Source organism: Neoarius graeffei, chromosome 5, assembly GCF_027579695.1.
Source record: "Neoarius graeffei isolate fNeoGra1 chromosome 5, fNeoGra1.pri, whole genome shotgun sequence".
NCBI lineage: Eukaryota > Metazoa > Chordata > Actinopteri > Siluriformes > Ariidae > Neoarius > Neoarius graeffei.
In genome coordinates this window covers 24,202,134-24,346,312 of record NC_083573.1, presented here as the reverse complement: position 1 = coordinate 24,346,312, position 144,179 = coordinate 24,202,134, and the positions used below count along the sequence as shown (strand labels likewise).

Genomic DNA, 144,179 nt, shown 5'->3' with positions numbered 1-144,179 from the left:
TTCCCCCATATGGGGTAATGTACTTTAGGGCAGGAAGGGCAGATGGGGGTTTCAAAATTTGGGCTGATAAAGGTCTGCAGAAAATTGAGGACCTTTATGTGAATGGTAGCTTTCTTACATTTGATCAGTTATGTCAGACATACCATATACCAAAAAAACCCACCACTTTAAGTATGTGCAATTAAAATATTTTATATTATCAAAATGTAGGCATATAATATTTGAACCTCCACTATCACATATTGAATATCTTACACTTCTAAATTTAAAGGGGAGAGTTCAGATCTCTTTATTTTACACAGCTTTGAGAACATATGATAAATAATCTACTCTAGATAGACTAGAGGCATGGAGACTGGATGTTCAGGAGGACATACAGGAAGTCAATTGGGGAAAAGCTTGTCTTAAAGCTCAAAAACAATCAATGAATTGAACAAGAATGAAGTTGCTACAATACAAATGGCTGATGAGAACTTGTATTACCCCAGTCAAGCTGAATCGCTGGTCCCCTGATGTCCCAGACACTTGTATCAAATGTTTAGAAGGAAAAGGTACCCTGTTTCACTGTGTATGGGATTGTCCTAAATTGAAAGAATACTGGAAGTCAATTGTCCAGACTGTACTCCAGCACTCTGAGTGATTTGGTGCCATACCAACCAAAATTGTGTACTAGGCATCTATCCAAAAGAATATTGTTAATTCAAAATAGTCAATGTTAATTGACTTCGGACTCCTACAGGCCAGGAGGGTGATTGTGCTATTCTGGAGGAAGATGGAAGTATCTTCAATAAATCTATGGGTGAGGCAGATGGCATCTTGTGTTGTACTGGAAAGACTGACTTGTATAACGAGAGGACGGGCAAGAGAATTTGAAGAAATGTGGAAACCTATACTGGATTTTCTTGGGCTTCAAGAAACACCATCACTGTGATGCTGCTGTGTTGTGTTGTGTTTTTTTTAATTAATTAATTCATTAATTAATGGATGGATGGATGGATTGATTCTGTGTGTGTGAGAACAGACTGATTAATGTTATTTGACACTTATTCTTTATTTCTGTTTTTTATATATGTAAAATTCAATAAAAACATTGGTTGGGGAAAAAAAAAAAAAAACTTTTATCAGATTAAACCTCAGAGAGTCGGTGTTTTGGAGCCAGGGTCATGGAGCTCCAAAGTTAGACTGCTACCGTCATGGCCGCTTGACTGGAAGCCTCAGCTACTTTCTGTTTTAGAATTGTTGTCTCCGTTTTTGTGGATTTTTGTTGCTTCTGATGACGGAGTGTCATAGACACAACAGTAAGGGCATTGTGTACATGTGCAATCAGCTGATTGCCCTGTGGTGCTGCCTGGAGCGAGGCCTAGAGGAGCTATGGAGGAGATGCCAGGGTTGCAGACCTGGAGCTCAGCTGAAAGCGAAGAGGAGATATAGACCTGCTGTTCCAGCAATTATCACGGAGAAAGTGAGGTCTCTGGGGAATAAGATGGATGAGCTTGCCACATCGATTAAGATCCAGTGGGACGAGTGTGAGTGCAGTGTTTTGTGTTTCAGTGAAACATGGCTGCACTTGTATATTCCGGACCAGAGCGTGGTCGGACCAGAGCGTGGTGGTACCCGGCTTCAGTAATGTTTGGGCAGACATGGCCGCCAGATCCTCGCAGGGCTGACACAGAGACAACCAACCATTCACACCTATGGTCAATTTAGAGACACAATTAGCTGAACCTGCATGCCTTTGGACTGTGTGGGGAGAAACCCAAGCAGACACAGGACTAGCAGCGGTAAGAAGAAGGGAGGAGGGATTGCACTGTATGAGTGATAGGTGGTGTAATCCCAGACATGTGCATGTGAAGGAACGTCTCTGTAACCCAGACATTGAACTGCTTGCTGTGGGAATGTGTCCCTCTTGTCTGCCTCGAGAATTCACTTTTGCCATTGTCATCACTGTTTACATTCTTCTATCAGCTGATACAGTGGTAGCCTGTGAGGTCATCAGCTCCACTGTTGCTAAGGTACAGACTCAATATCCCAATGCCTTTACGGTTATCACCAGGGATGTTAATCATGCTACAGTGGACAAGCTACTACCAACTTTTCACCAATATGTTGACTGCCCCACTAGAAACCATCAAATCTTGGATCTTTTGTATGCAAGTGCTAATGATGCATACAATGCCATAGCCCTTCCCCCCCCTTGGCAGATCTGATCACAACCCAGGAGGTTGCTAGGGCACTGCAGGACTGCTTTGAGTCAACAGCCTGGGATGTACTCTGTGAGCCACACGGGGAGACCATCAACAACATGACAGACTGCATCACAAAATACATCAGATTCTGTGAGCATACCATGCCAACCCGGGACTGTACACTACTTGTACAGTCCTTCTAACATGGGTTAGTGATGCTGATTTGAGCGCAATCAGCACATGTATGTAATGACACAGAGGCTTTGAAGTATTATCACTGTCATGCTTGTTTGTAGCCATGTTTATGACTGCTTTTGGTTTCATTTTTGTAAATATCATGCCTGCTAATAAACACTTCCTGCACTTAGATCTGTCAACCGCTGCATACCTGACAAAATACTTCGCAAAGTCTCTGTGAAAAGTGCCCTTACATGTGCATGCTGATTGCATTCAAATCAGCTGCAGGTGTTTCGCATAACAACTGGGTCCCAAGCATGTACAACGCTCTCCGAAGGATCCCCGAATGTAAATGCACTTTTTAAGTCTCTCTGAAGGTTAGGCTGTGCTGAGCTGCTTTGTTGCTCATGTTCACATCACTGTATAAGAATGAGCACCTTGCTGTTATGAAATTATTATTATTATTATTATTATTATTAATTCTTACCTATGTGGAAATGAAGTGAGCATACCATAGGGTTTTTGATCTCTCTGACACAGAGTCTAGCTGAATGTCCCCCCCACACACACACACACACCCTTTTTCCCTTCTACATTTTGAAATTTCTCTAGTTTTTTCCACGATGAGGAATTACTTTTGGTAAATTAAAAATGGATGTCTTTGTTTCGTTCAAAAAGATTTGTACATCCAAAAACATAGCAAATCCTTCCCATACCAATTAATAGTAACGAACTCAGCTGAATGAAGCGCTACAAGTGTGCCCCGTCACGGTGGCGTAGTGTTATTGCTGGGTTTCACGTGACATCACATCCACCTTATTAGTTATTCAAAACTTTAGCTGGTGGTCTGCCAAAGCTCAGTTGACAAAGCATTTGTATCAGTGTTCTCTTTGGCAGCCATTTTTGATTTAGTTTTAGTCTTAGTCTTTTGGACGAAATGCTTATTAGTTTTAGTCACATTTTAGTCAATTCCATCCTTGATAGTTTTGGTCTAGTTTTAGTCGACGAAAACTAAAAGGGTTTTAGTCCAGTTTTAGTCATTCATTTTAGTCGAAAAAATAATTACTTTAAAACATTATATTAAGCCAATACAGAGATAGGAAATTGTAATCGAGGTTGAAAGGTTGTGCATAACATGCTCTCTACATAAACGCTGTCTAGTGTGCATGCTCTCTACATAAATGCTGTCTAGTGTAGACATCTCAAGTCTCCCGGAAGTTCCGGGAGTCTCCCGCATATTGATAGTGGCTCCCTGATGCCTGCAAATTGGATAATATCTCCCAGAATCTAGAGCAAGCGAGCAAGAGCGTGCACGCAAAACATTAATGTCTGCATCGCGCATATGACGGAGTGCGTGAGGGAGAGCATGAGAGACCGCATGTGTGCCTGTTCATGTAGTGCATGCTAGACAAAGAGGATCCTGATTGGTTTACAGACATCCAAACTCATTTCAGGGAGGTGTCGTGACCCCCCCACCCGCTGATGGGAAAAAAAGTAATGCGTCACGACACCTCCCTGAAATGAGTTTCTGCAGGTTGGGATGTCTGCTAGTGTGTATACTCCATTGTTCACAGACTCGTGTTTCTGCCTCCGTTTAACATGTTGCAATGCGCTGATAGAGCACAAACATGTCATGATGACTACACAACTAGATGATGACCACACTGTCCGTTAATGTAAATATGATGGCTAAACATGCTGCTAACGTTAGAGTAGCCAGGTGTGCTGCTGCTCATTTAGACATATTAAGGCACAGCAACAGGTCTGAAAAGCTACATTTCCCCCCGTATGTTTCACAGTAACTCAAATATGGGTCAATATATGACAAAGCATTCAGTTGCTGTCCTACCAAAAATCCCTGCAGGACAAGTTTTACTCATGACATGTTAATTGAATTTAAGTTAGCTTAACCAAGCCAACTTTAGCATGAAGCTAGCGGTCCCATTCATTTTCACCAGGTCACGGTGTTTTGGAAAACTTCATAGGAAATTCATCACAGCCCGATTGTTGAGTGACATTAACCAAAGCTAGCAAATGTATACATGATCTGTTAAGGACTTCTTGTAATGTTAACGTACCATCGCAGAAATAGCAGCATGGTGAGCCTTTAGATGCCTCTTGAGGTTGGTCGTATTCTTGCCACGTAGTTTATAGCCACAGCGTGTACCTCTGTCTCCCACTACAAGGCATTCCGTTTTATTTTCTGCTGGATTATGTGTAAAGTATGTCCATAAATCATCACGTCTTTTCTGCCCACCAAGCCCTTGTGCTGGCGTTGCCGCCGCCATGGTCCATGAACTGTGTGGCTGCCCCGGTGTGCACTGTGCCTGGTGGGTGTGGACCGGATGCAGGTGCATTGCTGATATTTTCAGCATTTGGCAGACAGGTTGCACGCACCGTTGGAGAAAACGCCATGCGTTTTGATAGTCCTATAGCCAACCCACTAACATTTTCGTCTTGTCTCGTCAACGAAAACAACAGATACGTCTCGTCATATTTTCGTGATCAAAGAGTTATTTTTAGCTCGTCACTGTCTCATTTTAGTCATGAAAAAGGTGCGTTAACGAAATCATTTCATCATTGTCATTGTTCACGAAAACAACACTGGTTTGTATGAAGAAGGTGCATTGCTCACATGAAAAATGCTTTATGCTTGTGTTGTTTAAGGTTGTTCGAATCAATCAAACCGTGAAACTGATAAGTTTCTTCAGGGTTCCTCATGAACTAATAAAAAAAAAAAAAGGTCAATGAACACAGGATTTCACAAAAAGACATTGAGAAAGGTGGCTTTTGAATCTCTCACTGAAATCGAATGGAGCCGAGTCGAAGCATGCTCGAGTTTGCAGTGATCACTTTGTGAAAGGTTTATATCTCCCTCTCAACTAATGTCATTAGTGTTTTCCAAGTACTTTTCTTGCTATGTGTCATTATTTTATGGTACTTTTTTTTTTAGTCACAAAGTGCTAAAGTCCCCAGCTGTTTCTTTTTTTTACTCCTCACAAAGTCCACATGCATGAAGGTTGTGACAAAATTCTTACCCATCCATACAGTTACAATGCACCGTGATCACTTCTCCGTCTTGTTTAACTAAGATCCAAGTCTTTAAAGGGGTTTCTGATAATCTTTGTGAATGATTTACCTGAGAGATAAGAGCAAACAAGTGAGAATCAAGCAAACTGTTGTTTGTTTACACTTCAACTTGCAGTGCTTTGCTGTAAAAATGCGAACGAAAACCTTAAAAAACAAAAACAAAAAAAAGCATACTTTCATGGGCAAAAACAATACAGGATTTATTCAGCAGCAACTTGATACTGAGGTCCTTTACCCAGTTACATACAAAAAAGTTGTAACCCTCCTTACTCTTGCGGTAAAACTGCTAAGAAAAGTCACGTGACTGAAACCCAGCAATGGGTCATGTGATGGTGCAAAGCCTCTATTGAGGTATTTCACCTGACATCACAGGGTCACGTGACGCCCCGGTGTCCGCCATTTTGAACGTCAAGCTACATACTAACGCTGCAGACAGAGAGGGAGAACCAGCTTGAAAAAAACGTGTTACAGACACCTAGAATAGATTAATTTGTCAGTAAGCACTCTATAAATAACCATGGTGTTTGCTTGTTGTGCTGTGGGCTGCCACAACAGACAGGGACAGCATGCAGGACGCTCCTTTTACCGGTTTCTAGTGATGGGAATTTCGGCTCTTTTTCGGGAGCCGGCTCTTTTGGCTCTTCTTACTATAAGGAGCCGTCTCTTTCGGCTCCCAAGATTTTATTTTTGATTTAATTGCTGCAATTAACTAGTTAATTAATTACATTATTATTTATATTTTATCAATAGGATGTTTTCCATTTTATTTTTTAGTTTTTGTAGCCATTGTAAAGCTTTGTAAACTATAGCAGTGTAACAATGTTCTAGCTATAGAAATAAAACTTACTTACCAATTAATAAATTATTTTCTCACAAACATAAGGCAAAACTGTGTTATATTACCAATATAAAATACACAGCTGATTTTCCCCCCCTCAGGTGCCTCACAGACTCCTCTCCCCTGCGCTCCACAGCTTTAAGCATTACACCAATTTTTGTATTTTCGCAGCTGTGAATGACATCAACCCCCCCAACCAAAAAAAGTAGGCGTACACCATGCTACTTTTTTCCTTTGAATGGTAATAGACAACACAAAGACGCAATCGGACAGCAACTTTTTTTGTGAAAGTCTCTCTCTCTGAGGCACCTAAGGACAAAAAACTAATTCGGCTCCCCAACTCGGCTCCCACCGAAGAGCCGGCTCCCGTCGTTCACTTCAAAGAGCTGGCTCTTTGAACCGGATCATTCGCGACCGACACATCACTACCAGTTTCCTACTGACCCAGACGGGCCAAATGGATTGCAGCTGTGAAGAGACAGGATTGGGAGCCAACAAAGTACTCCAGACTTTGCAGTGATCATTTCATTTCAGGTTAGTTTATCAGTTAATGCAATTTTGATAAAATATATAGCAAAAAGTAAATGGGTCAGTGTTTGTTAACCCATCTGAGCAGTGAAACAAGGCAGTGTTAATTTGTCTAGGGTTGCATGTAGCAGACATCAGACATAAAATGCAATAACAGAGGCTAGAAAGAAACGGGACACAGAAATAAATAAACAGGGCTCCATACCAAGGCTGGGTACAGTGTTTGTGATAAAAGACAGATCCAATTTAACACGAATCACAGCTTACTTTCTTGTTAAAATGTGCAAAGGTCTCCACCATCTCATACCACCTTGCACTGAAGGACTTAAGCGTGCCATCCAAAATGGCTGCATCATGTGACTTGGTCACGTGGGTGAAATACCTCAATAGGAGGAAGCTGGAGGCCAAATTCCAACAGAACAATGTGAGGGATGTGTGTGAATTGGAATGAAGTAGATCACTGGGTGTAAGGTGAGACAAACAGCCAGGCAGCCAGAAGAGAGCAAATGAGCTGAACTGTTTATTCAACAGGTTTAGTTCACAGCCCTCTGTTGTCTCCTCCACACATCCAGACCCCCAAATACCCCCACTGCTTCCAAATGCTTCCACCCCCCCCCCCCCACTCCCCTGTGGTGACCTCTCATGTGCAGCACCTCTCCTCCTCCACTACTGAAGACACCAGCATCCTCCCCCACATGCCTGTGACTACAGGCCTGGTTAGGAGACAGCTGGAGAGACTCCACCAATGAAAGGCTGCAGGACCTGACAGTATCAGCCCCAGTATCCTGAGGACCTGTGCCAGCCAGCTGTCCTGTCCTGCAACACCTTTACAACCTGAGCCTGAGTCAGGAGAGAATACCAGTGCTTTGGAAGGCATCCTGGCTGGTTCCGGTCCCAAAGAAGTCAAGTTTATTTGTATAGCGCTTTTAACAATAGATATTGTTGCAAAGCAGCTTTACAGAAAATTAAAGGCTTTGAACATGAGCTAATTTTATCCCTAATTTATCCCCAATGAGCAAGCTCGTGGCAATGGTGGCGAGGAAAAGTTCCTTCTGACGATATGAGGAAGAAACCTTGAGAGGAACCAGACTAAAAAGGGAACCCATCCTCATTTGGGCAATAACAGATAGCGTGATTATAAATAACTTGCTTCTATAACTGTTCCCTATATAGTCACAAAATCAAAATCAAAGCAGGAAAATCATTATAGTTTTAACATGAAATCTGTTTTGTTGAAGTTATAAACTGTTCATGACAACTGCAGTCCTAAAGTTAGCAAGTCAGCTGAAGTCCTCAGACATAAAATGTATTACTTTAAGTGTCCAGAGCCATCTTCCAAGTGCAACTTTTGACTGTCCATATGGGGCCATCCTCCACAGGAGCAATGTGATGTGTCTGGCTAGAGTTTCATCAGGATGGATCAGGCAGATCCGAGGAGCAAAAGGTCAGCATCTTACTGGTGTCTCAGAACCAACATGTAACTCAGAGAGACAGAGAAAACACTGGTTGTTAGGTATGCTCAATGTCACCCAAAGAGAGAGAAAACATTGGTTGTTAGGTATGCTCAATGTCGCCCAAAGAGGAAGAACAGGATAGATTTTGCATTGAGTACAAGCAGGGACTCCAGCAAAACTAACTGACAGCATATATACTTCCGGCGCCGTCCTGAGTGGCACCCTGCCAGAGTCGTTCTTCATTGTCTAGTGTGTTTCTTTTTACTTTTGTCATGCTCCCGGGCTCACCTAACACTCTGGACTCCACTTCCCACAATCCCACTCACACACCTGACACTACCACATGCACTCCATCAGCCAACCCCGAGCCACTTCCTAGGAGTGGCTCCCCTGAGTTCTAATTGTTGTCATCTGTACCTTTTTGTTCATGTCTGTATTTATACCCCTCTGTTTGTTTTGTTCATTGCACAGTATTGCCTCCACATTTCCGTAAGCCTGATACTGAGCATTTATATTTCTCATTACGTTTCCGTGTATGACCCTTTTTGCCTTCCGGTTTCTTCCCGTTTCGCCCAGCCCTTGTGTTTATCTGCTCATTTCTCTCACTTCCCGGTTTCTCAATCTTTGCCTGTTTCTCGACTCCAATTTGCCTAGCCCTTGTGTTTATCTTGCCTATTTTCCTGATTTCCGGTTCTTGGACTATTGCCCGTTTCATGACCTTGATTTGTCTAGCCCTCGTTACTTAGTTGGATTTCCCGGTATTGACTTGGCCTGGTTATTGTACGTTGTCTTCTCTCACTGTCTATTAAAACCTTGAGTTTATTTTTAATCCACGAACATCTGGTTTGTCACAGTCGCATTACACAATACTGTGCCGACATGCAGATGGCGGATTATACGGAGCTACAGGTGGCGCTTAGCAGTCAAGGACAGATGCTTGGACAACATTACCAGCGTTTCGACTCCGTGACCAAGTCCATCCAGAAACTTACCCAGCAGCAGGGTGAACAGCAAAAACAGTTAGTACAGATTGCCGAAAGCATGAAAGAAATCACAGCCCAACTCCTATGACTCAGCCCCCCCAGCGGGCTTATGGTCACTAACCAGGCTGCTCCTCCCACGGCAGGTGCCTGTTCATTTGTTGTCAGCAAGCCGGATAAATTTGATGGCTCACCTAATCAGTGTAAGGGGTTTCTGTTGCAATGTTCTATTTTATTTTTCAAATTCCCCCCAGAGGTCAGACAAGGCTCGCATTTCTTTTGTGATTTCTTGCCTTACGGACAAGGCCTCCATTCTAGATGTGCTGCGGGAAAATTGGGAGGAGGGACCTTCACCAAGTAAAAATGAAATCCAATATGTTATTGACCTGCGCGCAAAACGCCACACACACACCTAACTCAGGAAAATTTGCGGCAGGCCCAAGAACGACAAACCCGCCTGTATGACAAGGGTACGCGCCTTAGGGAGTTCACACCAGGAGATAAAGTACTCGTACTGTTGCCCACATCGAGCTCCAAATTGGTCGCCAAGTGGCAAGGACCCTTTGAGGTCACATGGCGAGTCGGGGACGTTGACTATGAGGTGAGGTGAACAGATAGGGGTGGGGCGCTACAGATTTACCACCTCAACCTGCTCAAACTCTGGAATGAAGAGGTCCCTGTGGCGTTGGTGTCGGTGGTTCCGGAGAAGGTGGAGCTGGGGCCGGAGGTTCAAAAGGGAACATTGGCATCACATACCTCTCCGGTCCCCTGTGGAGACCACCTCTCCCCAACCCAACTCGCGGAGGTTGCCCAGTTGCAGACCAAGTTTTCGGACGTGTTCTCTCCCCTGCCTGGCCGCACCAACCTCATAGAGCACCACATTGAGATGCCCCCGGGAGTGGTAGTGTGTAGCCGCCCTTACAGGTTACCCGAGCACAAGAAAAAAGTGGTTCGGGAAGAACTCGAGGCCATGCTCGAAATGGGCATCGTCGAGGAGTCCCACAGTGACTGGAGCAGCCCGGTGGTCTTGGTACCCAAGGCCAATGGGTCGGTCCGGTTCTGTGTGGACTATAGAAAAGTCAACGCAGTGTCTAAATTCGACGCGTACCCAATGCCTCGTATTGATGAGTTGCTCGATCGGCTAGGCACGGCTCATTTTTACTTGACACTGGATTTAACAAAGGGATATTGGCAGATCCCCTTGACTCCATTATCCCGAGAAAAAAATGGCCTTTTCCACACCGTTCGGCTTACACCAATTTGTCACACTTCCTTTTGGGCTGTTTGGGGCCCCCGCTATGTTTCAGCGGCTGATGGATAGGGTCCTCCGCCCCCACGCCACCTATGCAGCCGCCTACCTCGACGACATTATTATCTATAGTAATGACTGGCCGAGGCACCTCGAACATCTGAGGGCCGTCCTTAGGTCGCTGAGGCGAGCGGGTCTCACAGCCAACCCGAAGAAGTGTGCGATTGGGTGGGTGGAAGTACGGTATCTGGGCTTCTACTTGGGCAACGGGCAGGTGCGTCCCCAAATTAACAAGACAGCAGCAATTGCGGCCTGCCCGAGGCCCAAGACCATAAAGGGGGTGAGACAGTTCCTGGGGCTGGCTGGCTATTATCGTAGGTTTATACCTAATTATTCGGACGTCACCAGCCCGCTGACTGATCTGACTAAAAAGGGGGCACCAGATCCGGTCCAGTGGACGGAGCAATGCCAGCGGGTTTTTTCTGAGGTAAAGGCTGCACTGTGTGGGGGGCCACTTTTACACTCCCCTGACTTTTCTCTCCCCTTTGTGTTACAGACGGATGTGTCGGACAGAGGGCTGGGGGCTGTTTTGTCCTAGGAGGTGGAGGGGGAGGATCGCCCAGTGCTGTATATCAGTCGGAAGCTGTCGGTGCATGAGGGGCACTACAGCACCATTGAGAAAGAGTGCATGGCGATCAAGTGGGCGGTCCTCGCCCTCCATTACTACCTGCTGGGACGCCCTTTCACCCTCTGTTCGGACCATGCGCCCCTCCAGTGGCTCCACCGTATGAAGGATGCCAAAGCACGGATCACCCATTGGTATCTGGCACTCCAACCCTTTAACTTCAAGGTGATCCACAGGCCGGGGGCGCAGATGGTCGTGGCGGACTTCCTCTCCCGTCGGGGGGGGGGGGGGGGGGGGGGGGGGGGAGTCGGCTGCAGGCCGGACGGCCGCCCAGTCTGAGTCGGGCGGTGGGGGTATGTGGCAGCGGGGGCGTGGTCAAGCATCAGTCTGTGACCGGAGGGTGGAGTCAGGGAAGGTAAGTGGCAGAATCACTGCACCTGACGTTAATTAATGTGTTTGTGTGTCTTCCCCAGTGACCGCGCCCTATTTAAGGAGAGAGAGCAAGAGCAGAGGGAGCTCTCTCCCCAACCAGGTGACTGATGTGTGTGCGTGTGTCTGAGTGTGTGAGAGAGTGAAATGGAGGCTGAAAAGCAAAATAGAGTTTTTGTGAACCCAGTTCTGGCCTGCCGTCCTTCTGTGCTCCACCCACCTACACGAACTGTCACACTCACCTTAACAGCTGTTAGTTTGTTTATACTGCTTATTTCATGTTTACCTGCTATACCTTGAGTGCCCTTGACTGTTTGTTTATTTGCACCAATTTATGTGTGTATGAGTGTTTAGTCTACGTCTAGTTCTTATCTAGAGTGTTTTATACTGTTTATATTGTCTGTTTGAGTGTTTAGTCTTTGTCTAGTTCTTATCTAGTGTTTACACTGTTTATATTGTCTGAGTGTTTAGTCTATGTCTAGTTCTTATCTAGTGTTTATACTGTTTATATTGTTTGTCTGAGTGTTTAGTCTATGTCTAGTTCTTATCTAGAGTGTTTATACTGTTTGTTTTTTCAATTATTCTATTTTTATTTATTGCATTGCCTGTTTGCACCGTGGGTCAGAGAGGACTGAAATTTCATCTGTGCTGTATGTCGAGCATGTATAGCATATTTGACAATAAAGTTGACTTGACTTGAGATAGGTGTGAACGCTGTAATTCTACACCAGCAGATATGGCCCATATGTTTTGGACCTGCTCTAAATTAAGAGATTTTTGGTCATCTGTTTGCAAAACTTTGAATGATGCATTCAAAACCAAAGTGAAACCCTCTGCAGAAATGGCCATTTTTGGAGTATTGATTAATGAGATCTTGCTGGCCACTGATAAACAGAATGCTTTTGCCTTTGCCTCTTTGATAGCCCGTAGAAGAATAGTCTTGCAGTGGAACTCTCCAGACCCACCCAAAGTGTCAGCCTGGCTTAGCGACCTAATGTTATTCCTGAAGTTAGAGAAGATTAAGTATTTTACCAGAGGTTCAATAAAAAAATTCTACAAAATATGGGAGCCATTGATTTTGTATTTTGACAGGCTCAAGACCCTCCGATAATTTAATAGGGCTCTGTGTTGTTTTGATCTTGCATAACTATAGGCATAGAGTGCAGATTGCCCCCCCCCCCCCCCTTGTCTGTTATTTTTATTTAGTTTATTTTAATTTGATGATAGTTTATTTCAAACATGTAAACAAGCAATGAATAAATAAGCAGATAACAAGAAAAACAAAACAGCATTTGCAACAAAAACACATAAAAAGCCACTAAATTAGAAAATAAACCTTAAATAATATAGGTAATAATATCAAAATCAAAACAAAAGAAAACAAGACAAAAATACGAACAACGACGCGCTAAGCAGTTTTGAGTTTACATGCCCAAAAAGGAGTGTGATGAAGGAAAAACTTATTTAATCCCACCCCTCTACTTTAGTCAATATAAATTGATTATCGAGCTTCCTTATACACACACACACGCACTGTATATTACTTATTACTTCAACTGTTCAGATATCAATTCTCTATGACTATATCATATAATTAATTATGTGTATATCCATCGGTCTACACACAAGTTTACTACAAATACCACACTCACAATGGAGAACAAAATAAAAACAAAACATAGATGAAGACTCAAAAGAAAAAAAGAAAATTTACACAATAAACAGCCAGTTATGATTTATCCCCTTCATCCTTATACCTTGTGAAAATCAAATTTTTGTACATCTTTTTAAACCGCTTCATGTCTGAACATCCCTTGAGGTCCTCATTTAAACTGTTCCACCGCTTTACCCCACAAACAGAAATACAAAAACTTTTCTTGGTTGTGCGCACCCTATAATTTTTAAATTTAAATAAACCCCTTAAATTATAACTCCCATCTCTTTCAGTGAACAGTTTTTGAATATTATGTGGTAGTTGATTATTGTTTGCTTTGAATAAGATTTGTGCTGTTTGATAGTCCACCAGATCTGCAAATTTCAGTATTTCTGACTAAGAATAATGTATTTGTATGATCCCGATAACCAGCCTTGTGTATAATCCTTATTGCTCTTTTTTGGAGAATGAATAATGAATGTATTGTATTTTTGTAATTATTGCCCCATACCTCTGCACAGTAACGTAAATAAGGTGAAACCAGGGAACAGTAAAGAATCTGGAGTGAATTGTGATCGAGAAACTGTTTAACTTTAATATTGCAAGATTAAATACTTTGGATTGTATGTTTTTTATATGTGGTTTCCAGCTGAGTTTTTCAGCAATAGTTGTTCCAAGAAATTTGATTTCCTTAACTCTTTCTATAATAACCCCATCTATTTGAATATTTATTTTTGTGTTTGTTTTGTTGTTACCAAATATTACTACTTTGGATTTGTTCAAGTTTAATGATAATTTGTTACTGTTGAACCATGTTATTAATTTACTTATTTCTGTTGTGATCTCCTGCAATAGTTCCATTAAATTATCACCAGAAAAGGATATTTGTATAGTCAGCAAACAAGACAAGCTTCATTACTTTAGATACACTATATATGTCGTTGATATGTAGTATAAAAAAACTTTGGTCCTAACACTGACCCCTGGGGAACACCACAAGTTATGTCCAAACATGAGGAAGAGCAATCTCCCAGCTTCACAAACCGTCTCCTGTTACATATGGCCCTTTTCCACTACCCTTTTTCAGCTCGCTTCAGCTCGCTTCAGCTCACTTCAGCCCGACACGGCTCGCGTTTCGACTACCAAAAACCAGCACGACTCAGCTCGTTTCAGCCCTGCTTAGCCCCTAAAACTCGCACCGTTTTGGAGTGGGGCTGAAGCGAGCCAAACCGTGCCGAGTGAGGTTGGGGGCGTGAGCAGACACTCCCCTGTGCACTGATTGGTGAGGAGGAGTGTCCTCACATGCCCACACACGCCCCGCGAGCACGCTGGGATCTGTAAACACCGCAAACCCGGAAGAAGAAGAATTACGAATTACGAGAATTTCTGAAGCCTTATGCGCCTCGCCTCATCTATACTCTCTTGCCAGTATCTGTTGGCATTGTCTGTGACAACAAGCCACAGCACCAAGACCAGCAACACTAACGACTCCATGTCCTCCATGTTTATTGTTTACTATTCGGGTCGTGAGACTACCGCTTAAAAGGTCACTGAATCAGTGACATACAGAGCATCGTGGACGAGTTCGCGGAGCGCAAGGCTCGTCGTATGCCCTTCAAATAATGCGCGCAGTAGACTATTGATGTTTTATTATGAGCCATGTACAGTATGTCACCTAATGTTTTTTTGTTTCTGAGTTACATGTTCGTTTGAAGGACTTAATGTACAAAATAACATAGTTGCACCCCGTAGTGTTGAAATTGGTAAACACAGTGCATTCAGTGAGGTTTGCACCGCCCTCCTTTTATTTCTGACTCTTCCTGTCACCGTTGCAACCTCTGAGCGCTCATTCGTATGCCCTTCAAATAATGTGCGCAGTATAGGCTATTGATGTTTTATTATGAGCCATGTACAGTATCCTAATGTTTTTTTGTTTCTGAGTTACATGTTCGTTTGAAGGACTTGATGTACTAAATAACATAGTTGCACCCGGTAGTGTTGAAATTGGTAAACACCGCAGTTGCGGACATTTTGTAGCCTAAAATGATGTTATGATAAGCTTTAATAAAGGGCCCGGTCATTTGCCCCGCCCCCGGCCCGGCTCTGACTTGTTCCGCCACTGTCACTGATGTCACTGTTTGCGCTGCTTAACGACATCACGTGACATCCACCCACTTTCGCTAACTCCACCCAATGTATCCACCCACTTCCAGCCAGCACGGTTCAGCGCGGTTGTAGTCGAAATGCAAATCCAACAGCCCCGCTCAGCTCGACTCAGCACGGCACGGCTCAGCCGCGTTTGTAGTGGAAAAGCGGCATTAAATAGCTTTTGACCCAGTTTAAAACTATACCCCTGATGCCATACCATTCCAGTTTTTTATTAATATGTCATGATTTATTGTATCAAGTGCTTTCTTTAAAATCAATGAATATTCCAACTGCATGTTTTTTCTGCTCTATGGAATTGTTGATTTCTTCAACTAATTCTATTAAAGCCAGTGATGTTGATCTATGTGCTCTAAATCCATATTGACTGTCACTAAGTAGATTGTTTGTCAATAAATTTATCCAATCAGTTATTGAAAAGTTCTTTCGAGAATTTTGGAGAATTGCGGAAGTAGTGAGACAGGTCTGTAGTTTGTGAAGTGGTGTTGGCTCCCAGTTTTGTACAGAGGAATGACTTTTGCTGTTTTCATTCTGTTTGGAAATGTACCAGTTAGAAATGACGAATTACATATGTGAATGGTTTGGATATTCCATCAATAACATTTTTCAATATCATCATGTCAATGTCATCACAGTCGGTAGATTTTTTGTTCATACATTTCCCAACAATATCAACAATTTCTTTTTCTTCCACTGCTGTAAGGAACATTGAAAAAGAATTATTATCTATCAAATTGCCCAGATTTTCAGCAGATGTTCCTGGATCCGGGATTTGTTCTGCTAAGATTGGTCCTATGTTTACAAAGTAATGGTTGAAACTATTAACTACCACATCCATATTATATTCATCTTTGTCATTATTAAGAAAGTACCTTGGATAATTTGTATATCTTGACCCATTTTTTATCAAAGTGCTCCAAATTACTTTGATATTATTTGTTATCGTTTAATAATTTCTTATATTCTCTTAGTATCCCTTATAATATTAGTTAATTTATTTTTATATCTATCCTCTGCCTCTTTAGTTTTCTGCTTTATGAACTCTTTATACAAAGTATTTTTCTTTTTACAGGCATTTTGTAAACCCCTTGTAATCCTACATGTTTGACTTTTTTACTGTATTGAACAATTGGGCAATTTTTATTATATAATGATATAAATATCCTCAAGAATTCCTCATACGCTTTATTTATGTCTTTTAGTCGGTATATTTCATCCCAATTTTGTGCCAGCAAGTCATTTCTAAAAGTGTTAATTGATTCCTCTGATCCAATCGTCTGAAAAGTTGTTTTTTCTGGTTCATTATTCCCAAATTTTGTTTCATAACCTGAGAAAACTGGTAAATGATCACTTATATCATTTATCAATAGTCCACTTATTTTAATTTATATTGCATTTTTCTGTTATAAATGTTATTACGGTTATGATTATGTACTTTCCCCCCCTTTTCTTTTATTTACAGCAGTATGTGGGTGTTGTGGGAGGGTGGGTTTTGATTGGAAAAAACACAAAGAAAAACAATTCAAGACATTGTATTTAAATTCATCCTGTATTGTGCTACCTTTCTTGAATAAAAAAAAAAAATTCAAACCGTTCCCGCATAGTTTCAGCTGAGAAATCTTGTGTGAAGAAGAGCTTGTTCCTGATGTCACATTGTTTCGTGGAGCGGAAGACAAACTCCTGATCTTGAAACTTCAAAAACCGAATGAGAACTGCTCTATTCTCCTTCGGCTTTGGTGGTGCTAGAGTTTGGTGGACTCTCTCCAGGACAAAAGATACGTTAGTGTCCAGCTCCAGCCAGCATGTCCTGTATGAACTCCAGCAATGGTTGGCTGCTTTCGGCGCCCTCCTGGAGGCCGAACAGCCTCAAGTTCTTTCTATGACTTCGGTTTTCCAGATCTTCAGTCTTGGATTCCAGATAAGCAATTAATTTCACAGCATTGGTAAGTTCAGTCTTGTTCTCCAATTGCTCTTCTGCTCACATTATCCAGTTTTTAGCCTCTTCCATCCGTGTGGTATTGGCAGCAACATTTTGCTTCACCTCCGTTATCTTGCTTTCTAGGCCAGTGACCAAGCTAACCACCAGGCAGTCATCTATGCTGTCCAAATTGGACCCAAATCCTGCAAACTCACAACGAAATGTCTTCAGTTCAGTTACCACCGCTGTTAGCTCTGTCATGTTGCTAGTAGCTTCCACGTCCTCTTTAGTCAAAGAGGTGTTGATTTTCGATTTTTGAAGACCAGGTTTGAGTGAAAATATCACTACCTTTAATTGCAGATGTTTTTGACAATTTCAGTTTGATTGGCATGTTCAGTTTAGGGTTTTTACGTTGTTTCGTGTGAGGTTGTACAGAGCTTCCACTCTATGCGGCCATCCTGGTTCATGGCTCCATGGCGCCCCCAGGTTTAATCTGGTCAAAGTTATGAGATTAAGGCGTTGAAGATATGGAAAAGGGGAGACAGAAGAATGCAGCGCATGTTAAAAAACTTAAGACTCCAGCTAAAGAAAAGTCTGGAGATGAGGCAAGCAACAGCAGCCATTTTGAGTCTGATAAACTAATGCTGCAGGAAAGTGAAGCTATGGCTAAACTACAGATGATACTCAAGGAATTAAGGGACTTTTGGCAGGAAAATGGAGACACTGTCCAGGACATTAAAGAAGATATTAAGGCTACAAACAGAAGAGTTGACGAGGAGGAAAATCATATCGCAGAAGTGGAAGAAAGGATGCAGGTGGTGGAAGAAACTGTGTTGGAGATGCTAAAAGTAAACTCGGGAGCAAAACGGAGCAACTGGGGAGGGCTCTCCACAATCTGAACAGTGTGGAGAATATCCCTCTGAGCCATTGTATCATCTCAGCTCCTCCAAGGTCAAGTCAAGTCATTTGTATAGCGTTTTTAACGATAGACATTGTCACAAAGCAGCTTTACAGAATTTGAGCGACTTAAAACATGAGCTAATTTTATCCCTAATCTATCCCCAATGAACAAGCCTGTGGCGACGGTGGCAAGGAAAAACTCCTTCAGATGGCATGAGGAAGAAACCTCGAGAGGAGCCAGACTCAAAAGGGAACCCATCCTCATTTGGGCAACAACAGACAACATAAGTATAACATTAACAGTTTTAACATGAAATCAGTTTCATTGATGTTATAAACTCTTCATTGATGGAAACCTGAATGCAAAACTGTTCATGACAACTGCAGTCCTCAGCCATAAAAGCATTACTGTAAGTGTCCAGAGCATCTTCCAAGTGTGACTTTCAACTGTCCACATGGGGCCGTCCTCCACAGGAGCGATGCAATGAGACTCCAACCAGACATAGGGCACCAGGATGGATCAGGCAGGTCTGAGGAGCAGAAGAGGTCAGCATCTTGATCCCAGGACCAACATGTAACTCAGAGGGACAGATTTTTTTTGGGGGGGAATACACAGGTTGTTAGGTATGCCCAATGTCACCTGAATAAGTAGAAACAGTATACATATTGCACTGAGTACAAGCAGGGACTCCGGCAAAACTAACTATGACAGCATAACTAAAAGGGGAGAGCCAGAAGGTAACACAGCCATGAGGGAGCCCCGGGACATAAAGCAGTCAGCCACTCCACTGTCAACAAACTCGATTGAGCAAGTGAGTGGGGGACTGACAGCATCCATACATCCCAGTTTACCAAAACACCAAGTCTGAGGACCCTCCAGACCTTTGACCTTTACCTCAAACACCATTAACAAAAGGCTTGACTAAACAGATATATTTTCAGCCTAGACTTAAATGCTGAGACTGTGTCTGATTCCAGAACATTACTTGGAGGGCTGTTCCATAACTGGGGCTTTGTAAGAAAAGGCTCTGCCCCCTGATGTAGCCTTCACTATATGAGGTACCAGCAGATAGCCTGCACCTTTTGATCCAAGTAGGCGTGGCGGGTCATAGAGGACCAGAAGTTCACTCAGGTACTGCGGAGCGAGACCATTCAGTGCTTTAAAGGTCAATAGTAGTATTTTATAATCAATACAAAATTTGATTGGGAGCCAATGCAGTATGGCTAAGACAGGGGTGATGTGGTCATATTTTCTCATTCTAGTAAGGACTCTTGCTGCTGCATTTTGAACTAACTGGAACTTGTTTATGCACTTATTGGAACATCCAGACAGTAAGGCATTACAATAATCCAACCTGGAGGTAACAAAAGCATGAACTAGTTTCTCTGCATCATGTAGTGACATTAAATTTCTTATCTTAGCAATATTTCTGAGATGAAAGAAAGCTAGCCAGGTAATATCAATGTGAGTTTCGAATGAAAGACTGGGGTCAATAATCACTCCAAGGTCTTTTACTGCTGCATGTGAAGAAACAGAAAGGCCATCCAGAGTTACTATGTAATCAGAAAACTTACTTCTAGCTGCATGTGGTCCTAGTACAAGTACTTCAGTCTTGTCAGAGTTAAACAGAAGGAAGTTATTAAGCATCCAGCGTCTAATGTCCTTCACACATTCCTCAATTCTATTAAGCTGGTGTCTCTCATCTGGTTTTGCAGAAACATACAACTGTGAGTCATCAGCATAACAGTGGAAACTAATACAATGTTTACAAATATCACCACCCAGAGGTAACCTATATAAAGAAAAAAGCAGTGGACCCAAGACAGAACCTCATGGAACACCAAACTTTACCTCAGTATGTCTAGAAAAATCACCATTTACATCAACATACTGATAGCGATCGGTTAAATAAGACCTGAGCCAGGAGAGGGCCATTCCCTTAACTCCCACAACATTTTCTAGTACATCCAGGAGAATGGAATGATCAATGGTATCAAATGCTGCACTAAGGTCAAGCAACACAACCAGTGAGACACAGCCCTGATCAGACGCCAACAGTAGGTCGTTTACTACTTTAACCAGAGCTGTCTGTGCTATGATGAGGTCTAAATCCTGACTGATACATTTCATGGATGTTATTCCTATGTAAATATGAGCATAACTGCTGTGCCACAGCTTTTTCAAGGATCTTGGAGATAAAGGGGAGGTTTGATCTTGGCCCATAATTGGACAGCTGACAGGGATCAAGGTCAGGTTTTTAATCAGGGGTTTGATAACAGCAAATTGTTGTTTTTTTAAAGATTTTTTTGGGCTTTTTTCACCTTTATTGGATAGGACAGTGTAGAGACAGGAAATGAGCGGGAAAGAGATGGGGAGGGATCGGGAAATGACCTCAGGCCGGAATCGAACCCGGGTCCCCGGATTTATGGTATGGCGCCTTATCCACCTGAGCCACGATGCCCCCGATAACAGCTAGTTTGAAGGATTTGGGTACATAGCCAATCGTAAGAGAAGAATTTATTATTTTTAGAAGCGGTTCAATTACTTCAGGTATTATCTGTTTGAATAGACGTGTAGGTAAGGGATCTAGTACACAAGTTGAGGCTTTTGATGCGGAGATTAATGAAAGTAATTCAATTTCCCTAAGGGGAGTAAAACATTCTAATCTGATAGTTATATTGTTAACTACAGGGTCACTTACATTGTCTGACCTTAAATTAGTAGTTTGAATTTTTTTGTCGGATATTCTCAATTTTGTCATTAAAAAAAAAAAAATTCATGAACTCATTGCTACTACATACTACAGGTGTGCATGTGTCTATAGTGGACTTATTCCTGGTTAATGTTGCTACAGTATTAAATAGGATTCTAGGTTTATTTTTGTCATCTTCTCTTAGGGAGGAGAGATATGTTGATCTAGCAGCACCAAGAGCTTTTCTATACTTCAGGAAGCTCTCTTTCCACGCTAATTTGAATGCTACCAATTTTGTTTGACGCCATTTACGTTCCAATTTTCGAGTGGTCTGTTTTAAAAGTGCAAGTGTCATCATTATACTAGGGTGCTAATTTTTGTCTCTGACCATTTTCTTTTTAAGAGGAGGTACATTATCTAAAGTATGGCGGAATGTTGACTCTAAGCATTCAGTTGCCTGATCAAGTTCTGCAGGGGCTGACAGTGACCCAAAATTGATAACTCTGGGAGATCATTCATATAGCTCTGTGCAGTAGTTGACGTGAATGTACGTTTAATACAGTAGCATGGTGAGGCGCATATATTATTACTCAGACATATTTTGAATGAGATGAGATAATGATCTGAGATAACTTCAGACTGTGGAAGTATGACTATATTTTCTACGTTTAACCCGAATGTTAGTATTAGATCGAGGGTGTGACCACCATTATGGGTCGGTCCTATGACATTCTGATTAATCCCTACTGAATCTAAAATAAACACAAATGCTATTTTCAAAGGGTCTTCTCGGTTATCGAAGTGAATATTAAAATCTCCGACAACTAAAGCTTTGTCTAAGGAAATAACCAGATCTGAGATAAATTCTGCAAATTCAGAAAGAAACTCAGAATATGGCCCCAGGGGCCTGTAAATACTAAGTAACGGAATTAACTGGGTAGATCTTTTTTCAAGGCTACATACATTATACGAGTATGAAGAACTTCAAATATATTAAATTTATAACCAGTTTTTTGCATTACACCTTGATAATCATTATAAATAACCTCCACCTCCACCTCTGCCAGTGAGATGAGGCTGGTGTATATAACTGTATCCAGGAGGACTAGCTTCATTTAAATGCAATATAATTAATTTGGTTTAATCCATGTTTCAGTTAAAGCATATTAAACTCCTGATCAGTAATGAGCTCATTAACCATTAGCGCTTTAGATGTAAGAGATCTAATATTTAATAGCCCCACCGTTCAATCAAAGGTGCTGGCAGCAGCTTCAGTATGACCTAATTTTATATTGATTAGGTTACTGGAACAAAAACTCTGAATATTTCTACTTTTTTGTTGAGCTCAGGGAACAGACAGACAGTCTCGATGTAGTGGACCCTGAGTGATGACTCTGTGCAGCTAGCAGACAGTCGGTTTAGCCTGTTCGTCTGCTCCCTGGCCTTGGCTCTGGATTGTCATAAATTAACTAGGCCTGTTTTGAGACTATGACCTATGCTGCAGGAAATGAGAGCAGCACCTTCCCGAGTGGGATGGATACCATCCCGCCCTAACAGGCCACCAGTGCCCTCAAAATTAGCCCAATTATCTATAAAGCCCACACTGTTTTCAGAGCACCACCTGGACAACCAGCAGTTCAGCAACCATAACCTGCCGTAAGCTACATTGCCACGCCGCATTGGGATGGGGCCAGAGCATACTTCAGCATCGGACATCGCCTTCGCTAATTTAAACACCTCTACAAAGTTACTCTTAGTAACCTCAGACTGACGAAGGCATATATCATTAGCTCCTGCATGGATAACTATCTTTGAGAACCTGTGCTTGCCTAAGAACCTAAGATTACCTGCTATGTCCGGTGCCCTGGCTCTCGGTATACACCTGACTAAAGCTGCTGGTGCCTCTAAAGGCTGAGCTAATTTCACTTGCCATATGATAGAGTCCCCTATAACCAGAGCTCTTTCAGGTTTCTCAGCAGGTGCATCACTAAGGAGAGCAAACCTGTTCAACACGTGACGCGGAGAGGAGTGGTGCTCCTGTGGGCGAGCCTCAGCAGTAGCTTTGGCTCTACGATTATGCCACCGAGCCATCACCCATTTGCCCCATTGTAAGGGCTCTAATGCCAGAGTTGGGGGATTACTAACTCCACCTAAGGCATCCAGACTTTCCCCTACAGAAACTACACTGTTCTCATTCTCACTGGCCTTCTCTAAAACCTGGATACGTGCTTCTAACACGTACAACATTACAATCTTCTCTGTCAGAAAGCTAACTAATCTGCACTTACCACAAATAAAGCTGTCACTCGCTACAGAGGAAGAATGATTAAACATCCTGCACTCAGCACACTGAACAGGCTGAAGGTGTGCCATGATGAAAAGATTCACATACCTTAATCGAAGATCTGTTGATATTAAAGCAGATCCGATGTGGATGACCTCCACTTGTGGTCTTTATGCAGGAGGAGAAAAAAAAAGAAAGCTTCCAGTCTTGGTGTTCTTCCGAAAAAAGAGAAAAAACGGAAAAAAGTGAAAGTGGAAAGTACAATAAAAAAAATGAAGAGGATACTGGAAAATTGTTGAAAGAAAAAATTAAAAAGATTAGTGATTAATGCCAACACTCGTGGAAAAAAGACTCATCGCAAACAACTCGGGAACCAGGAAGTGTGTAGCACAGAATGCGCATGCGCAACCCAAGGTCACGAAGAAGACCTCACTAATGTTACTAATAGTTTTATATTTGTTATTTGTAACATTCAAAGGTTTCACTGTTCATTGTTTTGTTCTGTTTGTGTTCTTTTTAAGCTTGAGGAGTGATGGGGGAGTGTTTTGGATAAGAGTGATACAGTTGGTCAAACCTATATGGAAATGCAGACAACCTCAGTCAGAGTAGTTACTTACAATATAAAAGGTGTCCTCAACCCTGTAAAAAGGAGTAAAATCCTGCATAAAATGAGAAGACAAGGCAGAAATGGTATAGCTACAGGAAATCCATTTAACAGCACAAGAGCATGCCACACTTAGAAGGCTGGGCTTCAGTCAAGTTTTTTCATCATCATATGTTGCATCTCATTGAAGGAGGGTTGTTTTTGAGAGACTCAGAATTTAAAAATAAAGAAGGAAGATATAATATAATATGGTTGCTGGAAGGTTGGAGGGAATTCAGGTCACCCTGCTAAATGTATATGCTCCTCCAGGGGCTAAGTGGGCATCTTATAAGCATAAGTTTGATTTAATGATAGCCAAAGCTCAGGGACTATTAATTGGGGGGGGGGGGGGGGACACACACTTCAATTTAAGGTTAAATCCAAGTTGGGATGCCTCAGGAACCAGCCTTAATCAGAATAACCCAGTGGGCAGGAAAGTGAGAGGGATGTTAAAGGAAATGGGAATTTGTGAAGTATGGAGGGAGTTCAACCCAACCACTAGAGATTATACCTTTTTTCATCTCCACACTCATCCTACTCTAGGATTGACTATTTTTTCATGTACAACAAGGACATTAGTAGAATAATATACTGTAAAATTGGAATAATGGACATGTCTGACCATAGCCCTGTCTACATGGACCTTAATATTAAGACAAACACTTCTTTATGGAGATTGAACTCAAATATTCTTAAAGGACCAACAAAACAGGAACTGCAGGGAGAAATTCGGACATACTTGGAAGACAACGACAATGGGGAAGTTTCCCCCATTATACTGTGGGATGCCTGTAAAGAATGAATGAATGAACCCTTTATCATCACTGTACCAGTGAAATTGACCATCAACCTTTCCTTACACACACACACACACACACACAATTGACATAGGGGGAGTAGACAGGACAGGAACACAGGGATAAAAGAAAAACAGAGTAACATGAGGAGAGAGGAGGAGAAAAAAAAATCAATCCACACACTACGCTCCTGTGAGGAGTACAGTGTGGGAACATTAAAAAAAACCCTCAGCACATAAGCACAAAATAACAAGTATACTTTACAACATGAAAACTCAGGACTTGGGGGGGAAAGGGGGGGGCGATTGGGGTGGGGGGGTAAAAAAAAGGGGGGAGGGGAGGAGGTAGAGGTAACCCAGCGCAAGCAAGCAGCTGTCCACTCCTGCAGCCAAGATGGCGCTGGTCACGCACCCGCTTGTCACACTGGGGGTGAAGCAGCGACCGCGGGAAGAGGAGGGAGGAATACAAGAGAGTCTAACAGCAGTGATCTCCGGGGGGAACTGTGTCCCCAGCAACAGCCTTGGCCAAGGCCAGTGCTGTCTGGGAGAGCCGAAAGCAGATAAGATTAGGCTTGTTTGGTCTTTGGGTCGAGCAGACGCATTCCTTTACACAACTACTCTGATAGTCCAGACTGGTTTCTTGAATCAATTTTCCTCTGCAAAGCCGAAAGCTTCTCCAAGATGTTGTCCATATTGCGGTTCAAGTTCTGAACAGCCACAGTCTGAGTGCCGACAGCTCTACCCACCGCTTCAATCATGTCCGGCAGCTTTATGGGGCTTTGAACAGCTGTCACTGTTTTCTGATTTCCTCAATAAAGCAGTGCTGAGAGGGAAAATTATAGCAAAGTTGGTACTTATATAAAAAAAAAAAAATCTTAGACATGAGAAACTAAAAAAATTAGAATGGACTAATCTAGAAAGGAATTTTTTTTTTTTTTAAATTAAGCACTATCCAAAAAATTCAAGTGATTCAAAACCAAATTAAATACATTTACTAGAAATTCAAAAGAAATTATTTTTGAAACAAAGATACAACGAAATTGGCAACAAATTAACCAGACTCCTGGCTTACAAACTAAAGAAACATCAATCAGATATTAATACACAAAATTAAGGATCCAATAACCAAACAAGTAAAACATAAAATTCAGGAAATCCAAAAGTGTCTTTGAAAATTATTATAAAAACCTCTATTCTAAGAAGACCCAGAAAGGAGACAGCGCACCAGACTCTCTCCTGAACACACTTAATCTCCTGAAATTTTAGATGACCAAAACACAACTCATGAACTGGAAAAGGCGATAACAAGACTCAAAGCAAATAAATCTCTAGGGTCTGACGGATTTACTGCCGAATGGTAGACACCACTATTACTAAAAGCGTTTAACTGGGTGCTTGAACATGGAGAAATCCCCCCATCATGGCAAAAGCCAGTTATCATAATACTACCAAAGGAAGGGAAAGACAGGTTTGACTGCTCTAACTATAGGCCAATTAGCTTGTTAAATCAGGACTATAAACTATTTGCCTCAATCCTAGTGAAAAGACTAGAAAATATTCTCCCAGATATTAATTTAGACCAGACAAGTTTTATTAGACAGAGGCAAACCCGGGACATATAAGACATACCCTACATGTAATTAACCACATTAAACAAAACAGTATGGAAGCTGTCTTATTAGGATTAGATATCGAAAAAGCTTTTGATTCTGTAGACTGGTCTCTCTTATACAGAGTATTATTCAAGTTTAATTTTAATGAACAATTTATTAAGACAGTAAAAGCCCTGTATAGCAAACCATCAGCAAAGATAAACAGAGTATTATCGGACTCTTTTGAGCTGTAGCGAGGCTGCCGACAAGGTTGTCCCATGTCCCCTCTTCTGTTCGCGGTTTTCATAGAGCCACTAAGTCAGTGGATAAGACAAAATACATGGACTTATGATGGCTCAAGGAAAACAAATAATTGTATTATTTGCGGATGACATTTTAATATACCTAGGGTGCCCTGATACTTCCTTCCTGGCCTTAATTGCGACCTTAACAGATTATGAACTATTATCTGGCTATAAACTAAATACTCACAAATCTCAAGTACTAACATTTAATTACTCTCTCAGTCAGTCTATTAGAGACACGTTCAAAATAAAATGGGATTCTGATGCAATGAGATATCTGGGAGTGAATATCCCCAAAAACCTAGACGAAATTATATCATTAAATCATATTCCCTTAGTTTTGGAGATTAAATCCGACCTATCAAGATGGAATCTATTACCCTTCCTAAGTTTAGCCCAGAGAGTGGAAGCAATAAAAATTAACATATTACCAAGACTCCTGTATTTGTTCCAGACCATCCCAGCTGAATCCCCACACGGTCAATTTTTACAACTAGATAGAATGACCTTAAGATTTGTTTGGCAGGGAAAGAAACCTTGGATAAGGTTTAAGATTCTCCAGCTATCTAAGAAGAAAGGCTGTTTTTCCCTTCCAAATATTAGAAATTACTACAGAGCTGCACAGGTTAAAGTCCTTGTCGATATCTGCAATCCGTCCTATATAGCTCAGTGGAAAGAGACAGAATGTAGGATATCAAGTGACATTCCAGTACAAGCCATAATAGCTGACAGTGCTTTGATCAAACATGTAAAAGAGGCAAATCCTTGGTTTATGACATCACTCAAAATATGGTTTTAGGTGGTAAAAGAACACCAAACCAAGGAACCATATCATTTGATGAGGTGGATAGCTTATGATTCAGATTTTGTACGTAACAGGTCAGATACAAGATTTAAGAAATGGGCAGAGAATGGGCTGATGAGATACAGTAACCTTTATAAAGATGGAACGCTCAAAAACTTCCAGGAGTTAAAAAAATAATTTTGGCTTAACAAATTCGGACTTCTATAGGTTTCTACAACTTAGACATTATACTGAAAAAATAAGTAAAGATGACTTCAACAAGATAAATTCAGGCACTGTAAATATCTTTTTAATGGGATATAACTCAGATCCGGGTCTTAGAAATATTTCAGAGTTCTATAGTCGGCTAAACGAGCTAAGTGGGGAAGACAATTTATATTAAGGAAAAATGGGAAAAAGGTAATATCACACTGCAAATGGAAACATGGGAAAAATTAAATAAACAACAATGGAAAAGTACATCTGCCCTGTCCTGGAGAGAATTTTGGTGGAAGAACCTGATAAGATTCTTTATATAAACATGTACAACAGACTTTCTTAAATAAGAACACTTTGTGTTGGAGGTCCTGTGGAGAGGTAAAGCCAAAATCATTTCCATGTGTTCTGGCACTGCCCACTGCTCCTGAATTATTATTGGAAACAATAATACATTTTATTTGCCAGGTATGTGAACACACGAGGAATTTGACTCTGGTTTCACTTAGCTCTCTTAGTGCAAACAGATAAAAAGCATAGAAAAAAACAAAAAGCTATGTACATGTAGAAGGGTAAATATATGTATAGACAGCATAGTGCAATTAGTATTAGAATTAGTAAATATAAATATACAGTGTGCACAGAATGACGGTATGAGTGTGCAGATATTTCACAGTTGATGTTACTGATATTTGAGTCTGGTTTTAGCTGTTCATCACAGACAGCCTGAGGGGGGAAAAAAAAAAAAAAAAAACTGTTCTTGTTTTTGCGTAGAGTGTTCTGTAGCGTCTCCCAGAGGGGAGACATTTAAACAGTTTGTGACCAGGGTGTGATGGGTCTGCAGAGATGTTACCTGCCAGTTTCCTGACTCTGGACAGGTACAGGTCTTGGATGGAGGGCAGGCTGACACCAATAATTTTCTCTGCAGACCTTATTGTCCGTTGCAGTCTGTTCTTGTCCTGTTTGGTGACTGATCCAAACCAAACAGTGATGGAAGAGCAGAGAACAGACTGAATGATGGCAGAGTAGAATTGTGTCAGCAGCTCCTTAAACAGGTTGAGCTTCCTGAGCTGGTGCATAAAGTACAACCTCTGCTGGGCCTTTTTGATGATGGTGACTGTGTTGGTCTCCCACTTCAGGTCCCGGGAGATTGTGGAACCCAGAAACCTGAAGGTTTCAACAGCAGTCACAACGTTGTTGGTGATGGGCGGCAGGGTGGGGGGGCTCCTCCTTAAGTCCACTGTCATCTCCACAGTTTTGAGCGTGTTCAGCTCCAGATTGTTCTGACCGCACCAACAGACCAGCCATTCAACCTCCCGTCTGTATGCAGACTCGTCACCATCTCGGATGAGACCGATGACCGTTGTATCGTTTGCAAATTTCAGGAGTTTAACAGACGGGTCTCTTGAGGTGCAGTCGTCGGTGTAAAGGGAGAAGAGCAGTGGGGAGAGCACACACCCCTGGGGGGCACCAGTGCTGATAGTCCGGGTGCTGGATGTGATGCTCCCCAACCTCACCTGCTGCTTCCGGTCAGGAAGTTTATAATCCACTGACAGGTGGAGGAGGGCACAGTGAGCTGGGTGAGCTTGGCGTGAAGGATATCTGGAACGATGGTGTTGAACGCCGAACTGAAGTCCATGAACAGGATCCTGGCGTACGTCCCTGCTAATTTATACCATTATGGAAAAGGTATTTAAAGTGGCAATTCCATTCAGTTTTGAAACACTTTATCTTGGGGTGAGACCTGACCTAAAGGTTTTGTAAATAAATGTTTAGCATTTTGTTGATGGCAAGTAAGAAAGCCCTCATAGAAAATGGATGACAACAGTGACACCCACAGTAGAGGACTGGATTGAGGCAATTCATGACATTTGTGTTATGGAAAAACTCACATTTACTTTGAGACTTGAACAAGAGAAGTCGAAAAGTGGTTGGACACCTTGGACCGAGTATCTATCTTCATGTAGATCTGACTTTTCTTGACCCAAATAAAGTAATATAGCACCCACAGGTTTCAGTTGAACTGCTCAAGTGTTAACTGTATATAGTTTTTTTTCTTCTCTGTAGTACAACAGATATACAGCTGGATCCTCTTTTATACTTTTCCTTTTTGTTTAGTACAAATATGTGAAGGGATGTACCTGGATAGGTGTACCTGTATGTATAAAGATTTATGTATGCATGTGCGTGTATACACATGTATGTGGGTGCAAGAGCTTGCATGTTTATGCATATAAGCATCCATATCAGTATATACTTTTTAAAAGGCATTTTATGTTATTGATAATTTATTTTTTTAAATTTAACATTAAGGTTACTACTACCTTGTTAAAGTGCATATCCTGGACCAATTTCGTTTTTTTTTTTATATGAAAAGTGTCCCCCTTCACACACTCATCCAGAAGGGTAATTTTCCACAAGGCAGAAAAAAATAAAACGTGTCTGGAAAAATCCCAAGGGAGTCTGGAGCCAGATTCGTGACGTCACCTGCGGAACCGCCAGCAGGCTGCGAGAGCTTACACGGTTTCAGTGCACAGCCTGTGTAGACCAAGTTTAGCAGCTAGCGATTTTGCATTGAAATATGGAATTGTCACCTGAGCGCAATGTTACTTCACCTTTGGATGAAGAATATAATGAGATGTCAGAATTATTTCTTACCCTGGCAACAGTCATTTGTGAATCGCCGATTTTCTTGGGTTTTTTTCTCGGCTCTGCTTGGTCCTCAGCTTCTGGGTGCCTCGCACGAAGTGCTCCCGTTTCTCTCTCATTGTCCCGTCTTTTGGAAAATGATGAGTACCAATCCCATCAAGATTGGTGTTGCTACACCCTCCTACGATACATCGGTTAACCATTTTAATAATTACATGAGAACACTGAAATTTGCAGAAAACCACCAGGTCGTTTTCTCATAAACAAACCAGCGCTGACGTAAGATTCAGAAGGAGGTGTCCCGCACGCGACGTCACGAAAATCAATGTTTGCCGGGATATCCAAATACCAAGTTTTTTTTCAGAGGCGGACAAATTTGCTTCAAATGGTTTGATCTCAACTGAATTTTTCTGGTATTACACAAGGTAAAAAAATTGCACAAAATGTGACAGATATTTGACCAAAGTTTAATATAAAATAGGATACATTGAATAAAATAGAATTACATTGATCTTGCTCCTGAATTTACCTGTGATATGCACTTTAATACCAAATAGAGGATGTAAACATGTTCTGCTGTATGTTATGTACGGTTTCTGCAACTAATAATTTTAATTAAATAAAAAAAAGCCATTGTCTCAGAGTGTGTGTGATAAGTGGCTGTAAGGATCACACACGAATACGGACAGAAGTAACAAAAAAAAAAAACCCACTAAAACAGGGGAGCTGCTGCAACAGGCTGCCACCTAGCATGGAGCCATCTTGAATTCTTGTATTCAGACGCAGTCAGAGTCTGTCAAAAGTAAATATGGGGAGCGGTTCAACACTCTGAAAGACTACCTGGGCAGACTGTTCAACAATTTAAGAATAACGTTCCTCAAGGTAAAATTGAAAAGATTTTGGGCATCACATACATAATATTCAAAAGATTCAGAGTATCTGGAGAAATTGCTGTACACAACGGACAAGGCCAAAGACCAATCGTGGATGCCTGTGATCTTCAGGCCCTCAGGCAGCATTGCATTAAAAATAGACATGATTCTGTCGTGGAAACCACTGCATGGGCTCAGGAACAATGAAAACCATTGTCTGTGGACTCAGCTCGTCACAGCATCCACAAATGGAGTTAAAATTCCACCATGCAAAAAAGAAACCATATATAAATAATATCCAGAAACACCACTGCCTTCTCTGGGCCCAAACTCATTTACAGTGGACTGAGGTGAAGTAGAAAACTGTCCTGTGGTCTGATGAATTGAAATTTGACATTCTTTTTGGAAATCATGAATGCTGCATCCTCCAGGCTAAAGAGGAGAGGGACCATCTAGCTTGTCAGCACACAGTTCAAAAGCTAGCATCTATGATGGCATGGGGGACATTATTGTACATAGCATGGGTAGCTTGCACATCTGGGAAGACATCATTAACACTGAATGTTATATACAGGTTTTGGAGCAACATGCTGCCATCCAGAAGGCATCTTTTTTAGGGAAGGTCTTATTTGTTTCAGCAAATTAATGCAAAACAGCACTCTACGTATTACAACTGCATGAGTCCAGGTGCTAAACTGGCCTGCCTGTAGTTCAGGCCAGTCATTCATTGAAAACATCTGGTATATATGACAACATGAAAAATATGACAAAGGAGGCCCTGAACTGCCATCTTATGTACGGCAAGAAAGGGACCATATCATTTTCAAACCTACAGCAATTGGTTACATCAGTTCCCAAACGTTTTGTATTGTTAAAAGAAGAGGTGAACATGCAACTGCATGTAAACATGGTAAACATGCCCCTGTCCCAACTTTTTTTGAAGCATGTTGCTGGCATCAAATTCAAACAATAAAATTTCTCGGTTCAACATTTGATATGTTGTCTTCGTACTATTTTCAATTAAATATATGGTTTCCATGATTTGCAAAATCACCCTAACCCTACACAGCATCCCAATCTATTTGGAAAGTGGGGTTGCAAATCTGGCACAATTTTTTAGTTCGGTTTAGCTTACACAAACATGTACACACAACTTTATTAAAAGATTGCTAAATGAAGCCCAACGTCTGTTCAGTGTTTTGTGGACTCTTTTTGCCTGCCACAAACTTTTATAAGAAGCAAAAAACCCCAAACACATACAAAGTAAACAAAACAATTCTGTACAAATGTACTTGCACTGCCATTGGGTATACAGTATAGATCAGTTTTTGCATCTTCGTTACTGATGTGAATGATGATTCAAATAAATTCCTAAATCTTTTGGTTCTATTAGGTTGTGGTACAGCCAATCAGAGTGTATTATGTTCGACAGGAAACATTAATGCTGGTTGATTCTTTGATTATACAGTCAAATTGCAACTGACACAAAGGAAAAAGCCATATCACTTGCTTAAGGGGCTGTTCCAACCAGTGTAATGAATTAAAAAGAGGAGCCTTAAACTGGACATGCATATTCAGAAATTTTTTTGAAACCACAGTGTGCATTAATACCTAGATTGGTATTTAATTACTGATCTGAATACTCTTTTGTTTTTCCACAAGCTGCAGAAATGGACTTCACGTCTGCAGTAGTAATGGGAGATTCACCAGTGACTGATTTTTTTTTTTTCTCTTTTCCCAGATGTGCAGCCTTTCTCAACCGGGGTGCAGCATGGGGTGCCGTCTGGCTTCATTAGGGGTGCCGTCAAAAAATTATATATTCTAACATTGAAATAAATAAAATGAATTCAAATTCCAAAAAATGATAGTTACAGGCAGCACGGTGGTGTAGTGGTTAGCGCTGTCGCCTCACAGCAAGAAGGTCCGGGTTCGAGTCCCATGGCTGGCGAGGGCCTTTCTGTGTGGAGTTTGCATGTTCTCCCCGTGTCTGCGTGGGTTTCCTCCGGTTTCCCCCACAGTCCAAAGACATGCAGGTTAGGTTAACTGGTGACTCTAAATTGACTGTAGGTGTGAATGAGAGTGTGAATGGTTGTCTGTGTCTATGTGTCAGCCCTGTGATGACCTGGCGACTTGTCCAGGGTGTACCCCGCCTTTCGCTCGTAGTCAGCTGGGATAGGCTCCAGCTTACCTGCGACCCTGTAGAATAGGATAAAGCGGCTACAGATAATGAGATGAGATGATAGTTACACTAATGCAGATCATCGCCGCCTCATGCATCATCAAAATTTGTCTCATGGCCCCCTTTCCCATGTCACAACGTCACTGCCGGGGTCAGCGTATGGTCAGCATGACTGCGTATATTTTATATGGGGATGCCTTGAGAATTTCCATACTTCTGAAGGGTGCTGTGACTGAAAAAAGGTTGAGAAACGATGCTTTAGTGACTTTGATTAAATCAATCTGATTAGTACATTCTTTTACAGCCACACTGTATACCCCATGTTATAGTATAAAACCCATGAACACAAGTTCATGCTAAATCAAAGGAAACGGGCTGATTTAATCCTCTTTTGGTTTGTCTTGAGGAAATCAAATAGATCTAACACTAGTCAAAAGAAAAAGGAATAATTTTTTAATAAATCAAGGAAGCACAACTCTTTTCCCTCCAAAGCTTTAATGTGTGTGTGCAGTTGGTAATAGTTTGGGTACACATCTAGAGACCAGCATAGGAATAGTCTCTCATCCACTTTGTAAAAAAAGGAAAGGAACTAAAAACAAAGTTACACTTCGGCTATAAAGGATCCTATGCCCACAGAACAATGAAATCAAAGCAGCAGTCTTCAACATTCTGCATAAGTCAAAGGAGAAATGTATCCTCGCACTAGATACTCTTTGCAAACGTCCTGCTATGATCACGAATCCAATATCCAAAAGTAGCAGCAGTGCAGATTATCAAACAGACGCACACGTACACGCCTGCTAGGTTAATTCCAGTCCTTCTCTCTTCCGAGAACAAACCAAACATTGTGGTCTGTCTCATTCAACCTACATTACACACATCCTCTCACTCAGTCGTCAGCTGTCTCCAGCACGCTCTCACTTAGAGCCAAATCCCAGTAGTGCTCTGAGCCATGCTTCCTGAAGTGTTCGCGTGCCATGTTCTCTGTGGGGCACTGCTTGAACTTCATCTCACCAAAGCTGCGCTCCATTGCTGTGCCCTGTGATGAGGATAGAGGAGAAATAACCACGAGTGTCTAATTTTCTGAGTTTCTAATGAGACACAGTAAGATCAGGCTTTTCAATTACATGAAACCTGCAACGGATAACGTCGTAGGCGCCCAAATTATGCTACCAGAAGTGTGTGCATGCGCGCGTGTATATAAAAAAAAAAAAAAGGATTAAATAAAATTAGCTGCATAAAACCCAATGTCTTGACTTTCTTCTTTAAAAACACCAAAATTAGCGAGAATTAGCATGTATTTCTTGTAATTGACGCGAAACCCGCACCATTCCCATGTTGTTCCGGGTTCGTCCAACTAGCCATAAGCCTTGCGCAGAGCACGAATTCTCCATCAATGGCGATCGGCACGCCATGATTTCGTGGAGGAGCAAGACTCGCATGCCAATGACGAGCAGGATTTCCACATTAGGTAAACCTTCTTTCTTCTTTTATATAATTTTATGGTGGTTGGCAAACAGGTTTTAGGTGCATTACTGCCACCTTCTGGACTGGAGTGTGAACCAGAATGTTTCCTACCCTATTGTGCTAAATTTTCCTAATAATTCCTTTATCATTAAAAAACCTAAAAATAGCCCTATACCCCACATTATCTGACCTCAACTGCAATATCTCCGATACTTAGTTTCATATGATTTAAATCAGGTAAAAGACTGAATAAAAGAGCTATTCAGGACACAACTGTGTGTATTTAAGATACAGCTTGCATCTTAAATACACACAGTTGTGTAACTGTGGGTGGATCAGTGACTTGGAGCTTGGTCCTCTTGTTGATTATAGTCTTAGACACTGGCCTTTCATTTAAACCAATATATTTTACCCGACTACATACTGTGAATTGCACTGCCAATTCTTGTGATGTGACTGAAAAACCTTTTGTGTCACAGGTCTGCTAAAGGTTCGTCTCTTTGATGGCAACAGTGCATAACTTGCTTTTTCATTTCACAGGCTCCTTTCCTCCAGGCTCTCTTCAGGCCCCAACACATCTTTTAAATACTAACTAACTGTATTCTAATTATTTTTGTCACGTACATGTCCATCAAAAGGGATTAATGCTGTAGACATTTTGCAATAAAAGGTAAAAATAACAGATTTCTTTATTTATTCATAATTTTGCTGCTAAAAAAGCAGCAGCAGGTTTAAAACACAGAGCACTGGGAAAACAGCACTTTATGCATGCAGAAAAGCCCAAATTACCCTGTATCACAACGGAAAAAGCCCAAATTCAGAAATACAGGGTGTAGCCCAAATTATGTAATTGATTGTAATTGTAATACAGTTTTTAAAACACTGTTTGCTCAACAAATGTGCAGCAAGACTCTTCCTTCCCACTTAGCCAACTAGCAGAGAGCCCATCAGCAACAAGGCCAATGTAGCAAACAAATAATGAAAAATGATGGATGTCTACTTATTTTTCTTCTAAGCTAACTTAACTATCATATACTAAATAAAATATACTGCTGAACTAGATAGCTAGCATATAACTTAACTTCCCACAACCAAATGCATTTTACCTAAATGTAGTAAAATCTACACATAATAAATGTGATATGTGCAGAATAAAACACTTCTTCAGCATTGACACAGATCACTCCTTCCAAAAATGTTCAACAATATAGCTACTTTTTTGTTATAAAATATTTTTTTTTAATATCAGTTTGACTTGGATAATGTCACTGTATGACACTGCACTTGCCCAGGTGCTTACCTCCCAAACAAGTGTGCATTTATTGGGCTTCTTTGATCCCTCATCATCTGAGCCATCAGGGTCTGAGGGGAACACAAGTGGTCAGATGTAAGAGCCTGGAGCAGTTTTATTTTAAACATAGCCAAAACTGAAACAAGAGAACAAAGGGTTTTTTTTTTTTTGGCTTGTTTGCAGTGCTGGAACTCCAACTTACTTATGCCATAAAGATTTTATTTGAATAACTCACTGTGATTAGTTAATGGCTGAAATTACCATAGTAAGGGGCTACTTTTGAGACACCATTTATTACACCAGTTGGATAATTAAGTAGTTTTCTTAAAAATGTCATAGAAAATTCATCAATTAATATCGGCATGTATACTTAAAATGTGCTCTTCCTTTGGACCAGCCAACATTTGCCAATCTTCCTTTGTTAATTTGTGATTAGATAGGGATAAACTTTCCATGACTTAAGTTCTTTATGTACAGTGGTGCTTGAAAGCTTGTGAACCCTTGAGAATTCTCTATATTTCTGCATCAATTTGACCCAAAATATAAGATTTTCAAATATCAGAAAAGTAGATAAAGAAAACCCAATTGAACAAATGAGAAAGTTAGACTGTGTCATCATTTACTTATTAACCCTTGTATGGTGTTTGGGTCTGTGGGACCAGTTTTCATTTTTTATCAAAGGAACAATGATACGATTAATTATTTTTTCAGACTCATTAGCCTTGGCTCATTTTCTGTGAAGAACATATCAGAACACATTTTTGATGACCACACACTGTACACCCCCTGCTACACATTTATATTACATACAGGATGTTTGGGTCCACTGGACCCAGGGCTAATAAAGTGTGAACCTTCACTTTGTCCTCTTCCTGTCTGGGCCTGCTGAGAGTGAGAGTTTTGTGTTTCTGCCCCTGCTGTTCAAGTACTGACACCTGTCTGCTCTCACATTTCTGCACATTTTACCCTCTGTCTTGCGGGAACCAAGACAGAAGTTCCCATAAATTGGGGGCGGGACACAATAAATACAGCTTTTCCAATGTGGTTCCTTATCAGAACTGATCAAGAGGGCCAAAAGATTCTCTGCTCAGATGGCCTTGCAAATTATTTTGGAAGAGAGAAGCAGCTTTTGATGATGTAGAGGAAGAAGTTTCAGAATGTGAGGATCACAATTCTAAAAATTCAGAGTCTGACAGTGACTTTGAAGAAGAGGATGAGATGGAGCATCAGCCAGAACGAAGACAAGGATGGGGATGATGTGTTGTACAGACTGACATGGTTACTGTACGCGTTCAGCTTTTGTGTAAACTGAACTGAATGGGTTAAATTTCTAATGAAAGTAAAATAAATAAAAATCAGTTATGAAAAGCCTTGCTTCATTTGTAAATTTGAAGATAAACATCTTTTTTTTCCACTTGTATCTTGACCATAATTGATTTTCTTTTTGCAAAATTACATTTTATTAAAAAACAAACAAAAAAACAAGTAGCACAAAGGTAAAGGGCAAATATTAACCATATATGCTGTTTATATTGCTTGTAATTGGGGTGAAGTAAACAACTGTTAAGTATTTAATGCAAAATTGTTTGATTGTGTTGAATTTAAAACACCAAAATGCAGCAGGTCCACCAGACCCACGAACACTGGCTGAGTAACAAAAATATGAACACCACACAAGGGTTAAGGAAAATGATGCAGTATTACACAGATAATATTTTTGTCTCATTCAATTAATTGAGTTCTCCATCTACTATTAGCACCTGTGTGGAAATATGTTTTAGGTCATACATCTGCAGACATATAGAAAATTCTAAAGGGTTCACAAACCTTCAAGCACCACTGGCAACACAACTTTTCTTACCGTCTCTCTTCGAACTAGGCTCCTCCCATTTGATCCTGTTCAACATCAGTCTCTTAAACTTCTTCTGTGATTTGGGTCCTATAAGCAAGAAACAGAATTTTAACCTAATATGAATGAAAACAGCAATTAATTTTCCCAGGACTGTGTTGACAATCCTTCTCCATTTAGTTTAGGCTGAATCCTGTTTGAAAAATTGTAACTGATATGATAAATGTTTAAGTAGCTGTTTATTTAGCATTCAAGGAAGAAGTCTCCAGTATCAACACTTCATAACAGTCAGTAAGTTTTCCCCCCACAAGAAGATCTACAATTGCTGGCAAGTAGCTCTGTTATATGAGGAATAACACACATTGGGCCAGGATTGGAAACTAATTTTTTTGTCTACCTGCCACTGTGGCTGGTGGATTCCAAAATTTACCAGCCACTTTGTTTTAAAAACTATGTAACTGCATGTGAAAAATAACACAATAAGAGCTACAGCATTCAACCATGATTATTTTGGTAAATATTTATTTCCTGAAATAAATATTTATTTATTTAGTGGCACAGTGGTGTAAGTGGTTAGCACAGTCACCTCACAACAAGAAGGTTCTGGGTTTGAGCCCAGCGGCCGGTGGGGGCCTTTCTGCGTGGAGTTTGCATGTTCTCCCCGTGTCTGTGTGGGTTTCCTCCAGGTACTCCGTTTTCCCCCACAGTCCAAAGACACGTGGTTAGGTTAATATGGGACGGCCTTGGGCTGAGGTGCCCTTGAGCGAGGCACCTAACTCCCAACTGCTCCCCAGGCGCTGTTAGCATGGCTGCCCACTGCTCTGGGTATGTGTGTGCACTCATTGCTCACGTGTGTGCTCACTGCTTCAGATGAGTTAAATGCAGAGAGGAATTTCACAAGTGTTAAATAAAAGTTGTGCTTGCTTTCTTTCTTAAAGTCAAGGAAACTAGATAGAACTCGATGCCAACGGCGTCAATGGGGATGCCTCCGTCTGGTAGGCTACAGGCCTTATTAAGTTGTGATTTGGGGATGGACATTTGACCTCACAGTAATCTTGACCTGGTGAAATTACTTGCATTAGCCTTGGAGATAGTATCCACAAGGTTTTCGGACAGACATTTGACCTCACAGTGACCTTGACCTTAGACCTTTTGATCTCAAAATCTAATCAGTTCAAGTTTGTCCCAAAGCGCACAAATGGTGAAAGTTTGGTGAAATTCCTTTCATTAGCCTTTGAGATATCGTGTTCACAAGGTTTCGGGACAGACACACACGGACGGCCGCACGGACAACCTGAAAACATAATGCCTCCTGCACCCTAAGGTGGCGGAGGCATAAAAACTGACACATCTGGGTAATTCCATGCCAAATCAACAAGAGGTTATGCTCGACCATCTCAGATTTCAATGAAATTTGGAGGGCTCAGAGATACTATTAAAAGAAGTTAATCCCCAAAACTTGAGCTTCCTATCACCAATAGTTTCAGAGATACAGACATTTGAATTTTTCGATTTTTTTGTTTTTTGCTCAAAACATACATATTTCAAAGTGTTATATAATCTTTATTATGCAAGATAGAAACCTAAAATTATGCACAGAGAGACTCAATGTCTTGTACTACAAGCTTCAACTTAGAATTTCAATGGTCATTGTATATTAGATGGTGATTTTAACAAGGAAATTAAAAAGACAAATTTGCATTTTTAATTCATTCTGGAAGCTTGCCTGTGGCAGTAATGCTTAAACTAAGAATGTTATTCAAATCTACACAGAAATATCTACCAATTTCAGTTTTACCAAGTCTCCACTATTCCTAGTTTGTCTGTAATAGGGTTTTGAAATTTGCCGATTTCTAAAACATGCCATTTTCAGTAGCAAGAAATCCAATGTGGGATAGCAGTTAGGAACTTGTACACTTTTTTCAGTAATCCCCAAGACCCATATTTTATATTTCCAAATTTTTGTTCTGTGTGTCAAGTATTTTTAAACTACAGGGGTTTAAAAAAATCCATTTTCACCAAATTCGAATTTTTTATATATTTTCATATAACTGATATTTGAGGGTTAATAAATGCTTCAATAAGGCTCAAGTAGGTTAGGAGACATGTTTCTTCCTCAATTTTAAATAAAATTTCAATTAATGCTCAGTATTAATTATTTGTAAATTGATTTTAATCTAAGACTGTGTAACATTAGCAATCAATGACCAGCTATTGTGTACCAGTCAACAGCCAGCCTCATCAATATCAACACAGCACAATAGGTGACCTTTGATACCAGAACAGGTGGCTCATATCTCATAGTTTTAGAGTCTGTAAACTGCATACTTGTTCAGATAACATTATATTGCTTGGATTATATTAAATACATTGTAATACAGAGCACTGAGAAAATTTACCAATGTTATTAACCAGAGATGGGACCAAGTCACACATGTGCAAGTCTCAAGTAAGTCTCAAGTCTTAACCTTCAAGTCCCAAGTAAGTCCCAAGTCTTTTTTGTCTTGGGCAAGTCAAGTCAAGTCACAGGCTATGTCAAGTCAAGTCCTATAATAAGTCAAGTCAAGTCCAAGTCAAGTCACCTTAAGTGTATTGGCGTAATTTTAGCAGCAGAATATGAATTTAATACATTGAAAAGGCAATACATAAGTAAATGTCAGTAAACATCCCTGGCACATGTGCCCAACCTGTTAAATATTTGCATTTTAAATACTCATGTTCTGTAAAATACATCATGGAATAAAACAAAACAGTAATAATGTTACAAAGTTATTTATTGATGGCAAAATTGATTGCAAGACTGAAAGCCAACTAAGTTTCTCACATTGTCATCAGCCAACAAGAAAAATAAACAGAGAATTGGCATTCTGTTATGTGCGTAGTTAAAAGAGGATAGGACGACACCTTGGGTTAACAGGGGCATGAGCTCCTCCAATCTCTAATCACGTCAGATGAGATTATTATTATTAATAAGATGCACGTGGAGAAACCTGAAGTGACTTCGATGTACGTTTGCGCCAGTAAAAAAAAAACCCCAAAGGATAGAGAAATGTGTCAGACATAATTTAGGTCTCAAAAAGAAGACCTGTTCGCCCGTGCAAAAGTGACATCATCTTACCCCATATGACAAGCTACAGAGGTGTGTGCAAAAGCGCTCTCTCGCTCTCTCCCTCTCCGAGGCTGCCTCAGCCTGTGCGGAGCGGGGACATACAACTTTGGCGCGGGAGTCTTGGTTCCCGCTATAATAGATTATTACGAAAATAAATGTTAAATGAAATATGCATCCCGCGCATTCCTTTCCACAGGAACTTTGCTCACAATGTTTCGGTCGTGGCTAACGCACTGTCCTCCTTACCACAAGTGCAACGTTTCGGGAACAATACGGAAAGGACAGTGCGCGGGATTCATCTTTCCTTGAACAATTACCCAGAGACTTTTTAAATTACCTCACTGGGAAATATCCAATGCACCTGTTCAGTTACAGAGTTGTGCTCTCTAAATTGTAGTCATTCAAACCATTGTTTTGGCGGCCTAGTAGCCTGATATACTAAATGTAAATTCATGGTTTGGATGACTGCACAATTTATTTTCGTAACACTGTGTTACAGCGGGAACCGAGACTCCCGCGCACAGTCAGCCTATTTTGCAGAGTTTAATATTGCTGCTAGCCTGTATTCAAACAGCGAGTGGCATGCCGGTGAATCCAAATCGTGGCGCTTTTTTCAATAGTGCATGACAGGCAGTGGGACGGAGTTTTCTTTTCTTTTTTGATCGGGTAGTGAGACGAAAAAAATGTGCAGCTTGCTGCACTGCTATTTCAAACGGCTATGATAAACTCCCCTGCCTCTATGCCCTATGGACAGTCTGGCTAATGTACACGAACACACTTACACGAATTTGTACTGCTCATGAACGTGTACATGTTCACAAGCTGACCATTAGCTTAACCCTGAAACAGAACAGGGTAGGAAGCTGCTTATGTTATTCAGCATCACGACTGCAAAGTGCACAATCAACCTACTACTACTGACATACAATATCACTAACTTGACGTAACTACATTGCTTACCAGCATTCACATAAGAATTTCACAATAATAAACTGAATCCCTAGCTACATCTGCAACGGCTAAAATCCTCCTACCGCTCACTCTCGTGGCTAACATTGGCTAACGAGGAGTTTAGCTGCTATCACCAAATAACAACACATTAATAAACTTACTGGGCAGAATGGATCTTCAAATGCCGGACAAAATTGGAGGTCGTGGTCTGGCTGTCAGAAATCGTCACGTTGCAAATCTTGCACTGCGCCGTTCGTCGTTTACCTTCTAGGCAGTAGCCCTTGAAGCCGAAAGTGATTACTCTTGGGATGACTGACATGATGATATGATGTGAAATCTGTGAACACATCGTGGCATGGGGCGTGGTATATAGCCCACGCAGAGAGCGTGCCTGATGGACAGGGCGGTGACAACGCAACGGCAGTGCAATCAAAATTACTGAAATATGTGCATATTACATTTTATTTTCACAATAAAAACACGATGGAAATAACACTCAAGTCATCGTGTGTCAAGTCAAGTCCCGAGTCTTAAACTTCCAAGTCCGAGTGAAGTCTCAAGTATTTTCATGTTTTGTCAAGTCAAGTCACAAGTCATGAAAACAGTGACTTGAGTCGACTCGAGTCCAAGTCCCCAAGTCTCAAGTCCCCACCTCTGTTATTAACTGAATGTGTTTCTTTGCAAGGATTGGATATTTTGAATAGTTGACGAGGGAATTTAATTGTAGTTGCTTTCAATTTGAGATCATTATAAACGAGTTTGTTCTTAGACATCTAGAAATGGCTGAACTTCCTCCCTGTTCTATAGGAATTGGACTAAAGAAAGATTCTGACTGCCATAAACTAACATACAACAGAAATTGTAAGTTAAATACACTCTCTCAGTATAGTTTGGAGCAAATTTCATTAATTGATAAAATTTCATTTTAGAACGTAAAGTTTCTTCTACTCGTTGCAGCTTTGCTTTGCCATATGCAGCTTTCTGTTTGTGGCTATACTTGGCAATTTTCAGTGGAGAGCAACCAATTGACACAAGGCTTTTGTCAAGTGATTAAGCTACCTCACCAGTGTATGTTGGATCCACATCTACACACATGCTCTCTTGTTCTGATTCTGTAGAACCTGCTGAATCTGCTTGACTTAAATGTTCTTTCACTCTCTGTGAACATTTAGAACACAATTTTTGTCCAGGTTTAATATTTTTATTTATCAGTTTTGAAAGTGAATCTGCTGTTTCAGGAAGAATTGAACGTCTCATCTAATCTCATTATCTCTCGCCGCTTTATCCTTCTACAGGGTCGCAGGCAAGCTGGAACCTATCCCAGCTGACTACGGGCGAAAGGCGGGGTACACCCTGGACAAGTTGCCAGGTCATCACAGGGCTGACACAGACACAGACAACCATTCACACCTACGGTCAATTTAGAGTCACCAGTTAACCTAACCTGCATGTCTTTGGACTGTGGGGGAAACCGGAGCACCCGGAGGAAACCCACGCGGACACGGGGAGAACATGCAAACTCCACACAGAAAGGCCCTCGCCGGCCCCGGGGCTCGAACCCAGGACCTTCTTGCTGTGAGGCGACAGCACTAACCACTACACCACCGTGCCACCCAGAATTGAACGTAATTCTGTTTTAACTTTTTTCATGTGCCTTTCATATGGATCACAACAACTTTTCTGTAGCTCTTCATATTTCATCAGAAACAGTTTCTCATGATGCAGACATACTGTGTCTGTGCTTGAAATGTTCAAGTTCAGTTCTCTGTTTAATTAATGAAATTTGCTCCGAACTATACTGAGAGAGTGTATTTAACTTACAATTTCTGTTGTATGTTAGTTTATGGCAGTCAGAATCTTTCTTTAGTCCAATTCCTATAGAACAGGGAGAAAGTTCAGCCATTTCTAGATGTCTAAGAACAAACTCATTTACACTGATCTCAAACTGAAAGCAACTACAATTAAATTCCCTAGTCAACTATTCAAAATATCCAATCCTTGCAAAGAAACACATTCAGTTAATAACATTGGTAAATTTTCTCAGTGCTCTGTATTACAATGTATTTAACATAATCCAAGCAATATAATGTTATCTGAACAAGTATGCAGTTTACAGACTCTAAAACTATAAGATATGAGCCACCTGTTCTGGTATCAAAGGTCACCTATTGTGCTGTGTTGATATTGATAAGGCTGGCTGTTGACTGGTACACAATAGCTGGTCATTGATTGCTAATGTTACACAGTCTTAGATTAAAATCAATTTACAAATAATTAATACTGAGCATTAATTGAAATTTTATTTAAAATTGAGGAAGAAACATGTCTCCTAACCTACTTGAGCCTTATTGAAGCATTTATTAACCCTCAAATATCAGTTATATGAAAATATAACAAAAATTCAAATTTGGTGAAAATGGATTTTTTAAACCCCTGTAGTTTAAAAATACTTGACACGCAGAGCAAAAATTTGGAAATATAAAATATGGGTCTTGGGGATTACTGAAAAAAGTGCACAAGTTCCTAACTGCTATCCCACATTGGATTTCTTGCTACTGAAAATGGCATGTTTTAGAAATCGGCAAATTTCAAAACCCTATTACAGACAAACTAGGAATAGTGGAGACTTGGTAAAACTGAAATTGGTAGATATTTCTGTGTAGATTTAAATAACATTCTTAGTTTAAGCATTACTGCCACAGGCAAGCTTCCAGAATGAATTAAAAATGCAAAAAATGCAAATTTGTCTTTTTAATTTCCTTGTTAAAATCACCATCTAATATACAATGACCATTGAAATTCTAAGTTGAAGCTTGTAGTACAAGACATTGAGTCTCTGTGCATAATTTTAGGTTTCTATCTTGCATAATAAAGATTATATAACACTTTGAAATATGTATGTTTTGAGCAAAATGCAAAAAAATAAAAAAATTCAAATGCCTGTATCTCTGAAACCGTTGGAGATAGGAAGCTCAAATTTTGGGGATTAACTTCTTTTAATAGTATCTCGGAGCCCTCCAAGTTTCATTGAAATCTGAGATGGTCGAGCATAAATTTGTAAGATATTTGTTGATTTGGCATGGAATGACCCATCTGTGAACTTATGGAAAAGACATTTGAAACACGCACACACACCATTCAGTGGACTCTGTTGTTGGCTTTTCTCCTCTTCTCATTTTCAATCTTTGGGTAATTCCACCCCAAATCACCAGATTTAGAAAAATGTTCGCCACTGACCATCTCAGATTTGCTTCATACTTTCTGGAAATATTGTCAGTGTGCCCAATAAATAGTGTACAAAATGTTAAGCTTGTACCTTCATTAGTTTGAGATATAGGGGCTTTAAAAAGGGGCATGGCCCCAATTTCACTGTTGAAACGCGTGCTACAGAAAACAGACCTAACTTCCATAAGTCATTACTTTTAAACTGTTCATGCAAGATACATGAAATTTTCAAGGATTTTTCTTCAATGCGAGATGCTTTTAAATACTGAAATAGAAAGTTCACAGTTGCCAAGCCAAACCAAGTTATGGCTTGCTGAAAATCATAAAAAAATGTGCTTTGGAGCAACTTTGACGCCCCATATCTCCACATTAAAGCACACCAGATCTTTCAAATGTTATTACTCATGTTATAGTACTCTTTAGGCAACTAGGTATGTTTTCAAAAGAAATCAAACTTTGATTTATTAGGCTTAAAAAAAAAAAAAAATGTTGCGCCTATAATTAAAATGCATATTACAAATGTATGACAAGGTCTACCATAAAAACAGTTATACCACTGGAAAGAGCTTGTTTTGATTAGCAAATGCACAAAATATGAAGTTGGTACCCTAAACCAAACTATAAATATTAAGGTATCAAGTACGGCATGTTTTATGATAGACGGAAATGTTGTTTTAAGGCATATTACAATACAATTACAAACCTACAGTGTAGGAAAAATAACCTTAAAGTGCACCTGACACCAAAAAACGTTAATTTGTTAATTTCCGCCATATTGAGTTGAATAAAATGACAGATTTACTTCACACATCGCGTGACAGAATATAAAACACCAGTGTGTTTGCAAGTGAATATTTTTGTGTCTGACTTGGATTTTGGTGAATATCCCTGCTCGTTGTGTGGCTGGGTTTTGCTCCAACACCAGGGAAGCCGGGTATAGTCTGTATACCTTTCCCAAGGATCCCATCAGACGTGAAGAGTGGGCAAAACAAGTGCACCGGACACGGGACATGTGGACTCCCAATGACAGGTGGGCCTCTGACAGACTTGTGACACTTGTTTGATTAGTCAAGTCAAGTTTATTTGTATAGCGCTTTTAACAATAAACATTGTCGCAAAGCAGCTTTACAGAATTTGAACAACTTAAAACATGAGCTAATTTTATCCCTAATCTAGCCCCAATGAGCAAGCCTGTGGCGACGGTGGCAAGGAAAAACTCCCTCAGACAACATGAAGAAACCTCGAGAGGAACCAGACTCAAAAGGGAACCCATCCTCATTTGGGCAACAACAGACAGCATGACTATAACATTAACAGTTTTAACATGAGGACAGTTTCGCTGATGTTATAACTCTTTATTGATGGAAACTTGAGTGCAAAACTGTTCATGATAACTGCAGTCCTAAAGTTAGCAAGTCAACTGTAGTCCTCAGCCATAAAAGCATTACTGTAAGAGTCCAGAGCATCCTCCAGGTATAACCCTCAACTGTCCTCATGGGGCCGTCCTTCACAGAAGCGATGCGATAAAACTCCGACCAGACACAGGGCACCAGGATGGATCAAGCAGGTCCGAGGGGCAGAAGAGGCCAGCATCTCAATCCCAGGACCAACATGTAACTCAGAGGGACAGATTGGGGGGGGGAAGAGAGAAAGAAAACATGTTAGGTATGCCCTAAAAATGACAAGTATTAAATCTGTGTGGTAGGCTCGCAGAGACAAGAGTCTTGACATCAGGCATAACACATAACAATGGCATGTTAATATGGTTAAAAAATATCATGACCTGCTCTGGCTAGATGCTTGATTGGGTGATGGGAGCACACTCCTCAGCAATGATGAGATGCAGATGGGACCCTTAGGGCTGGCCAAGACAATTCAGTTACATTTCACCAGGTCTGGGACATGCGACAGAATGTCTGACGGCTGATTCCCTGCAGGCTACGATGCAGATGGGACCCTTAGGGCTGGCCAAGACAATTCAGTTACATTTCACCGGGTCTGGGACATGCGACAGAATGTCTGACGGCCGATTCCCTGCAGGCTACGATAGCCAGTCGAGGTCTCCACCCTCTCCACCAAAAGATTTCCTGTTGACTCCATGTAACTCAGAGGGACAGATTTGGGGTGGGGGGGAGGGAAAGAAAACACAGGTGGTTAGGTATGCCCAATGTCACCTGAATAAGTAGGAGCAGTATACATATTGCACAGAGTACAAGCAGGGACTCCGGCAACTAACTATGACAGCATAACTAAAAGGAGAGAGCCAGAAGGTAACACAGGCATGAGGGAGCCCCGGGACATAAAGCAGCCAGCCACTACACCGTCAACAAACTCGAGTGAGCAAGCGAGTGGGGACTGACAGCATCCATACATCCCAGTTTACCAAAACACTGTCTGAGGACCCTCTAGATCTACACCTTTACCTCATAAACACCATTAACAAAAGGCTTGACTCAACAGATATGTTTTCAGCCTAGACTTAAATGCTGAGACTGTGTCTGATTCCCGAACATTACTTGGAAGGCTGTTCCATAACTGTGGGGCTTTGTAAGAAAAGGCTCTGCCCCCTGATGTAGCCTTCACTATACGAGGTACCAGCAGATAGCCTGCACCTTTTGATCTAAGTAGGCGTGGCGGGTCATAGAGGAGCAGAAGTTCACTCAGGTACTGTGGTGCGAGACCATTTAGTGCTTTAAAGGTCAATAGTAGTATTTTATAATCAATACGAAATTTGATTGGGAGCCAATGCAGTGTGGATACGACAGGCGTGATGTGGTCATATTTTCTAGTTCTAGTAAGGACTCTTGCTGCTGCATTTTGATTAGCTGTTGATTGATGATTTTTCGGTGTAGATCTCCACCTTGTAATGAGATATTTACTACTAAATAATAGCAATAGGTGAATTTGTTCATGATTCAAAGTTCTGCCACAGTTCCGCTGCAATACCGTGTTGGCTGGACCTTATAGGCCTAACATGCAATTGAATTTCATCACTTCATAGAAGTTTTTATTCTTATCAAATAAAAATGTGAGAAAATGGCCCAAATCTAAAAGACCATGAACTTTCAAGAGAGCATATTTTTTTTTAAAAGGAAATCAGTGCAGTAATATTGTCAATGATTGTCGTTTTTATATGATACAAGTATTTTATCCTGTTATCATTTGCCACCTAAGATACGGCCTATTTTTCAATGAAAAATAACATTTTGTATTATGAATATTCATGGCACAATAGTTTGCAAAATCACTGAATTTTCAAATTTGACGTGAATCGAAGGGTTTGTATGCAAACCTAAGGCGATTTTTGGTAATTATATCAGTGAAAACCAATCCAATGCATACAAATAAGATGTTGTCGTATAAGATATGGGCAATCTTACTACTTGCATGGATATTTCACAGTATTGTCTCTTGAGAGAATTCAACATACTTACTCTGTTTAACAGGAAGTGATTAACACAAACAAGTGAAATGACCTAATCATTATCACGTTGCTATTGATGGCAGGATGTGTAAGGTAAACAAATCCTGCTCAGGCGGCAGCCAGGATGTGTACCTCACCAATCCCACTGTCAATGGCAACCAGGAAATTTTTGCAGAATAATACAGAATAATACTGACTTGCTACTTGTGTTACAAATGTATTATTATAATAAATGTTCAATCACTCAGTCATAAACTCTGTACGACACAGTACATCTATATCCTAGGTAAGTTTTTAGATGCTTGGTTACAGTAAGAGGGGAGAGGCCTGGATTTATGCACCAGTCCACGTCAAGACCCAGTGTGTGTGTGTATTTTTATATATATATGTGTGTGTGGGGTGGCGTAGACCGGGCAAGGGGTCATTCCCTGCCTAATCGCCTTTCTCCTCCCCCCCCGCGCTTTCCTCCCTCATCCTTCATGCCCCCCCCGAGGACTAGATCTATTATTATAATCTTACCATTCAGTGCTTTGGAGCCTCCTGATGTCAGCTGGGATCACGACGTCCTCTGCATTGGTCCCGTCGTCGTTGTCTGTGTCCGAGTCGGAAAGCTCGCCTTCTGCAGGCAAATTGTCCAGATACGGCTCAAAACGATAAGGAAAAATGCCATCCACTGCTTCGTCTGCATGTAATCCGACATGTCCAGTGTCAACCTCAAAAAGGGCCTCAGTTTCTGAAGACTGATCAGAAAATCGCTCTGTTTCGTCGGCCATAGCTGCATAGAAGGCCAAGCAGTCGTTCTGCATGTGACGTCATGGCAAATATGGCGGCCACTGACAGCGGCTTGGTGCTTGGCCAGATAGATGCAGCTGCGCACAAAGTTTCGTTCTGTTGGTGGTTAGTTCCATCATGAAAGTGATCAGTGGTGTTTGTAGTTTTATTACAGAAACCTATTTTAGAACATAATTTTGCTGTCAGGTGCACTTTAAACAGTGTATTGATTTGCTTTTCCACATCAGACGGAAGTTTATACTGCCTGCCAGTTGATGCAAGCGGGGCATCAATGATTTTCATGACATGCACCAGAGGGACCCAACAGTTATCCTCTCTCCTGGGCCAGCTGCAAGTCTGAGAGGGACCATGAGGATGCATAAATGTTACTTGTACATCTTGTTCCTCCTCTGATAATGCACAAATGTTGCCTATCCACCACTGTCTGTAATACAAATATACAACATATTTACCAGGAATTGTATCTGCCAGAGAGACTGCTGATTTAACAGGGGTTTTATGCATTACTTGTGGCCGATTCCCACTCATGTCCACAATGAAGCTATGACCACCTGACACCCTGCTGACCTGCAGCTGGTTGGAAATGACTGGAACGAATGAGTGGTTGTCTCCTGTTCCAGGAATAGTAGCTGACCTTGAAAATCTTGTCTTCAATGCTTTTCCACGCTCCATAACTTCCCCTGTACCAACCCAGATGAAATGGATGTTCTTGATATGTTTTTCTGCCCACAAAAACAGATCAGATGGGGTTGGTATGTGATCACTTGATGATGATGATGCCCTTTATTGTCACTAGTCACATGTACCAGCGAAATTAGCCGTCAACCTGTCCGTACATATACAACATACAATTGACATAGGGTAAACAGGACAGGAAGACAGGCATAAAGATAAAAAGGAAACAACATGAGGAGAGATAAGGAAAAAAAAAAAAAAACACCCCCCCACTATGCTCCTGTCAAGAGTACAGTGTGGGAACATTTAAAAAAACCTTTGCATAAGCACAACTACAACACAGGTACACTTTAAGGGGGTGGGGGGTGGGGAGGAGGTAATCCAGCGAAAGCAAGCAGCCGTCCGCTCCTGCAGCCGTGAAGGCGCTGGTCACGCACCCGCTTGTCACACTGGGGGTAAAAATGGCGACCGCGGAGAGTTAGAGAGGAATGCGAGGAATGAGAGAGTCTCCCGGCATTGACCTTCAGGGGGAAATGTTTTCTCAGCAACGGCCTAAACCGAGGCCGGAGCTGTCTCGGGGCGCCGAATGTTGATAAGATAATATTGTTTGGTCTTTCCAGACGCAGTCTTTGCACGTCCTCACCACTCGTCCATATCTGTCCATTCTATTCAAATTGATCCCCGAAAAACGTATTCTTTGCAAAGCTGAAAGCTGCTCCGAGATAACAACCATTTTGTGGTTAAAGTTCTGGATGTCCACAGTCCAGGTGCCAACAGCTTTGCCCACCACTCCAATCATATCGGGCAGCTTTGTGGGGCTTTTAACAGCTGTCACCGTTGTCTGATTTCCTCAATATACCAGAGCAATGCCTAATCCAATCAGCAAAAGTCCTGTAATCATGGTTCCGAATAGGTAGATATCTTCAATGTCCTCCACAGAAAGAATTGCCAGGCACACGACCCGCCACGTCCATCGTGTAACCAGCCGCAAACGTTCCGGCAGGACAAACGGGTTCCCCAAAACCCAAACTTCTTGTCGAGAAAACTGTCAATTTCGTTAGGAGACCAGTTTATCAATTCCATGCTTTTAGTTTAGAAAATAATGCAGGAAGAGTCTCTTCAAAAAGTACAGCAGACGAGACAAGACACAGGCACAAGCAGGGAAAAAAAGGAGGGAGAGGGAGAGCAGAAATGCGACCGCCTTCCGTGGAAGCACAGAGAGAGAAAAAAAAAAAAAATCACTTGTGACTGCCTGTAAGCTAGTTCGATCTGCTGACCGCTTTCCAGTGCCTTCAATGCCATCACAGGGTGATTTACCATGAGAAGTGGCAAAGAAATGCCATTCTGTCAAAAGTCCAAAATCGTCTGCATGCTTTATTAGATTTGTGAATTTTTATTTTTATTTTTTATAGTTTTTGTATTGGGCTGCTGATCCTTCATTGAAGTAAATGACCTTTTTCAGCTGGGGATGTAAATGGCATACATATGGTAAAACCTTTTAAGAATGCATGCACGGCCACTGTATCATGCTTAAGGCAGTCACTTATTATGCAGATAGAGATGCATTTCGTTACTTTTGTACCATCTTCATTCTTTGCTCTAATGTACACTGCAAATGGATGAAGAGTGCATTGGCTGTTGTCCCAGTGGTATCCCTGGGCAGAATCCTGTACACAGATTGAATAGTTTTCGGCAAAATCCAAAAGCATAATACATTCATCCGCTGACAGATTTTCCTTCAAATTCTTCAAATATCCACTCTGGTGTTTGGCAATGAAATGATGTTTTGCTAGTTTGTCTGTTAGTAGATTATATGCTTTAAAACAGCATTTCCGTCTATCGTAAAACATGCCGTACTTGATACCTTAATATTTATAGTTTGGTTTAGGGTACCAACTTCATATTTTGTGCATTTACTAATCAAAACAAGCTCTTTCCAGTGGTATAATTGTTTTTATGGTAGACCTTGTCATACATTTGTAATATGCATTTTAATTATAGGCGCAACTTTTTTTTTTAATTTTTAAAGCCTAATAAATCAGAAAGTTTGATTTCTTTTGAACACATACCTAGTTGCCTAAAGAGTACTATAACATGAGTAATAAATAAGAAAATTTGAAAGATCTGGTGTGCTTTAATGTGGAGATATGGGGGGTTAAAGTTGCTCCAAAGCACATTTAATGATTTATCAAGCCATAACTTGTCCAATATTGAACTGTGAATTTTAGTATTTAAAGGCATCTGGCACTGAAGAACAATCCTTGAAAATTGCATGCATCTTGCATGAATAGTTTAAAAGTAATGACTTATGGAAGTTAGGTCTGTTTTCTGTAGCACGCGGTTTAACGGTGAAATTGGGGCCATGCCCCCTTTCTTTATGCCCCTATATCTCAGAAACTAATGAAGGTACAAGCCTAAAATTTTGTACACTATTTATTGGGTGACAATATTTCCAGAAAGTATGAAACAAATCTGAGATGGTCAGTGGCGAGGCCTCTGGTGATTTCACATGGATTGACCCCTTTGCTTCTTTGGCCTGCACCTCCTGGGAGGTTTTCTCTGCAGAACTCTTAACCCCTACAATGTAACATTTTTGTTTGTTTGCTGCAACGCTAGCCTAGGCTGCTTGATCTGAGGTAATTCTCTTTAACAGTCAATTGATAGTGAGCGTTCTATGCTCGTTAGCACTAGTCAGCGCTTTATGCGCAAGTCAGCGCTACTTAGCATTCTATACTGAAGTAGCCACATTGAATAGGAGTCTTCTTGGAACAAGCAGACTCTTAATTTAATCTGTATTGTGGAATGTCACAAATAGTTGTTACAATTTCATTATTTTTTTGCACATGCTACTTTTATTTACACGCCACTGTGGCTGGTAGGTTGAGTAGAATCACCCGTATTTGGCAGGCAGCGGGTGCTAATTTCCAACTCTGCTCTGGGTATGTTATTACAAAACAATTAGCATCAGGGTGGTAACAGTGACTGAGCATGTAAGGCCACATCACACCAGTAACTTTCCCACCCTGACTGTTGATTATTTTTCAAGAAAAGAACACTCCTAAGGGTATTATTTCTTACATGTAACAGCTAGTGCAAGTATATAGGAGCTCCTATCAGTGAATATCAAATTAACATTTAACCGTCCAGCTCTGCAGCAGTGCTGTGAGGACAGTGGCAGAGGCAGGTGTCTGGACTGTCTTACCTCCTTCCACCACCACGATGTTGACATCTTTGTGCAGTACCACAGTGCCAGTGAGATACAGTTGATTTGCGTTGGCTTCCACTTTGAATTTCTTGGCTGGGTTGTGTAGGTTTCGGATCCTGAGAAGAAACACCAGGTCACATTCTTTCTAGCCCTCAAGACCGCAGATTTGGGGCACCATCATGCTTCATTCACAAGTCAAAAGCTTCGCACTGCGATTTAATCTTGTAAAGGTTGTAGATTTCTTTTAATTAGCTAAACATTCACTTTTCTCATGTTTAATGCCTAAAAACAACTTAAACCTCCAATGCATACATTATTTATCAGCACAAACTCTGCTATAAATCTGATACATTTCAACCACATTTGCAAAAGTTGTTTTTTTAACAACCTGATCTTCAGAGGTTTCTTATCTTGCCACCAACAGCAAGTGTGACTTCAGTATAGTAAAAACATAGTCACTGATTTTAGCAGAATGTAGCTGAAGCAGCTTTGAAAGTGACAAAATTCATGCACACGAAAGGTTGGGATATGACCAAAAAAATCCTATCACAATACTTGACAATTCAACAACACAGGATATGAAAAATCACATACAACTGTAAGGTACATGCTCTAGTTAAAAATCACTGACCCACCTTTAATCTCTGTGGATTACAACAAATCTAGATAAAGAGCAAGTACAGAATCACAAGACACTGCTGCAATCGTCTAATCACAATGCTGCACTGCAACTAACTTATAGTACAAATAACTCCATGTTTATAAAGGTGCTACCTGTAGACAGCGATGTGAACACCTTGACTCAGATCTTCTTTGAGCTTCTTCACCTTCTTCTCTTTCCTTTGCTCTGCTGTCAGTTTGCGTGCTGCATTTGCCTCCTCATGGGCTCTGCAGAGACAGACACACACAGAAAAAAATAATCATTTTTCAAATAATAAGGCAATTTTAAATTTCATTCTAATAACCATTTTCCATATAAACTGAACTGCATCTGAAACTGCACTTTAGTACCTTGTCTTATATGCTCTAGTTGAGTGTTTGTCCTGTTAATTGTCATAGATCAGTGCTGCATTATCAACTCTTAAGTCCTCTGTTAGGTCTACAAAACACCCATCTCTAAATACACCCTTAACAAAAAATCATTACACAACAGTGCGCTGTTGGATTTAAAACCAGGAGTGGTGTGCACAGGAGCACTCACTTTTGTCGCTTGGCCATCTGCGCTCGGACGTGGGCTTCCACTTTTGTGGGATCCTGCACCGCTTCCGTACCCAGCACACGCATTAGATTAGAGATCCGCACTGCCAAAACACACACACACTGATGATAGGCTACAGGGTTTTTTTTTTTTTTGGGGGGGGGAGAATTAAAAAAAAAAAAAAACCCACACACTTCAGATGGTACAGTGGCTTCCTGCGACATACTGCCCGTTTTCAAATTGTTTGCCAGGCTCTTACCTGTGGCAGTGTTTAAACAACCTTTTTAGCTCTTCTCCCCCATCAATAATTTTTCTACTATAATTTTTTGTGTTGCATTTTTCCACTTTCCCTTATGCCACATTTTTATTTTCTTGAAGTACGCCTCACCTCCAAATACAGCAAGCAGATGCCAGCCACACTGGACGTGCCTTAATATCAACAAATCTTTGACTAAAGTACATAAATTCTTCATGCAGCTTTGAAAGTGACAAAATTCATGCACACGAAAGGTTGGGATATGACCAAAAAAAATCCTATCACAATACTTGACAATTCAACACAGGATATGAAAAAAAAAAAAAAAAAAAAAAAAAAAAATCACATACAACTGTAAGGTACATGTTCTAGTTAAAAATCACTGACCCACCTTTAATCTCTGTGGATTACAACAAATCTAGATAAAGAGCAAGTACAGAATCACAAGACACTGCTGCAATCGTCTAATCACAATGCTGCACTGCAACTAACACACTGGACGTGCCTTAATATCAACAAATCTTTGACTAAAGTACATAAATTCTTCATGACAAACATTCAGCTTATTCAGTGAGCTGAGTGCAAGACATTTAGTCATTCTTCCTCCGTCATTAGTAATAGCTTTATTTATGACGTGTAGGTTGGTTAGCTCTCTGATGGAGAAGATTGCAATGTTAGAGGTGTGCATCCAGAAAGAGTTAGTGAAAGTGAGAGCAGTGTAGTTTCTGCAGTGGATAGTCTGGATGCCTTAAATGGAATTAGCAATCCCCCCAACTCTGGCATTAGAGCCTCATAGCAGAGCAAACGGGTGATGACTTGCTAATGATATACGCCTTCATCAGTCTAAGGTTATTAAGAGTAACTTTGTAAAGGTGTTTAAAATCGGCGAAGGCGATGTCCAATGCTCTGGCCCCATCCAGCATGGAAACGTAACTTACGGCAGGTTATGGCCATTGAACTGCTAGCTGCACCAGCCCGGAAAACAATGTGGGCTTTATGGCTACACAGTATATGACAAAGTATATTTGTCAACCCATTTTAGCAAATGAATATGAACAAGCAATTTTCTGAGTGTGCTGGATAAATAATAATGGACATGTTGTACTGTATTGTTAAAAGGAAGTATGCTGTACTGGAATGATTGGTCAAATAGCCCATCACATGAATGGAGAGCTCTGGACAATCTTAATCAATATGCACCTTACATGTGATTGTCAATGTCACCATGACAACAAGGAGCACTCGAGTCCAGCCAGTGAATTCAGCTTTGAGATGGTGCTTTTTTTTCCCCCCTCTAGCCTATTTAAATGACTGCTAAATGGACATTAACAGTCTGTGTACATTTGGTCATGGTGTAAATAACAAATTAATACACAATTTTTGTTTATCATTAGAAGTTCTCATCTCATCTCATTATCTCTAGCTGCTTTATCCTTCTACAGGGTCGCAGGCAAGCTAGAGTCTATCCCAGCTGACTACGGGCGAAAGGCGGGGTACACCCTGGACAAGTCGCCAGGTCATCACAGGGCTGACACATAGACACAGACAACCATTCACACTCACATTCACACCTACAGTTAATTTGGAGTCACCAGTTAACCTAACCTGCATGTCTTTGGACTGTGGGGGAAACCGGAGCACCCGGAGGAAACCCACGCGGACACGGGGAGAACATGCAAACTCCACACAGAAAGGCCCTCGCCAGCCCCGGGGCTCGAACCCAGGACCTTCTTGCTGTGAGGCGACAGTGCTAACCACTACACCACCGTGCCGCCTCATTAGAAGTTGCATATACAAAATTAAAAGCAAAATGTATTTCTTTTCCTTCTTTGTAAATCAAAAAAGTAAAACAAATGAAAAGGAGAGCGCCTGTTTTTCTGAAACCATAGCAACACTAGTGGAATTCCAGTGTGGAAATCCAAAATCACATGTAGAACATTTTTGTGCCACCAGGTAATGTCGGCCCTTTTCACCGGCTACCACCACAAGTTGGGATAGGCATTTCAAGCAAAAATACTATTCAATATTCACTGGGAACAATTCAAACATTCTTCAAAGATCGCATAAACTATTTGATGATGAATATTTGAAAATCATGACCCATCCCTAAAAACAAGTATATTTTAGACCTGTCAAAAACACTGGGATGCTTTTTCTGAAAAGGTTTTTGTCCATCATGACGGGTCACCAATGTGGAAAAAAAAAAAAAGGCTTTGTGTAAGCTATAGCATGCAGAAATGTATTATTCAATAACTTGTAAAGGATGATTATAGCAGCATCCAGGTTGTTGGGTATTGCTGCTTTACCTTTGGGTTCTGGCGGGGGCATGAGGCCGAGTCGGACCTTCTCCTGCACTTCCTTCTGTGCCTCACGCCGTGTCTGCCGCCTTAGCTTCTTCTGTTCCTTCTTCGTCAAATACACACCTAGAGTCACCGGTCTGTCCGTGTCCACTGAAATAGACAAAGAAAGAAGAATTAGCTGGTAAAATATGGCAAAGTATTTGAGCACCACATACTGGAACCAGGCATTTTTCACTAACTGCTTTTACAGGGTGAGAGCACTCGTTATTAGGATCATCAAACTGCATCTGCAGAATTTTCTTCACTGGACAAGAGATCGATGAAACACAGAACTTTCTAAAACTAGAACTGTGAATAAACTCACTATAGAATGCCCCCCATGCTTACGAGCCTGTCATCATATAAAAGAATGAGTTGTAAAAGAATGAGTTGAATTATCTCTCCCCTCTGAAACATCGGACTGGGACTATTTTCCTTCATATTTTCCTTCCTATCTTCAGATGGTATACTGCAACTGTGCAAAGTTTCATCAAAAGCCAATCAACCCGTTTAGGAGTTGCGCTTACAAGACACATGGACAGATGGACAGGGTGATTCCTATATACCCCTCCAAGGGGGGACGGGGACAAATAATTACATAAATCAAATGCAGCTGAATAACAATTGATGTGCATTTCCTATATCATGGTTTTCCCCAAAGCGTTTTAGTGTATCGGGCCTGATACGCTTGCTCTGCCTGCAGATACGCTTAGTCGCTTTAGTTAAAATCCGATACGCTGTGATTTATACCGATACGTTAAATTTCCTACCCACAAGTAACTAGACACGTAGGAGAGCAAATAACAGATCCATTGATTGATATTTGATATTGATTGATATTTGTGTTAAACTAGCAGTCTTTTTTTCCAATGTTTGTGTTGATTCTGTCAAAGTAATATGTCCGCATGGTATAATGTAAACAAACTGTAATCTGTTGGCTGTGTCAAGATCACGTGTTCAAACCGTCCAATAAAAATATCGAAAGAAAACATCAGACATCCCGGAATTTTCCGATTCATTATACGCGATCTCATTGGCTGCCGATGTTGTCCCCCACCAGATGGACAAAGCCGACTGATTTATTTGATAGACTATTCTGTTTAGATTGTGAACGGGGCTTCTCCTGCATAAAGAGAATAAAGACTCCAGCAAGGAATAAGCTAGGAGAAGACCCGCTGGACAATTTGATCCACATCAGTATGGATGACAGCGAGATGGACTGAGAGGGTTGCCCAACATTGGGCCAAGCAAAAGCCAAGGAGAATCAATCTGCTTTAAAGGAGTAGAAAACTCAATTCATTAGTTTGGGTTTGCAGAAACATTATGTACTTAAACACTCTCACGAAGTGAAGTTGTCCAAATGTGTCAAATATAGCATAATTTCAAATAATAATCATAAACATTTTTGGCAGTCTGAGGTCACTGGGATCCATTTAACAAAAGGCGGCTCTGGATTATTCTTTTATTAAAGGGTCACAGTGACATCACACTGCCAAATATGCTCATCATCATTATTCGAAATTGTGCTACATTTGACACTTCTTAAATTCTCTTCATGAATGTGTTTCTCAGTAATCTTTCTACAAACTTAAATGTATGAATTAAGTTTTCTTTTCCTTTAAATATATCTCATCTCATTATCTCTAGCCGCTTTATCTTGTTCTACAGGGTCGCAGGCAAGCTGAAGCCTATCCCAGCTGACTACGGGCAAAAGGCGGGGTACACCCTGGACAAGTCACCAGGTCATCGCAGGGCTGACACATAGACACAGACAACCATTCACACTCACATTCACACCTACGGTCAATTTAGAGTCACCAGTTAACCTAACCTGCATGTCTTTGGACTGTGGGGGAAACCGGAGCACCCGGAGGAAACCCACACAGACACGGGGAGAACATGCAAACTCCGCACAGAAAGGCCCTCGCCGGCCACAGGGCTCGAACCCGGACCTTCTTGCTGTGAGGCGACAGCGCTAACCACTACACCACCGTGCCGCCCCCTTATATATATATATATATATATATATATATATATATATATATATATATATATATATATGTTTTAATCTTAATCTAGTCCATTTAATAAAGTGCCAAAATTTAAACTTTATAACATGCAGTTGCCTTACTTTTCTTTTCAGTGCATCTTAGTTATACATATATTATGGTAATTGCATCAGAAACATTCTAAATCATTACAGTTATAGTAATACAACAACTTATTTTAAGGTGGCAGTTCTTAGGTTCAGATACCTTTGTGATCAACAGGAGGTCATGATGATCAATTCTCTTCATTGGATTGCATAAGATGGAGCAAACCACTGTTCATATTTTCATGCACATTTTTGTTACAACACTACTTGATCATAGATAATTAAGGTATCCCCATAGATTTTCAAACTATCATATACCTAAGTAATCTATAACAAAACAGCTTAACTTGCATGTTGAACTTTAAGGTGAAATTTCAAATATGTATACATTAATACTATTTAGGTCAGAAATAATTGAAATACTGGTAAAATCTCTTTTATAATCATGCATCTAAAACCTCTCAGAGACCCTGAAAATGCACCTGAGAGCATCTATTTTCAAAAAACTTTCCGGGGGGGCATGCCCCCAGACCCCCCTAGTTTCGCTTCACGCCTTCGGAAATAATAAAATAATAAATATTGGTGGTCAGCAAGCACCTTGGTCTGATCAGCTGTTCGTTTAGCAACAAAATGATTTAACGGGTCAGTGCACAGTCAAGGTAAACCTGTAGATGGCAGTAATGCAACACTGGATGCCAGCTGGTATAAAACCCAAAAGAAGAAGGTGGTAAACCTGCACAGGGACTTCCTCTGTCTGCTTGACTGTGTGAAGCAAGTGATTTTATGCACATTATTTGCTAGGAAATCCCCTCAAATTAAATAACTTCCCAGCCACAAAATGGCCCGTTTGTTTTGGGTTTTTTTTTTTTAGATATTACAGAAATAAAAACATATCACAATAACCAAATTTTAGAGGGAACTAAATTTCAACGATTTTATAAAATCGAAAGGCCATCTCGCTTTAATAAAAGTACGAATCCATGTTTTTGGTACTCGTCAATATAGATACCAAAATGAGTAACCTAATAAGCATTAGACCCAATCATATTTACTTTAGCTCTGCTTGTTTCCCTAGTGGCCATGTTTGTGTGAGTGTGTGTGTTCATGCATTTCATGGCTAAAAGCCTCATTCTTTAGTTGATATTAAATAAAGTGCATTAGCTAGCTATTTTAGTGACCACAAAATGAGTACGACTGACGTGGAGAAGAGCAGGTTTGTTCTAACTGGGACAAAGGTACTTCAGATATTATTTCTCTTTTCATGTTTTGTTGACTTTTGCAATAAATCTTAAATTACAAGATTGTTATTTATGGCATGCACCAGAATGAGATCGCAGACACAAGTGGTAGAAATGAGTTTTCTCCGCAAGGTGGCTGGGCTCTCCCTTATGCCGCTTTTCCACTACAAACGTGGCTGAGTCGGGCTGAGCCGTGCTGAGTCGAGCTGAACGGGGCTATTGGAGTTGCATTTCGACTACCACCGCGCTGAACCGTGCTGGCTGGAAGTGGGTGGACACATTGGGTGGACACATTGGGTGGAGTTAGCGAAAGTGGGTGGACGTCACGTGATGTCGTTGAGCGGCGCAAACAGTGACATCAGTGATCTTTTAAGCGGTAGTCTCACAACCCGGAGAGTAAACAAACATGGAGGACATGGAGTCGTTAGTGTTGCTGGTCTTGGTGCTGTGGCTTGTTGTCACCGACAACGCCAACAGATACTGGCAAGAGCGTATAGATGAGGCGAGGCGCATAAGGCTTCAGAAATTCTTGTAATTCGTAATTCTTCTTCTTCCGGGTTTACGGTGTTGACAGATCCCAGCGTGCTCGCAGGGCGTGTGGGCATGTGAGGACACTCCTCCTCACCAATCAGTGCACAAGGGAGTGTCTGCTCACGCCCCCAGCCTCACTCAGCTCGGTTTGGCTCGCTTCAGCTCCACTCCAAAACCGTGCAAGTTTTGGGGGCTAAGCAGGGCTGAAGCGAGCTGAGTCATGCTGTTTTGAGATAGTCGAAACGCGAGCCGTGTCGGGCTGAAGTGAGCTGAAAAAGGGTAGTGGAAAAGGGCCATTAGATACAGGGTGAGAAGCTTGGTCATTCGGGAGAGACTGAGTAGAACTGCTGCTCTTCCACATCGAAAGGAGTCAGCAGAGGTAGTTCGGGCACCTTGTTGGGATGCCCCCTGGACACCTCCCAAGGGAGGTTTTCTGGGCATGCCCCACCGGGAGGAGACCCCGGGGCAGACCCAGGACACACTGGAGAGATTACATCTCTCGGCTGGCCTGGGAATGCCTCAGTATTCCCCTGAAAGAGCTGGTCAGGGAGAGGGAAGTCAGGGCTGCTCTGCTTAAGCTGCTACCCCCGCGACCCGGATCAGTGGTAGAAGATGGATGGAGATATATATACATACACACACACACACACACACACGTGCGTATATATATATAAAGTTTATTTTCACCCAGCCTACACCTCTTATTGCCAAGGTTCCTTGGTGACAATGCTCCCTGAAGAGACGAGTACTAAGACAAAATGATTCATGATTGGAATGAAGAATCAAATCATGTTTAAGCAACAAGTTCTGGAAAACTGTGGCCTACACTCAAAAGAAATCCTTCATACCTGGAGGAGCCATTTGGGCAGGATGTTCCACCAGATTGGTGATTCCATGGAAGTCCAAGTTATCAAATACAGTTTGAGCAGAGCTGAGAGCAACAAAATAGACAAAATCTCAGAACAACAGACTTGGTACTTTATCACTTATTGTGGCACATACGTACAGAAAATCTACGTTCACATTCGAACATAACACTGAGAATGTGCAGAGCAATAACAGTAGTAACTAAACAGATTCACTCAGTAAATACTTCACCCTTGTCATTGAAAATTTCAGTTGACATATCAGACATAGCAACAGTGACCCTTATTAAGCTTGGCACCCTTGGTTAATCATTCTAAAACACTCAGTATAGATACAAATTTGACACTGGTGCATTTCTACTATTAACATAGCTTTACTGTACTCATTCTTAAGCTGCTTTCCTTCTTACATTTCTATATTGTTGGGCAGGATGAAGGAGTCCCACCACTCAATGGAAGGCACATCACCTTCACCGAGCTCCTTCTTAGGGGCGATCAGAGCCAGCTTGGTCGATGCTTGGATGCCTGTCTTTTTGGCCGCCTGCGCAATCTCCATCTGCAACCTCTCCAGTTGGGCCTGACAGACAACAAAAGAAGAGAAAAATACAAATAATTACATGTTTCAATCAGCCACTGAAATGGGAGGATTAACAGCCTAACATACTGACTAAAATACAAACCAGCAGTGACTCCAAAAATTTCCTTCATGTCTTTCTCCATCAGCCAAGTTTCATATTGTAAATGCTACAAATCAATAATATGTCCATTATATATTTCAGTAGGGAAAGAACAACAAAAGTTGTGTTGACCTTGGTGCGTATCCGCTGGCCTATTTTCTCAAAACGCCCCTTTTCGTGGAACTTGAACCCCCTCCTTTGTCTTTGTGGCTGAGGCATGGACATCCGGGGGTCGAAGAAAGATGTGGACTCGAGGTCATCGCTGGGCTTTTCCTTCAGCTGTTGCTTAAACTGCTCTCGTTTCACTGCTCTGATATTAGCTAAAGAGAAAGAGGGCAAGGAAGATAAAAGCAGGTCCATTTATAAAATAATTCTGCAAAACAAAAAAAATTCTGACTGCCACTGTTGTAAATAGCATTTACTGTTCCTGGAAACATCATTTTGAAAATATAACAATACGCTGAAAGCTGTGACAAAAGGCACTTCTGGAACTGCAGGCAATTTTCCTCCACAAGAACTAGGGTTGAGTTTAGTTTCAGGAACCTTATTTTCAGAATACGAGAATACGCACAAACCTTTGCAACAGCACCCACACCAGTTAATGCACCATAGATAGATATCTAATACCAATGTCATTCAAAAATCCTCATATTATTGCGTAACTAGTAAGTAAATTTCTGCAAATTAGATATGGCTAGGATGAGCAGTCATTAAGTGTCACTAATGTCATTACTAAAGCATGATTTATAGCAGTGGCATAAACAAGGTTGAAATCTGGTGCATCCCCATATCATATTTATGCTACAAAGCAACACAGAATGCTACCACCAATCTCAGCCTGAAATACTGTATACATCTTCCATATATAGTCATTCCTGTAGTTTGGGAGAGAACACAGAACAAGCCCTCTTCTAGAATCTCTCCTTAAGAAAAGTTCCAACCTTTGTAGTCCCTCAAGAGTTTCTGGAGCTTTAACAGAATCATGGCTATTAGTTTGCCCAGTTATCATACCACAAATTCCTTTAATCTTTTCATCAATTTTAGTGTTACCTTTTAGAGTGGGCATGCGGTGCGTGAGCTCCACTTCTTTGCCACTGGCATCAACGGTTCTCCCGAGCTCGTCCAGAATAAGCGGTGTTGGCTTTGTGATCTCACGTGCCTCCACTTTACTGTAAAAGCACAAAACACACATATTGCATAACATCAGCACAATTAACAGCGAGAGAGAGAGAAATTGGGATACTAGTGAAAGATCACGTGCTAACAGTGTTAGAATAATATAGGAGCATGTATGACTAAAGTTAACAGTAAACATTAATGTAGAAATATTATAAACCTTAAAACAAGTGCTCTCTGCAGCACCTTTGTCTTAACATGCACTTGTGCGTACATGTACAATACCAGTCAAAAGTCTGGATACACCATTTATAGGATTTTTTTTGTACCTTGACTATAACCCCTTCAGACACAAGGAAAAATGCTATGGAACTTCACGTGTACAATTGTACACATTATGTCCAAAGGGGTTATACATTGTTGAACAATACTGAAGACATCAAATCTATGAAAACACACGTGCTCAACAAAAAGCGTTTAAAAAGAAAATGTTTCATATTTTAGATTCTTCAGAGTAGCCACCCATTTACCTTGATGGCAGTTTTGCACACTATTGGCATCATCTTAACCAGTTTCATGAGGTAGTCAGCTGGAATGCCTTTCACTTAACAGGTGTCCCTTCGCAAAAGTGATTTAGTGGAATTTCTTGCATTCTTAATGCGTTGGAGACCATCAGTTGTGTTGTCAAAGTAGTGTTGATATACAACACTAAATATCCCTTTTCAACAATTTTAGGAATCCATATTAAAAGGTCATAGGCAATGGTCGGAGGTGAAAAGTAGAATATCAACTTTGTCTAGAAGAACGACCCAAAAAGCGAATTCAATCTTCCTAGTGTCCAATTTGCACCCTAAAATTGAATAAAATGGTTAAAATATACTGTTTTGCCCAATTTCTGAAGGTTTGTTTACATCTCACTTATGCGCACTTTCACCGCCAGGGGACTGTCGTCATGACGTCATTTAAGCCAAACAGACTGGGAGCAACTCTGTTTACTTGGGAACCAAGCACAAGTGTACGGACTTTGGTTGTGAGAGGTTGTGTAAAATGTCTGAAAGCGATAGTGATTTTGAAGTAGGAACTCTCCAAATTAAATATCGAGAGGTGAAACCATATGTATGAACCTATGACCGTTGTGAAGCAATCGGTGAATGTGGCTCACTATTATTACTATATATGACTATAGCTACAACTGGAATGTGCCAATTCTGTTAGTGTAATTATTGTACCATCCCCTATTAGATAAAATTAAAATAAAATCCTACAATATTGTTTGAAAGTCTAGAGCAAGATATTTTGTTATTTTACAAAGAATAACAGTTCAGATATAGTTTTAACAATAATAAGTATCAATGTATAAAATGACAGAATGCAAATAGCTCAAGATGTCCTTAGGGTGGTTGAGACATGGATGGCCGGGAATACCATCTAGGTCACAGCTGAGGTAGGAGTCCTGAGAGTAAATGCTTTGGCTTTTGCAACATTCTGTCCCCAAAAGCTGATGTCAGGAAAAATTCTTTACACAAAGAAGGTTTTCTTGCTTTTGATTTTTTTTTTTTTTTAAACTGTTCTTCTGTGTTGGGACTCTTCGTGGAAAAAAGAAGGTATATTCCAACATGTCGCCAACACTAAGCCACAAATCTGCACCGTCACTCAAGTAATTTCAAGGAATTTTGTACGGCTCATAGCCACTAATAAAAGTCTAATTTCCGCATAGATCCATCCTTCACCAAGATTATCCAAGTAATCCAGCAGTAGAGCTTTTTTAGCTGTAGTTTTCTTTGGACAACAGCAACAGACGCCAGACATCTTTGCTTGGCTTCAGTATGTGAACAGTATGTAAACAGTATGTAAACAAAGTTCGCTTGTCCCCCAGGTCTAGGGTAGCAACAGTTGCTAACGTAAATGTGACGTCAGTGCAAGGAGTCTATAAGAAGAGAGTTGCTTGGGCCAAGAAACACAATGAATGGAAATGAGACCCCAGTGGAAATCTGTACTTTGAAGAGTCCAAATTTGAGATTTTTGGTTCCAACCACTGTGTCTTTGCAAGATGCAGAAAAAGGGAAACAGATGGTATCTGCATGTGTGGTTCACACCATAAAGCATGAAGGAAGTGGTGTGATGGTGTGGGAGTGCTTTGCTGGTAACACTGCAATTTATTCAAAATTGAAGGTACACTTATCCAGCATCACTACCACAGCATTCTCCAGCAACATGTCCTCCCATCTGTTTTACACTTAGTGAGACCATCATGTGTTTTTCAACAGGACAATGACCCCAAACACACCTCCAGACTAGGTAAAGGCTATTTAACCAAGGAGAGTGAAGCAGTGTTGCATCAGATGACCTGGGCTCCACAATCTCCTGACCGAAACCCAATTTAGACTATTTGGGATGGATTAGATGCAAAGTGACAGAAAAGTCGCTAACAAGTGCTTACATTATACATTATAGGGGAACTCCAACACTGTTGAAAAACCATTCCAGGTGACTACCTGATGAAGTTGGTTGAGAAAATTCTAAGTGTGCCAAGCTGTCATGAAAACAAAAGGTGGCTTCTTTGAAGAATCTAAGACAAAAAAAATTTGCTTTGTTGACACTTTTGCTTACTACACAATTCTGTGTGTCATTTCATAGTTTTGATGCCTTCAGCATCGTTCTACAATGTTTAGAAAAAAAAAAACAAAAAAAAAACAATTGAATTAGACAACGCCCAAATTTCTTTTTCTGGTAGTGTTGATTCTGTTACACTCACGGTGGTGCAATGCCCATGGCATGCAGATTAGCAAGCGCCACAAGGTTGTGTGGTCCAGCATTGTTCATGGCTCCCAGGATGCCTGGCTTCATAGCCAGCGTGGACTGGATTTTGGCTTGGAGCTCAGCAGCTTTGCGCGCCTTCTCAATGGCATCGTTCATGAAACTGGCTGCCTGTGAGGGGGCAATGGATTGAGCTGGGCCTGGAGCAGGAGGCAGGAGAGGGCGCATGCCGGGTGTTGATGGCTGGGGGGTAGCCAGGGGCAGTCTGGGCTAGAGATTAAAACTAGAGTTACATTTGATTCTCTACAGTAGGCAAGTGAAGTGGTTCATGAACTCACATGACATTCTCTATAGCTTTGACAGATGAGAACTGACAAGAATTTAGATATTTAAATACACCCCAGTTCCTTGAAATCATTACCTGAGTGATACTAAGTTGCTTCTTCCTCTCTTCAATCTGGCGAGTAGCTGCTTCCATCATTTGCTTTATCTACAAGAGAATCAGGCCACAATATTTTAATAAAAAGTAAAAATAAATAAATAAACAAACAAATAAATAAAACAAATGCAATTACACTACCATTTCAGTTGAGAACAAAAGTATGGACAAGGAAGAGAAACCTCTTGTGTTGATCATGCATTAACAGTGTACATATATATTTGGATTTACAGTAACCACCCAGCACTTCGGGGAAAATAATCTGCTTCTTGTTTTAGCTAAAATGCTGACACTAGAAAAGTTTAAATGCACCCTTGTTTATTGATTGCTGTATAATTTTGAGGTTGAAGAACTGCCATGCATCAAATCAGCAGGAAAAAAAAAGGACTACTCTTGCAAAAAGACCTCTTTCAGGAGGGTCAGTTAGTATCAGAGTTCACACTATCCACATAAATGTCACTCACAATATACAGGGGCTTCAAAGTTTGGGAGAATAGCAGGGTACAAATAATTTACAGCAGGGTGCAAAATGGTAAAATGTCTGCCAGCGGCAGACATAATGCACGCAAAGCGTGCAGGCAGGCAGGCAGGCAGACAGACAGACAGATATGCAAGTACGAATTTTTCATGGGGCGGGATGGTTTGGAACAGGCCATCTAAAATTGGGATAACATTTACCCGTGATGGGTATTTGAGGCGGGTCGTCTAGCTTAAGCTTGATTAGCGTTGTTACGCACGCCAGTGTTTCCCAAAGAAATTTTGGAGACTATGGGGGAGGCGCGGGGGTTGTTTAAAATTGAGTGATATGTTAAATATTAAGTTATTACTGAAAAACTATTGATTAAAAAAACAGACACTAAGAAATGGTCCTATAAACAACTTTACCAATATAAAAGATTACCAGGACTACAAAAATGCAGAAAAATAGGCTTTACTTATCCAAATGCTCCTGTTGGTTCAAAAGTTAAAGTGCATAGAACCTCACAGCACATGAAGTTACCTTAAAATATAATATAAATGCCTCAGCTTTCATGTAAGAAAAAAAACAAAACAAAAAAAACTTAATACTAGTACTGTGTGCAGGCAGTCGCTCCTGAAGACTAAATTAAACAATAATTATAAACCAATAAAATAAATGGCTCAGGCTTCATAGAAGAAAAAAACAATTTGAACAGAATCTCACAGTATGATGCTGAAGCTGCCTAAACAATGGAAAATAAAACATTTTGGCAAAAACGTTGGCATCCATTAATTTCTTGTATTAAGTAAAAAAAAATATGTTGCCAGATACTGCTGACGTTTTACAGCCCAAAATATGTTCAAAACCCGCCAAAATGCACTTAAAACCGCCCAAATTGGGCGGGAAAACGCGCAATCTGGCAACACAGGCGGCAGTAATGGCTGCACTTGTGTCGAGGATGTAAACACAGTTGACGCGGCAATGGACATACATGACATAGTGGATGTAATTTACGTTCACAACTTTTTTTGCTGTCAGAAATATTTAATATTAAATTTTGTGACTCGACTGACAATAGCCGGCGGCATAACAAGCCATAGCCGGCGATTTGCCGCCGGTGACCGGCTACTTTTGAAACCGCTGAATATATATTTGACTATGAGTGGGTGATGAGCTAATTCATGTCAAGATATTTTCCATGGGCCAGATATCACCGTACACTAGTTTTTATTTTTTTTAAGTTAGTAATAAATGTTTGTAGGTTTTTCATATTGCACTTCATCTTCATCCATCTCATTAAATATACATCAGTTCTGCAACTTGAATGATGGAATATTAAAAACACACACAAAAAAAAAAAAAAAAACACATTATGATGACTTCTCTTAAGCCCATTTTTCTCCAGCAGTGCTGCATCAAACATGCTCTCATGTTCATCAGTGGCCTTTGCGCCAGACACTGGCAGTGTGGAGAGCAATTATTTAAAATAAAACAAATGCATTTTTTGTGCTGTGTTTATGCTGGCTTCAGTGCTGTGTTTATGCTGGCTGTTTACATCTTGCCGCGGGCCGACCGGACTCCAGCGCTAGGACTACCACACGACATCATCGGCAAACACGAGACCACACACCCAGATGCCGTGTTCGTCGTGGCTGGGGATTTTAACCATTGCAACCTCAGGACTGTGCTACCGAAGTACCACCAACACGTGAGCTTTCCGACAAGGGACATCATCATCCTGGACCATGTCTACAGCAACGTGAGAAATGGCTACAAGGCGGTCCCCTGCCCCCACTTTGGACAGTCTGACCACATCTCTGTGTTCCTCTACCCAGCCTACAAGGCCCTTCTCAAACAAGTCCCCGCAGTGAGTAAAAATGTTAAAGTTTGGAATGAAGGGACTGATCTGGTGCTCCAGGACTGCTTCAGTTCAACAAACTGGGATGTGTTTAAGACTGCTGCTTTGAGAGAAGACTGTTCTGTGGATTTAGAGGAATATGCATGTGGTCACCAGCTACATCAGCACGTGCATTAATGACACTGTCCCCACCAAGCGCTGCAAAATACAGGTGCTGGTCATATAATTAGAATATCATGAAAAAGTTGATTTATTTCAGTAATTCCATTCAAAAAGTGAAACTTGTATATTATATTCATTCATTACACACAGACTGACATATTTCAAATGTTTATTTCTTTTAATTTTGATGATTATAACTGACAATTAATGAAAATCCCAAATCCAGTATCTCAGAAAATTAGATTATTACTTAAGACCAATACAAAAACAAGGATTTTTAGAAATGCTGGCCAACTGAAAAGTATGAACATGAAAAGTATGAGGATGTACAGCACTCAATACTTAGTTGGGGCTCCTTTTGCCTGAATTACTGCAGCAACGCATGGAGTCGATCAGTCTGTGGCACTGCTCAGGTGTTATGAGAGCCCAGGTTGCTCCGATAGTGGCCTTCAGCTCTTCTGCATTGTTGGGTCTGGCGTATCACATCTTCCTCTTCACAATACCCCATAGATTTTCTATGGGGTTAAGGTCAGGCGAGTTTACTGGCCAATTAAGAACAGGGATACCATGGTCCTTAAACCAGGTACTGGTAGCTTTGGCACTGTGTGCAGGTGCCAAGTCCTGCTGGAAAAGGAAATCTGCATCTCCATAAAGTTGGTCAGCAGCATGAAGTGCTCTAAAACATCCTGGTAGACTGCTGCGTTGACCTTGGACCTCAGAAAACACAGTGGACCAACACCAGCAGATGACATGGCACCCCAAACCATCACTGACTGTGGAATCTTTACACTGGACCTCAAGCAACGTGGATTCTGTGCCTCTCCTCTCTTCTTCCAGACTCTGGGACCTTGATTTCCAAAGGAAATGCAAAATTTACTTTCATCAGAGAACATAACTTTGGACCACTCAGCAGCAGTCCAGTCCTTTTTGTCTTTAGCCCAGGTGAGACGCTTCTGACGCTGTCTCTTGTTCAAGAGTGGCTTGACACAAGGAATGCGACACCTGAAACCCATGTCTTGCATACATCTGTGCGTGGTGGTTCTTGAAGCACTGACTCCAGCTGCAGTCCACTCTTTTGGCCCTTTTCCACTACCCTTTTTCAGCTCACTTCAGCTCGCTTCAGCTCGACACGGCTCGCGTTTCAACTACCAAAAAACAGCACGACTCGGCTCGCTTCAGCCCTGCTTAGCCCCTAAAACTCGCACGGTTTTGGAGTAGGGCTGAAGCGAGCCAAAGCGAGCCGAGTGAGGCTGGGGGCGTGAGCAGACACTCCCCTGTGCACTGATTGGTGAGGAGGAGTGTCCTCACATGCCCACACACGCCCCGCGAGCATGCTGGGATCTGTAAACACCGTAAACCCGGAAGAAGAAGAATTACGAATTACGAGAATTTCTGAAGCCTTATGCGCCTCGCCTCATCTATACGCTCTTGCCAGTATCTGTTGGCGTTGTCGGTGACAACAAGCCACAGTACCAAGACCAGCAACACTAACGACTCCATGTCCATGTTTATTGTTTACTATTCGGGTCGTGAGACTACCGCTTAAAAGCTCACTGATTTCACTGTTTGCGCTGCTTAACGACATCACGTGACGTCCACCCACTTTCGCTAAGTCCACCCAATGTGTCCACCCACTTCCAGCCAGCACGGTTCAGCGCGGTTGTAGTCGAAATGCAACTCCAACAGCCCCGCTCAGCTCGACTCAGCACGGCACGGCTCAGCCCGACTCAGCCGCGTTTGTAGTGGAAAAGCGGCATTTGTGAATCTCCCCCACATTTTTGAATGGGTTTTGTTTCACAAGCCTCTCCAAGGTGCGGTTATCCCTATTGCTTGTACACTTTTTTCTACCACATCTTTTCCTTCCCTTCGCCTCTCTATTAAATGTTCTTGGACACAGAGCTCTGTGAACAGCCAGCCTCTTTAGCAATGACCTTTTGTGTCTTGCCCTCCTTGTGCAAGGTGTCAATGGTCGTCTTTTGGACAACTGTCAAGTCAGCAGTCTTCCCCATGATTGTGTAGCCTACAGAACTAGACTGAGACACCATTTAAAAGGCCTTTGCAGGTGTTTTGAGTTAATTAGCTGATTAGTGTGGCACCAGGTGTCTTCAATATGGAACCTTTTCACAATATTCTAATTTTCTGAGATACTGAATTTGGGGTTTTCATTAGTTGTCAGTTATCATGAAAATTAAATGAAATAAAAACACTTGAAATATATCAGTCTGTGTGTAATGAATTAATATAATATACAAGTTTCACTTTTTGAATGGAATTACTGAAATAAATCAACTTTTTCATGATATTCTAATTATATGACCAGCACCTGTATATCCAAACCGAAAACCTTGGATTAACAGTGAAGTATGCTCCATGCTACATGCACGCTCCACCGCTTTTGCCTCTGGTGACACAGATGGATATAAAAAGGCCAGATATGACCTATGTAGATCCATCAGGGAAGCCAAGAGGCAGTACAGACTGAAGCTGGAAGGATATTACAACACCCCAGACTCCAGATGCATGTGGCAGGGCCTGCAACACATCACCAATTTCCAGCAGAAGAACAGCAGGGTCACAGCTAACCACAACACATCACCAGATGAGCTGAATGAGTTCTATGCTCGCTTCGACACCCTCAACACCAACCAATGCAGAGGGATTCTACCAGCAGAGGCAGCACAGAGCTCTTCACCCACTGTGACCATAACCGAGGTGAGCAAGGTCTTCAGGAGGACTAACTCCCGAAAGGCAGCCGGGCCTGACAACATCCCCGGCCGTGCTTTGAGGGCCTGCTCCACACAGCAAGCAAAGGTCTTCACAGACATCTTCAACCTGTCCCTCTCCATATCGAGGAAAGGCCAATTTATGCTGACAACCCAGTCCTCACAGATGGCGTCTGCGAAGCCCCCCCCCTTCGCAGACGCTCTGCGCGCACCTCCCAAAAATTGTGACCACCGCAGACAGCCTCGCAGACAGCGTCACAGACAAGAGGGCTCTGATTGGTTCACTCTACATCCGCTGTACACACACTTCTGCTTCCGTACTTTCCCGGTTTGGTTTGTTTTCACGACCACCATTTTTAAAAACACGAGCGAAGATGGAGCAGCACGAAGAGCGGTTGATCGAGGAAGTGAGGAAGTACGTACATCTACACGACTCCAGTTCTAGTCATTATAAGTAACCAGAGGATAAACACTCCACTAACCACACCCACCAACTACTCCTAGCGATTTAGCGACTTCGCGCCCCCTTGCGTTGTGGCGGTGAATAACATCGCGCACGCCTATTACTCCCCGCTCAACGATAAATTACAACTGTCTGCGAAAAGCTCTCTGTGAAAGCCTTGTCGCAAGAACATGCAGAGGCCTGAAGGCTTCAAGACCACCACCATAGTGCCCCTCCCAAAGAAAAACAATATAACATGCCTGAATGACTATCACCCAATTGCACTCACTTCAGTTGTAATGATGTGTTTTGAGAGGAGTCATGTCACACATCAAAAAGGACATCCCAGACACAACAGACCCCCTTCAATTTGCATATCACCAGAACCGTTCAACTAACGATGCTGTCAATGCAGCCATCCACACAGCCTTGTCACACCTGGAACACAGGGACACCCATGTTCAAATGCTGTTTGTGGAGTACAGTTCAGCCTTCAACAGTCACTACGTTTACATGCACATAGAGAGAATCGAATTTCTGCCGTTGCTCGACTGAAATCGAAGTTCAAAATGCCATGTATACACCTTAATTCGGCTGTAATTGAACCGAACTTGATTTCTCGGAATCGAGCTACACGACCTAGTTTATGCGATTTCTGCCGAGCTATTTTGCGCATGTATACCCTATCGAGCTAGTTGTCGAGCTACTTCCGGAAGTGACGAGTGACGAGACCACAAGCGGGAAACACAACAGCCTCGGTCGGCATGACAACGGCATGAATCTTTTATTTTTGTGGCCTTGTTTGCACTGTTAAAATTTAGCTCACTTACTGTATCACCAAATACATCTGTACAGCTGTTGCATAGCTGTGAATTGTGTACATAAACAAGTCATTGTATTTGTGTGTGTGTGTATATATATACACACACACACATACATATGTCCAACATCTGAAGAATGTCAATGAAAACAAAACAACTGAACTTTGTGTATATATACACACACACATACATATGTCCAACATCTGAAGAATGTCAATGAAAACAAAACAACTGAACTTTGTGTTTATTAAGACATAAGTTAAATTGTAAGCAAAAAAAAAAATTTTTTTGTAAGCAAAAAATGGACTTTAGAAAAATATTATTGTGCAAAATAAGTTGTCTTACAAAACAGTTTGTAGCCATAGTCTGTTAGAGCAAGCCTAACAGCTTGAACACGGAACTACTACTGTTGCCAGATTGGGTGTTTTAAGTGCATTTTAGCGGATTTGAACATGTTTTGGGCTGGGATATGTCAGCAGTATCTGGCAACACTATAGCTCTTCTTCATGACGACAACCGGAAGTGTACCAACACGATGGGGCGTGTAGCGCCACGTGTGGCTCGGGTGCACAATGCACCTTGCACAATAGCCCGATTTCACTTGTGCATGTAGGATTGGATTTCTCTGGCACCCCTGCTGGGACCCTTTGCTCGATTACCAACAGCAGCTCGGTTTGGACGTGCATGTAAACGTAGTGACTGTCATCCCCAGCAGACTGACTGAGAAGCTCTCCACCTTTGGACCGACATCCTCCCTCTGCTGCTGGGTCCTGGACTTTCTCACAAACAGACCCCAGGCTGTCAGAGTCGGTACCAGAATATCCAACACCAAGACAGTGAGCACAGGGACCCCCCCCAAGGCTGTGTGCCCAGTCCACTCCTGTATACCCTCATCACCTACGACTGCACCCCCTCCCAGAGCAACACTTCCATTATCAAGTTCGCTGGCAACACCACTGTCACTGGGCTGATCACCGGCAGAGAAGAGAGAGCCTACAGGGAGGAAGTGGCTTGGCTGGTCTCCTGGTGCCGGGAAAATAACCTCTCCTTGAATGCTGAGAAGGCCAAGGAGATGATTATTGACCCGAGGAAGAGGAGGAGAGACCAGCACGCCTCGCTGCACATCGACGGGACACAGGTGGAGAGGGTGAAAACATTTAAATTCCTCGAAACTCACATCAGTGAGGATCTCACCTGGACACACAACACACAGCAGACCATCAGGAAGGCTCAACAAAGACTCTTCTTCCTGAGGAAGTTGAGGAAATTTGGACTGTCCACCAAACTCCTCAGCAACTTCTACAGGTGTACAGTGGAGAGCGTCCTGACAAATTCCATCACTGTGGTACGGGAACTGCACAACTCAGGACAGAAAGGGTCTCCAGCATGTCATTAAAATGGCACAGTTCATCTGTGGAGCTGTCCTCCTCCCACTACAGGACATTTACAACACCCGGGTCACAAAAAGGGCACTCAGCATCATCAGGGACCAAACACACCCACAACACAGACTATTCACACTCCTGCCATCCGGCAGACGCTACAGGAGTGTGAAAGCAAGGACTACTAGACTAACAAACAGTTGTTACCCCCAGGCCATCAGGCTTTTGAACCACAGATTATAATCACCATCTACCTCTCTATTTGCAATTTTGCACAAGACATTGCACATTATATCTGTCCTATTGCATATTGTTTGATTGCTGTCCTACTACACTGATTGCTGCTATTTGTTATTCTTTATTTTAATTATGTTTATTTTCGTCTATTTTTATATTTTGCATTGCATATGCACTTTATATTTTATATATATTTCTTTTTATATTAGTAAGCATAGTTTGGTCGGGTAGTTGCAAAATAAGAATTTCATTACCCAATAATAACCGTTGTGTCTGTTATTGTGTATATGACAAACATCTTGAACCTTGTGCAAGAGTGCTCTGAGAGCACAACATGGCAACTATATCTATGCTATAAGGCCACAACTCTGGTGAAATGCAACTGAATTGAACGAAATGGCAATATGCGCATTACCGACATAAAGAATCCTTCAAAGTTCTGTTAAATTCCTCCAAAAATTGTGAGAAGAGTTGATTTCAGAAGGTGAGTAATCCCTCTTCGGGCCTTTCGGCCAGCGGGGGATAAAAACTAGAAAATACAATATTATATTTGATAGTGTATCGTTATATCCAAGTAGCACATGAGCGATATTTCAGCCTAGTGCACCAGCTCTGGAATCCAAAGTTGGTGTGTATTTTTATAAAATCTCAAAAAATTAGAATACCATGAAAAAGTTCCTTTTTTTCATAATTTAATTCAAAAAGGTTAACTTTCATATATTCTATATTCATTACATGTAAAGTGAAATATTTAAAGCCTTTTTTGTTTTAATTTTGATTATGGCTTATAGCTCATGAAAATCAGAAATCCAGTATCTCAAATTATTAGAACATTCCCTAAGATCAATTAAAAAAAATTAAAAAAAAAAGATTTACAATACAGAAATGTCCAACTTCTGAAAAGTATATTAATTTATACACTCAATACTCGATTGGGGCTCCTTTACCATTAATTACTGTATCAGTGCGGTGTGGCATGGAGGTGATCAGTCTGTGGCACTGCTGAGGTGTTATTGAAGCCCAGGTTGCTTTGATAGTGGCCTTCAGCATATCTGTATTTTTGGGTCGGGTGTTTCTCATCTTCCTCTTGACAATACCCCATAGATTCTCTATGGGGTTCAGGTCAGGCAAGTTGGCTGGCCAATCAAACACAGTAATATCATGGTCAGCAAACCATTTGGTAGTAGTTTTGGCACTGTGGGTAGGTGCTAAGTCCTGCTGGAAAAGGAAATCGGCATCTCCAAAAAGTTTGTCAGCAGATGGAAGCATGAAGTGCTCTAAAATCTCCTGGTAGATGGCTGTGTTGACTTTGGACTTGATAAAATACAGTGGACCAACACCAGCAGATGACATGGCACCCCAAATCATCACAGACTGTGGAAACTTCACACTGGGCTTCAAACACCTTGGATTCTGTGCCTCTCCACTCTTTCTCCAGACTCTAGAACCGTGATTTCCAAATTAAATGCAAAATGTACTTTCATCTGAAAAGAGGACTTTGGACCACTGAGCAACAGTCCATTTCTTTCTCTCCTTAGCCCAGATAAGACACTTCTGACATTGTCTCTGGCTCAGGAGTAGCTTGATATTAGGAATGCGAAAGTTGTATCCCCTTTCTTGAAGATGTCTGTTCATGATGGGTCTTGATACACTGACACCAGCCTCAGTCCACTCCTTGTGAAGCTCTCCCAAGTTACTGAATCAACTTTTCTTGACAATCCTCTCAAGACTGCGGCCATCCCTGTTGCTTGTGCACCTTTTCCAGCCACCCTTTTCAGCAATGACCTTTTGTGGCTTACCCTCCTTGTGGAAGGCATCAGTGATCATCTTCTGGACAACAGTCAAGTCAGCAGTCAGCAGTCACTATCTCTCGGTCTAGTTCAGTACACACAACCACAATCATGGGGAACCATGATTGTGGTTGTGTGTACTGAACTAGACCGAGATACACACTATGTTCATACTGTTTTACTCAAACTCGAAATGAAATATTCTAATATTTTGAGATGGCTTTTTTTGTTTTTGTACTGTATGCCATACTGATTAAAATAGAAAAATGCTTGAAACATTTTAGTTTATGTAATGAGTCTATAATATATAACTTTCACTTTCTTAAATAACTGATGGAAAATATTGAACTTTTTCACAATATTCTAATTTTTTGAGATGCGACTGGGGGTGCATAAGCATACTCTTGGTGCCGGTCCCAAGCCTGGATAAACTGGAGAGGGTTGCGTCAGGAAGGGCATCCGGCATAAAACTGTGCTAAACCTAACATGCGGATTTAAAAGAGAAAATACGGCGGCGGGCTGGTGTGGGCTTGCTTATAGCTCCCCAGCTCAGCCGCCATGTGTTGGAGTTTACCCCAGTAAACGAGAGGGTCGCCTCTCTGCGCCTTCGGATTGGGGAGAGGGCTCTTGCTGTTTGTGCCTACGGCCCAAATAGCAGTATAGAGTATCCGGCCTTCTTGGAATCCCTGGGAGAGGTACTGAGGAGTGCTCAGACTGGGGACTCCATTGTGTTACTGGGGGACTTCAATGCTCACGTGGAAGATGACAGTGACACCTGGAGGGGCGTGGTTGGGAGGAACGGCCTCCCCGATCTGAACCCGAGTGGTGTTTTGTTATTGGACTTCTGTGCTAGTCACGGTTTGTCCATAACGAACACCGCAGGCTTTCGTCTAAACCGGGGAACAGGGGCACTGCGCCCTCTTACTCTCGCCGTGCGCCCTCTTACTCTCGGCGTGCGCCCCCTTACCGAAATGCCGATTGAACCCCAAGTCACACTTAGGCCATGCACTTATATGCTACTGCACAACATGCAATCTCTCAAAATGATCTTTTCTCCGTGAAAACATCCCAGCAACACTACATGACAATGTGTCTGATCATCAAATACGTTATGATTGCTCCAAAAATATTCCAATCATAGTAGATACACCGCCAGACGGTGCAAAAACAATCCGAATTGGCGTTTTCCAGATTGAGGCGCCATGTTGTTTAGTTGTTTACTTGTCGCAGCTGCTCTCGCGAGATTTGACATGGGTTACATACAAGGTCAGCTGACTTGTAGAGCGAGATTTCTCGAGACTGAATGACCTTTCACCCACCGGCGCGGGAGTTTTTGACAGTAGTAGTTCGCGAGTTGTTTTTGTTGACACTTGGGCATTTAAAGATGTTATCCCGCGGCACGAAACGGAAGAAAGCCGAAGACTGTCCGGGGCAGAAGAAGATTACTTCTTTCTTTTTCAATGTTGACAGACAATTTGTTACAATTTCCCTCTCAGATAGCCTCAGAATGTCCCATTGGAGCCTCAATTTTTCAAAGGCTTCGCACGGCGGGGGGGGGGAACAACTGGCACCATCCCCCCCCCCGCTTCGCTCCCTCGCCATGGTGAGCGGCCTCACACTAAATTTTTCTAGAAAAAAACCCGATACCGGATCGGTCGGGGCCCAGGTTAACAACGACCGCCTCCGGTACTGTTGGTCAACAGGGTGCCGGTGGAAAATATGCTATGGTTGCGCCAAAACGGAGAAGGAGAAAGAGAGGGGGGAGGCGTGTTAGGAGAGAGCGTGAAAGATAGAAGGGAAGGAGCTTAGAATTGAGGGTAGAAACATTGACTGGCAGAGCGAGAGAGTTAGCAGGTATGATGGAAAGAAGGAAGTTGGACATTTTGTGCATGCAGGAGACGAGGTGGAAGGGAAGCAAGGCCAAGAATATTGGAGGTGGATGCAAGTTGTTTTATTATGTAGTCGATGGAAAGAGAAATGGTGTTGGTATTGTTTTGAGGGGAAAGTTGGTCAACAGTGTGATTGATGTGAAGAGGGGGTCAGACAGAGCGATAGGCATGAAATTGGAGATTCAAGAAGTGGTAATCAATGTTATTGGTGCATATGCCCCACAGGTTGGATGTGAGAATGAAGAGAGTCTTTCTGGGAAAAGATGGATGAAGTAGTCGAAAGTATACCGAGGGAAGAGCATGTGCCAATAGGAGCAGATTTCATCGGACATGTTGGCAAGGCCCCTCCTAGAACTGCCACCTTATTGTGGTGGAGGGGTTTGTGTGCTTGAATGATCCTAGGAGCTATGTTGTTGGGGGCATTATGCCCCTGTCAGGGTTTCCCAAGGCAGACAGGTCCTAGGTGACAGGCCAGACTAAGAGCAGTTCACCAAAACCCCTATGGAGAAAAATCCGAGGACCGTGACGTCGCCCGGGATGACGCAGCCGGGGCCCCACCCTGCAGCCAGGCCCAGGGTTGGGGCTCGTATGCGAGCGCTTGGTGGCCGGGCCTTTGCCCATGGGGCCCGGCCGGGCTCAGCCCGAAGAGGTGACGTGGGCCCGACCTCCTGTGGGTTCACCACCCACAGAGGTAGCAGTAGGGGACTGGTGCAATGTGGATTGGGTGGCAGTCGAAGGCAGGGGCCTCGACGACCTGATCCCCGGACACAGCGGCTGGCTGTTGGGACATGGAATGTCACTTCGCTGGGGGGGAAAGAGCCTGAGCTTGTGCGGGAGGTTGAGAGGTACCGGCTAGAGATAGTCGGGCTCACCCCCACACACAGCTTGGGCTCTGGAACCCAGCTCCTCGAGAGGGGCTGGACTTTCCACTTCTCTGGAGTCGCCCGTGGTGAGCGGCGGCGGGCTGGTGTGGGCTTGCTTATAGCTCCCCAGCTCAGCCGCCATGTGTTGGAGTTTACCCCAGTGAACGAGAGGGTCGCCTCTCTGCGCCTTCGGATTGGGGAGAGGGCTCTTGCTGTTTGTGCCTACGGCCCAAATAGCAGTATAGAGTATCCGGCCTTCTTGGAATCCCTGGGAGAGGTACTGAGGAGTGCTCAGACTGGGGACTCCATTGTGTTACTGGGGGACTTCAATGCTCACGTGGGCGACGACAGTGACACCTGGAGGGGCGTGGTTGGGAGGAACGGCCTCCCCGATCTGAACCCGAGTGGTGTTTTGTTATTGGACTTCTGTGCTAGTCACGGTTTGTCCATAACGAACACCATGTTCGAGCATAGGGGTGTCCATAAGTGCACGTGGCACCAGGACACCTTAGGTCGGAGGTCAATGATAGACTTTGTAGTCGTTTCATCTGATCTCCGGCCCTATGTCTTGGACACTCGGGTGAAGAGAGGGGCTGAGCTGTCAACTGATCACCACCTGGTGGCGAGTTGGATCCGCTGGCGGAGGAGGAAGCTGGACAGACCTGGCAGGCCCAAACGTATGGTGAGGGTCTGCTGGGAACGTCTGGCCGAGCACTCTGTTGGGGAGGTCTTTAACTCCCACCTCCGGGAGAGCTCTTCCCAGCTTCCGAGGGAGGCGGGGGACATTGAGTCTGAGTGGACCATGTTCTCTACCTCCATTGTGGACGCGGCTGTTCGAAGCTGTGGCCGCAAGGTCTCCGGTGCCTGTCGTGGCGGCAATCCCCGAACCCGGTGGTGGACACCAGAAGTAAGGGATGCCGTCAAGCTGAAGGAGTCCTATATCGGGCCATGTTAACCTCCAGGACTCCCGAGGCAGCTGACGGGTATCAGCAGGCCAGGCGTGCTGCAGCTCGGGCAGTTGCGGAGGCAAAAACTCGGAACTGGGAGGAGTTCGGGGAGGCCATGGAGAAGGACTATCGGTCGGCCTCGAAGAAATTCTGGCAAACCGTCCGGCGCCTCAGGAGGGAGAAGCAGTACTCTGCCAACACTGTTTACAGTGCGGGTGGGGAGCTGTTGACCTCGACTGGGGACATTGTCGGGCGGTGGAAGGAATACTTTGAGGATCTCCTCAATCCCACCGTCATGTCTTCCACTGAGGAGACGGAGGCTGATGACTCAGAGGTGGACTCGTCCATTACCCAAGCCGAAGTCACTGAGGTGGTTTGCAAGCTCCTCGGTGGCAAGGCACCGGGGGTGGATGAGATCCGCCCTGAGTATCTCAAGTCTCTGGATGTTGTGGGGCTGTCTTGGTTGACACGCCTCTGCAACATCGCGTGGCGGTCAGGGACAGTGCCTCTGGAGTGGCAGACTGGGGTGGTGGTCCCTCTTTTTAAGAAAGGGGACCGGAGAGTGTGCTCCAATTATAGGGGAATCACACTTCTCAGCCTCCCAGGGAAGGTTTACTCCAGGGTACTGGAGAGGAGAATTCGACCAATAGTCGAACCTCGGATCCAGGAGGAACAATGCGGTTTTCGTCCTGGTCGCGGAACACTGGACCAGCTCTATACCCTTCATAGGGTGCTCGAGGGTTCATGGGAGTTTGCCCAACCAGTCCACATGTGCTTTGTGGATCTGGAGAAGGCATTCGACCGTGTCCCCCGTAGTATTCTGTGGGGGGTGCTTCGGGAGTATGGGGTTCGGGGCTCTTTGCTAAGGGCTGTCCGGTCCCTGTACGAACAGAGCAGGAGTCTGGTTCGCATTGCCGGCAGTAAGTCAGACCTGTTCCCAGTGCATGTTGGACTCCGGCAGGGCTGCCCTTTGTCACCGGTTCTGTTCATAATTTTTATGGACAGAATTTCTAAGCGCAGCCAGGGGCCAGAAGGAATCCTGTTTGGGAACCACAGGATTTCATCTCTGCTTTTTGCGGATGATGTTGTCCTGTTGGCTTCTTCAAACCAGGACCTTCAGCATGCACTGGGGCGGTTTGCAGTCGAGTGTGAAGCGGCTGGGATGAGAATCAGCACCTCCAAGTCCGAGGCCATGGTTCTCAACCAGAAAAGGGTGGCTTGCCCTCTCCAGGTTGGTGGAGAAGTCCTGCCTCAAGTGGAGGAGTTTAAGTATCTCGGGATCTTGTTCACGAGTGAGGGAAGGATGGAGCGTGAGATCGACAGGCGGATCGGTGCAGCCTCCGCGGTGATGCAGTCGCTTTACCGGTCCGTCGTGGTGAAGAAGGAGCTGAGCCAAAAGGCGAAGCTCTCAATTTACCGGTCGATCTACGTTCCGACTCTCACCTATGGTCATGAGCTTTGGGTAATGACCGAAAGGACAAGATCGCGGATACAAGCGGCCGAAATGAGTTTCCTTCGCAGGGTGGCTGGGCGCTCCCTTAGAGATAGGGTGAGAAGCACAGTCACTCGGGAGGAGCTCGGAGTAGAGCCGCTGCTGCTCCACATCGAGAGGAATCAGCTGAGGTGGCTCGGGCATCTTTTTCGGATGCCTCCTGGACGCCTCCCTGGGGAGGTGTTCCAGGCATGTCCCCCCGGGAGGAGGCCCCGGGGAAGACCCAGGACACGCTGGAGGGACTATGTCTCTCGGCTGGCCTGGGAACGCCTCGGTGTTCTTCCCGAGGAGCTGGCCGAGGTGTCTGGGGAAAGGGAAGTTTGGGCTTCCCTGCTTAGACTGCTGCCTCCGCGACCCGGTCCCGAATAAAGCGGAAGAAGACGAGACGAGATGTTGGCAAGGGAAAGAGAGATGAGGACATGATGGGCAGATATGGTGTAAGAGAGAAATGTGGAAGGGCAAATGGTGGTTGATTTTTCAAAGAGGATGAATTTGGCAATAGTCAATACATACTTCAAGAAGAAAAAGCAGCACAGGGTGACATTTAAGAGTGGAGGAAAATCTACACAGGTGGACGACATACTCTGCGGAAGGGGTAACCTGAAGGAGATTGGAGACTAAAGTGATGGCAGGGGAGAGTGTAGCTAGACGACAAATGAGTGGTCATGTGCAGGATGAGCTTGAAGGTTAAAAAGAGAAAGCGTGAAATAGTGGAGCCAAAGATTAAGTGGTGGAAACTAAAAAAGGTTGAACATCAAAAGGAGTTTAGGGAAGAAATGAGACGAGCATTGAGTGGTAACGGAAGTCTGCCAGAAGATTGGGATACTACTGCTATACTAGTAAGAGAGGCAGCAAGGAAGGTGCTAGGGTGGTCATCGGGAAGGAAGACAAGGAGACATGGTGGTGGAACAAAGAAGTGCAGGAAATTATAAAAGAGAAGAGGCTAGCAAAGAGGAATTGGGACGATCAGAGAGATGAGGAAAGTGGGTGGTTATCCAGAGAGACAAGACAGAAGGCAAAAAGAGCGGTAGAAGGTGAAAGCAGATGCATACCAGGAGTTGTACAAAAGACTGGAGACCAAAGAAGGAGAGAAAGACCTGTACAGACTAGCTAGGCAGAGAAACAGGGAAGTGAGGGATGTACAGCAGGTAAGAGTGATGAAAGATGTAAATGGAAATGTGCTGACAGAGAGAGTGCATTAAGAAGGTGGAAAGAGTACTTTGAGGATTTATTAAATGAGGAGAATCCAAGAGAGAAAAAGGTCAGATTCACTGGAGACAGCAAATCAGGAAGTAGAGTTGGTTAGTAAGGATGAGGTGAGGGCAGCTATGAAAAGAATGAAGACTGGGAAAGCAGTTGGACCAGATAGTATCTCGATTGAGGTTTGGAGATGTTTGGGTGAGACAGCTGTGGAGTTCCTAACAAGATTATTTAATAAGACCCTAGAGAATGAGAAAATGTCAAATGAATGGAGAGAGTGTGCTTGTCCCAATATACAAGAATAAGGGAGATGTACAGAACTGATGAGCCACACCATGAAGTTATGGGAAAGGGTATTGGAGGCGAGACTGAGAAGAGAGATAGCAATCTGTGAACAGCAGTACGGGTTTATCCCAAGGAAGAGCACGTCGGATGCAATTTTTGCTTTAAGAATGTTAATGGAGAAGTACAAGGAAGGCCAGAGAAAGCTATATTGTGCGTTTGTAGACCTGGAGAAGGCATATGATAGAGTGCTGAGAGAGGAGTTATGGTATTGTATGAGAAAGTGTGGAGTGAATAAGTAGTATATTAGAGTGGTGCAAGACATGTATGAGAACAGTGAAACAGCAGCGAGGTGTGCAGTTGGAATGACTGAATGGTTCAAGTTGAAGGTGGGACTCCATCAAGGATCTGCTTTGAGTCCTTTCTTGTTTGCCATAGTGATTTGACAGAAAGTGAGGCATGATGTTTGCGGATGATTGTGATATGTGGTGAAAGTAGAAAGGAGGTCAAGTTGGGTTTGGAGAGATGGAGGTATGCATTGGAACGAAGAAGAATGAAGGTGAGCAGTAGCAAAACAGAATACATGTGCATCAGTGAGAATGGGGATGAGAGTGTACTGAAGATGCAAGGAGTAGATGTAAAGAAAGTTGGTGAATTCAAGTGCCTGGGGTCAACTGTGCAGGAAAATGGGGGCTGCAATAGTGAGGTTAGAAAGAGAGTGCAGGCAGGGTGGAGCAGTTGGAGAAGGATTTCGGGAGTCATTTGTGATAGGAAAGTCCCAGCAAAAGTGAAAGGTAAGATGTATAAGACAGTAGTGAGACCAGCTGTGATGTATGGATTGGAAACAGTACCCTTAATGAAGAGACAGGAGGCAAAGTTGGAGATGACGAAGTTGAGGATGTTAAGGTTTGCGATGGGAGTGACATGGTTGGACAGGATAAGGAAAGAGCACATCAGAGGGACAGCACATGTGGAGAGCTTGGGAATTAAGCTAAGAGAGATCAGACTGAGATGGTATGGGCACATCCTGAGAAGAGATGCAGAGCATGTTGGAAGGAGAATGTTGAGGATGGAGCTGCAAGGAAAATGAAAACGAGGAAGGCCAAAGAGGAGATACATGGATGTGGTGAGAGAGGACATGAAAGTGGCAGGTGTGGTAGAGAAAGATACGAAAGACAGGGAGCAATGGAGACAAAAGATCCGCTGTGGCGACCCCTCATCTGGAGCAGCCAAAAGAAGAAAATGAAAATAAATAAGTGTGTGCGTGAACTCACGTGACTTCATGTAATGTGTGTATATACATGATAGATAACATCATGCATGTTTATAAGAAAATTCAAATGATAGTACAGCTTCAACCTAGGCCACTGACGATTATTGGTGATACACTATTCTGCAAGCATCAGTGCACAATGCCATCATTGGCATGTCAAAATATGATCACACCTGAATTTGGAAGCAGCTGCCAATTTAGCTTTTTTTCTTGACAAGGTACCAGTGCCTTCTAGGAACCATTACACACCCTTCCACCACAAAAGTGATGTTTCTCAGGCTACAGTTTGGTTCCTGTGTCAAAACGCTGTCTGAAACAAAACCTGTAACACTTTCTATACACTGTGCAGCTGCTTTAAAGAATCTACAAAGAGAACTGCACAACCTTTAATTGCACACCTTGTAGTATTTGTATGCTATGATCCTGTGCATGAATGTTGAATAATTTGACCTGACCCCGGGGGGGGAATCGGTTTATGCATTCAGAAACTCCTGATTCTGAGAACATAATGAGTCCATCAGTAAAGTGGAGGAACGGCAGGTTTTTCAAAAGGCTCAGTCCTTCCTTGAAGGTGAGCTGGTCTCCAGACATAATGATCCTGTATCCCAAATAAGAAGGCAGCATTGAGCAAATTTGCAGGCATGATGAATGACACCATACATGTCAAAGTTAAGGCTTTTATATTGATGTGAATGTTAAATCAAACACTGGCACACACTTGCATCTTCGTGAGCATGCCAGGACTTTCCGCAGGAGGTCCAGGAAGAACTTCTGGCTCTTCAAGTTCCTCGAATCGGGGTACTCTTTTCTTCTTTGTTACAGTTTCACCACCTTCTCTCTCTTTTTGTGCCTCCACCTCATCGCCAAATACATCCTGTAGAGAGATGAGCGATCTAGTTGGCTTTATTGTATCAGACATGACATTTTTATGCTGTAAATGTGTGATGTCACCTGACAAAATGGGTCTTGCAAGTGAAGCAAGGTCATAAGTTGTTTTAAAGCATCCTTTGATGTTACAGAAGGAAGCAGAAACTCAGTCTTGAAGTCTTTTTTATTTAAAATAAACAAACAAAAAAAAAACCCACCCTCACCACGTCTCTGCAGCAAGGGTAAACTGTACCTTCAGCTCTCTCTTGCGATTTTTCTCAGCCGTGCCTTTGTTGCCCCGAGAGTTCCTGCTCTCTTCCAGTGCTTCAAAGAGCCGCTCTACGAAGCTGCTTGCGGACTCATCCAGAAATGGTTTCAGCTGGTCTGAGACACACAGAGAGCCAATACACACAATTATCTTGTAAAACTCCAACATCCTCAGGGCTCAACATTAACTTTTTAATCTACAAAACAATTAATATCCAAGTGAAATGAAGATTCACCACACTTTTTTTTTTTTTGAGGTATTTGATCACCGTTTCTCCGATTTCGAGGAATTCAAAGTCTAGTAAATCTATAATTAGAGATTACTAACAAGTTAACTGAGCGTAAGGTCTTTACATGAAAATAGACTGAGGTCTGATATTTTCCCATAAAGACCAAAGAAGTGAGGATAATTAGAAGTTTATTATATGGCTGTTTTTTATTTCTAAGATTAAAATAGACAGTCATTATAATGAGGTGTGACGCTGCTTTCAGTCTCATCATATCTATTACGTTGTTGAGTTGCATGTAGAACTAGACCGGACAATTCCCCGGGGGAAATTGCGAGAGGATGCAGTGCGCGAAGCAATTCGGTCACGCATGTTCGCTGGCCGTGAATGTGTGACCTGCTATGAAGCTACAATGCCATGATTTGTGTGTGTGCTTGAGACAGCAGCCCCCCCCCCCCTGCTCCCTCACTGGCCCCAGTCGGCATGGCGACGGACCTGAGCAGGAGCGCCAAGACCCACAAGATCTTGTCAGATTTCTGCTGTTTTTTGCTCAGGACGAATAACTCGAAAACGAAAGCAACTATTATTAACAAAATTCTTTCACAGTGAGCGCTAGAAGGGTCGCCTGAACACACAGATGTATTTTTTGTCCCTAGTGTAAAAAATGAGGACGTTACAGCGAGTTAAAAACGAGTGACTTTTCAGCCACGTTTATAATGGGTGTCAATGAGGCCTGTCAGCTGCCCTGTCCTCAGTTTGACGCTTGTCATTCAAAAACTGTAAATCCTATCGTTTAGGTAGACACATTGTGTGAATCAGGACAAGTTTTAGTACTACTTTTGAGAAAATCATGTCTGTAGAGTGAAATTTGTGGCTGAAAACACAGTTTAAGCGAGAAAGTTTGAGCTTTTTTTTCAGCCTCTCTCCACTCTAAGCTAACGAGCTTCACTGGTGTGTAACGCAATAGACACCCATTCAAAAGCCGGATTTTCTCCCGGAACCCACATGGCGTTTGAGCCGGGACTGATCCGAAAGTGTAGAACCTAGCAGAAAAGTTGAATGCCAGATCCACAGAGAAGTTTTCCTACGTTTTAGAGTTTGAATCACGTCTCTAGGTGAAAGCATGCCAGAGCAGTGGATGTTTGAAAAAGTGCTTTTTTTTCAATTAATTCCATAGAAATGAATGGGGTTTTTTTGGACTATGTCGCAAAAAAATCGTATTCTGTAGAGAAAAAGTAATAGCATAGTGAGTCCGATCGAGCCGCACGTTTTGATATATTGTTTGTCTGTGTGCGACGTACGGTTATTGAGTTAATCGAAATTGAAATTTGCGTAGGAATAAGAAAAAGAAGAAATACGTAGAAGAACAATAGTTGCAGTGCTGCAGCACTGCATCCTAATCATAGGCTTCGCTAGCGAGCCATGCAGCTGTTTTTTTACACTGGCAATTCTCAGAAAAACCAACCAACCAAAAAAAAAAAAAAAACCAGCCATAAATCCCCAAACATGGCATATAAATTTTATATTTGGTGGAAATTATATTACTACATGGCAAATAATTTACCAGTAGGTGTAGTAGAGTCATAGAAAACCAACAGACCCAACATTCATGATATGCATGCTCCTGAGTCTGTGTAATCGAATAGGGACGTGTTCAAAATAATAGCAGTGTGGAGTTTAATTAGTGAGATCATTCATTCTGTGAAAAAACAGATGCCAGTCAGGTGGCCCTAATTTAAGGATGAAGCCAGCACATGTTGTACATCCATTTGTCTCTGAAAACCTGAGAAACATGGGTCATTCCAGACATTGTTCAGAACAGCGTGCTTTGATTAAAACGTTGATTGGAGAGGTAAAACGTATACTGTAAAGAAGTGCAAAAAATGATGGGCTGCTCGGCTAAAATGATCTCCAGTGCTTTAAAATGGACAGCAAAACCAGAGAGACGTGGAAGAAAACAGAAGACTACCATTCGAATGGATCGAAGAATAGCCAGAATGGCAAAGACTCGGCCAATGATCAGCTCCAGGGTGATCAAAGACGGTCTGAAGTTACCTGTGAGTACTGTGACAATTAGAAGATGCCTGTGTGAAGCTAATCTATCAGCAAGAAGCTCCCGCAAAGTTCCACTGTTAAAAAAAAAAAAAAGACGTGCTGAAGAGGATACAATTTGCCAAAGAACACATCGACTGGCCTAAAGAGAAATGGAAAAACATTTTGTGGACTGATGAAAGTAAAATTGTTCTTTTTGGGTCCAAGGGCCACAGACAGTTTTTCAGAAGACCCCCAAACACTGAATTCAAGCCACAGTACACTCTGAAGACAGTGAAGCATGGTGGTGCAAGCATCATGATATGGGAATGTTTCTCTTACTATGGTGTTGGGCCCATTTATTGCATACCAGGGATCATGGATCAGTTTGCATATATCAAAATACTTGAAGAGGTCATGTTGCCTTATGCTGAAGAGGAAATGCCCTTGAAATGGGTGTTTCAACAAGACAACGACCCCAAACACACCAGTAAGTGAGCAGCATCAGGGTTCAAGACCAACAAAATGAAAGTTATGGAGTGGCCAGCCCAATCCTTACTCCGATAGAAAACTTGTGGGGTGACATCAAAAATGCTGTTTCTGAGGCAAAACCAAGAAATGCAGAGGAATTGTGGAATGTTGTCAAATCATCCTGGGCTGGAATACCTGTTCACAGGTGCCAGAAGTTCTCAGAAACCGTGGTTATACAACTAAATATTAGTTTAGTGATTCACAGGAATACTAAATCCTTAAGATTTTTTCAGTTTATACAGTAAATATTTGGAGTTTGTAATGAAAAATACAGACACTGCTATTTTTTTGAACAGCCCAATGTTCATTTTTCTTCATTTTCTGTAAAGTAATTAAAATATTGATACATTTTTCTTCATGTTTTGATCTAGAATATAATGTGCAGTGTTCCCAATGCATGGAAATAAAAACTATTATAAGGATTTTGAGCTTTACTCATGTTTTTAAACACACTGCTATTATTTTGAACACAACTGTATATGAAAAGGTTCATTAAAAAAAAAAAAAAGAAATTTACCGCAAAAAATGTAGCGTTCTTATTGGTCAGACTTAGAAACGAGGCTTGAATGGAAGCAAACTGAGTTTTGAGAACGCATGGATTAAAGCAAAAAAAAAAAAAAAAAAAAAAATATCATCTGACTGAAAAAAAAAGCTCCATGTCGTTGGTCCCTACCACGTCAGCGATGCGTCAAATTTTAAACGCCGTGTTGTCCATTATCCCCTCGGCCCCTACTTATAGTACATTTACATAATTTTAACAATGACTAAAGCTAAGGCAAGACTTTACCATTGTCATTACTGGCTATTCATGATGAAACATCAAGTTTTCAGCGCAAAGTGCAAATTTATTTCAACAATACTTTAGTAATGCACAACAGTGGTTCAGAGAAAAGTGCAATCGAACTTGAACCATGCTTTCAAAAGAGTGGAACAGAAAGAAAAATAGGAAAATCTGTTGAAATAAAGCCAGGAAACAAGAAAAGTAAAGTGAAAGTTCACTTTTTCTGCTTCTTCGCAGTGAAGCCAAAGGCATCTAGTTTGGCAACACCGGATGCCTGCTTTTGTTTCTTTTTCCTTGGCACAGCAGCAGGAGCTTGCCATTATCGCCCATTTCATTTAGCCAAGCCCATCTCCACTTATTCTTTACCATTTTGTCGATGTCTGACACAGGGTTTTTTCTAGAAAAATTTAGTATGAGGGCGCTCACCATGGCGAGGGAGCGAAGCGGGGGGGGATGGTGCCGGTTGTCCCCCCCCCGCCGTGCAAAGCCTTTGAAAAATGCTCCAATGGGACATTCTGAGGCTATCTGAGAGGGAAATTGTAACAAATTGTCTGTTAACATTGAAAAAGAAAAGTAAAGCCCAAAAAAAAAAAAAAAAATAGTATGTTTCCGGTAACATGAAATACTAAAATAAGGTCGGTAGGTAGGAAAGTTTTTTTTTTTCTTTTCTTAATTTTTTTTTTTTTATTTTGTTCGAAAAAATTAACACAAGTAAACATCTTACAAAATAGTATTTTGGCACAGAATCCTTTATACCACACATCATAATAAAATAAGTGTTTTAAATCTTTAAACGAATAAAAAAAATAAATATCGCGAGAGTTCGAGTTATGATCTACGGAAGCGATATTTCATGATATTTTCATGTAATAACGTGAAAACACCTTATCAAGAAATAACGTGAAAATAACGTCCTAGGCTAGGCTACTTCCATTAAAAGCAGGGCTTTGAACCGGAATTTTTTTCCTATTGGTTCGTTCCGAACAGAAACGGAATTTTAACGTTTCCGGTTTTGGGTTCCACCATTAAACAGACGTTCCCGAACCGGTTAGAACAAAAAAAATTTCGTTCCCGGAACGGTTAATTACGTTCCCTGTCAGCTGTTTAACAAATGGCTATAAAATTATGTCTCTGTCTCATCCAGCTTAAGCCAAATGTAGGCTAATTCTATTACAACCTTCATTAAATAAGACAAGAAATAATTCAAAACAATTATTATTTCAAATGTTGGCGATTTGGATTCTCAGTATGTCTTCCCATCTACACAAACAGAAAAAGTGCCAAAAATGAAAGAGAATTCGTTTAGTGTGTTACCAAAGGCTAGTCAGGCCCTACAGAGGGCTACCGCATGACGTCACCGCGCCGCGAGATTTTGTTAGGCGCCATATTGGAAGTACACATCTATGCAAATACATACATTCATAAACTACAGCTGAAATGTAGCCAGGGCCGGTTCTGCCCTAATCTGGACCCGGGTGCAACATCGTGCAACCCCCCCCCCCCAAAAAAAAAAAAAAAAAAAAAAAACAGTCTAAATCAGGACAACCATCACATAACTATAACTATAAACATTTTATATCAACTATTTTAACTAAATGGGCTATAATAAATAAGCCTGCAGGCAGCCACGGCGGGCCACCTCAGAAAAGTAACCATTTGTCCTACCTTAAAACTCGTTTTGCATTTTCTGCCTCCTTTTTTGTATTTTCGACCCTCCGTTTATTTTCTTTCCTTTTCTGAAAACCCGATTTGTGTCCAGACATTTTGTTCTGCTACCAACGAACTAACTCGTCAGGTCTCGTCTCTCGAGCCCGCGATGATTCCCGTGGGAAGGGCAACAACTGATACATTTTTACAAACAGCCAATAGGGAGGTTGCATCGTTCAGGCTCTTCTTTGCTCAGACACTCTAATGCACTTACTCACTAGCAGTCCACCTTCCCGCTCTCTCCATTCAATCAGCGAACGTCACACAGGAAGTGAACCCCAGCGGGTCATAGAAACTTGCGCAGGAGAAGAATGACTATTTGTAGGCTACAGAAACTTTGAGGAACGAAATAAAAACCGGTATTAACCGGTTACCATTATTTTTAATAAGCGTTTCTGTTCCGGAACATAAAAAATAATAAAGTTTCTGGTTTCGTTTCTGTTCCATGTGAAATAGAAAAAGTTCCCGGTTTTCGTTTTCGTTCCTTGAACCGGTTCAAAGCCCTGATTAAAAGCAGACGGCCTAGCCTAGCCTACTGTAGAACTCGGGTCGAGCAAAAACACCGAGCAAAAACCCAGCCATCTGAATCCTGAATGACTCCTATTTGTATAAATAGGGGACTACATAGGCAGCAAAATGTAGTGTTTTTCCCTGCCATGGAAGTGCACTTGTATACTGAAAAGGAAGCAATTTGCATTACAGCCTTGAATGAGGATTCAAAATGGCTGTCCGTACACATGTGCTTGGTTCACAAGTAAACAAAGAACTGCTTCCAGTCTGTTTGCCTTGAATGAAGTCACGACGACTGTCCCCTGGCGGTGAAAGTGCGCACAAATGAGATGTAAACAAACTTTCGGAAATTGGGCAAAACAGTATATTTTAACCGTTTTATTTAATTTTAGGGTGCGAATTAGACACTAGGAAGTTTGAATTTGCTTTTTGGGTCGTTCTTCTAGACAATAAAGTTGATATTCTACATTTCACCTCCGACCATTAAGTGCACTAGGTTATAATTTAAGGTTTCTGCTTTCATTGCAGGAATTTGTAGATTTTATTGATAGTGATCTGTAAAGTTCTGGTTAATGAATAAGAAACTAAACTTAAACTTTGTGATAACATTTTAAGTTAGCAAATAAAATGCATTAAATTCCTAATAAAATATTCACACTTAAAATTAATGCTTTCTTTAATTTCTTTTTAAGGCTCAATTGCAGCTCCAGAAGTCACCAGATTGCGCCAAAAAAGATGAAATTTTCAAATTTTCACAACCAAATTACACTCCCTACTTTCAGAAAAACACTCCCAACCCTGGCCAAGCCCCTACATAGAATAAAATGGCCAGCAGTTTCAAAACTGAATTTCTGTTAGTGGTTAGCAGTTTCTGAATGCTCTTCGTTGCTCATTTCTTGAATAATTCAGTGACTCTTGTTTGTCTTGTGTGTTTCAGCCATTCATGATTCCATTTTGATTTCCAATTCATCTTTTTTTGTTGAAAGTTCGTAATCGCCCACAGGCATTACGGGAAAATTCTGCCCGCCAAGGAACCAATCAGAGCACACGCTTTATAAGGAAGTAGCTCGTGCCACATAATAAAACGTGGTTATTTTTACACATGCACCTGCTGTACTCAGCTTCCCCGGAATTTTGGAAACAATAACACAGCCGGACCACCGAGATGACTGAACTAGTTTTGTTGATGCAACGCTGGAATAATTACGATAAAAAAATTGGTTTTGGTGATTTAACAATCCCTGAAAGATGTGGTCCCGAAAAAAATAAACGCATGAGATATCATTACTACAGTGTCTTGCAAAAGTATTCATCCCCCTTGGTGTTTGTCCTGTTTTGTCACATTACAAGCTGGATTTAAAATTCATTTTTGGGGGGTCAGCACCATTTGATTTACACAGCATGCCAACCACTTTAAAAGGTGATTTTTTTTTTTTAAATTGTAATACAAAAAATAATTAAAAGATGAAAACAAATCTGGAGCATACATAGGTATCCCCCCCACCCCAATACTTTGCTGCAAGTCTCTTGGCGTACGTCTCTATTAGCTTAGCACATCTTGCCACTGGGATGTTTGCCCATTCCTCAAGGTAAAACTGCTCCAACTCCTTCAAGTCAGATGGGTTGCTTTGGTGTACAGCAATCTTCAAGTTATGTCACAGATTCTCAATTGGATTGAGGTGTGGGCTTTGACTAGGCCAGGGGTTTTCAAAGTGTGGGAGAGTCAGCCCCCCCTCAGAGAGCAAATAAACAACAGCGCCCCCCCTTACAATTTTTGTTGTTGCTATACTTAATGTTCCATTCGTGTTTAAAAAAAAAATGGTTGTTGTACACATTATTTTTTCTTTTTCACATTTTAAACATCTGTGCTTTTTAAAACATCTTGTTTTACACATTTTAAACATCTCATAGCATCGTTAGCTAGCACCTCTTGGCAGACAACACACTGTGGCAGTGGAGCATCTTCAGATCCAGTCCATGAAAATCCAAACTTTAAATAATCGTGGTCATACTTCCTTCTTTTTCCAGTCCCCCAGGATTCCGCGGGCCTTTTTTGTGATTGTTGCAGGCTAAAATGTCTGATGTTGTGGGGGTTTCCAAAAAAATTGCGATGAAAGTTGCGGTGTTTAGGTTTTTGTTGCGATTACATTGCGGGAGGAAGTGAAAGTTGCGAGAAATTGTTGCGATTTTCTTTTTGTGATTAAAATTGAGTGATATGTTAAATATTAAGTTATTACTGAAAAACTATTGATTAAAAAAACAGACACTGAGAAATGGTCCTATAAACAACTTTACCAATATAAAAGATTACCAGGACTACAAAAATGCAGGAAAATAGGCTTTACTTATCCAAATGCACCTGTTGGTTCAAAAGTGAAAGTGCATAGAACCTCACAGCACAACATGAAGTTACCTTAAAATATAATATAAATGCCTCAGCTTTCATGTAAGAAAAAAAACTATTAATACTAGTACTGTGTGCAGGCAGTCTCTCCTGAAGACTAAATTAAACAATAATTATAAACTAATAAAATAAATGGCTCAGGCTTCATAGAAGAAGAAAAACAATTTGAACAGAATCTCACAGTATGATGCTGAAGCTGCCTAAACAATGGAAAATAAAATACCATTTTGGCAAAAATGTTGGCATCCATTAATTTCTTGTATTAAGTAAAAAAAAAAATAAAGTGCACACAGTCCTTCACTGTAAACATAACACACTTTCAGTAACAGAATTTAAGCCTACATAAACACTGACTCGCACATCATGCAATGTTGCCAGATACTGCTAACGTTTTCCAGTCCAAAATATATTCAAAACCCGCCAAAATGCACTTGAAACCGCCAATCTGGCAACACTGCGCGCATGCTGCTTCTCTTGAACATAGACATCCGGAAGTAAGGCGGAAGGTAGTTTGTCGATGTCACCTCAAGACGACGCCAACGATTGGTCAAATTTGCGGGAAAGTTGCGGTGATTGGATATAACTGCAACACCGCCCTGAATTTGTGGGGATTGGTTGAATTTGCGCTGAAGTTGCAAATCGCAACATCCTGGAGGCTCTGTTTTTTTGCTTGGCCGTCTCCTCACTCCCTGTAGCTTTAGGTACTAAAAATAGATCCATTTTGTCCCTCACGTTGCACCCCCCCCGAAGAACTCTGGCGCCCCCCAGGGGGGGCGCGCCCCACACTTTGAAAAGCCCTGGACTAGGCCATTCCAAGACATTTTAAATGTTTCCTTTTAAACCACTCCAGTGTAGCTTTAGCAGTATGTTTAGGGTCATTGTCCTGCTGGAACATGAACCTTCAACTCAGTCTCAAACCTCAAATGTGCATGAAATCACTTGCTTCACACAGTCAAACAGACAGAGGAATTCCATGTGCACATGCTTACCTTATTTTTCTTCTTCTTTTGGGTTTGACAGCAGCTGGCATCCAGTGTTGCATTACTGCCATCTACAGGTTTACCTTGACTGTGCACTGACCGTTAAATCATTTTGTCACTAAACGAACAGCTGATCAGACCGAGGTGCTCGCTGACCACCAATATTTATTAGTTTGGTCCTGCGTTTCCTTTACTTCACAATAGAATGTCTTTTCTTCTCACTTTCCGTTACTGTCGTCAGTCTTTCATGTTTCAGTCATGCCCTCCATTTTTCTCTCCTGTTTCAAATTTGTATCCCACAAGGGTCATTCCACGTCAATTCAACCAGGGCCCGAGCACTTGGGCCTCAAAAAATTCCGGAAAAAAAATATATATATAATCACCAGATGTACCCATGTTACCTAGGAGAAACATTGTAAATTTATTTGAATGTAAGATGTATACTTTCCATGTTACAGCCAGTTTTACTGGGGGAGGGGGGTGTCAATTTTGTTCAGACTTTTTTTTTTTTTTGTCAAGGTTCACAAGCCCATAGCTCAAGAACTAAACCATGTAGGAGGCTCAAATTTTGCATGCTGGTACATACGGTAAATAGGAATAGTATGTAGCAAAACTGTAATTTTGGGTCTGCATGATCCTGCATGGTCATAGCACTCCCTCAAAGATGATCAAAATTTTATTGAAGTTTTTGGCTGTGCTCTGTTTAGGCCTTCAGAAGACATATTTTTACCCAACATAGGCTCTTGATTTTTTCCCTTATTGAGATAAGTAGAAACACACTCAAAAAAAGCAATAAACAGAAAGGAAACTCTATCAGTGTCTGAACAGAAGACCTCACAAGTCTGACAAATCATTTTGGATGTCATTTTCAGAGCACCGTAACACCTTGTGGGAATGTGCGCAGATTTTTTAAATATTTTTTTCTTTATTCTCCATGATCCCTTCTTTTTAAAAACACCAATTTGGCTTGTCTTACTCGAATCTTTCTTTTTTATTTTCCACCCTGAACATGGGCAAAATGCACCATTGAGAGCAATATGTTTTCTATAACATTAATGTAAAGAGTAAATAACGTTATAGAAAACATATTGCTGTCAATGGTGCATTTTGTCCATGTTCAGGGTGGAAAATAAAGAAAGATTCGAGTAAGACAAGCCAAATTGGTGTTTTTAAAAAGAAGGGATCATGGAGAATAAAGAAAAAATATTTAAAAAATCTGCACACATTCCCACAAGGTGTTACGGTGCTCTGAAAATGACATCCAAAATGATTTGTCAGACTTGTGAGGTCTTCTGTTCAAACACTGATAGAGTTTCCTTTCTGTTTATTGCTTTTTTTGAGTGTGTTTCTACTTCTCAATTAGGGAAAAAAAATCAAGAGCCTATGTTGGGTAAAAATATGTCTTCTGAAGGCCTAAACAGAGCACAGCCAAAAACCCCAATAAAATTTTGATCATCTTTGAGGGAGTGCTATGACCATGCAGGATCATGCAGACCCAAAATGACAGTTTTGCTACATACTATTCCTATTTATGTACCAGCATGCAAAATTTGAGCCTCCTACATGGTTTAGTTCTTGAGCTATGGGCTTGTGAACTTTGACACAAAAAAAGAGTCTGAACAAAATTGACACCCCCCTCCCCCAGTAAAACTGGCTGTATCATGGAACTTTCCATGTTACAGCCAGTTTTACTGGGGGAGGGGGGTGTCAATTTTGTTCAGACTCTTTTTTTTTTTTGTCAAAGTTCACAAGCCCATAGCTCAAGAACTAAACCATGTAGGAGGCTCAAATTTTGCAGATCTTACATTCAAATAAATTTAGTGTTTATCCTAGGTAACATGGGTACATCTAGTGATTTTTTCAGAATTTGAGACCTAAGTGCGCGGGCCCCGGTTGAATTGACGTGGAATGTAGGGCTGCACGATATCAGAAAAATATGCGATATTCGATAACATGACTGAATATCTCGATATCGATATGTATCACGATAATTAAATATATAATGTTTTTCTTACCTCTACTCGCCGTTCTGCCCTGTATCTAGCATTTAAAAAAAACACCCAATGCATCGCTTCCATTCCAACATTATTTTTCATTGGAAAAACATGGCTACACCTGCAATGGTGTACAATGGTGTACACCTGCAATGGTGCAACAATAATCATCTTTAAATCTCTTAATTTTTGTGAGCGCAGCAGAAAATGTCTTAAGTTGAAGTAAACAAAAAACTGAAAACTACATTACATTAACATAAAGCATTCAAAATGGCAATTTCAGCGGCTCCCGGGAGATGAAGGTGAGCGACACAGATTCACCATAAACTCAAACACAATCTGTTAATAACACATGCGGGTGAGAGAGCAGTGGTGTGTGTGTGTGTGTGTGTGTGTGTGTGTGTGTGAGAGAGAGAGCGGTAGCGTGTGTGAGTGAGCGAGCGGTAGTGTGTGTGTGTGTGTGTGTGTGTGTGTGTGTGTGTGTGTGTGTGTGTGAGAGAGAGAGAGAGAGAGAGGTAGTGTGTGTGAGTGAGCGAGCGGTAGTGTGTGAGAGGTAGTGTGTGTGTGTGAGAGAGAGAGAGAGAGAGAGAGAGAGAGAGAGAGAGAGAGAGCGCGGTTTTATGTTTTTATGCTTCTGTACAGCAGTGTTTGTCCCAGTGAGCCGCCCCAACACTGTTTTACAGGTACATGTCTTGCAAAGTACCCGAGTTTGCAGTACGTCATCCCTCCTGAATCCAAAGTACTTCCAAATAGCAGACGTGCATTTTTTTTTTTTTGGAAACCAGTTCCTCCTCACACAAGTTTGTCTCACCACACTTGCTCCCGCCTTCTGCCATCACCACGAGGCTTTTACTTGTTTTGCAACAGGGGGCGGAGTTATCCCGCGGTGCTTGTTGACATTCAAATGTGATTGGACGGCACAGAAAAATGTGCCTTTTATCGAAATTTAACTAATTTTTGCGGTATGTGTATCGCAAACTATGATATCGCGATATCGATACTTTTTCGATATATTGTGCAGCCCTAGCGGAATGACCCACAATACCTTGCGTGAATAGGGAAAGCTTACCACATGATACATGACACAGTATCTTGAATTGGGTCATGGTGAAGCAAGAAAATTAGCGGAGAATTTGGGGCCACATGGCCCTAAACTCATTAATTGTTCCATTTTAAAAAACCTAATAAAATTAGAAGTTTGTGATTCGAATTCAGTAGCTTTCAGTCCACTAAACAAAAATAATTGGGTGTCACAGAAAATTAATTTTATGACCTAAACTTGAAAAACCTGAAAGGCAGTCTACCTTTAACTGGTTGGACCAGCTCTTATTTAGGGATGTCATACGAAAGGGGGTGAACACCTATGCACACTCCAAATTTCTGTTTTTTCATCTTAATTATTGTGCCACAATAAAACAAAGTTGCACCTTTAAAGTGGTAGACATATTGTGTAAGTCACTTGGTGCTAAGCCCCAACAATCAATTTTAATTCCAGCTTGGAACGCAACAAAACAGAACAAACATTAAGGGGGATGAATACTTTTGCAAGACACCATGTTGTCTGGGGCGGCTATATGTAATACTTTGTTGAATAATTTTCTCTAGCCTGTCAACCAAATTGGTAGGCCTATATGTAGAAAGTGAGACAAAATATATAAACTACTTACACTATTTATGTAAACTGCTTATTACTATGATTTAACTCATTTTTTATATTCTATTGCAACTTTAAGCAAGTCTTCAAGGAGTTTGACCTTATGTAGCCTTAGCAGCAAGCCAGCTCATATAAATAATATGGCACATGAACAAATGACACTGTTAAACTCACCTCAACATATCTTTTACAATCGTTTAACCCGCCATGGGCAATGCTCAAGTCACTGTTACAGACAGTATAGCGTGCAACACAGTCATTTTTTTTTTTACCCCTATTATTATGCAAGGGTACACTTTCGTGTAGTCTGAGGTGAAGTGGGTTTTGCTTTTTCGTTTTTTGGGGCACTCTGCCATGACGCTCCCGCATACATGGACTTCTGGTCTGGAAGAGAAGACGTAAAGCCCACCCACACAGAAAACTAAATGGGTCTACTGAACAAGACTGAGCAATCAAGAGGCACTCTCTCTCTCTTGCTCTACATTCTGGGGATACTGTATTTAATTTGCGGGCATCAGGGAGCTGCTATCAACATGCAGGAAACTCCTGGAACTGCCAGGAGAGTTGGGAATAATTCAACTTGTCCCATCAGACAAGGAGATGTGGATTTGACTTGTCTGAACCAAACATTTAGTTGTCCCGGACAGTCAGAAGACTGTTAATGTCGAACCCTGATCCTAACCAAACTTCACCGGGCAAAATAACCCATGCTGGGTTAATGCATATTGGATCCAATACTGTCCCTAACACCTGGGCCATCATTCTGTGAGTTTTACATACACTCACCAGCCACTTTATTAGGTATACCCACAGATCCACCGTTTTATGCAGTTATCAAATCAGTCAATCCTTTAACAGCAGCACAAGGCAAAAAAAACATGCCGATACAAATCAAGAGCTTCAGTTAATGTTCACTTCAAACATCAGAATGGGAAAAATTGCGATCTCTGTGACTTTCACTATGGCATGGGTGTTGGTGCCCGATAGACTGGTTTGAGTATTTCAGAAACTGTTGATCTCCTGGGGTTCACACACACAATAGTCTCTAGAGTTTACACAGAATGGGACAAAAAACAAAAACCTTTGAGTGAGTGACAGTTCTGTGGGTGGAAACGTCTTGTTGATAAGAGAGGTCAGAGGAAAATGGCCAGATTGGTTCAAGCTGCCAGGAAGAACAGAACAGAGTAACTCGTATCACTCTTTACAACCGTGGTGAGCAGAAAAGCATCTCAACATGCAACAGCAGATGACCACATTGGGTTCCACTCCTGCCAGAACAGGAATCTTATGGCCCTTTTCCACTACCCTTTTTCAGCTCACTTCAGCTCACTTCAGCCCGACACGGCTCGCGTTTCGACTACCAAAAACCAGCACGACTCAGCTCGCTTCAGCCCTGCTTAGCCCCTAAAACTCGCACCGTTTTGGAGTGGGGCTGAAGCGAGCCAAGCCGTGCCGACTGAGGTTGGGGGCGTGAGCAGACACTCCCCCGTGCACTGATTGGTGAGGAGGAGTGTCCTCACATGCCCACACACGCCCCGCGAGCGCGCTGGGATCTGTAAACACCGCAAACCCGGAAGAAGAATAATTATGAATTACGAGAATTTCTGAAGCCTTATGCGCCTCATCTATACGCTCTTGCCAGTATCTGTTGGCGTTGTCGGTGACAACAAGCCACAGCACCAAGACCAGCAACACTAACGACTCCATGTCCTCCATGTTTATTGTTTACTATTCGGGTCGTGAGACTACCGCTTAAGAGATCACTGAATCAGTGACATAGAGCATCGTGGACGAGTTCGCGGAGCGCAAGGCTCGTCGTATGCCCTTCAAATAATGTGCGCAGTAGGCTATTGATGTTTTATTATGAGCCATGTACAGTATGTCGCCTAATGTTTTTTTGTTTCTGAGTTACATGTTCGTTTGAAGGACTTAATGTACAAAATAACATAGTTGCACCCCGGAGTGTTGAAATTGGTAAACACAGTGCATTCAGTGAGGTTTGCACCGCCCTCCTTTTATTTCTGACTCTTCCTGTCAGCGTTGCAACCTCTGAGCGCTCATTCGTATGCCCTTCAAATAATGTGCGCAGTATAGGCTATTGATGTTTTATTATGAGCCATGTACAGTATCCTAATGTTTTTTTGTTTCTGAGTTACATGTTCGTTTGAAGGACTTGATGTACTAAATAACATAGTTGCACCCGGTAGTGTTGAAATTGGTAAACACCGCAGTTGCGGACATTTTGTAGCCTAAAATGATGTTATGATAAGCTTTAATAAAGGGTCCGGTCATTTGCCCCGCCCCCGGCCCGGCTCTGACTTGTTCCGCCACTGTCACTGATGTCACTGTTTGCGCTGCTTAACGGCATCACATGACGTCCACCCACTTTCGCTAACTCCACCCAATGTGTCCACCCACTTCCAGCCAGCACGGTTCAGCGCGGTTGTAGTCGAAATGCAACTCCAACAGCCCCGCTCAGCTCGACTCAGCTCGACTCGGCACGGCTCAGCCGCGTTTGTAGTGGAAAAGCGGCATTAGAATCAAAAGCAAGTTCCTATTAAAAGTGGCTAGTGAGTGTAGTGGACAGATGTGGACTTGTACCTGTTGTCTTCCTTTTGTCCAGACCTTTGCCTACGCAGTGCAAAGCCGCAGTGACCACAGTGGGTTCTGAGAAACCCAACACCTTCTTCACTGTGTGCTCCACCCAGGGCCGCAACTCCTCCACCTCCCGCTTGGGCAAAGACATGATCTGAAGAGAGTGGGGGTGAGGGAGAATATTAGATGCATGCTGATTTTTTTCATATAAATAACAGCACTGTTCAATTTGGGTCGTGACAGTTACTTCTGAATGCTTTACCAATCAATGAATAGTTTATGGTGATAATTAAGACAGTCTGAAGTTACATTTTGCACTGGTGCTTCACACTGCTACTGTTTCTAACATCATAGCCTGTTTGTAATCCCAATTAACTGTCTCTACACAAAATTACACTGCCAATACCCAGTGATGTTTATTCTGATTCAGGGTTCCCCCCTGGGTTCTAAAAAATATTCTCCACTTTTCTCCTTGAAAAATCAAGTCGTATTCTTCACTTTTTCTTATTTTTTCTTAGTTACAGTACCGACATGGTAAGAAAAGATGTTGCAAAGGAAAGGAAATGCAGGACCAAACTAATAAATACTGGCAGCCAGTGAGCCCCATGGTGTGATCAACTGTTTGTTTAGTGACACGATGTAACTGTCAGTGCACGGTCAAGGTAAACCTGCGCATAGGCTTCCTCTGACTGTGCGAAGTGGGCAATTTCATGTACAGTATTTGCTAGGGAATGCCCTCAAATTAAATAACTTCCCAGCCACAGAATGGCCTGATATTTTGTGAGATATTACAGAAATAAACATCACAATGACCAAATTTCAGAGGCAACTAAATTTTACCGATTTTATGAAATCAAAAGGCAGTCTCGCTTTAAATCATCTTCAGTGCTTGAAGAAGCCCGCCCAAAAAACTTCGTCAGTTTCGACTGCACCATTGTTTGGTACACACAGAGGTAATTACACCACCATACCAGGCCGATTAATATGCATCGCGATTTGTCAAAAGCTTGGCGCCGACTTGGTCATTATGTGTAGTCAATTTTTATTGGTCACAAGCACATGCTCATTGTTTACACTCTGGCTTCACACAGTCTCTTCACTGGGGTTGGATTTCAGCAAGCAGAGGGATTTATGGAGCGATTTCTAGAAAAGATGATTTATGATAAAGATGACATACATTCGTGACTGATGACTGCTCGTAATTTTCTCTTTGTCACTGATGGATTACGTCTGCCAATGACTAGCGGCAGCGGAAACCCTGCTGATTATATTACCAGACTTTTTCTGACATTATACATTTTGCATACAAGTTCCGGAAATTAACACTAGACTATATCAATATGAATTATTACCCCAAAATACACCTACAGGTCAGTCTTTCTCCCAATGTGATGGAAATGCTCATTTCCCATCTTTTTTCAAGTCATGTTTCCATTTACATGTTTAATCAGTGTTGTAGTCGAGTCACTAAACCTAGAGTCTGAGTCCAGTCTCAAGTCCCCAGTGTTCAAATCCGAGTCAAGTCAAAGTCAATTAAAAAAATATATATATATATATATATATATATATATATATATATATATATATATATATTTGAGTCGAGTCCACTACTCCAACCACACCATTTGATTTTAGTTTATTATTCACTCATTCTTTCATGTGAACATTTATTCATTTAATTTAAAAAATACTTGGAATAATAAATACTGCCCAAAAATGTAAAATAGTTTCAATTAATTACCAAGGCAAGGCAAGTTTATTTATATAGCACATTTCATACACAATGGCAGTTCAATGTGCTTTACAGAAGTAAAAACAAAAACAGTAAACAAAATACCACATTATATATTTAATGCTTAATGACAATACAATATTTTAACATTTTAAACACTTTGTTTTTTCGTAAAAAACGAACACCTATATCGGGGACGCACATAAAGAAGCCCTTCGTAATGTTGCTATTAAGACTCCTTCTGACAAGTGAGTTCGGGAAAACCATGTACAGAGACAACATTCGTTGCTGAAGAAAGTGTCTCAACTCTCTCTTTAGCCCTAAAGGGCAACATTATTGGGAAACCTCCCCCAGCACGGCAGGCAAAATCGTACAACAGTGAAACAGGCAACAGGTTTAGCGAGGCACAAACAGGCTATTGTAGACTCGGCAGAATCAGAAACAAGAAACAGGAAATCAGGAAACAAGGCTCGGTAATGTGTCAGCAATGCAACTCAATACTTTGCAAAGTGTGTTTTCACAGTTTTTATATCAGCACGCCGTTTGCACCTCAATCCTGCGTAGAGGAGTCGTTTACAGCGCAAGCTGCTTGGAGCACACCCGAGTGTCTGATACACATGCCAAGGCATGCAAGTGGGACACTCTTGCACGAAATTAGTGTAAAAAATGTAGAAATAAATATCTTACGCCAAATCATTACAGCATGTTACAAAAGATAAAGAAAAAAAAAATCTGAGTCCTCGTCCCCAATTGCTGAGTCCTTATGCAGATAATGCACAAGTCTGAGTCATCAGTCCTTAAAATTAGGGCACGAGTCCTGGACTAGATTACTACAAGCCTGCGTTTAATGCGCAAATGCGAACTTAAATAAATAAATAAAAAGTAATGGAGAAACATGAATTAAAAAAAAAAACACCTTAAATATTGCCCAAAAAAAAAAAAAGTTATGTTCATCTGAGGTGGTTTTTCCAGATGATTCTTGAAAGCAATACATCACAAAATTGTCAATGGAACATTTTTCAAATGACATGACCAAATGGAAACACTACCTTTCTGTTTAAAAAAAAAAAACCCAGCTTTAAATCACAAATCAATGGAAATACAAACCATTGCCAGTTGTCATAAATTTCTAAAATATTGCTTCTGCAATGGAAACCTGGCATTGATTTGTGCACGCGCGTGTGTGTTTTTTGGGGGTGGGATGGAGTGGTGAATCAATATTGCAATGAACTCATGTTACTTCCCTAATGGTTCATGTTTAAAAAAAAAAAAAAGGCATTAGCTATTTTATTTTCAAACTGAAACTTTGTTTTTTGTAAAAATAAAATTCTGAATTTGATGTCTTCAGCTCATTCAAAGTTCTGTTAGCTGATGGAAGGAGGTTTTCACTCAAAATCTCACGATACATGGCCCCATTCATTCTTTCCTTTACACGGATCAGTCGTCCTGGTCCCTTTGCAGAAAAACAGCCCCAAAGCATGATGTTTCCACCCCCATGCTTCACAGTAGGTATGGTGTTCTTTGGATGCAATTCAGCATTCTTTTTCCTCCAAACACGACAAGTTGAGTTTTTACCAAAAAGTTCTATTTTGGTTTCATCTGACATTCTCCCAATCCTCTTCTGGATCATCCAAATGCTCTCTAGCAAACTTCAGACGGGCCTGGACATGTACTGGCTTAAGCAGGGGGACACGTCTGGCACTGCAGGATTTGAGTCCCTGGCGGCATAGTGTGTTACTGATGGTAGCCTTTGTTACTTTGGTCCCAGCTCTCTGCAGGTCATTCACTAGGTCCCCCCATGTGGGTCTGGGATTTTTGCTCACCATTCTTGTGATCATTTTGACCCCACGGGGTGAGCTCTTGCGTGGAGCCCCAGATCGAGGGAGATTATCAGTGGTCTTGTATGTCTTCCATTTTCTAATAATTGCTCCCACAGTTGATTTCACACCAAGCTGCTTACCTATTGCAGATTCAGTCTTCCCAGCCTGGTGCAGGTCTACAATTCTGTTTCTGGTGTCCTTTGACAGCTCTTTGATCTTGGCCATAGTGGAGATTGGAGTGTGACTGTTTGAGGTTGTGGACAGGTGTCTTTTATACTGATAATGAGTTCAAACAGGTGCCATTAATACAGGTAACGAGTGGAGGACAGAGGAGCCTCTTAAAAGAAGTTGTTACAGGTCTGTGAGAGCCAGAAATCTTGCTTGTTTGGAGGTGACCAAATACTTATTTTACCGAGGAATTTACCAATTAATTCATTAAAAATCCTACAATGTGATTTCCTGGATTCTTTCCCCCCATTCTGTCTCTCATAGTTGAAGTGTACCTATGATGAGGTAAAGATGATTACAGGCCTCTCATCTTTTTAAGTGGGAGAACTTGCACAATTGGTGGCTGACTAAATACTTTTTTGCCCCACTGTACATCAAAAAGTATTTGCACAATATTGCATTCCATTTTTATTCCGTTTTATACAGCTTCCCAACTTTTTTTTTTAAGAATCAGGGTGTGCATGCCTGCACATGCATTATATTATACACACGCGCGCTCTGTGTGTATATATCTCACACACACAAATGTGTGTATTATATATTTTAGATAGATAGATAGATAGATAGATAGATAGATAGATAGATAGATAGATAGATAGATAGATAGATGTGTATGGAGGAAGTAATTATTTGATCCCTTGCTGATTTTGTAAGTTTGTCCACTGACAAAGAAGTGAACATTCCACAGTTTTAATGGTAGGTTTATTTTAACTGTGAGAGACAAAACATCAAAAAGAAAATCCAGAAAATAACTTCATATAAAAGATATAAACTGATTTGCATTTCTTTGAGTGAAATAAGTATTTGAACCCTCTAGCAAACAAGACTTAGTATTTGGTGGCAAAACCCTTGTTGGCAAGCACAGCGGTCAGACTTTTCTTGTCGTTGATGACCAGGTTTGAGCACGTCAGGAGGAATTTTGGTCCAGTCCTCTTTGCAGATCATCTCTAGATTATTAAGGTTTTGAGGCTGTCGCTTCACAACTCGGAGCTTCAGCTCCCTCCATAGGTTTTCTATGGGATTAAGGTTAAGACTGGCTTGGCCACTCCATGACCTGTATGTTTTGGGTCATTGTCATGCTGGAAAACCCATCCACGACCCATTTTCAGTGTCCTGACAGAGAGGAGGTGGTTATCACTCAGGATTTTACGGTACATGGCTGCGTCCATTCTTCCGTTGATGCGGTGAAGTAGTCCTGTGCCCTTAGCAGAGAAACACCCCCAAAGCATAATGTTTCCACCTCCATGCTTGACAGTGGGGATGGTGTTCTTCGGGTCATAGTCAACATTTTTCTTCCTCCAAACACGGCAAGTTGAGTTAATGCCAAAGAGCTCGATTTTGGTCTCATCTGACCACAGCACCTTCTCCCAATCACTCTCAGAACCATTCAGGTGTTCATTGGCAAACTTCAGACGGGCCTGCACATGTGCCTTCTTGAGCAGGGGGACCTTGTGGGCACTGCAGAATTTTAATCCATTACGGCGTAATGTGTTACCAATGGTTTTTTTGGTGACTGTGGTCCCAGCTGCCTTAAGCTCATTAACAAGCTCCTACCGTGTAGTTCTAGGCTGATCTCTCACCTTTCTCGTGATCATTGATACCCCACGAGGTGAGATCTTGCATGGGGCCCCAGACCGAGGTCGACTGATGGTCATTTTGTATTTCTTCCATTTCCGAACTGTTGCACCAACAGTTGTCTCCTTCTCACCCAGCTTCTTGCTTATGGTTTTGTAGCCCAGTCCAGCCTTGTGCAGTTCTACAATCTTGTCCCTGACATCCTTCGACAGCTCTTTGGTCTTGCCCATGTTGGAGAGGTTGGACAGGGCTCGACATTAGCACTTGCCCGATGGCCCGGTGGTATTTTTTACGTCTTTCGGGCCAGTTCGGGCCACTAAATTTGGCCAAACAGTGGCCCGGGCGGGCCAGTACGTTTTCGATACAAATTAAATTTTATTACTCATATTTTACCCAGAATAGTGAAGAAATTGTTCGTAAAATGCACCTTTTCGATACGAGGGCCACCATCTTTGTTTTCATCATGCTCCGCGGCAGGAGTGTGTTGTCTTCGTGCATCTTCGGAGATGTTCGGCGCTGTTCGGAAGTGTCATTTTGGCGGGAAAATAGCATCTTGTAGACAAAGACGATTGCGGCAAGGAGACCATCAGAATGGTGAAATTCAAATAGAAATATGTTCAAACTCCACGCTCCCCAACCTGGCCAAAGGCCAGGTAAACAGTTTAAATACGATTGTGCATAAATTAACTATCGGGTGTTAACGAACGGCTTCATTTTGAACTCGGCAGCCAATCAGAGCACGCGACGTCACGCTCGGTTTACAACTCGCCAAATCGTAAAACAGCATTTCGACACGCGCTTTAGCTTCAGATGGTGTAAAATCGTTCAGACTTTGTATATTAATATCAAAATTTCAGGATACACTGCCAAGAAATATGGCTACACGTGTATCAACTTTTAGTGATTAAAGAATGAAGTATAAATGTTGGTTGCTATGACTGAAATAGAACAACAGATAATGTGGTCAATTAGATCTGATCCCATATATTATTCAAATATCCAAAGATGATGAAAACTATCAAAATAGCCAAACTAGGTCTACATTAGTTCGTTACAACAAAAATAATTATTCTGACCCTCTCTGGTACAACCAGACCATGCTAAACCCAGTATACCCCCAGTTGCTAGGGTATCTGCTGTTGCCATGGCAACGGTTTATGCAAATGAGCTGAATTTGCAAAAATTTACTACTAGTTCCCCCAAGGACTTATCCTGAAACTTTGGTGTTTATATCTTGTCTTATTAAAAAAACAACATTTCACCCCTTTTTTGGCTCACCTGAGCATACGTGTTAATTAGCTAATTAACAGGTAATTAGGGTTATAAATCACCCCCGAGCAGGTAAGGCTTTGCAAAAATCTCACTAGATTATTCCCCAAAGTCCACTCTTTCAGGAAATGTATGGTTTGTCAGTGATTCTCATGATATTTTATTAATTAAGAAATAAAACTTCTTCATGGGCAATAAAAATGCCCATTTAAATCCAGCATGATAAGGGTTAGTATGCCACCCTCACTTTTCATCCAGACTTGGGACTGGCCTGTGTGTGTCTTGTGGCTATTATATAAAAGGTGTATATATAAAAAGTTCATTGTACCTCTATTTCTATTAGAATATCTACAGTGGTGAGCCAAAGTTGAAACCATGACAAAAAAGGAAAATATGTCTACATTACACAGGGTGGGTTACAGGCAAAGCTTATCCTATAAACAAGTTAGTTGCATGGTGAGGCAAAACCTGGCTTATTCTAAAACTTATACGAACAATTTTTAATGTAAAACAGTAATCAACAGCATGTGTTAAACGAACAGAGAACAAGAACAAAGGAAATTTTTAAATGTAACTAAGAAATTGATTGGACAAGAAATGCAAACAATAAAATATCAATGTGAACAAACAATAAAGATATAATAATGTTAGCAAAATACGAATAATCTTTTCATTAATTTCACCTTAAAATGCACCAGAATGCATGAATATGAATTGAAAAATCAAAATTTTCCAGGGGAGGGCCCCCGGACCCCCCTCTTTGTGCAAGCACCTGTGGTGCTTGCAGCGGCTGCCTGCGGCAGCTGTGGTTCAAGTACCGTGCGCATTCGGGCCACCACATTTTCCATTTGGGCCAGTAACTTTTCAATTCCACTGGCCCAATGGGCCACCAGTGGTAAATGCTTAATGTCTAGGCCTGTTGGAGTCTGATTGATTCTGTGGACAGGTGTCAATTTAAGACCGCTGTCTTTAATGCAGGTAACAAGTTGATTAGGAGTGTCTAATTGGTCTGTGGGAGCCAGAACTCTTAATGGTTAGTAGGGGATCAAATACTTATTTCATTCAACAAAATGCAAATCAATTGATATTTTATAAAATGTGATTTTCTTTTTGATATTCTCTCACTCTTAAAATAAACCTACCCTTAAAATTATAGAGAGACTGTTCATATCTTTGCCAGTGGGCAAACTTACAAAATCAGCAAAGGATCAAATAATTATTTCCTCCACTGTACACACACGATGACCCAACATAAATTAAAACACCTATATGTGTTTTAGTTTATGTTGGGTTTTCTAAAAATCAATACAGGGTCAGAATTATACATACGGCACACCTAATATTTGGTTAAATGGTCCTTAGAAAGTTTCACCTTGACCAGACGCTTTTAGTAGCAATCAACAGACTTCTGGTGGGATATTTGACATTCATGCCCGTGTATGTAAACTTCTGACCACAACTGTATACGCTGAGTATTTATGCACAGAATGTAATCATCAGTGTGATGACCAACACTGTTAGCTCGTTGTTTCGGTTTTCTTTTTACTTTAACGTTTCCTCCCAATGTGAATGCTCGCTGTATATAAGCTAAAACGCTAGACACAATCTGTTTTGCATAATGCTTAGGTACATTAATTGTAATACTTTTAAACTTTCCCTTAACGTGACGTTAAGTTTAGCCTAAAGTATGTTCATGCTAAACCAAGTAGCTAGTTAAATTTAAACATTTGCAGAAACCTACCAGCTAACTTCAGTTACCGTCTTAAATCCAAACAGATCTTCTTCCTCAATTATAAGCTTCGTCAATAAAGAACCTCAATAGAATGTAATAATAATAAAATATGCATGCAAAATTACATTTGGTGAACTTTCCAGTTCGTACGGCGTTCACAAAACGTTCAGGCAGTGCAGTAAGAAACCGGAAGTAAGAAGGACCAACTGGTTCCGTCACAAAAAAAGGTGACGATAGTGCTGCCGCCTGGTGTCCTGGGGTGTCAACATGACCTACAGTTTGTGGACACCGGCCTATCACACCCATTTGTGGTGTTAAACGTCCCATGACTATTTTTGCTCCTGGTGGAAACGAAAGTTTTTACTTAAATTTTGGTCAGAATATATATCGTCATATTCTGTTTTTTATTTACATTTTACAGCTTCTTCTTCTGGCTGCTCCTGATTAGGGGTTGCCACAGCAGATCTTTCGTCTCCATTTTTATTTACATTTTACATGGTGTCCCAAATTTATGGAACTGGGGTTGTGTGTGGATGCCATGTAAAATGTAAATAAAAAACAGAATCTGATGATTTGCAAATAATGGAAACCCTATATTTCATTAAAAATAGTACAAAGACTACATATCAAATGTTGAAACCGAGAAATTTTATTGTTTTTTGAAAAAGATATGCTTATTTTGAATTTGATGTCAGCAACACTTTTCAGGAAAGTTGTGATGGGGCAACAAAAGACTGAAGAAGAAGAAGAAGAAGAAGAAGTAGAAGCCTTTATTTGTCACATGCACACTCAAGCACAGTGAAATTCATCCTTTGCATTTAACCCATCTGAAGCAGTGAACACACGCGCGCACACACCCAGAGCAGTGGGTAGCCATACTACAGCACCCAGGGAACACTTAGGGGTTAGGTACCTTGCTCAAGGGTACTTCAGCCCAAGGCCACCCCATGTTAACCTAACTGCATGTCTTTAAACTGTGGGGGAAACTAGAGCACCCAGAGGAAACCCACACAGACGTGCAAACTCCACACAGAGAGGCACCCCGTCGGCCACTGGGCTCGAACCCAGAACCTTCTTACTGCGAGGCAACAGTGCTAATCACTACACCACCATGCCGCCCGGATGTAAAAAGTTGTGTAATGCTAATAAAAACTAATTTGGTTAATTGGCAACAGGTCAGTAACATGAGTGGGTATAAAAAGAACATCCCAGAGAGGTTGAGTCTCTCAGAAGTAAAGATGGGGATGGGTTCACTGCTCTGTGAAAGCCTGCATAAGCAAACAGTGCAACAATTTCAGAATAACGTTCCTCAATGTAAAACTGCAAAGAATTTGGGGATCACGTCATCTATGGTACATAGATGACGTGATCTATTTCTGGAGAAATCTCTGTATGCAAGAGACAAGGCTGAAAACCGATACTGGATGCCTGTGATCTTCAGGCCCTCAGGCGACACTGCATTAAAAGCAGACACGTGTCTGTACTGGAAATCACAGTATGGGCTCAGGAACACTTCAGAAAACCATCATCTGTGAAAACAGTTCATTACTTCATTAGTGCTTGTTGAAGGTCACACTCTGAAGAAGCCAACAGAACCACATCATCTACAAAGAGCAGAGATGCAATTCTGAGGTTCCAAACTGGCTGTGCCTTGAGATCCCATCCATGAATGTTACAAACAGGATCAGCGACAAGGGGCAGCCTTGGCGGAGTCCAACACCCACCGAGAACGTGTTTGTGCTGAGAATTCGGACACAGCTCACACTTTGGTTGTACAAGGACCAGATGGCTTGTAGCAATGGCCCCAATACTCCATACTTCTGCAGTGCCCCCCACAAGAGCCCCCGGGGGACACGGTTGTAAGCCTTTTCCAAATCTACAAAACACGTAGACTGGCTGGTCATTCTCCCATGAACATGAACTGAAAAAGGTATCGCAATCTTGGTAACACACTCATTTTGATTACCTCAATTCGTATGCCAAAATCCAGGTTGAAGGCAGACCACTGCCTGATATCTGCCTTTATATTATTATTAATCTGATTATAATTTATTTCAAATGTTTTATTGAGATTTTTTGCCAATACCACACCCAGATATTTAATTACTTTAACATTCCATTTTGATTTTGTATTTTTCTCTAAATTCTTAGCCAGGAGAGTAATTTAATATGAAAAGTTGTGTTTTTGCTGTGTTTAATTTATAACCTGAGTATCTACCAAAGTCTTCTAATACCGACATTAGCTTAGGGTCTTCGAGAATCCTCATAACGTCATCCACAAAAAGCCCTATGATGTGTTCTTGTTTTTCTATATGAATTCCTTTTAAGGCGTTATTCTATCTGATCATTTGTGCCAGTGGTTCAATAAATATTGTGAACAGGGTGGGGCTAAGGCAGCATCCTTAATGAGTCCCTTGTTGTAAGACAAATCTATCAGTTAAGTGTCCATTCATTTTTATCCTCGCTGTAGGTTCTTGGTAGAGGCCTTGAATACATTGTATTTACTGTTTCTGAATCCCTAATTTCCCCTATGCCTGATACAAAAATTTCCAATTAACACAGTCAAAGGCCTTCTCTGCATCGAGGCTCACGAATACTGCTCTCACTCCCAGTCTTTGAATTTGATCTATTATGTGTAGGATGCTCTTAATTTTATCTTGAGTCTGTCTACCTTTTATAAAACCTGACTGTTCCTCAAACAAATCAATCATAACATTTTCAAATCTTTTAGAAATTATTGAAGTAAAAATCTCAATCTACATTTAGGACTGAAATGGGTCTGTCGGATTCACAGTATTCCTTATTTTTCCCATCCTTTGGTATAACTGAAATTATATCCTCTTTCCATGAGGAGGTTATTTTACCCTCTGTCAGAGTTAGATTGAAATAATTCAAAAGTAATGGAGTTAATTCTTCCCTAAATGTTTTATACCATTCACTCAGGAATTCATCACTACCTGGCATTTTGCCTGATTTTAATCTCTTAATTTCGACATCTAGTTTCTTCTTAGTGATGTTGGACAATCATTACCTCGCTCGGGACAGAGTCCACCAGCGGTGATATTTCACTACCTTCTGTCTTCCCTGAGATCTTAATAAATCTTCCACTATCATCTTTAGTTTCTGATATATGTTCATAATTGAGTGTTTGATAGAAGAGTAGCGACTCCTCTCTTGTGGCCTGCTTTATATGAAGAAAAAAAAAACATGCCTCAAACCCATCCTTTTTAATTTTACATGTTCAGATTGACTCATGTGTGTTTCTTGAAGGAAGGCTATTTGTGCCTTCTCCTTTTTCAATTTCGACAAAATCTTACTTCTCTTAATTGGATTCAAAACCCCATTGACGTTGAATGAAATTATTTTCACAGGTTCACCTTGCATTATATTCTAACCAGAGTGGAACACTCCCTCTTCCTTTCTAGACAAATAATAAGTAATCCCTTCTCAACAAATAAACAAACAGAACTAGAGTAAGAAGTATCAAGAACATAGAACATTCTCACCCTTTTAGACGTTTCCAATAGTGAGGTCATCTCCCCAATCTGTCTCCACTCTGAGGGATAACCCCTATTTCCTACTGGATTAGAGGGCCCTCCTCTTATGATAACACCCTGAAAAATTCCCCTCTCTTATGTCTTGACTATGTCGTTAATATTTAACACATTTAGTCGATTAACATATTTTTTGTATATAAACTTTTAAGCCAATCTGTACCTCAATCACCATTTCAGACAGTCTTCTTTGGTTTTAAATCAGTTTGTATTTTCAGCTTGTTCACTTCTGAAGGCCTGCAGCTTCTCCTTGTAACCTGTTGCTCCGTTGGCTCGAGTTTTGCGCTGTCCCCGCACCGGCTGCCATGTCCACCGCCGAATCCTCTCCATGAGAGATCCCGGTTGCTTAATTGCTTTGACTGGTAGTCCATGGTCCGCAAGGGCTGACGTTGCCTCCTCCACTGTATCATACTGTGGCAGCGGGGGCGTGGTCAAGCGTCGGTCTGTGACCGGAGGGCGGAGTCAGGAAAGGTAAGTGGCAGAATCACTGCACCTGATGTCTATTAATGTGTGTTTGTGTGTCTTCCCCAGTGACCGCGCCCGACATGAGGAGAGAGAGAGTAGAGGAAGAGAGCTCTCTCCCCAACCAGACGACTTGTGTGTGTGCATGCGTGTGTGGCTGGAAGAGTGAATATTCCACTGAAAAGTGAGAAATAAAGAGTTTTGTGAACTCAGTTCTGGCCTGCCGTCCTTCTGTGCTCCACCCACCCCTACGAAGTGCTACAGTGGTGCCGAAACCCGGGACAGAGCACAGAGAAGAACAGCCCCCATGGAGTCCTTCCCCTTCGCAGACCTGATCCACGCCCTTGCCACGGCCCAGCAGAGCCAGCACCAGGCGCTAATCGCCCTCTGAAAGGAGCAGGAGCAAAGGTTCGAGGCCCTGGTCCTGGCGCAGCAGGAAGCTCGACAGGCGTTCCGGCACTTCCTCGCGTTGGCGGGGTCCACCACCTCCACCGCCGTAGGCCCTTCCCACCTCACTCTAATGAAGATGGGCCTGCATGACGACCCCAAGGCCTTCCTCACGCTCAGGGGTGCCGCCAGAAATTTTGGGCCCCATGAAAGATTAGAATTTTGGGCCCCCCAACTTTGCCCACCCTCATCACAATTGCACTATTGTCATTATTTGGCTTTTGATAGCCCATGAACCTTGAGTTTGTGACTTTGTTAGATTTTATGTATTAACCTACCAGGGACTAGATGAAAACTGGTCAGTGACTAATTCTGGTGCATTTACAATCACAAATGAAAATTCAAGATTTTGCCACATGCCTTCTTGTGCTAGGACAATTGGTAGTGAAATGTGTGATGTGACTGCTAATAAATCATAGAAAAAGTTTTCTACCCAGCATCAAAATACCTATGTCAAACACTTGACTGGTGTCCGTTATTAGCAACACTTTAATCTAGCAAACTGTATATGGCGCTCGCTCATTAAAAACTTCAATCCTAAAGCATTTATGGGTTGTATTGCTGCTTACCTCCTTCTCAAAAGGGGGGTTCAGTGGTTTGGTAGGGCGGAGGTCCCCCTGAGGCTGAATCTGTGCATATTTAGGGCACCCCATTAGTTACGAAACTGGTTATTAGCACTAGTTATTAGCACCAGCATAACGTAATATTTCATCTTGTTTATCACACAAGTCAGTTCAGTTATTAAAATGGAAAAAATGTCACTGCACAAACTGTAAAAGTGTTCTCTTGATAGGCTAATCCAACCACGTTCATACTGTTCATTTACCATTCGCTAATATTTTGAACACACATGTGAGTGATAGCTACCTTTCTTTGGGAAAAACTGAGTGACCAGTTGCCTGCCTCTCCGGTCCCTCTCAGCTTTCAGCTGCCTTTCTTTACGTTTTTGACAGCCACTCTTCATATTTAGCGATCATAGACTGTACGCACTCCACTGCTGGCTGGCTGGCTGCTGCACCGCGACACAGCAGCAAGTAGCGTTGCACTGATCAGCACACAGATTTAACGCATCGCACTTCTACCAGAACTGGACCGTACCATTTCGCAAAAGGGGGAGGGTTAAATGACAATATGTTGAAGAACTCAAGAAATAGACAACCTTGTTCAATTAGCTCATTTTACCAGATGGAATATTGCATTGTTGTTATTTCAAAAGTCTTATTAAAATCATTAAAAGCATATTATCAGCCCCTTAAAGGGCTGATAATATGATAATATTCATGGGGCCATGGCAGTGATGGGCCCCTAGAATTGTTCTAACCTTTCCCCCCTGGCGGCGCCCATGCTCACGCTCTTTGAGCAGGCAGCAGAGGCCTCGGGCTGGCCGGTGGAACAGCGCGCGGTGCACCTCCTCCCCCTGCTAATGGGCGAAGTGCAGCTGGCCGCGCTACGGCTCCCCGCCGACAGCCGGCTGGTCTACGCGGACCTCTGCTGGGCCATCCTCCAGCGTGTGGGGCGCAACCCCAAACAACACCGACAGCCACGGGCGCAGATAGAGGGGGGGACGGGGGGGATTCGTCCCACCCAGATTTAAATTCACCTTGTTTGGTCCCCCCCACTTATAGGGAGGAAAAAACGTCTATGCTGTCTTTCTTTGCATAAGGCAAACCTCACGGAAAAATCAAAAGACTAATTACCATTCGGTTTATTGAGGTGCACAGCAGTACATACATAGTTGCAACTGCGCAGACTGCACAGGTTGCGAGCCCGAGCTTGGTTGCTATGGTTACCCACAACAAGTTTGACAGGCATATGGGGGACAGCTCCTCCTAGTTCAGGACCCCAACATGGCATGATGAAGGGTGCCAAAAGGCAGAAAACGATTGCATCATTTTTTCAAAAAAAAAAAACGACTGTAAGTAAACTGTGCCTTACTTTATCATATCACCTTGCAATTTTTTGATAGTCTGTTCAAAGTAATATCATAGTGAAAGTAAAATCGTACGGAGTAGAGATGCCTTTCTGGTAGCCTCCTTCTTTCGGTGGTAGCCTGTAGATACAGTGCTCAGAAGGCAGTTTTAATGTTTAATCTGGCGTTCCCTGCCATAATTTCAGCGAGCATATTGTTTCATAAGGAAACTTTGCGAAGAGTTGTTGACTGACTGCCGCTCACGCAACACACAGGCATAGTTAGAAAGTCAGGATGCACTGGTTTACACTTTACACACACACACGTAGCCCAGCCTCTCGATATGTTTAACAGTTGGAACTTAGAGGTTTTAAAACTAGTTTTGCAGTTTTGCAATTTCTGTGCGTGATGATAATGTGTAAACTTTGGATTTCCATAGGCTATGTTAAAATGTTATCATTGTCCTGGCCTGCAGGTAGTTCCTGGTGATGGCAATGAGGGAGGTGAAATAACATGTATACACACTACCGTTCAAAAGTTTGGGGTCACCCAGACAATTTTGTGTTTTCCATGAAAAGTCACACTTTTATTTACCACCATAAGTTGTAAAATGAATAGAAAATATAGTCAAGACATTTTTCTGGCCATTTTGAGCATTTAATCAACCCCACAAATGTGATGCTCCAGAAACTCAATCTGCTCAAAGGAAGGTCAGTTTTATAGCTTCTCTAAAGAGCTAAACTGTTTTCAGCTGTGCTAACATGATTGTACAAGGGTTTTCTAATCATCCATTAGCCTTCTGAGGCAATGAGAAAACACATTGTACCATTAGAACACTGGAGTGATAGTTGCTGGAAATGGGCCTCTATACACCTATGGAGATATTGCACCAAAAGCCAGACATTTGCAGCTAGAATAGTCATTTACCACATTAGCAATGTATAGAGTGTATTTCTGATTAGTTTAAAGTGATCTTCATTGAAAAGAATAGTGCTTTTCTTTCAAACTTTTGAACGGTGGTGTGTGTGTATATATATATATATATATATATATATATATATATATATATATATATATATACACACACACAAAATGGAATCATTTGCTGACAGCTCAGTCCCCCCCAGTTCAAAAATCCTATCTGCGCCCCTGCTGACAGCGCTTCTGCGCTCTGCGCCTGGAGGAAGTCGGCCGGCCATTCGCATTTGGCCAGCAACTCCGGGATGCCTGCTGGCGGTGGCTGAGGGCTGACAACTGCGACGCCGAGGGAATCGTCGATCAGGTGGTACTGGAACAGTTCATCACCCGACTACCCAAAGGGACCGTGGAGTGGGTCCAGTGCCATCGGCCGGCGTCGCTGGATCAGGCCATTGAGCTGGCGGAGGACCATTTGGCGGCTGTTCCGATGGCAGGATGGCAGATCTCCTCTTCTCCCCTCTCCTCTCCCTCCCCTTCTGTGTCTAGTCCTCGCCCCGTTCCCCCACCGCAGAGGCGGGGGCCAGCTCCACCCCAGCCGGCCCGCCGCACCCGCGGTGCCCTCCCGTTTCCCCCTTTTGTGTCTGTCTCTTCTCCCCCTCAGGTGAGTGAGCCCCAGAGCGCTGGTACATAGAGAAAGCCTGGGCTGGTTTGCTGGCGCTGCGGGGAGCCGGGCCACCTCCAGCAGCAGTGCTCGGCAATGGAGGTGGGCGCGGTGGTTCGGATACCTGAAGCGCCAGGAGCCGCCCTCGATCGGGCCGGAGCATATCGCATACCAGTGAGTGTCCAAGGGGATACATATCAGGCGTTGGTGGACTCGGGCTGTAATCAGACCTCAATCCACCAAAACCTGGTGCAGGACGAGGCATTGGGGGGAGAACAATTGGTGAAGGTGTTGTGTGTGCAGGGGGATGTTCACAACTACCCTTTAGTGTTGGTCCACATTCTTTTTCGAGGGGAAAAATTTAGTGTAAAGGCAGCGGTTAATCCTCGCCTTACCCACTCGATAATTTTGGGGACTGATTGGCCGGGATTTCGGGAGTTAATGAGGCATTTAGTGGGTCCTGCCGTAGTTCAGCAGGGGGAGGTCCCAGTGTGGCATTGGCAGGGAACAGCTGTCACAGAGCCATCTACGTCATCACCGCATCAGAGGGAGGAACCGCAGGCTCCTCCTCCTTCTCTCGGGGAATCCCTTGTGGATTTCCCATTAGAGCAGTCGCGAGACGAGACTCTGCAGCATGCGTTTGACCAAGTGAGAGTAATCAATGGTCAAACGCTCCAGTCAAACGCCACCCCGTCCTTCCCCTATTTCTCCATTAATGAGGGAAAGATTATACCGAGTGACGCAGGACACTCAGACTAAGGAGCCGATTACACAGCTTTTGATTCCAAAGAGCCACCGGGAATTAGTATTCTAGGCAGCTCACTTTAATCCCATGGCTGGACACTTGGGGCAGGATAAGACACTAGCCCGAATAATGGCCCGGTTCTATTGGCCAGGGATTTGTGGCAATGTCCGTAGGTGGTGTACGGCGTGCCGCGAATGCCAGTTAGTAAATCCAGCGGCCATTCCAAAAGCACCTTTACGCCCTTTCCCATTAATCGAGACCCCGTTCAAAAGAATTTGGATGGATCACGTCGGGCCATTAGATCGGTCAACACGAGGGTACCGCTTTTAGTTCCAGTGGACGGAGCAGTGCCAGCGGGCTTTCTCTGAGGTGAAGGCTGCACTGTGTGGGGGGCCACTGTTAATAATAATAATAATAATAATACATCTGTTTTATATAGCGCTTTTCATGGTACTCAAAGATGCTTTACAGGAGGTTCAAACATACACACACACACACACACACACACACACACACAGACAACAGATAACAATGATAGACAAAGAAAGAAAAAATAAAAATATAATAAAAAATAAATAAATAAAAATAAAAAGCCCACCAAGTAGGGGTCAGGATGTAATTCCCGTGGTGTAGCAGCCACAGTCCCACCAGAAGGCACACAAAAACAGGTCCCACATCTCCAGCACTGCCGCCAGCAACATCGCTCGAACACCATGCCATGAATCCATGCGAGCATGTATGCGAGCAGAGAAGCTCCGCCACGCTGGTGTGTCCCAAACCGCCTGCACAGCCGCCGCGACACCACCTAGCAACATCGCTCGGAACATCACGCCAAGCATTAAAGCACAGAGCGCTGGACAACCACGATGTAAAATGAGCAACGAGCTCACTGCAGTCCACAGCTGCAGGGGCGCAGATACGTTTTTTGAACTGGGGGGGACAAAGCTGCCAGCAAACCAACCCCAACCCCACCCCCACCCCCAACCAGTGCATCCTGACTTTCTAACTATGTCTGTGTGTTGCGTGAGCGGCAGTCAGTCAACAACTCTTCACAAAGTTTCCTTATGAAACAATATGCTCACTGAAATTATGGCAGGGAACGCCAGATTAAACATTAAAACTGCCTTCTGAGCACTGTATCTACAGGCTACCACCGAAAGAAGGAGGCTACCAGAAAGGCATCTCTACTCTGTACGATTTTACTTTCACTATGACATTACTTTGAACAGACTATCAAAAAATTGCAAGGTGATATGATAAAGTAAGGCACAGTTTACTTACAGTCGTTGTTTTTTGAAAAAACAATGCAATCGTTTTCTGCCTTTTTGGTTTGGCACCCTTCATCATGCCGTGTTGGGGTCCTGAACTAGGAGCTGTCCCCGATATGCCTGTCAAACTTGTTGTGGGTAACCATAGCAACCAAGCTCGAACTCGCAACCTGTGCTGTCTGCGCAGCTCAACCAACCGAATATCAGTCTTTGTTTTATTTTATGTGAGTTGTTGCAACTGTGTATGTACTGCTGTGCACCTCAATAAACCAAATGGTAATTAGTCTTTTGATTTTTCTGTGAGGTTTGCCTTATGCAAAGAAAGACAGCATAGACGTTTTTCCTCCCTATAAGTGGGGGGGACTGAACGAGGTGAATTTAAATCTGGGTGGGACGAATCCCACCCGTCCCATCCTCTATCTGTGCCCATGCACAGCTGGGAGTACAGGCATCGCTCACGGTGAACCAAGGCCTGGAGGGAACCAACGCCCAAAACTGGGTCCGGAGCTACACCACAACCGGCGGACAAAACACTCAAACAAACATCAAACCACACAAACACACAGAAAAAAATAGAAAAAGAAATTTAAAAAAAAGAAAGCTCCGGTGAGAAGCAGCAGCCAGAACGTGCACGACGTACTCTCAACCGGAAACCAGAAAGGGTTACACTCCCCTGACTTTTCTCTCCCCTTTATGTTACAGACGGATGTGTCAGACAGAGGGCTGGGGGCTGTTTTGTCCCAGGAGGTGGAGGGGGAGGACCGTCCAGTGCTGTACATCAGCAGAAAGCTGTCGGTGTGTGAGGGGTGCTACAGCACCATCGAGAAAGAGTGCCTTGCCATCAAGTGGGCGGTCCTCGCCCTCTGCTACTACCTGTTGGGACGCCTTTTCACCCTCTGTTCAGACCACGCACCCCTCCAGTGGCTCCACCGCATGAAGGATGCCAACGCGCGGATCACCAGTTGGGATCTGGCACTCCAGCCCTTTAACTTCAAGGTGATCCACAGGCCAGGGGCGCAGATGGTCATGGTGGACTTCCTCTCCCATTGGGGGGGGGGGGGGGGGGAGTCGGCTGCAGGCCGGACGGCCGCCCGGCCTGAGTTGGGCGGTGGGGGTATGTGGCAGCAGGGGTGTGGTCAAGTGTCGGTCTGTGACTGGAGGGCGGAGTCAGAGAAGGTAAATGGCAGAATCACTGCACCTGATGTCTATTAACGTGTGTTTGTGTGTCTTCCCCAGTGACCGCGCCCTACATAAGGAGGGAGAGAGTAGAGGAAGAGAGCTCTCTCTCTCTCTCTCTCTCTCTCTCTTAGACGACTTGTGTGTGTGCGTGCATGTGTGGCTGGGAGAGTGAATATTCCACTGAAAAGTGAGAAATAAAGAGTTTTGTGAACTCAGTTTTGGCCTGCCGTCCTTCTGTGCTCCACCCACCCCACGAAGTGCTACACATACGTTTTGGTCCCATCCTCGTAAAAAACTCTCAGCCGCACTGGATACAAGGTCTGGAACCATATGTTGCTTTCCTTCAGGACCCTTCATGCCTCCGCGTATTCCCTCCGTCTGGCCATAATGCTCGGTGCATAGTCATGGTCAAGGTTAATTTTGCAGTTATTCCACGTGAAGCCTTTCTTTTGCCATGCCAGTTTAAGCACTTCTTCCTTCATCCTGAAACTTAGAATCTTGACCAGGATTGATCTGGGCTGGGTGCCGGTAGGAGGCTGCGGTGCTATTGCCCAGTGGGCTCTCTCTATCTGCCATAAGGTACATTCGTACCTGGGATGTCCAGGTTCTCTTTCAGCAGCTCCTCCACAAAAGTAATCACTGATCCCGATGCGCCTTCAGCCCCTTCTGGTACTCCATATATTCTCACATTGTCCCTCCTTGAGCATCCCTCCAGGTCTGTTAGCTTCATCTGGAGCTGTTCTTGTAGTTTTAGCATTTTGGTTAATGTCTCCTCTGCGTTTTGCAGTCTCTCTTCATTCCCTACAATCCTCGCTTCGGCCTCATCCAACCTCGAATTGGTTTTTGCAATTTCCCCTTTAATGTCTTCCAATGGCGGCACAGTGGTGTAGTGGTTAGCGCTGTCGCCTCACAGCAAGAAGGTCTGGGTTCGAGCCCCGTGGCCGGCGAGGGCCTTTCTGTGCGGAGTTTGCATGTTCTCCCCGGGTCCGCGTGGGTTTCCTCCGGGTGCTCCAGTTTCCCCCACAGTCCAAAGACATGCACGTTAGGTTAACTGGTGACTCTAAATTGACTGTAGGTGTGAATGTGAGTGTGAATGGTTGTCTGTGTCTATGTGTCAGCCCTGTGATGACCTGGCGACTTGTCCAGGGTGTACCTCGCCTTTCGCCCGTAGTCAGCTGGAATAGGCTCCAGCTTGCCTGCGACCCTGTAGAACAGGATAAAGCAGCTACAGATAATGAGATGAGATGAGATGTCTTCCAATTGTTTTTGTTGTCTTGTCTGAAATCCCGTACCTCTCTGAGGATTTGAGCCAGATTCACCAGGTCTTCGTCGCTCTCCATTTTCTCACTACTTCGGCTAGCCGTTGGGGGGCTAGCATGCACCTGTTGCCACACGTCGTTATTTTTATCAGTGTTCAGAACTGACTTTTTACTCTTCAGTTTAGATGCCATCCTCACCCCCTTTCTAAATTTTTTTTAAACTTTATTTTTTCAAAGAGTAAAAACAGATATAGACATACAAAAACACAGGGGTGTTAAACACTACTTTGTAATGTAAAGAAGCCATTTTGTCCATCTTACAGCATACAGCTCTGTTTTGACTCTAAGACTGTAGGTCATTTGTTCCATTGATCGAATTTCTTCTACAATGTCCAGCCAGTGGTTCAGTCCAGGTGGGTCAGCTCTCAGCCAGCTCCTTGTAATGGCTTTCTTAGCTGTAAGTGATAGGATCTTGAACAGGTATATGTCTTCTTTACCTACAGTGGTGCTTGAAAGTTTGTGAACCCTTTAGAATTTTCCATATTTCTGCATAAATATGACCTAAAACATCATCAGATTTTCACACAAGTCCTAAAAGTAGATAAAGAGAACCCAGTTAAACAAATGAGACAAAAATATTATACTTGGTCATTTATTTATTGAGGAAAATGATCCAATATTACATATCTGTGAGTGGCAAAAGTATGTGAACCTTTGCTTTCAGTATCTGGTGTGACCCCCTTGTGCAGCAATAACTGCAACTAAACGTTTCCGGTAACTGTTGATCAGTCCTGCACATCGGCTTGGAGGAATTTTAGCCCATTCCTCCGTACAGAACAGCTTCAACTCTGGGATGTTGGTGGGTTTCCTCACATGAACTGCTTGCTTCAGGTCCTTCCACAGCATTTTGTTTGGATTAAGGTCAGGACTTTGACTTGGCCATTCCAAAACATTAACTTTATTCTTCTTTAACCATTCTTTGGTAGAACGACTTGTGTGCTTAGGGTCATTGTCTTGCTGCATGACCCACCTTCTCTTGAGATTCAGCTCATGGACAGATGTCCTGACATTTTCCTTTAGAATTTGCTGGTATGATTCAGAATTCATGGTTCCATCAATGATGGCAAGCCGTTCTGGACCAGATACAGCAAAACAGGCCCAAACCATGATACTACCACCATCATGTTTCACAGATGGGATAAGGTTCTTTTGCTGGAATGCAGTGTTTTCCTTTCTCCAAACATAGCGCTTCTCATTTAAACCAAAAAGTTCTATTTTGGTCTCATCCACCCACAAAACATTTTTCCAGTAGCCTTCTGGCTTGTCCACATGATCTTTAGCAAACTGCAGACGAGCAGCAATGTTCTTTTTGAAGAGCAATGGTTTTCTCCTTGCAACCCTGCCATGCACACCATTGTCGTTCAGTGTTCTCCTGATGGTGGACTCATGGACATTAACATTAGCCAATGTGAGAAAGGCCTTCAGTTGCTTTGAAGTTACCCTAGGGTCCTTTGTGACCTCACCGACTATTACACGCCTTGCTCTTGGAGTGATCTTTGTTGGTCGACCACTCCTGGGGAGGGTAACAATGGTCTTGAATGTCCTCCATTTGTACACAATCTGTCTGACTGTGGATTGGTGGAGTCCAAACTCTTTAGAGATGGTTTTGTAACCTTTTCCAGCCTGATGAGCATCAACAACGCTTTTTCTGAGGTCCTCAGAAATCTTCTTTGTTCGCGCCATGATACACTTCCACAAACATGTGTTGTGAAGATCAGACTTTGATAGATCCCTGTTCTTTAAATAAAACAGGGTGCCCACTCACACCTGATTGTCATCCCATTGATTGAAAACACCTGACTCTAATTCCACCTTCAAATTAACTGCTAATCCTAGAGGTTCACATACTTTTGCCACTCACAGATACAGTATGTAATATTGGATCATTTTCCTCAATTTTTTTCTCATTTTCCTCAATGAGTTTTATCGCCCCACTCCTGTGAAGGACGGCCCCATGAGGACAGTTGAGGGTTATACCTGTTAAAACTGTTAATATTATAGTCAGGCTGTCTGTTGTTGCCCAAATGAGGATAGGTTCCCTTTTGAGTCTGGTTCCTCTCGAGGTTTCTTCCTCATGTCGTCTGAGGGAGTTTTTCCTTGCCACCGTCGCCACAGGCTTGCTCATTGGGGATAGATTAGGGATAAAATTAGCTCATGTTTTAAGTCGTTCAAATTCTGTAAAGCTGCTTTGCGACAATGTTTATTGTTAAAAGCGCTGTACAAATAAACTTGATTGATTGATTGATTGATAAATGACCAAGTATAATATTTTTGTCTCATTTGTTTAACTGGGTTCTCTTTATCTATTTTTAGGACTTGTGTGAAAATCTGATGATGTTTTAGGTCATATTTATGCAGAAATATAGAAAATTCTAAAGGGTTCACAAACTTTCAAGCACCACTGTATTACATCATCTGGTATCAGTCCTAGATATATACACCGAGGATCATTAGGAATATTATATCCAAAAATTTCACCCACGACTCTTAAAACTCCCTCCCAAAATGATTGTATTTTCATACATGACCAAAATATATGAGAATGGTTGGCATTCAGTTGCCCACAATTTCTCCAACAGTATTGTTGTTGTTGGCCTAATTGTTTATTTTTAAATTTTTGGTGTAATAAAAAAAGTGTTAAATTTTTCCAACCGAACTCCCTACATTTTTTAGAGCTTGTTGAAGTATGTTGGGTCTTAAATATGGACTGCCAATCACTCCCAGACAACTCAATCTTGAATTCTTTTTCCCATTTCACTTTTATATACTCTGTATTTCTTCCCTGTTGCTTCAATAAACCCTTGTACAGTTTAGAGACAATTCTTAAGGGAGTTTGCTTGAACGCACCTGTTAACACTTCAATCACATCATTCCCTTCTAATGAGATTTCCTTCTTAATTTCTATCTCATAAAAGTGTCTCAATTGAAGGTATCTGTATAAATCTCCATTTTCCAGTCCAAACTCATTTTTAAGTTGTCTAAATGATTTAAAATATTGCTTATCTACCAGTGTACATGTAGCTGTTATTCCTTTGTCTCTCCACTTTTCAAAGGTCTTGTCTAACATTCCCGGTCTGAATCTGGAGGAGTGAGAAGGCCAGATCAACAGCTTACAGTCCCCTGTTAACTTGTACTTTTTAACCACATCATACCATATTTCAAACATTTCTCTCATGATCGAGTTTTCACCCTTAAGATCCATATGCTCTTTTCCACTTAACCTTGACTGTGGAGGGGCCTGACCCAGGCTCATCTCAATGTCCCTCCACCTGGCTTGATGACCCGGAGAGCACCAATATACTATGTATCTTAACTGTGCGGCATAGTAGTACTCTCTAAAGCTTGGCAATGCCAATCCTCCATTTTCTTTGTCTAGCTGGAGGGTTTTGAATCTTATCCTAGGCCTGGCTCCTGCACAGATAAACCTGGATATTAGCTTATCCAACGCTGAGAATTGTGAATCTGGTACTCTAAATGGAAGCGATAAAAAAGATATAACAATCTAGGCAAGAGATTCATCTTGACGACCTCAATTCTTGAGCTGAAATCCATTACTAGTGTTGACCACTTTGCCACATCTTTTTGAATTTTATCGTTTATTAATTTATAGTTTGTCTCATAAATTCTGTCAAATTCTTGAGTTATTATCACTCCTAAATAGTTTATTGACTTAGCATTCCAATTTAATTTATATCTCTTCCTGATTTCTTTATTTGTCTTGTAGTTAAAGGTTAAAACCTGAGTTTTAGACATATTCAATTTGTAGCCTGATATCAATCCATATTCTTCCATTATGTTTGCTAATTTGGTAAACATATTTGGGTCTTGAAGGAAGGTGATTATATCGTCAGCAAATAAACCTGTCTTGTGTTCATCTCTTGCTATTGTGATTCCAGTCAGCCCATCCTCTTGTCTGATTATCTGAGCAAGTGGCTCTATGAAAATCGTGAAGACGGCAGGGCTAGCACAACAGCCTTGTCGCGTCCCTCTGTACAGTTTAAAGGTCTCTGACAGGTGACCATTAATTTTAACTCTGGCTGATGGGTTAGTATACAATGCCTGTATGCATTTAATGAATTTATTATTAAGGCCCATCCTCTTTAGTACAGTACTTTATACAAAAAGTCCCAACTGACCCTGTCGAATGCTTTTTCGGCGTCTAAGCTGATCAGGGCAGCGCTTGTATGGTGTTTATTAACATGGTCTATGATATGGAGGGTGCGCCTGATGTTATCCTGTGTTTGGCGTCCTTTTACAAAGCCTGTCTGGTCTTCGTGTATCAGGTCAGGCAGAAAATGCTCCAATCTTTTGGTGATAATGGACGTGAACAGTTTATAATCCACATTTAGTATCGATATTGGGCGATATGACTCGCAGTATTCTTTATTTTTCCCTTCTTTGGGAATGACAGATATCACAGCATCCCTCCAAGATGGAGGGGCTATAGCCTTCTCAAGTGTCCAATTAAATGATTCCAATAGTACCGGGGCAAGGACTTCTTTGAATTTTTTGTACCATTCATTTGGATAACCGTCGCTCCCAGGGCTCTTATTAGTCGCCAGTCTACCTATGGCTTTATCCAATTCATCTTTTTTTTTTTTTTAAAGATATTTTTTTGGGCTTTTTGCACCTTTATTGGATAGGACAGTGTAGAGACAGGAAATGAGCGGGAGAGAGACGGGAAGGGATCGGGAAATGACCTCGGGCCGGAATCGAACCCGGGTCGCCCGCATTCATGGTATGGCGCCTTAACCACCTGAGCCACGACGCCCCCATCCAATTCATCTTTTGTAATAGGGGAGGTCAAATCTTTATTTTGCTCAGAGCCTATAGAAGGGAGGTCCAGTGAAATTAGGAATTGTTTTATTTTCTCTTTGTCAACCTTCTCAGGCTGTGAATATAAGGTCTCATAGTAGTTTTTAAAGATTCTATGAATGTCTTCTGGATCATATTTTAATGAATTTGATGGGGGTCCCTGATTTTATTAATTGAATTTGTTATTTGTTGCGTTCGAAGATGCCTTGCTAATATTCGTGTTGCCTTTGGGCCTGACTCATAGAAGGTTTGCTTCATGAACCTCAGTTTATTTTCAATTTCATCGTTCATTAAGTTTTCTATTTGTTTTCTTATATCTTTAATCTGATTCCCTATTGTATCTTTATTGCCATTTTTGGGTCATTGTTTCTCTAGTTTTTCCAATTCCTTCTCTAACTGATCGTATTTTAATCTCCGGGTTTTCCTTAGATGAGCTGTTCTTGATATTAGCTTCCCTCTCATAACTGCTTTCACTGTATCCCAAATAATAGTAGGATCGACCTGGTCATTCCTATTGTCATTTATACATTCACCAATTTCTTTTTTAATTTCTTCCACTGTGGATTTATTGTTCAAAATTCCAATATTCAACCTCCATAGTGTATTCCTTGGCTTGCTGTTTAAATGTATACTTAGATAAACAATGCTGTGATCAGATATATCTGCTGTTCCGATTGTACACTCATGTACCCTGTGTCTGTCTACAATATTCATCAGGAAAAAGTCCAACCTAGAGTATACTTTGTGTGTAGCTGAGTAGTGGGTGAATTCCCTATCCCTTGTATGGGCACTTCTCCACACATCAAATAAGCCTGCTTCTCTTAGGATATTTAAGTCTTTCGATTTTGGGCATCCATGTCTGCTTGTACTTGTTGTGTCTAGTTAGTGGTTCAATATTGTATTCCAATCTCCCGAGCAGACAAAGATTCCTTCACTCTCAGAAACAATCAGGTCAAATAATTTTTTGAAAAAAGATCTGTCACCCTCCGGAGGAGCATAGACATTCACAAATGTGACCAGAACATTATCTATCCTGCCCTTGATTATTATGTATCTACCTTCATCATCTCTTTTTTCTTTAATCAGATCAAAGTTCAACGAATTAGATATCATTATCACAACCCCTCTTTTTCTACTATTTTTGCATGAACTATAATAGGTATTGGAGAACCCAAACTTTTTAAGTTTCTCACGTTCTGGTTTCAACATGTGTGTCTCTTGTAAAAATATTATTTGGGCTTTATCTCTCCTCATTTTCACTAGCACCCTACTCCTCTTGACCGGGTTACTCAGGCCGTTAACATTCAGAGATGCTATTTTCAGATTATGTGACATTATTACTCAAACATATGAAAATGTAGATGGCTTCGTAATAGTAGTAAAAATGTTGCCCCCCAAATAACACAGTAAAACAAGAACAAAGACAGAACAAGGTCAACTGAACATAATAAAGAACAGACCTCCAAACAGGGAGGAAAAAACTCCTCACTGAAACCCCATTGGTGGGTCGAAGGTAGCTCCTATGACTAAGATAGGGCCCTATACATAGGGTGACTAGGACTAACCCTACCATCCTAAAGTCCAACGTAAGCTAATGAAAATGAAGTCGCCACTCCCAGACATTTATTGACAATAAGCCAAAATAGAGCCTGATATTAGTCCAGTTCAAATCTTGTATTGCACTCTCATAATGGCAGTTTGTAATGATTTCTAATTCTTCATTTTACCTCCCTTGCACTGGTGATCTGAGCAGGTGATGGCCTCTGAGCAGTAATATCACTCTGGTAACTCTGAAGTTTATACCGCGCTCTCCGGGTGACGTCGTCCTCTGCCTCGCGATGTCCCGTTGCCTTCTGTCACAACCCCAGCAGCTCTCCCAGGCGCGCTCCCCAGTCAGTCTCCCCCTCGGCTGGCGTCGCGTCTTCCATCATGATTCTACGTCTCCTCAGCTCCACTCTTGCTTCCTCCGCGCTGTTGTAAAGTCGGGCTCCCGTCTCCCAGTGGATGTGCATGCTTACATATGGTGTTTGGAAACGGACTCCTTTCACTTTCAGAGCCTTTTTGATCCCGTTGTATTCTTTGCATTTCTTGACCACCTCTGCAGTGTAGTCATGATCAAAATAAAGAGTCTTGTTATTCAGCTGGATCCTCTCCTTCTTGGTTTTTTTCCACGCCTCTTTTAAAACACATTCTTTGGTTGCGAACTCCTGGAACTTGATTATGAATGCTCTCGGGAGTTTATCAGGTGCAGGTCTGTGTGCGCCAGTTCTGTGTGCACATTGTATGTTTAACTCCATGTCGCCCGGGATTGGTAGCTTGCTCCGGATGAGCACCTCAACAAACTCTAGCACCGAGTCCTCTCCCTCCTCTCCTTCTGCTACTCCAAAAATACGGATGTTACTGCATCTGGAGCGTGACTCTAGATCGCTTAACTTATCTTGCAGGGCTTTTTGCTGTTTCAAGCAAGAGCTCAGGGCCACGGTTGTTTCAGCCGCCCATCTCTCGACTGTTTCCACCCTGGACTCTGCTTCTTCCACCCGATCCGATAGGTTGCGTATTTCTGCCCTGAACACATCCAGTTTACCATTGATTTCTTGTCCAAGATGGGTGATTTCTTGTTGCAGCGTGTTGTTATCGCCTTTTAGGTCTGTTTTGAGATCGTTAATCACCTTAATTATGTCTACGGGCGCCATGGCGACTTGGTCCACTTTGCCGACACTGTCTCTGGCTGTCGTCCTGTTTTTCTGTTTTATAGGCTCTCTTTCGTCGGCCCTTTGGCTTCTAAGTGATCTTCCCCAATCCATCTATCTTTTTTTTATAGACCAATACTAAGTTTTGAGTTAGTTTGGGTGTAAATTGCAATTTGTCTGGGGAGCAATCTCACCGTGTGTCTACCTACTCCATGTGCTAACCCAGAAGTCCCCTTTCTAAATTTACAAATTGTAAAACAAAACTTAAGTTATTTCGCCTTCAGGGGCAGATTTCTTTTACTTTTGTCGAGAGATCTTCACCTACGCTGCCATCCTTCAGGTGACCCGGAAGTGACCGCCCCTTGTATTTTTCATACAAGCTACATCCATGACATGAGCAGGGTTCCCCTGTCACAGTCCGGTCCAGTCCATCCATGCCTTACCGTAGATTGTGGGACTTCCATGCTGGCTCCAGGCCAGATCCAGGACAGGAATTCAGTCTTGCCTTGCTGAAGGCCATTTCCTGAAGCGGCACTCCCACACTGCTACCACTCCTCTCCCATCAGCCAGGGCTTTTTAAGAACTGTTTGGAGCTACTCCATTTGCCAGGCTGTCGCTTGTAGACTTTCCTCGCCTTGCTACAGCTCATTGGTATTGTCTTCTTGATTCCCCCTGCCTGAATTTCTCCTTGTTTTTTTGTCAAGTTCTTCTGTCCAGTTTTTTGTCCCTGTTTTTTGTCTGCTTGTTCTTTTGAATTGTGTCTTTTGCTACCTCTGCCTGGATTTCCCTTGTCCCTATGTTCATCAGTTTTTGTGAAGATTTTTCTGTCCTGTTTTTTGTCCCTGATCGTGTCTACCTGCTCCTCTGTGTTTTTGACCTCCTGGCCTGTTTTTTGATGACCGGTTTTTGCCTGAGCCCTACTGTACTAATGGCCTTGCTGCCATCTACTTCATTAAAGAAGTTTTCTCTTTACACTGCCTGTTTTCTGAGTCTGCTCTTGGGTCTTTGATCACTCTCTGTCTGGCAGAGAGGCAGCAAGAGAAATCATGGGGCTGTGGCAGGGTGCCCGGTCTGCTTTTGACTATGCGATTGAGCTTTGCACTTTGGCAGCATCTTGTGGCTGGAATGAATGCCTTGTTTGACGCATTTTTGAATGGGCTATCAGACTCCATCAAGGATGAGCTGGTCTCACGAGAACTGCCACTTGATCTCCCTGGTCTCATGGACCTCGCCAGTCGTATTGACTCCCGGATCAGACAGCGGGTGAAAGAAAGAACTCTGACTAGTCTTGCTCCCCCTCAGCCTCCCATTCCTTCCGCCGAGCCAATGCAAGTAGACAGAGTCCGCATCTCACCTGAGGAATGACAGTGCCGTCGGGATATGAGGGCATGTTTTTATTGCGGACAGCTGGGGCATTTCTGCCAATCTTGCCCTTTAAAAGGGAGAGCCCACCAGTGAGTTTAGGGGCCTTGGTGGGCAATGTCCAGAATCAGCCCCCTACCGATCGACCACTACTCCCAGTGGTCATTATCCATGGCAATCAGCCCCATGACCTCCAGGCACTCATTGATTCAGGGGCTGACAGAAACCTGATCTGCTCAACCACTGCCAAGTGCCTGGGGATTCCACTACTGGCTCTGAACCTGTCCCTCACTGTCCAGACCCTTAACGGTACTGGTCTGACCACCACCACCCATAGAACATCCCCGGTCACCTTAAGAATTTCTGGCAACCACTCTGAATCCATCCAGTTTTGTGTCATGAGTAATCCCCATGTGCCCATAGTTCTTGGTCTGCCCTGGCTAACTCTACATAACCCCCATGTCAACTGGACTAACAACACCATTTTAGGATGGAGTCAATTCTGTTTATCGTTATGCCTGAGATCTGTCTTCCCTCACACCAAGCTGCTCCAACTCACCATTGGTGAATATCCTGACCTCTCTAACATGCCTTCAGAGTATAATGACTTAAAACCTGTGTTCAGCAAGTCTCAAGCTGCCCCCCCCCATAGGCCCTATGATTGTGGAATTGACCTTATCCCTGGGACTGCACCACCTAAGGGGCAACTTTACTCTCTCCTTCTGAAAGGCAAGCCATGGATAAATACATCACCGAGTCCTTAGCAGCTGGAATTATTTGTTCCTCTTCTCCTACAGGGGCAGGATTCTTTTTTGTGGAGAAGAAGGACAAATCTTTGTGCCCTTGCTGTCACAGTCCGGTCCATCCATGCCCAAGTTTGTGGGACTCCCATGCTGGCTCCAGGCTGGATCCAGGCAAGAAATTCAGTCCTGCCTTGCTGAAGGCCATTTTCCCTGAAGCGGCACTCCCACACCTGCTACCATTCCTCTCCCATCAGCCAGGGCCTTTTTAAGAATTGTTTGGAGCCACTCCAGTTGCCAGACTGCCTCCCGTAGACTTTCCTCGCCTTGCTGCAGCCTTTTGATATTGTGCCTTCTTGATTCCCCCTGCCTGAATTGTTCCTTGTTTTTTCTTGTCTAGTTTTCTGTCCAGATTTTTCCCCTGTTGTACCTGCCTGTTCTTTTGGATTGTGTTTTCGCTTCCTCTGCCTGGATTTCCCTTGTCCCTGTGTTCTTTGTTTTTTTTGTGAAGATTTTTCTGTCCTGTTTTTGTCCCTGACCGTGTCTGCCTGCTCCATGGTGTTTTTGACCTCTTGGCCCATTCTTTGACCATTGATTTACAATAGGCCTGAGCCCTATTGTACCTCTGCCCTCTACTTCATTAAAGAAGTCTTTCTCTGAACACTGCCTGTTTTGAGTCTGTTCTTGGGTCCTCACTTCACCTCAGCTCACCTTTTCTGACACTTGCATTGATTATCGTGGGCTAAATGACATCACCATCAAGAACCGTTACCCCCTACCTCTCATGTCTATGCCGTTTGAGTTACTCCAGGGAGCCCAGATTTTCACCAAGCTAGACCTGCGCAATGCTTACCACCTCATGAGGATCAGGGAAGGGGACGAATGGAAGACGGTGTTTAACACCCCCACAGGCCACTATGAATATCTTGTGGTTCCATTCGGCATGACTCACGCTCCCGCGGTTTTCCAGGCCCTTGTTAATGATGTCCTGAGGGACTACCTTAACATTTTTGTTTATCTGGACGATTTATTGATTTTTTTTCCGCTCCCTTGATGAACACCACATCCATGTCAGGCAGGTCCTTCAGCGATTCCTGGAAAATAAACTCTTTGTTAAGGCCAAGAAATGCGAGTTCCATAGAAGTTCTGTCTCCTTTCTGGGTTTCATTATCTCCCCCTGTACAGATTCAGATGGACCCCCTGAAACTCAAGGCAGTTGCTGACTGGCCCACCCCATCCTCTCGGCGAGAACTCCAGCGGTTTCCTGGGTTTGTGAATTTCTACAGGCTATTCATCAAGAGCTTTAGTATGGTGGCTGGGCCCCTGACGGCTCTAACTTCCACCAAGGTCCCTTTCAGCTGGGAGGAAGGGGCCGAGAAGGCGTTCTCTGAGCTCAAACGAAAGTTTGAGCACTGATACTCACCATTCCAGATCTGTCCTGGCAGTTTGTGGTTGAGGTCGATGCTTTGGAGTCAGGGGACGGGGCCATATCGTCCCAAAGATCGGCTAGTGACAACAAGCTTCATCCTTGCTCCTTCTTATCTCGTCGGCTTTCCCCCTCTGAGAGAAACTATGACATTGTCAATAGGGAACTGTTGGCTGTTAAACCGGTCTTGGAAGAATGGAGACATTGGTTGGAGGGGTCAGACCTTCCCTTCATTGAATGGACAGATCACAAGAACCTCGAATACCTCAGGACTGCCAAGCACCTCAATTCTTGTCAGGCCCGATGGTCTCTTCTTTTCTCACTTCAAGTCCACACTTTTTCCTTCCACCCAGGATCTAAGAATGGTAAGCCCGATGGCTTGTCCAGAATGTTGTTTTCTCCCCTCCAGGAGGAATCGACCTCCCCTGAGACCATCCTTCCTCCACGGTGCCTGGTGGGGCCACTCTGTTAGAGGTGGAAACCCTGGTCCAGAAGGCCCATGAGGAGGACCCAGTGCCCAGTAATGCACCTCCTAACCATCTTTTTGTTCTTGTTTCTGTGCAGGCACAGGTGTTTGCAGTGGGGTCATGGTTCCAGAATGGCATGCCACTCAGGAGCAGCCTGGACTCTGGCACTCATTCGATGACAATGTTTTTGGTGGCCATCCACCAAGGAGGATGTCCAGGGGTTTGTGGCAGCTTGCGACATCTGCGCCAGGAACAAGACTGGCAACAGACCCCCTGCCGGCCTGCTGAAACCCTTTCCTGTTCCCCACCAGCCATGGTCACACATAGCCCTATATTTTGTCACAGGACTCCCCAATTCAGGTGGCAATACTTGTATCCTCACTGTTGTTGACCATTTTTCTAAAGCTGTTCATTTTATCCCTCTGCCCAAGCTTCCCACCATCAAGGGGACCGCCGAATTGCTGATAATCCAAGTTTTCCATCTACACGGACTCCCCTCAGACATTGTATCAGACTGTGGACCCCAGTTCTCTGCCCAATTCTGGAAGGCTTTCTGTAAACTCATTGGTGCTTCTTGCAGTCTGTTTTCAGGTTTTCACCCTCAAACCAATGGACAAACAACAGGTCAACCAGGAGCTGGAAGTGGCTCTCAGGTGCATGATGTCCAAGGATGCTGCCTCCTGGAGCAAGACCCTTCCTTGGATAGAGTATGCTCACAACTCCTTACCCACCTCTGCTACAGGTCTTTCCCCCGTCAAGTCAAGTTTATTTGTATAGTGCTTTTAACAATAAGCATTGTCGCAAAGCAGCTTCACAGAATTTGAATGACTTAAAACACAAGCTAATTTTATCCCTAATCTATCCCCAATGAGCAAGCCTGTGGCGACGGTGGCAAGGAAAAACTCCCTCAAATGACATGAGGAAGAAACCTCGAGAGGAACCAGACTCAAAAGGGAACCCATCCTCATTTGGGCAACAACAGACAACATGACTATAACATTAACAGTTTTAACATGAAGTCAGTTTCGTTGATGTTATAAACTCTTCACTGATGGAAATTTGAGTGCTAAACTGTTCATGACAACTGCAGTCCTAAAGTTAGCAAGTCAACTGAAGTCCTCAGCCATAAAAGCATTACTGTAAGAGTCCAGAGCGTCCTCCAGGTGTGACTTTCAACTGTCTACATGGGGCTGTTCTCCACAGGAGCAATGCGATGAGACTCCAACCAGACACAGGGCACCAGGATGGATCAGGCAGATCTGAGGAGCGGAAGAGGTCAGCATCTCAATCCCAGGACCGACATATAACTCAGAGGGACAGATTTGGGGGGGAGAGAAAACACAGGTCCCCCTTCCAGTGCTCTCTTGGACCACTCTTCCCTGCTCAAGAAGTCGCTGTGCCCTCTGCCCAGATGTTTGTGTGCCGCTGCAGGAGAATGTGGGCATTGACCAGGAAAAAGCTCCTATGTTCTGTCAAGATGTTTAAAGAGCAAGCCGACAAACACTGTTCAGCAGCTCCCATCTATCGGGTGGGGCAGCAGGTAATGCTCCACTTGCCCCTCAAGACGATCTCCTGCAAATTGGCTCCCAGGTTCATAGGACCTTTCCCTGTCTCCAAGGTAATTAATCCCTGCTCTGTAAGACTGTCTCTGCCCATAACCATGCACCGTATTCACCCAACTTTCCATGTCTCCCAAGTCAAAACCCTTGTCTCCAGTTCTCCACAAACAACAAGGTTCAGCCGACCCACAAGCTTGCAACCTGATTCAGCCAAAAGAAACCAGAGAAGAGCTCTCAGCACCAATCACAGAACTAGAACTGGAGAAGGCACTGAAAACCAGGAGATATGGCAAAGCCCCAGGACAAGATGGCATTCCAGCAGACCTGTGGAAGAGAGGAGGCCAAAATCTGAAAAGAGAGCTACTCAGGCTGTACAACTCATGCTGGACGAACTCCTGTGTCCCACAAGACTTCAAAGATACGGTCATAGTAACTAGCTCTAAGAAGAAGGGCCTGAGAAGCAAATTTGGCAACCATCGCGGTTAAGATGGCGGTGCGAGGAGTTGCAGCGGCCCGAGGCTCTACCATTCACAGCGTTTTTTTTTAAGTACACTCGCTCAGAACTTATTGAAATACAAAAACACTGACTTTGTTCCAGACGACGTAAAATCCTTCCCAAAATGGATTATTCATCCACGGAAATGCCTGGAATTAATCCGAGCGACAGTGGGACCCAGACTGTGGAGACACAGATGGAGGAAGTGAGGCAACAGGGCAGGCTGCCGAGCGAGGCTGCACCGCACTCCACACTGACCTGCTGTTCCAAGCTTAAGACCTCTGCATGCTCGTGCGACAAGGCTTTTGCAGATAGCTTTTCGCAGACAGTTGTAATTTATTGTTGAGTGGGGATAATAGGCGTGCGCGATGTTATTCACCGGCACAACGCAAAGGGGTGCAAAGTCGCTAGGAGTAGTTGGTGGGTATGGTTAGTGGAGTGTTTATCCTCCGGTTACTTATAATGACTAGAACTTTTTTTTTATAATGACTAGAACTGGAGTCGTATAGATGTACGTACTTCCTCGATCAACTGTTCTTCATGCTGCTCCATCTTCGCTCGTGTTTTTAAAAAATGCCGGTCGTGAAAACAAACCAAACCGGGAAAGTAGGGAAGCGGAAGTGCGTGTACAGCGGATGTAGAGTGGACCAATCAGAGCCCTCTTGTCTGCAGCACTGTCTGCGAGGCTTCTGCGGTGGTCACAATTTTTGGGAGGTGCGCGCAGAGCGTCTGTGAAGGTGGGGGGGCTACGCAGACACTGTCTGCGACGCTATCTGTGAGGACTGGGTTGTCAGCATAAATTGGCCTTTACTCCTCATCAATGCTCGCTCTCTTGTCAACAAAATGGATGACTTGAGACTCCGATTTGTGAATAACCGATGGGACAGCTGTATAACAATAATTTCTGAGACATGACTGCACGGAAACATCCTAGATGCAGCTGTGGAACTACAGGGGCACAGTGTCTACAGAACAGACTGTACATCAGAGGCCGGGAAGAAAAAAGGAGGTGTGTGTGTGTTTATGTGAGAGACAATTTTTGCACTGATGTCACTGTTATGGAAAGACATTGTTGTACGGACTTGGAGTTTCTGGTGCGAAAATCCAGGCCATTCCACCTCAGTCATGAGCACAGTGCATTGTTTGTTTTTACTATGTACATTCACCCACGAGCTAATGCAAAGTTAGCCATGAGCAGGCTGCATGAGGCGATCAGTAAACAACAAAACAGGCTACCAGACAGTTTCATCATTGTGGCAGGGGATTTTAATCACACACACCTGAAGTCTGTGTTACCCAAATTCTATAAAAACATCCACATGGGGACACAGAATGGAAAAACACTGGATCAGGTTTACACCAACTTCAAAGGTGCCTACAAAGTCTACCCAGCCCCCCACCTTGAACAATCAGACCACTTGGCTCTGTTTTTAACACCCTCTCATCAGCAAAACAAAGAGCCAGGTCAGGACAGTTCAGATCTGGTCTGAGGAGACTGCACCGAGGACACAAGGTGGGAGATCTTTAATCAGGAAGACACAGAACAATATGCTTGCATAGTAATGGACTATATCAGGTTCTGTGTTGAGACTTCCACCAAAACCAAAAAAATCAGAGTGCTCCAAAAACAAAAGCCCTGGTTCAACAGCACTGTTTACAGTCTTCTGAAAGCCAGGAATGCAGCGCTGTGATCAGGTGACCGGGAGGCCTACAGGAGATCCAGAGCAGATCTGAGAAGGGGGATCACTGCTGCCAAAAACAAATATAAAATGCAAATTGAACAGCATTTCAAAGACAACAACACCCGCAGCATGTGGCAGGGGATCAGAACAATTACTAACTACAAACAGAACCCCTGCCCACACTCTACAGTCGACCCCTCCCTCCCTGATCAGCTGAACGCCTTCTTCTCCCATTTTGACAGCAACACTACCAACATGAATGGGCCATCCTCAGCATCTTTCACCCACAGTCAATGTCCTTCACACACCTCCAGCCCCCCTCAGAAAGAGAGACATCCAAAGGTATTGCACCAGTACCAGGTTAAGCAGGCCCTGCTCAACATCAATGGCAGGAAGGCGACTGGTCTGGATGGGGTCCCAGGACATGCTCTAAAAGCATGTGCACACCAACTGGCGGCTGCTTTCACTGACATATTCAACAAGTCACTGAAGGAGGCCATAGTCCCCTCCTGCTTTAAAGCTGCAACCATCATCCCCATCCCAAAGCGCTCAGCAGTCACATGCTTGAATAATCATCGGCCTGTTGCACTAACACTGATAATCATGAAATGCTTTGAAAGACTAGTGATGAACTACATCAAAGCCTCTGTCTCTGCTGACCTGGACCAGTACCAGTTTGCCTACAAAACCAACAGGTGCACTGAGGACACCATCTCCCTCATGCTCCACACTGTACTGACTCACCTGGAGAACCCTGACACCTATGTGAGGATACTGTTCATTGACTTCAGCTTGGCCTTCAACACTGTCAATCCGAGCAAGCTGGTCAACAAGCTGCTGTCTCTGGGCCTGGACCACCACCTCTGTAGCTGGATTAAGGACTTCCTCTCCAACAGACCACAGCATGTGAGACTTGGAGACCTCATCTCATCCAACACCATTTTAAACACTGGCACTCAAGTGTTTAAAATGGCTGTGTTCTTAGTCCACTCCTTTACTCACTCTTCACACAGGACTGTTCTCCCATTCATAACTCAAACCAAATATACAAATTTGCAGATGACACAGCTGTGGTGGGGTTGATAACCAACAATGATGAGGCAGCCTACAGAGAGGAAGTTCAAGCCCTCACATCTTGGTGTCAGAACAATGACTTGCTCCTCAACACCAACAAAACAAAGGAGCCTGTCATTCACTTCAGAAAACGACCGGATAAAACAAATGCCAGCCTGGTGATCTCTGGAGAGGAGGTGGAACAGGTGTGGAGCTTCAAGTACCTCGGTGTTCACCTCTCAGAGGACCTGACATGGGGGTGAACACCAGAGAGGTGGTGAAGAAGGCCCAGCAGAGACTCTTCTTCCTGCGATCCCTGAGGAAAACTGGGCTCTCACAGAAGCTCCTCACCAACTTCTACCAGTGCACCATACAAAGTGTTCTGAGCTATGGATGCATAGTGTGGTTCTCCAGCTGCACCTCAGAGAAGAGGAAAGCTCTGCAGCGGATCATCAGCATTGCATCTAAAATCATTGGTTCCTGTTACGGTAGGCGAAGTGTAGGGAAAGTGCAGGAGATGCACTAGGCACTACACAATGCATTTCCACACCTCATACCCCCCCCCAGGGGGAGCTGGCTGCTGGGCTGGGGTGTCAATATAAGGAAGTGGGGGAAGAGAAGTCGGGGTGCCACGACTTCCTGTCTCCATCTGTTGAATGACGGGAGCAGCTTTTCCTCAGCAGCCTAGGCCTTGTGGATTTAGACGAGGAGTTTTACTTCTAATATCTTTGAACGGACAACTAATGGGTTGAGCTGGTCGGCACTGGGCCTTGCTTGCGTTGGCCCCTGAGGTAAGCCTTTTCTCCCCTGGGACACACACATGCACACACACCTTAGTGTTGTACATACAGACTGTCACATTAACCGCACACATTAGGTTAGGGTCTCTGGATGTTAGGATTGTTTGTTAGATCCCTAGATGTGTGAGCATTTATCTTTGTTTGCTGTACCTACATCCATGGGGTCGTAACAAGTGGGGGCTCGTCCGGGAGCCGAAAATCATATGTGTTGGTTAGCGTGTTGTTAGCGTTGTGTATGAGTGATTTGTGTAAGCCACTGAGTTTGGGAAATGAGCAGTTAAGTGCTAGGTGTTGCGTTTTGGTGCAGCTGGAGTTGTTTGGTGTATACGTAGTGGAAAAGCTACGTGGGGCAACATGAATGTTGTCGTGGTCAGCTTCATGTTGTGGAAGTGTTGCGTAGCTTAAAAGCTTTGTGTGGCGACACGGATGTTGTATTGTGCTACCAGTTGTTTTGAGAGAGAGTTGTAGTGTAAAAGGTAAGCAACTAACGCGAATTTTGGGAGCACTTGAATTGGTAGGCCATTTCATTATAATTTGGTAGGCTAGTTCAACAGTGGTTAATTTAGCAGTTGATTGTGGTTGTGGTTGTTTGTGCTACCCGTTGATTGTTGGCCAATTGTTTAGAGCGCTGTGTGCATTTGTTTGACAAGACGTGAATGCACGACTCTGCCTGGCCTTTATTGGGGTAGTTTGTTGGTCTGCTGGTGTTACTTTTTCGATACCTGTTTGTATAAATAAAGACAGAAAGTGTGGCGATCTGTTTTTCTTTTTTCTCTCCTTAAAGTTGGCATTGTACTGCAATGAGAGGGTTCAACCGCTTTGAGACTTTTTCTTTGGTGAAATTCAGGATGACAGAATTTAAACCTGAGGTGTTTATGGACGAGGAGGTTACTCGTACACGCCTTGTGAGGCTTTCTAAGCCGCAATTAGTGCAGTTAGTGGACTATATGGAGTTTGAGTGGGATGAAGATATGACTAAAGCGAAACTTACTGATTGTTTAGCGCTTCAGCTTGGGCTGACCGATAGTCATACTGAGGCCTTGCGAGAGGAACAGAAAGCAATACAAGAGGAGCAGAAAACAATGTGAGAGCGTGAATTAGAGGAACAGAGAGCAAAGCAAAAAGAAAAGGAGAAAGCGTTTGAATTGCAGATAGTTAATGCAAAGCTGGAACAAACGATGCGAGAGAATCATGATAGTCAGCGTCAAAGAGAACATGAGGAGCGTTTTGATATTGGTCGTTGCTCGAAAATTATGCCACGGTTTTGCCCTGAGTCTCCAGAAATTTTCTTTGAGGCTTTTGAGCGTTTGGCCACAGAGCGGGCTTGGCCAAAACCTGAGTGGGTGACGTTAGTTAGGAGAGAGTTTACTGGTAAAGCGGAGGAAGCGTATATTGCTATGGATTTCAATGATCGTGGTGAGTATAGTGCAGTGAAGAAGGCAGTACTTAGGGCCTATGAACGTGTTTCGGAGGCCTATCGCCTTGAGTTTCGTTCTTTAAAAATTCAAGCAGGTCAGACTTATGTGGATGTTGCTAGACAGCAAGAGTTGGCTTTTGATAAATGGCTCAGAGCTTGCGATGTCCATACATTTCAGGATTTAAAACAGTTATTGCTTCTTGAACAATTTAAGTCTAGTGTACCTAGGCATATTGAGTTGCATTTGACTCAGCAGCAAGTGACTGAGGCTTGAAGAGCCGCGGAAATGGCTGGCAATTATGTGTTGGTGCATTGTGAGCCATGGAAAAATAAGCCCTCTGCTGGGGGAAAGAGGCAAGTTTACGAGTTAAAGGAAGAGGTTGATGCACCTCAACAGCCAAAGAGTAATTACAATGTCAAGTTAGGTTTTAATGTGAAGTCTTCTCGTCCTGTTAGTAAGTTTGGTGAGGTAGTATGTCATTATTGCCATAAACCAGGTCACATTAAGTCCCATTGAAGACAGCTGCTTGCTAGGAGAAGTCGTCATGAGGATGTAGAGCAACCAGTGGGCTGTGTCATGGCTACAGGCCCATGTCTTTTGGCAAATAGTGATGAACTGTCATCAGGTGAGGCTCCAGTAGGAGCATGCACTGAAGTTTATAAAGCTTTTATTTCTCAAGGTACTGTTGCACTCTCAGAAAGTGAACCTGAGGTTTCAGTGACTGTGTTGCGTGATACAGGCGCAGCTCAGTCTCTCCTCCTGTCTGGGCGGATGTCACTGACCGATGAAAAATCTTTGAATGCCTCTGTCCTTTTGAAAGGTCTTGGAGGTGAATATGGAGCTGTTCCATTACACAAAATATTTTTTAGATCAAATTTAGTCAATGGCTATGTTACAGTGGGGGTGGTGCCATCCTTGCCCATAGATGGTGTTGATCTCCTCCTTGGGAATGACTTGGTTGGGGATTTAGTGAGTGTAACACCTGTTGTGAGTTCAGTGCCTTTGGAGTCATCAGAGATGTTGGTTCTGGAAAAACAGTGTCCAGAGGTTTTTCCAGCTTGTGTGGTTACTCGTGCCCAGTCTCAGAAGGGAGTTGAAGCCATGCAAGTGGAGAAAGAAGCTGTAGATTTGTCTGACACAATTTTTACTACACTGGGTGAACTTCCTGATGCTCAGCAGTACAATAGGGAAGCGTTGATTGCTGGTCAGAAAAGTGATTCAGCATTGATGTTATTTAGAAAAACTGCAGTTAGTTGTGAAGAGTCTCGAGTAATGGCTGAGGGGTTTTATATGCGTGATGATGTCCTTATGAGAAAGTGGAGGCCTTTTGACCGTCCGGCCACAGAGGTTTGGAGTGTGGTGGACCAGGTGGTGCTCCCTAAGAGCTTTCGAGCTGAAGTTTTGCGTCTGGCCCACGAAGCCCCAATGGCTGGTCATTTAGGCATCTGCAAAACTCAGGCCAAAATTCTTCAGCATTTTTACTGGCCTCAGTTGCATAGAGATGTTGTGTCTTTTTGTCGATCTTGCCATGCATGTCAGGTAGTGGGAAAGCCTAACCAGAGGATTCCCCCAGCCCCTTTGCGCCCTCTTCCAGTCACAGAGGAACCATTTTCAAGAGTGCTTATTGATTGTGTTGGTCCATTGCCTAAGACTAAGAAAGGTAATCAGTATCTTTTAACAATAATGGATATGACAACTCGTTTTCCCGAGGCTGTACCTTTAAGAGTTATTAAGGCAAAACCTGTGCTCGATGCTTTGGTTTTGTTCTTTTCCCGTTTTGGCCTACCTAAGCAGATCCAGTCGGATCATGGCACGAATTTTGTATCTAATGTCTTTCAAGATGTGATGTGTGAACTGGGTATTCAGCAAATTACCTCCTCTGCCTATCATCCCCAGTCACAGGGGGCCATTGAGCGGTATCACCAGACACTGAAGTGTACGATGAAAACATATGCTGTGCAGCATCCTGGTGATTGGGATGTAGCTCTTCCTCTTTTGTTATTTGCCCTCCGAGATTCTGTCAATGAGTCCACAGGGTTTACACCTTTTGAATTAGTCTTTGGTCACGAGGTTAGCGGTCCTTTGAAGTTGGTAAAAGAGAGACTTGTGCAACAGCTTCCTGAGGGGAGTGTATTACAGTATGTGGCAATGTTTCGCGACCGGTTGTCTAGTGCCTGTCAGGCGGCCCGCGAAAATCTCAAGGGCGCCCAAGATCGTATGAAGGTGCAGTACGATAAAAAGGCAGTTGATCGAACTTTTAAGCCGGGGGACCAGGTGTTGGTCCTCATGCCTATGAGGGGGGGTAGCCTTAGTACTCGGTTTTGTGGCCCATACATAGTGAAGCAAAGGGTCGGGGACCGAAACTATGTAATTGATACACCTGACCATAGGGCCCAGACTCGACTGTGTCATGTAAACTTGTTGAAGGCTTATGTGGGTTGAGAGGCTCCAACTGTGTTAGTGAGTTGTGTGTCTGCCAGTGGTCAGCCTGATGTTGATGGCACGGAGGCTGTGGAGCCTGTCAGTATTCATGTTAGCAATTCAGATGCATTGCAGTGTCTTGATAAAAGTGTCAGCTATTTGAGTGAGAGTCATCAAGCTGATGTCAGGTCTTTAGTTGAAGATTTTCCAGATTTGTTTCGTGATACGCCTGGTCGTACAAATTTGGCTGTTAATGATGTTGACACTGGGGATGCTCTTCCCATTAAACAGCAACCATATCGGTTGGGCCCAGTTAAGCTCAAAAAGGTTAAAGAGGAAGTAGATTACATGTTGCAGCTCAGTATAGTACAACCTAGTTATAGTGAATGGAGTTCTCCAGTAGTGCTTGTTCCGAAGCCTGACGGATCTATGAGGTTCTGTATTGATTATCGTAAGGTTAATCAAGTGACAAGAACAGACGCTTTTCTGATCCCGCGTCTTGAAGATTGTATTGACCGTATTGGCCGAGCTCAATACGTGTCAAAATTAGATCTGTTAAAAGGTTATTGGCAAGTGCCGCTGACCCCTCGTGCCCAGTGGGTGTCTGCCTTTGTCACCCCGAGTGGGTTGTACCAGTGTCAGGTACTTCCCTTTGGGATGAAGAACGCCCCGGCTACATTTCAAAGAGCAATGAACACTGTAATAGCTGGTTTGTCAAATGTTGTTACTTATATTGATGATTTGGTTTGCTTTAGTGATTCGTGGTTCCAGCATATGAGTCACTTGAGGGAGTTATTTGAGAGGTTGCAGCACGCCCAGTTGGTGGTAAACCTCCCTAAGTGTGAGATCGGCAGGGGGCAAGTAACGTACCTTGGCCACCGGGTGGGTCAGGGTCTTGTTTTCCCTCGACAAGCTAAGATCGAAGCCATTGTGAGTCTGCCCATCCCTAAGACTCGTCGTGAGCTCATGAGGGTGCTTGGGATGTGTGGGTTTTATCGCCGGTTCGTGCAGAATTTTGCTGCAATAATTGAGCCTCTGACAAATTTGCTACAAAAGGAAGTGAAGTTTAAATGGTCTAGCTCTTGTCAAGCTGCATTCGACCAGTTAAAGGCCATTCTCTCCTGTGAGCCTGTTCTAAGGGCTCCTAAGTTTGACGTTCCCTTTAAGCTTGCCGTTGACGCCTGCGATGTGGGTGTTGGTGCAGTATTGCTGCAGTCAGATGAGCAGGGTTTTGATCGACCTGTTGCATATTTCTCCAAGAAGCTAAATCAACAACAGAGAGCCTATTCTACTATTGAGAAGGAGGCGTTAGCGCTTGTGTTGGCAGTACGCCATTTTGAGATTTATGTTTCGTCA

The 144,179-nt window shown here is 42.6% G+C and overlaps 1 protein-coding gene across 2 annotated transcripts; it reads right to left on the bottom strand.

The window, feature by feature from the left end:
* Positions 1-33,683: 33,683 nt before the first annotated feature.
* Positions 33,684-109,639, bottom strand: prpf3 (PRP3 pre-mRNA processing factor 3 homolog (yeast)). 2 transcript variants are annotated; one of them, XM_060921429.1, is made up of 17 exons: positions 109,558-109,639; positions 101,083-101,230; positions 85,649-85,779; positions 85,247-85,402; positions 66,690-66,758; positions 66,267-66,538; positions 63,446-63,564; positions 62,528-62,715; positions 62,129-62,295; positions 61,701-61,783; positions 56,956-57,099; positions 54,397-54,496; positions 53,970-54,083; positions 53,193-53,311; positions 37,827-37,904; positions 35,975-36,036; positions 33,684-34,246 (listed from the first exon to the last, which is right to left on the bottom strand). In XM_060921429.1, exons 2-17 carry the CDS (start codon positions 101,225-101,227, stop codon positions 34,097-34,099), a joined length of 2,097 nt encoding a protein of 698 aa, XP_060777412.1. In that variant the 5' UTR covers positions 101,228-101,230; positions 109,558-109,639; the 3' UTR covers positions 33,684-34,096. The 2 variants fall into 2 exon arrangements, with proteins under 2 accessions (XP_060777412.1, XP_060777411.1); XM_060921428.1 differs by lacking the exon at positions 109,558-109,639 and adding an exon at positions 109,442-109,549.
* Between the last annotated feature and the right edge of the window lie 34,540 nt (positions 109,640-144,179).

Bases quoted from the DNA above. Each gene is read 5' to 3' on its own strand.
- prpf3 (XM_060921429.1), bottom strand. From the start codon at position 101,227: ATGTCTTTGCCCAAGCGGGAGGTGGAGGAGTTGCGGCCCTGGGTGGAG. The intron at 85,780-101,082 runs GTACAAGTCCAC...TGTGTGTCTCAG, and splicing joins GGACAAAAGGAAGACAACAG to ACCAGCTGAAACCATTTCTG. The intron at 61,784-62,128 runs GTAAGAAGGAAA...TGTTGCTCTCAG, and splicing joins CTGCCCAACAATATAGAAAT to CTCTGCTCAAACTGTATTTG.